The following is a 144179-nucleotide window of genomic DNA, read 5'->3' on the forward strand; positions in this document are numbered from 1 at the left end:
CCGCATAGTAGTGTCCGTTAGTCACATTACACTGCACAGTAGTGTCCGTTAGTCACATTACACCGCATAGTAGTGTCCGTTAGTCACATTGCACCGCACAGTAGTGTCCGTTAGTCACATTACACCACATAGTAGTGTCCGTTAGTCACATTGCACCGCACAGTAGTGCCCGTTAGTCACATTACACCGCATAGTAGTGTCCGTTAGTCCCATTGCACCGCACAGTAGTGTCCGTTAGTCACATTACTTTGCACAGTAGTGTCCGTTACTCACATTACACCACACAGTAGTGTCCGTTACTCACATTACACCGCATAGTAGTGTCCGTTAGTCACATTACACTGCACAGTAGTGTCCGTTAGTCACATTACACCGCATAGTAGTGTCCGTTAGTCACATTACACTGCACAGTAGTGTCCGTTAGTCACATTACACCGCATAGTAGTGTCCGTTAGTCACATTGCACCGCACAGTAGTGTCCGTTAGTCACATTACACCACATAGTAGTGTGCGTTAGTCACATTACAATGCACAGTAGTGTCCGTTAGTCACATTACACCACATAGTAGTGTGCGTTAGTCACATTACAATGCACAGTAGTGTCCGAGAAAAAAATAAAGGCTGCTGACAGCGCAGCCAGGGGTCAACCTTACATAAGATGCGTCAGCAATGTAATTGCGGATGCATCGGGAGGCGGCACTACACATGCTGGGCAGCCTTGTTTTGTGCTGGGCAGCCCTGAGCAAGTGCAGAGATGAATGCAGATCCGGCTGCATATGCAGCAATCTGCGTTCATCTCTGAATGACCCCCTATGCCAGGTACAGCCTTCATTCCCTCCACAGTGCGGCCCCGGTACATGCAGGAGGTCTCGGCTTGGGTGCTGCTCCTCCTCTTCCTTCTCCTCTGGTTTCTCGCAGACTCCGTTACTCCAATGGCTCTGTAGGATGTTGTCAGTGATGAGGGGGAGGGAGCAGGTACTAATTACTTGGGCCTGGGACTGATGGAGGGGCCCCTGGTCCCCTGCAATCCCACCTTACTGGGCAGCAGCAGCTCTCATCTTGGCAGCACAGCACATGCTGCAGTGTGCTGTGCTGCAGTGGGGCAGAGAGGCTGCTGTTATTGCTGAGCCACTGTGTGTTCCCATACCTCCCAACTGTCCCAATTTTCGCGGAACAGTCCCGTTTCTTTGGGACTGTCCCGCTTTCCCACCCGCGGGTCAGAGTGTCCAATGGTGGGGGTGGGGGGGCAGTTGGGAGGCTCTGTCTCTCGCTGCCCTGCTTAGCAGAGCAGCGGTGAATAGATGCTGTGCGCATGCACACAGCGTCTATTCACGATTAACAGAGGGAGAGGGGGCATGCCAGCTGCTTATAAAGCGCTGGCCATGCCCCCTCACTGACGAAAACGGGGCGTAGCTCGCGATCTTGGACCCTCCAGAGGAGCCACGCCCCTTTCCCGTAGGCCACGCGTCTTTTCGTGTGCAGGCTCACTGCGCGCGCCGAAACATCCCGCCTTGAAGTTCTTAAATGTTGGGAGGTATGTGCTCCTGTATGGGTGGGTGGGGGGAGTGTGATCACAATGATCACACTCCCACCTCGAATTGACTCTGGCTGAGGGCTCAGCGATTAGGCACTGCACCCACCCAGCTCTGTACTGCAAATACTTTTTTAAAAACCCAAAAAGGGGCGTGGTCACGGCCCCGCGATTAGGCCACTCCCCGACCTCTTGGCAACTCAGGGTGTGAGCGGCGCTGTGTGTGGGCTGAGGCCACACACTGCATGCACTCTCTCTGGGGGGGAGGAGGGGGAGGGAGCCGCTGCCAGCACCGCTACCTGTCATCCAGTGTGACAGGCGCAGCGGCAGCTGGCAGCAGCAGGGATGCAGAGAAAGGAGAGGCTGAGCGCCTCTTCAGTTTGGCGCCTCCCTGCACTGCATCCCTTTGCTGAGCGGCTGGCGCAGGCTCTGTATACATATATACAGTATATACAAACAAACACAACACATTCACACACTGTATCACCTACACACAGTATACATACATACATACATACATACATACAACACAACACACATGTCATACAGTCACACACAGCAAACATACCATCACACCCAGCAGACATACACACAACATACACACAGCTTTCCTACAAACACACACATACAGTAGCATGCATGCATACACTCAACATACCTACATACACACACACACACACACACACACACACCATACCTACAAACACATATAGTATACACACACACACACAATGAAGTACTAACCAAGAGAGGAGGAGGAGGAGATCCATGAGAGCAGAGATGCTGCTGCTGCTGCTGCACCTGGTGGTAAGCAGCTCCCTCGGCTGTGTATATGCAGAGCCGGCCCTAACAAATATGATGCCCTAGGCAAGATTTTGGCTGGTGGCCCCTAGCACCACCACTTGTTCCGCCTCTGACCTTGCACCTCTTTCCCAGCACCATCACCCCTCACCCATAGCAGTCCTTATTTTGGTGTTTGTACCTCCTATATTTTAAATAGGAACAGTTCGCACATTTGGCACAGAGCCCAAAAAGGGGTGTGTTTTTGCTGGCAAAGGGCATGGCCACACAATAGTCACCCCAATTCCAATTACGCTACACAATACTGCAACTTTATTCACATTTTATCATGTGATAGTGTCCATAATTCATATTACATCCCACAATAGTATCACTTTACCTTATAAATGTTACTCCCCACAGTAGAGCCCCTTATTCACATTACCTCACACTGAATTGCTCCTTATTCACATTACACCACACCCTATTGCTCTCTTATTCACATTAGACGACACAGTAGAGCTCTTTCTATACGCAACGCCACATAGTAGAGCACCTTATACACATAATGACACTAGAGATGAGCGGGTTCGGTTCCTCGGAATCCGAACCCGCCCGAACTTCAGGTTTTTTTACACGGGGCCGAGCGACTCGGATCTTCCCGCCTTGCTCGGTTAACCCGAGCGCGCCCGAACGTCATCATCCCGCTGTCGGATTCTCGCGAGGCTCGTATTCTATCGCGAGACTCGGATTCTATATAAGGAGCCGCGCGTCGCCGCCATTTTCACACGTGCATTGAGATTGATAGGGAGAGGACGTGGCTGGCGTCCTCTCCGTTTAGACTAGAGTACTAGAGAGAGACACAAATTTTGGGGAGCATATTATTAGGAGGAGTACTACTTGCTGCTGATAGTGTGACCAGTGACCACCAGTTTAATTAATCCGTTCTCTGCCTGAAAAAAAACGATACACAGTGTGACACAGTCACATACCATATCTGTGCTCAGCCCAGTGTGCTGCATCATATGTAATACTGTATATCATTATCTGACTGTGCTGAGTGCTCACTGCTCACACAGCTTAATTGTGGGGGAGACTGGGGAGCAGTTATAGCAGGAGTACATATTTTAAGTACAGTGCACACTTTTGCTGCCAGAGTGCCACTGCCAGTGTGACTGACCAGTGACCACTGACCACCAGTATTGTGATTGTCTGCTGACCACCAGTATATTGTGATTGTCTGCCTGAAAAAGTTAAACACTCGTCGTGTGGTGTTTTTATAAACGCATTCTGCAGACAGTGTCCAGCAGGTCCGTCATTACATAATATATACCTGTCCGGCTGCAGTACTAGTGTGATATATATATATTTTAATTTTATCTCATTATCATCCAGTCTATATTAGCAGCAGACACAGTACGGTAGTCCATGGCTGTAGCTACCTCTGTGTCGGCAGTCGCTCGTCCATCCATAATTGTATACCACCTACCCGTGGTTTTTTTTTTTTCTATCTTCTTGATACTAGTAGCTTACTTTAGGAGTCTGCAGTGCTGAGTCTGACAGACAGTGTCCAGCAGGTCCGTCATTACATAATATATACCTGTCCGGCTGCAGTACTAGTGTGATATATATATATATTTTAATTTTATCTCATTATCATCCAGTCTATATTAGCAGCAGACACAGTACGGTAGTCCACGGCTGTAGCTACCTCTGTGTCGGCAGTCGCTCGTCCATCCAGAATTGTATACCACCTACCCGTGGTTTTTTTTTTTTTCTATCTTCTTGATACTAGTAGCTTACTTTAGGAGTCTGCAGTGCTGACAGACAGTGTCCAGCAGGTCCGTCATTACATAATATATACCTGTCCGGCTGCAGTACTAGTGTGATATATATATATATATTAATTTTATCTCATTATCATCCAGTCTATATTAGCAGCAGACACAGTACGGTAGTCCACGGCTGTAGCTACCTCTGTGTCGGCAGTCGCTCGTCCATCCATAATTGTATACCACCTACCCGTGGTTTTTTTTTTTCTATCTTCTTGATACTAGTAGCTTACTTTAGGAGTCTGCAGTGCTGAGTCTGACAGATAGTGTCCAGCAGGTCCGTCATTACATAATATATACCTGTCCGGCTGCAGTACTAGTGTGATATATATATATATATTTTAATTTTATCTCATTATCATCCAGTCTATATTAGCAGCAGACACAGTACGGTAGTCCACGGCTGTAGCTACCTCTGTGTCGGCAGTCGCTCGTCCATCCATAATTGTATACCACCTACCCGTGGTTTTTTTTTTTCTATCTTCATGATACTAGTAGCTTACTTTAGGAGTCTGCAGTGCTGACAGACAGTGTCCAGCAGGTCCGTCATTACATAATATATACCTGTCCGGCTGCAGTACTAGTGTGATATATATATATATATATATATATATTTTAATTTTATCTCATTATCATCCAGTCTATATTAGCAGCAGACACAGTACGGTAGTCCACGGCTGTAGCTACCTCTGTGTCGGCAGTCGCTCGTCCATCCATAATTGTATACCACCTACCCGTGTTTTTTTTTTTTTCTATCTTCTTGATACTAGTAGCTTACTTTAGGAGTCTGCAGTGCTGAGTCTGACAGACAGTGTCCAGCAGGTCCGTCATTACATAATATATACCTGTCCGGCTGCAGTACTAGTGTGATATATATATATATATTTTAATTTTATCTCATTATCATCCAGTCTATATTAGCAGCAGACACAGTACGGTAGTCCACGGCTGTAGCTACCTCTGTGTCGGCAGTCGCTCGTCATCCATAAGTATACTAGTATCCATCCATCTCCATTGTTTACCTGAGGTGCCTTTTAGTTGTGCCTATTAAAATATGGAGAACAAAAATGTTGAGGTTCCAAAAATAGGGAAAGATCAAGATCGACTTCCACCTCCAGCTGAAGCTGTTGCCACTAGTCATGGCCGAGACGATGAAATGCCAGCAACGTCGTCTGCCAAGGCCGATGCCCAATGTCATAGTACAGAGCATGTAAAATCCAAAACACCAAATATCAGTAAAAAAAGGACTCAAAAATCTAAAATAAAATTGTCGGAGGAGAAGCGTAAACTTGCCAATATGCCATTTACCACACGGAGTGGCAAGGAACGGCTGAGGCCCTGGCCTATGTTCATGGCTAGTGGTTCAGCTTCACATGAGGATGGAAGCACTCAGCCTCTCTCTAGAAAAATGAAAAGACTCAAGCTGGCAAAAGCACAGCAAAGAACTGTGCGTTCTTCGAAATCCCAAATCAACAAGGAGAGTCCAATTGTGTCGGTTGCGATGCCTGACTTTCCCAACACTGGACGTGAAGAGCATGCGCCTTCCACCATTTGCACGCCCCCTGCAAGTGCTGGAAGGAGCACCCGCAGTCCAGTTCCTGATAGTCAGATTGAAGATATCAGTGTTGAAGTACACCAGGATGAGGAGGATATGGGTGTTGCTGGCGCTGGGGAGGAAATTGACAAGGAGGATTCTGATGGTGAGGTGGTTTGTTTAAGTCAGGCACCCGGGGAGACACCTGTTGTCCGTGGGAGGAATATGGCCATTGACATGCCTGGTGAAAATACAAAAAAAATCAGCTCTTCGGTGTGGAAGTATTTCAACAGAAATGCGGACAACATTTGTCAAGCCGTGTGTTGCCTTTGTCAAGCTGTAATAAGTAGGGGTAAGGACGTTAACCACCTCGGAACATCCTCCCTTATACGTCACCTGCAGCGCATTCATAATAAGTCAGTGACAAGTTCAAAACTTTGGGCGACAGCGGAAGCAGTCCACTGACCAGTAAATCCCTTCCTCTTGTAACCAAGCTCACGCAAACCACCCCACCAACTCCCTCAGTGTCAATTTCCTCCTTCCCCAGGAATGCCAATAGTCCTGCAGGCCATGTCACTGGCAATTCTGACGAGTCCTCTCCTGCCTGGGATTCCTCCGATGCATCCTTGCGTGTAACGCCTACTGCTGCTGGCGCTGCTGTTGTTGCTGCTGGGAGTCGATGGTCATCCCAGAGGGGAAGTCGTAAGCCCACTTTTACTACTTCCACCAAGCAATTGACTGTCCAACAGTCCTTTGCGAGGAAGATGAAATATCACAGCAGTCACCCTGTTGCAAAGCGGATAACTGAGGCCTTGACAACTATGTTGGTGTTAGACGTGCGTCCGGTATCCGCCGTTAGTTCACAGGGAACTAGACAATTTCTTGAGGTAGTGTGCCCCCGTTACCAAATACCATCTAGGTTCCACTTCTCTAGGCAGGCGATACCGAGAATGTACACGGACGTCAGAAAAAGACTCACCAGTGTCCTAAAAAATGCAGTTGTACCCAATGTCCACTTAACCACGACCATGTGGACAAGTGGAGCAGGGCAGGGTCAGGACTATATGACTGTGACAGCCCACTGGGTAGATGTATGGACTCCCGCTGCAAGAACAGCAGCGGCGGCACCAGTAGCAGCATCTCGCAAACGCCAACTCTTTCCTAGGCAGGCTACGCTTTGTATCACCGGTTTCCAGAATACGCACACAGCTGAAAACCTCTTACGGCAACTGAGGAAGATCATCGCGGAATGGCTTACCCCAATTGGACTCTCCTGTGGATTTGTGGCATCGGACAACGCCAGCAATATTGTGTGTGCATTAAATATGGGCAAATTCCAGCACGTCCCATGTTTTGCACATACCTTGAATTTGGTGGTGCAGAATTATTTAAAAAACGAGAGGGGCGTGCAAGAGATGCTGTCGGTGGCCAGAAGAATTGCGGGACACTTTCGGCGTACAGGCACCACGTACAGAAGACTGGAGCACCACCAAAAACGCCTGAACCTGCCCTGCCATCATCTGAAGCAAGAAGTGGTAACGAGGTGGAATTCAACCCTATATATGCTTCAGAGGTTGGAGGAGCAGCAAAAGGCCATTCAAGCCTATACAATTGAGCACGATATAGGAGGTGGAATGCACCTGTCTCAAGCGCAGTGGAGAATGATTTCAACGTTGTGCAAGGTTCTGCTGCCCTTTGAACTTGCCACACGTGAAGTCAGTTCAGACACTGCCAGCCTGAGTCAGGTCATTCCCCTTATCAGGCTTTTGCAGAAGAAGCTGGAGACATTGAAGGAGGAGCTAACACGGAGCGATTCCGCTAGGCATGTGGGACTTGTGGATGGAGCCCTTAATTCGCTTAACAAGGATTCACGGGTGGTCAATCTGTTGAAATCAGAGCACTACATTTTGGCCACCGTGCTCGATCCTAGATTTAAAACCTACCTTGGATCTCTCTTTCCGGCACACACAAGTCTGCTGGGGTTCAAAGACCTGCTGGTGAGAAAATTGTCAAGTCAAGCGGAACGCGACCTGTCAACATCTCCTCCTTCACATTCTCCCGCGACTGGGGGTGGGAGGAAAAGGCTCAGAATTCCGAGCCCACCCGCTGGCGGTGATGCAGGGCAGTCTGGAGCGACTGCTGATGCTGACATCTGGTCCGGACTGAAGGACCTGCCAACGATTACGGACATGTCGTCTACTGGCACTGCATATGATTCTCTCCCCATTGAAAGAATGGTGGAGGATTATATGAGTGACCGCATCCAAGTAGGCACGTCAGACAGTCCGTACTTATACTGGCAGGAAAAAGAGGCAATTTGGAGGCCCTTGCACAAACTGGCTTTATTCTACCTAAGTTGCCCTCCCACAAGTGTGTACTCCGAAAGAGTGTTTAGTGCCGCCGCTCACCTTGTCAGCAATCGGCGTACGAGGTTACTTCCAGAAAATGTGGAGAAGATGATGTTCATTAAAATGAATTATAATCAATTCCTCCGTGGAGACATTGACCAGCAGCAATTGCCTCCACAAAGTACACAGGGAGCTGAGATGGTGGATTCCAGTGGGGACGAATTGATAATCTGTGAGGAGCGGGATGTACACGGTGATATATCGGAGGATGATGATGAGGTGGACATCTTGCCTCTGTAGAGCCAGTTTGTGCAAGGAGAGATTAATTGCTTCTTTTTTGGTGGGGGTCCAAACCAACCCGTCATTTCAGTCACAGTCGTGTGGCAGACCCTGTCACTGAAATGATGGGTTGGTTAAAGTGTGCATGTCCTGTTTATACAACATAAGGGTGGGTGGGAGGGCCCAAGGACAATTCCATCTTGCACCTCTTTTTTCTTTCATTTTTCTTTGCGTCATGTGCTGTTTGGGGAGTATTTTTTTGAAGGGCCATCCTGCGTGACACTGCAGTGCCACTCCTAGATGGGCCAGGTGTTTGTGTCGGCCACTAGGGTCGCTTATCTTACTCACACAGCTACCTCATTGCGCCTCTTTTTTTCTTTGCGTCATGTGCTGTTTGGGGAGTGTTTTTTGGAAGGGCCATCCTGCGTGACACTGCAGTGCCACTCCTAGATGGGCCAGGTGTTTGTGTCGGCCACTAGGGTCGCTTATCTTACTCACACAGCTACCTCATTGCGCCTCTTTTTTTCTTTGCGTCATGTGCTGTTTGGGGAGTGTTTTTTGGAAGGGCCATCCTGCGTGACACTGCAGTGCCACTCCTAGATGGGCCAGGTGTTTGTGTCGGCCACTAGGGTCGCTTAGCTTACTCACACAGCTACCTCATTGCGCCTCTTTTTTTATTTGCGTCATGTGTTGTTTGGGGAGTGTTTTTTGGAAGGGACATCCTGCGTGACACTGCAGTGCCACTCCTAGATGGGCCAGGTGTTTGTGTCGGCCACTAGGGTCGCTTAGCTTAGTCATCCAGCGACCTCGGTGCAAATTTTAGGACTAAAAATAATATTGTGAGGTGTTCAGAATAGACTGAAAATGAGTGGAAATTATGGTTTTTGAGGTTAATAATACTTTGGGATCAAAATGACCCCCAAATTCTATGATTTAAGCTGTTTTTAGTGTTTTTTGAAAAAAGCACCCGAATCCAAAACACACCCGAATCCGACAAAAAAAATTCGGTGAGGTTTTGCCAAAACGCGGTCGAACCCAAAACACGGCCGCGGAACCAAAACACAAAACCCGAAAAATTTCAAGTGCACATCTCTAAATGACACACATTAGTAATGCATTTATACACAATTCCACACAGTAATGCCCCTTACACATATGACACATTAATGTCCTTACAAACATAATGCACCTTACACATTATGACAACCTTTATTAATGCCCTTTTACACATAATGTCCCTTACACATATGTCGCACATTATTAATGCCCTTATACACATAATGACACACATAGTGCACCCTACACATTTGCTGCACATTATTAGTGCCTCTATACACATAATGACACATATACAGTAGTACCCTGTTACACATATGCCGCGCATTATTAATGCCCTTATACACATAATGATACACATAGTGCCCCTTACACATATGTTGCACATTATTACTGCATTTTTACATGACACACATAATGCTCCTTACACATATTCCAAACACTACTGCACAACCAACCCACTCACATGCACACAGCCCTCACACTGCCACTAACACTGTGACCTCTGCCTCTGCTTGGATACAGATGTGTCCTCATAAATCTTGCATCAATGCTAATGTCGGGCACCTTTTTTTATGAAGATGCATCTTATTTGCATTGCTATGTGGCTAGGATGCACAAGCAGCTTCTGCTGATTAAACTGATCTGCAGCATGCCTATATACTATGTGAGACTGTGGCTGTATATGCATATGAAATGCTACATACAGACTATAGGCATGTCGCATATCATTTTAATCAGCAGAAGCTGCTGATGCCCCTAGGCATATCAAATGCCCTAGGCAATTGCCTAGTTTGCCTATGCCTATGGCTGGCTCTGTGTATATGTGTGACTTTGCATCAATGTTTCCAATGCAGAGAGCTCTGGTGATCAGAACTCTGTGTGAGGAGAGCAGTCACCAGCCGGGGAGCTGCTTCAGTTATGCCTGCCATGCAGAGATGAAGACAAGGCTGTCTCCATCTCTGAAAAACTATTTGGTCTTGCAAGGGGGGCCCCTGAGATTTTTGGGGGGACCCTTGCCCCCCCCCTTAATCCGGCTCTGTCTATCAGTCTGCTAAACTAGAGAAGCAGACTGCCTCACAGCACTGAGGAGGTGGGTTCGATTCTCACCAAGATCCTGATCATGTGGAGTTTGTACATTCTGTTTGTGTTTGCATGGGTTTCCAGTTCCACCAAGTACTCCATTTTGCTGCCACGCCCCAAAAACATACAGGTTAGCTTTGGTTAATTGACTCATGACAAAAGAACTTAATTCCAGTGTATATGTGCCTGATTCAGAGGAATACAATGTCGATTGTGGAAGCAGTCGAACAATGATTTTCTACTTTGCATGCTCCAAAATCGTTCTGCACATGTGCACTGATGGAGTAGTGACGGTAGACAGAGAAAAGATTTCTTCTCTTAGTGAGTGATAGGTAGCCAGTGTTTGGGAGAGGGAACATGGAATGTCTAGAAAAATGCAGGTGTGTTTGGGCCATTTTCTGGGCATGCCCAAGTGTTGCAATGCACGTTCGTACTCAGTTTGAGATGGCTGGACTCTTATCTCAGATGTTCGATGGTGCAACCGATGTTCAACTGTGGCAGATGTGAAACACCGGAGGTGGGCGACAGAGGTGGACGTCTATGAGCAGAAGACATCAGCTAAGTCATTAGCACATTTCAATAAGTCCTTTGCGTCGGAAATAAAGGGGGTCATTCCGAGTTGTTCGCTCGCAAGCGGATTTTAGCAGATTTGCTCATGCTAAGCCGCCGCCTACTGGGAGTGAATCTTAGCATCTTAAAATTGCGATTACACACATTCGTAGCAGTTTCTGAGTAGCTTCAGACTTACTCGGCATCTGCGATCAGATCAGTGCTTGTCGTTCCTGGTTTGACGTCACAAACACACCCAGCGTTCGCCCAGACACTCCCCCGTTTCTCCGGCCACTCCTGCGTTTTTTCCGGAAATGGTAGCGTTTTTCCCCACACGCCCATAAAACGGCCTGTTTCCGCCCAGTAACACCCATTTCCTGTCAATCACATTACGATCGCCAGAACGATGAAAATGCCGTGAGTAAAATTCCTAAGTGCATAGCAAATTTACTTGGCGCAGTCGCAGTGCGGACATTGCGCATGCGCATTAAGCGGAAAATCGCTGCGATGCGAAGATTTTTACAGAGCGAACAACTCGGAATGACCCCCAAAAGCTGCAAAGGCAACTACGTACACCTCTGGATCAGAACCTATGTTCATGTAGTAGGGAACACAGAGTTTAGTGTAAGCTCCACAAGGGCAGGGATTGATATTCTCTGTAAAGCACTGCAGCATTTGTGAGGCTATATAAATAACTCTTAAATGATGATGATGATAATAATAATAATAATAATCATCATCATCATCATCATAATAGTAATAATAATAAATGGAAACTTGCAGAGGATTGAACAAATGTATGTTGGACATACTGTATAAGTATGAGCAATTACAGTAATTTTAAGGGGATCGGTATAGGATCCTGACGTACGGGACTGTCCACCAAAATGCCGGCAGCGGTCCGAGTGCATCGAGGCCCCTTGTGGTCTCGCTGCGCTGGCCACGCTGCAGGCTCAGTGGCTCGCTTTGCTTACCACAGGTTCTATTCTCCCTCTATGGGTGTCGTGGACACAGTGCCGTTTCTTGTGGCGGACGAGCCGTGCAACAGCACGTGGCGCCAGCCGCGGCACTTCTTCAGCATCTTGAATCCCCCCTCCCCTCTCCTCCCGAGTGCCCAGCTCGGGGGGCGGGGTTTCGCGGAATGACGCGTTTGCGTCGTGACGTCACGACGCAATTGCGTCATTCTGCGAAACCCCGCCCCCCGAGCTGGGCACTTGGGAGGAGGGAGAAGCTGAAGGGGGAGCCGCGCAGACGAGGGAGAGGCGGATGAAAAGCGGGAAGAACCCTTGCCGGGAGCGCGCACATGCTTTTCCTCTTTATATCTATGGGGGGACGCATTTTTTCTTATGTGAATGGGGGGGGGGCGCATTTTTAAATCTCGCACTGGGAGCCAAATTGGCTAGAAACGGCCCTGCGTGGACACCCACAGAGAGAGAGTCAGCTACCTCACCAGTATTCTGGTGGGGCATTGTACCCCTGTCGGGATTTCGGCGTTGGTATTGTGACCGCCAGGATCCCGGTGGGCGGTATGTTAAACGCATACCATTTTAGGTATAGTTTTCAGCTTGATTATACTGTACATAATATATGTTAATGTAATTAGTGGCTTTACTTGTGCTTTATATTTTTATGACTTCAAATACTGGTCTGAGACAATTGGCGCAATGCAAGAAGTGCTGTATTTGGCTATACAGTACTACACGAAATGTGTAGATAGGCAAATTCACTAAACTGTCATTCCCTGTCTCTTCACTAAAATAATCCAATCTTTCCTTCTTAGTTTAATAAAGCTAACTCATAAGTGAAGCGAAGGACGTCTCTCCTCATTATCAGTGAGTAGATGAGAACAGTTTCAGTTTCAAGAATTATTTAGCCAGTGACACAATATCAATGGAGAGCAATAATATTTAACTCTGTCTCAGAACTGTTGTTAGTAGACACAAGTACTTGTAAATCCAGATTAAAACAGCATTTTCACTTTTGTTAATTTTTTGTCACAATTTGCCCACTTAAATTCACAAATTAGCTACACGTCAGTTTTTGAATATTCATAAAAAAACAAATTAGTAATATGTTTAAAACACTGAATCCTTAAGTCAATAAATGCCAAAGGCAGCTTCCGCTTATTCCATGAAAATATATGTGAGTTCCTGACACCTATAATTCTGTTTAAAAAATAAAACAGTCTTGCGAATTGTGATTTTAAAGCTGCCTCACTCTGGGAGAGATATATCAACCTTGGAAAGAGATAAAGTGGAGATAGTTAAAATATCAGCAAATCAGAAACTGTCATGTTATAGGCTGTATTTGAAATATGACCAATATGAGCTAATTGGTTGGTACTATATCCAAGATTTGATACCCCTCTCTGCACATTTCTACAGTGGTATTCTGCATTAAGTGTTCTGCACATACTGTAATTCCCTTATCATTTTGTTACTTTTTTATCTTTCTCTTATTGGTTCCTTTCTTTTCATGATGTACAGTGTTTCACAAAATATACTGGCACTGTATAGTAAGTCAGCTTGTAGAAAGCAGGAATGTAAGATACATGCATGCAGGGCCGGCAATAGAAATCTTGGGGCCCGGTACTGGTACTGTGCCGGTACTGAATGGCACAGCTTGTAGACGTGTCTTAAGAGCCACATTTTCCACCTTCATAATAAGTTCTTCCTGACGTTTTCTTCTCTCCTGAGTCTCTCGCAGTTTCTTTTGTAAATTTTCTACTTGTTTCTGCAGCTCGAGTACTATCTGGTTGGTGCCCCCATCTTGGCCATTCTGGGGCCCCCTCAGATTTTATTTATATATATATATATATATATATATATATATATTGTAATAGTCCTGTCCGGATGCCACCCTGGGTGTTTGCAGGACAGGGCACAACAGTTGTGGTGCCCCGGGCCAAAGCAACCTGGGTTTAGGACTGGATCAAGTGGAAATCCAGGGAGGTGTTGGAACACAGCAAGTTGTCATTCATCCTTACCACGGCCGGTTTTGGGTCCCTGGGGTTTGGATGGGAGAGACAGAGTGGGCGAGCTCCCATCCATGCAGGTTCGGTCCAGGTTTTGGAGCAAGCACTCCCAGCCAGAGTCGGACTGGCCCATATGGGAACAGGGGAAACCACCGGTGGGCCCCACTTCCTGTGGGCCCTCCTCCTCTTCTAGGTATCAGGTTCCAGTCTGTATCCAACTGCACTTGAATTATGCATTATACATATATTACATTATACTTCACAAGAATATGGTTTATTATATATTTACCATAGGACACAGAAAATGTACTCTGTAATGGTTAGCCAAACTTCTGTGATGGCTTGCCATGCCCCCACTGGAGCCTGCCCAAACCCTTAAGTATGGGCCTCTACAACAGCATTCCCCCTTTGGGCCCTGCATGCCCCAGTCCAACACTGCTCCCAGCAATCAGGCACACCTGTGCCACACTTTTATAACGCACATTAGGGCAAGGGCTCAGGGCTCCTGATGCCAACAAGTGGCCAGGCGATAGAGGGCGGGCCAGTGGGTTAGAGACAGGGAGCCTGAGATTTGTATACATGCTGTTTGTGAACCGTTGCCTGGTTAAGTTACCTTGTAAACTTGCCATGCATGTTAAAGACCTGTTTACTGTGTTGTGGAAGTAGACAGACTGCTGTTCCCATACAATGGTGTCGGCATCTTGTCTGGTGGAGGGTCGCTTTCCTACTATATATATATATATATATATGTGTATATATGTGTATATATTAGAGATGAACAGGTGCGGTTCCCTGAGAACCGAACCCCCCCCTCCCCCCCCCCCCCCGAATGTCACGCTCCGAGCTCGGATCCAAGTCCAGATCGGGACTTCCCACTAGACTCGGAAAGAAGAACGAGGTAAGACGTCATCATCCCACTGTCGGAATCTTGCTGATTTTGGATAGCATATAAACAGCCGCACATCGCCACCATTTTCACTACGGACGTGGAGAGTGAGGGAGACAGACCTCTGTCTCTCTCTGTGAGTGGTGGTGTCGGGTGGGATTAGTGTGTGCTGTGTAGGGGTGCTGCTGCAGTCACTGTGGTGTACCTGTGCTGTGTTTGGGGTGCTATACTGGCTGTCCTGGCTGTCACTGGTGTTTCATGTGCTGTTACAGCTGGGTACTGCAGCTGTACATGGGTGTTGCTGTCACTGTGTTGTACAGGGTGCAGGGGCACTGTCCTACTCCTGTATGCTGTAAAATATAGGGGTGCTGCTGTATGTTGTAAAAAATCTGTGGTGCAGTAGTTTAAAATTAAAAGCACACTGCTCCTGTATGCTGTATAGGGGTGCTGCTGTTAAAATAACATTACACTGGTCCTGTATGCTATAAAAATTCAGGGGTGCAGTTGTTAAAAATTAAAAGCACACTGCTCCTGTATGCTGTAAAATATAGGGGTGCTGCTGTTAAAATAATATTACACTGGCCCTGTATGTTGTACAAATTCAGGGGTGCAGTTGTTAAAAATTAAAAGCACACTGCTCCTATATGCTGTAAAATATAGGGGTACTGCTGTTAAAATAACATTATTTATTTATTATTATTTATTAACAGTTATTTATATAGTGCACACATATTCGGCAGCGCTTTACAGGGAATATTTGCCCAATCACTACGGATATGGAGAGTGAGGGAGAAAGTCGCTGCCCCAGTGGAGCTTACAATCTATATTTCCTACCACATGTACATACAGACACATTCACACTAGGGTTAATTTTTTTTTGTTGGGAGCCAATGAAACCTACCAGTATATTTTTGGATTGTGCGAGGAACGTGGAGTACCCGGAGGAAACCCATGCAAGTACGGGGAGAATATCCAAACTCCACACAGTTAGGTACATGGTGGGAATCAAACCCATGACCTCAGTGCTGTGAGGCAGTAATGCTAACCATTACACCATCCGTACTGTACTACATTACACTGTTCTTGTATGTTATAAAATTTCGGGGGTGCATTTGTTAAAAATTAAAAGCACTCTGCTCATGTATGCTATAAAATATAGAGGTGCTGCTGTTAAAATAACATTACACTTGCCCTGTATGCTGTAAAAATTCAGGGGTGCAGTAAATTCATTGTACACTGGCCCTGTCTTTTATGCTGTAATAATTCTAGGGTGCAGTGAAAATCAATGTACACTGGCCCTGTCTTGTATGCTGTAAAAATTCAGGGGTGCCATGAAAATAAATGTACACTGTCCCTGTATGCTGTAAAAATACAGGGGTGCTGTGAAAATAAATGTGCACTGGCCTTATCTTGTATGCTGTAAAATTACAGGGGTGTTGTGAAAATACAGGGGTGCTGGCACTGTCTGTGGTTGCGATGTCTAGGCCTGACCTTCACAACACTGTATGGGAAGAGGAGGCTCCTACCACCATTTGCACACCCCCTGCAAGTGCTGGGAGGAGCACCGCCAGTCCAGTTGCTGATATTGAGATTGAGGATGTCACTGTAGAAGTACACCAGGATGAGGAGGATATGGGTGTAGCTGGCGCTGCAGAGGAAGTTGACGATGAGGATTCTGAAGGTGATGTGGTTTGTTTGAATAAGGCACCAGTGGAGACATTGTCATGCCTGGGCAAAATACCAAAAAAGCCATCTCTTCGGTGTGCAATTATTTCTCCACAAATCCAGACAACAGGTGTCAAGCCATCTGTTGCCTTTGTCAATCCATAACAAGTAGGGGTAAGGATGTTAACCACCTAGGAATATCCCCCCTTATACGTCACTTACAGCGTATTCATCATAAGTCATTGTCAAGTTCAGAAACTTTGGGTAATAGTGTAAGCAGTCCACTGACACCTAAATGATGTAGTTTTGTTTGAATATTATTTCTCTGTGAGGATGAGGATGTAAACACTGAAGGGGGGAATCTGAGGATGAGGATGACATCTTGCCAATGTAGAGCGAGTTAGTGCAATGAGAGAGATGTCCTGTTTATACACCATAAGGGTGGGTGGGAGGGCCCAAGGACAATTCCCTCTTGCACGTCTTTTCTTTGCCACATCATTCCAGGGGTGCTGCCCCTCTGCCCTATCAGTCCAGGGGTGCTGCCCCACTGCCATTTAATTCCAGGGGTGCTGTTGCCAGTCTTCTGTGCTGTGTAATTCTCCAGGGGTGCTGCCTATGCTGTATAAATCCAGGGGTGCTGCTGTACTTGATCCTAGGTTTAAATGAAAGCCTAGAGCAAATATGAAACAAGCTTCAACATCACAAACAGATTTGTGAAAACTAGCCGCAAAGGTGGAAATGGAAATTGCCAAAGTGTATTTAAATAAAGTGGGGAGAGACCACATTTGTGGCCAAAGTCAGTGTGACTCAGAAGAGACTGAATCATAATCCAGCGCATCTGCTGGAGAGGTAAAAGTGAGATTTTCTGCCAGAACATTGGAGAGAGGTTTTTCTCAATTATTTCATGTTAGGGTCTCACTCAAATAAATGGCTCCAATTAGTCAACCTTAATTTTGATCTATTAATGATGTTCTACATTTTGGAATTATTTATTTAGAGGATGCGCATTTGTTGTGCAGGGATTTTCTTTACCTAAGGGTTGCGCAGGGTTATTACAAGACCTTGCGGTGTTAGAAGAACAGAGTTTCAGTGATCTTGCTTTGCATCAGCTTTCCATAGCACTGCCGCTCTAGATGAGCCAGGAGCTCCTGTGAGGCACAAACAGTTACTGAATAAGGCCCAGTATGGAGTCTCATGGTGGCTTACAGCAAGAAAGATGTCTGGCTTGCCAGTGCTGAGGTATGCTGTGGGCACAGAGGTTAGCATTGCTTCCTCCACCGTCCTACTTATAGTATGAAATTAGTTTGGACTGTAGAGTGGTAAGCTCCACTAGGGCAGGGGCTCAATAACAAAAAAATGTTCTGTACAGTCGTGCTTAGTACTTTACCGAACCCACCCGAACTCAACTTGCCCCATCCGGGGCTGCTGTGGGGGCTCAGGAGGAGCTGCTAAAACATCTAAGGGGCTGCTTTATTTAAAAATAAAATATGAATACAATAAACAAGACACACAGGTATGCTCACATGCGTGTGAACTGGGACACAGAGGTATGCTCACATGCGTGTAACTGGGAGCTGTGAAAAACAAAAATAAGGCATCTGCCACAAAATATGTAAATAAAAATGCAATAAAAAAATGGAAAAAAGAAACCCATGAGATTTTCACACAATAAGTCTCCAGACTCCGTGGAGGGGAAAATATCCAATCTTGATCCTGTGGCATACACCAGTTTATTTGCATCCCAGTATTAAATCCAAGATTATCTTAATCTCTGAAAATGGAGAAGAGGGTACAATTTTGGAGGCTTTGTTCCCTAGTTTTTCAGTTTGTCAAGTAATGTGGTAATTATATATTTGCTTGTTTGAAGTCCTTTCTGTTCCACAACAATATAGGAGTGGAGGTGAAAGCCTGTGTGTTGTTCCTGATTGTGTGTGCCTCTCTAATTTTTAATCACCTTCTTGACACTGTCCTCTTCCTCTTGCCTCTTCTCATAATGTGAAAAGTCATTAAATATGGAGGTGGTATGTTTATAGCTAACTATGATTCAAAGAACTTGGCAAGCTTTTTCCAGGGGGAACACCTGACGCTGAAATGATGGGTTTATTAAACTGTGCATGTCCTGTTTAAACAACACAAGGATGTGTGGGAGGGCCCAAGACAATTCCATCTTGCACCTCTTTTTTTTCTATGCATTATGTGCTCTTTGGGGCCTAGTTTTTAAAACTGCCATCCTGTCTGCCACTGCAGTGCCACTCCTAGATGGGCCAGGTGTTTGTGCCGCCCACTTGTGTCACTTAGCTTAGTCATTCAGCTACCTCATTGCACCTCTTTTTTTTTCTTTGTATTATGTGCTCCTAGGGGACTATTTTTTAAAAGTGACATCCTGTCTGCCACTGCAGTTCCACCCCTAGATGGGCCAGGTGTTTGTGCCACCCACTTGTGTCGCTTAGCTTAGTCATCCAGCGACCTCAGTGCAACCTTTTGGCCTAAAAACAATATTGTGAGGTGTGAGGTGTCCAGAATAGACTGGAAATAAGTGGAAATGAATGTTATTGAGGTTAATTATACAGTAGTATCAAAATTACCACCAAATTCTGTGATTTTAGCTGTTTTTATGTTTTTTTCAAAAATTATACACATCCAAAACGAAAAAGGATGTATGCATGTGATATATATGTGTCTCAGCAAAATAAACTAAATACAGGTATGTATGAGGCAGTTAGTAAATCATGTATATTCAACTTCACCTCATGTGTGAGGTATGTATGAATCAGATGGAGTGTCTCACCCTGTGTGTAAGACCCACTGTCACCCCATGTGTACTGTATGCCCCACTGTCACCCCATGTGTATGACATAACTGTTGAGATTGTGAAGTCAACATTATGCAGACACCACCAGCACACCAGCAGTACTGACACAACCAGCAACCCAGCATTGAGGACACTGCCAGCACTGCCAACACTGCCGGCACCCATGCAGTGAGGACACCCCTGGCACCCCCACACTGCTGACACAACCACCAGTACCGACTCTGTCATAAACTCTGCACTGAGGACACTGCTGGTACCCCCGCACTGAGGACACCACCGCCAGCACCACAGCAGAACTGGCATCGCCAGCAACCCCACACGGAGGACACTGCTGACACTGCCAGCACCCCTGCAGTGAGAAAAAATATGTGCCCATCTACCATGGCCAGGTGCTCTCATCGGGTCCCTAACATTTCTAAGGTTCAAGTCCAGAACATGGGTCCCCCTGGGCTAGCACAACCCAACCACTGCATAACACTAGTGATGTGCACCGGAAATTTTTCGGGTTTTGTGTTTTGGTTTTAGGTTCGGTTCCGCGGCCGTGTTTTGGGTTCGAACGCGTTTTGGCAAAACCTCACCGAATTTTTTTTGTCGGATTCGGGTGTGTTTTGGATTCGGGTGTTTTTTCAAAAAACCCTAAAAAACAGCTTAAATCATTGAATTTGGGGGTCATTTTGATCCCATAGTATTATTAACCTCAATAACCATAATTTACACTCATTTCCAGTCTATTCTGAACACCTCACACCTGACAATATTATTTTTAGTCCTAAAATTTGCACCGAGGTCGCTGGATGGCTAAGCTAAGCGACACAAGTGGCCGACACAAACACCTGGCCCATCTAGGAGTAGCACTGCAGTGTCAGGCAGGATGGCCCTTCCAAAAAATACAACCCAAACAGCACATGACGCAAAGAAAAAAAGAGGCGCAATGAGGTAGCTGTGTGAGTAAGCTAAGCGACCCTAGTGGCCGACACAAACACCTGGCCCATCTAGGAGTGGCACTGCAGTGTCAGGCAGGATGGCCCTTCCAAAAAATACTCCCCAAACAGCACATGACGCAAAGAAAAAAAGAGGCGCAATGAGGTAGCTGTGTGAGTAAGCTAAGCGACCCTAGTGGCCGACACAAACACCTGGCCCATCTAGGAGTGGCACTGCAGTGTCACGCAGGATGGCCCTTCCAAAAAATACTCCCCAAACAGCACATGATGCAAAGAAAAAAAGAGGCGCAATGAGGTAGCTGTGTGAGTAAGCTAAGCGACCCTAGTGGCCGACACAAACACCTGGCCCATCTAGGAGTGGCACTGCAGTGTCAGTCAGGATGGCCCTTCCAAAAAATACTCCCCAAACAGCACATGACGCAAAGAAAAAAAGAGGCGCAATGAGGTAGCTGTGTGAGTAAGCTAAGCGACCCTAGTGGCCGGCACAAACACCTGGCCCATCTCACGCAGGATGGCCCTTCCAAAAAATACTCCCCAAACAGCACATGACGCAAAGAAAAAAAGAGGCGCAAGCTCTTCCCGTCCAGTGTTGGGAAGGTCAGGCATCGCAACCGACACAATTGGACTCTCCTTTGGGATTTGTGATTTCGAAGAACGCACAGTTCTTTGCTGTGCTTTTGCCGCAAGTCTTTTCTTTTTTCTAGCGAGAGGATGAGTGCTTCCATCCTCATGTGAAGCTGAACCACTAGCCATGAACATAGGCCAGGGCCTCAGCCGTTCCTTGCCACTCCGTGTCGTAAATGGCATATTGGCAAGTTTACGCTTCTCCTCAGACGCTTTTAATTTTGAATTTTGGGTAATTTTTTTACTGATCTTTTGTGTTTTGGATTTTACATGCTCTGTACTATGACATTGGGCATCAGCCTTGGCAGACGACGTTGATGGCATTTCATCGTCTCGGCCATGACTAGTGGCAGCAGCTTCAGCACGAGGTGGAAGTGGATCTTGATCTTTCCCTATTTTTTTAACCTCCACATTTTTGTTCACCATATTTTGCGCACAACTAAAAGCCACCACAGGTATACAATGTAGATGGGTGGATAGTATAGTATTATATTACTTATGGACGACGAGTGACGACACAGAGGTAGGTACAGCCGTGGCCTACCGTACTGCTGCTTATATATATAATATACTGTATAACGGACCTGGTGGACACTGTCAGCAGACTGCTAAACTAGTATGAAGAAAAAAACAACAACACAGGTATACAATGTAGATGGATGGATAGTATAGTATTATATTACTTATGGACGACGAGTGCACTGACGACACAGAGGTAGGTACAGCCGTGGCCTACCGTACTGCTGCTTATATATATAATATACTGTATAACGGACCTGGTGGACACTGTCAGCAGACTGCTAAACTAGTATGAAGAAAAAAAAAACACCACAGGTATACAATGTAGATGGATGGATAGTATAGTATTATATTACTTATGGACGACGAGTGCACTGACGACACAGAGGTAGGTACAGCCATGGCCTACAGTACTGCTGCTTATATATATAATATACTGTATAACGGACCTGGTGGACACTGTCAGCAGACTGCTAAACTAGTATGAAGAAAAAAAAAAAACACAGGAGTGTTTTTCAGGCAGACAAACGTATACTGGACTGGTGGTCACTGTCAGCAAAACTGTGCACTGTACTCCTGCTATAACTGCTCCCCAGTCCCCACAGTTAGGCAGTGTGAGCAGAGCAGTGCACTCAGCACAGATATATCATGCAGCAGTGCAGCACACTGAGTGAGCACAGATATGGTGGTCGGAGCGTTTTTTTCAGGCAGAGAAACAAAGGATTAAACTCACTGGTGGTATAATCAAAACCCTGCACTGTACTCCCATTCAGCTGCTCCCCGTCCCCAATCCTCCCCACAATTATAACTAACTAAGTCACTCTGTGTTCTACTATATAACGGAGAGGACGCCAGCCACGTCCTCTCCCTATCAATCTCAATGCACGTGTGAAAATGGCGGCGACGCGCGGCTCCTTATATAGAATCCGAGTCTCGCGAGAATCCGACAGCGGGATGATGACGTTCGGGCGCGCTCGGGTTAACCGAGCAAGGCGGGAGGATCCGAGTCGCTCGGACCCGTGTAAAAAAAAGGTGAAGTTCGGGCGGGTCGGATTCCGAGGATCCGAACCCGCTCATCACTACATAACACTAGAAAGAAGTAGCAGTTTAAGTGTTACATTAATAATAATCAGAAGAATTCCAGAACGGCATATCACATGCTGCCATCATCCTATGTGTTTACCATAGAGGCATGAGGAAAACCTTCAATGCTAATATTGCTGTAATTGTCCAATACGAGGTGTGGCTATTAAATAATGAGACTGTACTTGTAAAAAAAAATCCACCACAGCTTGTGAGTTAAAAGGAAGTGGGGAACATCGACCTTGAACTATCCCAAAACGGTTTTGCAAGTTTCACCCCTTTTAGCCCTCTCACACAGATAGTTTGGGCTCACACAGTGTGTGAAGAAGTTGTGTTTTTCCTGTGCATCATAATAATACTTAGTTCAAAAGCAAAGCAACGTGTTAACTTTTTAGTTAAATTGAACAAAACGCCCACCAAATCTATTTGTATGCTAACTGAGGCTTATGGGGAAAATTGTATGTCACACGTTTGTGTGTTTGAGTGGCACTAAAGATTTATTGATGGTCGTGAGGATGTCGAAGATGATGAATGTCCCAGAAGGCCTTGCACATCAAAAACAAATGAAAATGTGGAAAAAAATTTAGAAAATAGTTTGAATTGACTGAAGACTCAGCATCCGAATGATAGGAGAAATGTTAAACATTGACCAAGAAACTGTAAGGCAAGTCTTGCATCAAGATCTTAACATTCCAAAAGTTTTTGTAAGAGGGAACCAAGATTTGTGCTTAGAACCATCAAAGGTTTGTGCTAAGATGGTGCCGAGCAGAAAGAAAATCGAAAGTGATTTTGTACAGACATTTTGGAACAAATTCAAGTGGATTCAAATTTTTTTAGATAAAATTATTACTTGTGATGAAACATGGATCTTCCCGTACAATACTGAGACAAAACGCCAGTCCATGCACTGGGAAACACCATCATCACCAAGAACGAAGAAAGCATATCAATGCAAATCCAAATTCAAAGCCAGTTTAATTGTTTTCTATGATATCAAGGGTGATATTTTGGCAGACTGGGTACCAGGAGGTGCAACAGTGAATCAACATTCAGACAAGAATGTTCTAGAAACTTTGTGGGAAAGAATCAGAAGAAAAAGGCCAGAGTTGTGGAAACATGTTTCATCAGGACAATGCACCAGCCCACATAGCTCTCTCTGTGAAGCAGTTTTTGGCCGAGAAACAGATAGCAGTGCTAGAGCACCCTCCATGCTCTTCACCTGGTCAGGTTACCTAGCACCATGTGACTTCTTTCTTTTCCCTAAAGTCAAATCTGTATTCAAGGGATTCCGCTTTGCATGAGGTAAACAAGAAAATGACGGAGCTGTTGAGACAGCTAAAATATAATGAGCTACAGCACAGCTTTGACCAATGGAAAATAAGAATGCAGCGGTGTGTGGATGCTGAAGGGGAGTACATAGAAGGGGAATGGAGTTAAAATGTACTTAATATAATTAAGCATAAATTATAGCATCAGTCTTGTTATTTAATAACGACACTACATATACAGTATACACTGTGCGCTAAACGGCACTTCCCACGGAATTTGCCTCAAAGATTACTTTAAACAGTCATGTTTTGGGTTTCAACTTTTTTTCTACACTCCTTTCATGTTTTCAAATGTTATTAATATTATTATTAATAGAACAAACAAAAGTCTATAATTGGGGTTTTAGAAAGGAGAAAACTCATTGTTTAATGTTCAGTATATAGTAGTACAACTAATAATTAAAAATGAATTAATGCAGAACATGGGTAGAACGATTCTCATAGCGATGAATAGATGTGTTAGCGATTACAGTAAGCAGAAGTAGTAATTGTGGTTTACAAATCAGGATCAGTTGTACAACTCAGGGCTTCTATTGTTAGGCTGAATCGGCTGTACTTTGCAGTGATGATGACAAGCAAGTCTGACTGTGCAGTGATAATGACAGTAAGTGTTACTGACTACAGATACCACTTTATAAGCTTGTGAAAGACAATTACTAAATTCAAGAAGACAGAGAAATTCCCACTTTGATCATAGCCAGTGGACAAAGAATGAACAGTAGTAACATCAATTCTGATTCACCAAACCAAGATCAATTGTATGTACGGCAGCTGCGGAATGTATTATTCTTGCAATGATTTGCTAGTCCTACTCTTCCAACAGACGCACAACAGGGCAGAATAAACTGATCATTGTCGTGCCAGCTCAATTTATAGACTAGAGGGATGATTCATACCTGATTGCTGCTGTGCATTTTCACACAGCAGGCTATAAGGTACTAACTGCGCATGCATATGCACCGCAATGCGCACGTGCGTCAGACAACAACAATGGGCATCGCCGGTTAGCGATGGGATGGTGCGAAAAATCCTATTGCTCAGGTGTTCACAAGGTGATTGACAGGAAGAAGCCGTTTGTGGCTGGCAACTGAGCGTTTACAGAGAGTGTCCGGAAAAACGCAGGCGTGTCCAAGTGTTTTCAGGGAGGGTGTCTGACGTCAGCTCTGGCCCCGATCAGCCTGTTCTCATCGCACTGGAGGAGTAAGTCCTGGGCTGCGCAGAGACTGCACAAAGCACGGCAAATATACACTGCCCCTAGAGGCAGCGACTATCTGAACGCAGGACAGTTTGCAGCCCAGTGATCAGGTCTGAATCACCCCCTATGAATGGTACAGTATACTTCCTTTAGTTTTGTTTTAAAGATGGGCTTTGAAAGTATTTTCCTTGCACATTTGGAAATAGAATGCCCTGCCTCTCTAAGAAGCCTATTAATCAAGTAATATTTACAGCATATCCCCCAAAACAACCATTTTTGGGGGTAAATGCAACTATATAGGAACCCCTAAATGTATGAAGGAAGGGATCGGTATGCGATCCCGTCGCACTTGATGCCGGATCTCAGGAGACCGACATTGGCATTCCTGGTGCTCGAATGCCGACGGGGGGGGGGTGAGTGCAATGAATCCCCTTGCGGGCTCGCTGCGCTCGCCATGCTGCAGGCTCTGTGGCACCGTGACACCCATAGAGGGGGAATCACCTACCTCGCTGATATTCAAGCGGCGGTATAATACCCCAGTCGGGATCCCGGTGTCGGTATTGCGATAGCCAGGATCCCGATGGGCAGTATGTTAACTGCATACCTGAAGGAGAGGCCACAGCAGATATTTCCATATCTACTGGGGTCCCTCTATTTCCAACAACAGTCACTGCAAAGCTGTCAGATTTACCAGGTTTGGCCCTGGTAGCTAAAGTGATATTCAACTGGCATTGTGTCACTGTAGCCTATGGCCTCAGCTCCTGAAGCAGAAATGAAATGATTACATTTGTTAGAAAGCAGTGCACTGTGCATACCTGCTTGGCACCAGAATCCAAGGAAGTCTTTCCTGCAGCCTGATCACTACTGAGCTTGTGCAGGGGCCATCATGTGGTCAGTCTATGTGATTCTGTAGTTGTGTGACATGGGAGAGACACAAATCTACCACTTAGCATGTGAGAGACCCCAGTGATTACCTTCATAAAGCAGTACGGATGGTGTAATGGTTAGCATTACTGCCTCACAGCACTGAGGTCAAGGGTTCAATTCCCACCATGGCCCTAACTGTGTGGAGTTTGTATATTCTCCCCGTACTTGCGTGGGTTTCCTCCGGGTACTCCGGTTTCCTCCCACATTCCAAAAATATACTGGTAGGTTAATTGGCTCCCAACAAAATTAACCCTAGCGTGAATGTGTGAGCGTGTACATGTGATAGGGAATATAGAGTGTAAGCTCCACTGGGGCAGGGACTGATGTGAATGGGCAAAATATTCTCTGTACAGCGCTGCGGAATATGTGTGCGCTATATAAATAACTGGTAATAATAATAATAATATTCTAGCAGCCCTGCACCACTACCTGCAAGAAGCATTCATGCACTGGCTGGTGAGCTGCATATTACCCCACAATGCTTAAGCTTTGATCCATGAGAAATAGTGTGTATGCAACAGTGAGTACGGCTGTACCTGTTTTACGTTAATAAACTAACACCACTGGTTAAGTAACTGAACTGTTCATAGTTTGAGTCATCCACTGATGTATGCCTATATATCTTTGCAAATAACAACACATGCACACACATCATTCCCAATCATTTAACTTCTTTATGTTTAGCAGTGACGGGCTCCTTTTGGATCCCCTCTCCATACATGTGATGTTTAGTACATTCTTATGAATGTTAATTTCTTATTGCCAGTAAAAGAGATGATAAAAAATTCTAATTATCAGGTCTAAAACTCGATAATTTGTAAATATGCCCATAATTGTGTAAATATTTCTGTTTTCCTCCCAATCGATCCTCACATTAGCCCAACAGGAACTTGTATTAACATAAGGTAATAATTTACACTGCCCTACACACTATGGGGCAAATTTACTTAAGCTTCTAAAACAGAGAACTGGTGATGTTGTCCATAGCAACCCATAAAATGCTGTCTCTCATTTCTCTATTGCCTTTTAGAAAATGATAGACAGCATCTAATTGGCTGCTATGGCCAACATCACCAATTCTCTGTTTTAGAAGCTTTAGTAAATTTAGCCCTATGCGTCTAAGAATTTACCTCATTATGCTTCACTTGGGGCTTATCAGAGTCCATGTGGTTTATTAAAAAATAACTGATTTGCACCCTTTTTGTAGTGTTATTACTGGAGGTTCACTTCAATTTTTACAGATGATAAGACCTGTGCCTCCTCACAAAAAGACAAATGGAACTGATGCCATGCTGAATATATGCTGGCTATCCAGGGGCGTCTCTAGAGAGGAGGGGACCCGTGTGCAGACTCCGTGTGTGGGCCCCTTCCTCTCCCGTAGCCATCGCGCTGCTGCTAGCACTCTGAGCACTGTAGACTCTGGCACAGTGCCAGAGTCTACAGCGCATGCGCAGGACTCCGAAAATGTCCGCCACGCCATTTTTTCAGAGTCCTGCACATGCGCTGAAGACTCTGGCACTGTGCCAGAGTCTCTAGTGGTCAGTGCGCTAGCAGCGGCGCGACAGCTATGGGAGAGGAGGGGTCCCACACACATTCAGCGATGGACTCTGGAAAGGTAAGTATAGGAGAAATGGGTGCAGTGTGTGCGGTGTGGCCCCCCCCTGAACTCAGGGGCCCGTGTGCACCACACACACTGCACCCATTATAGAAACGCCAATGTGGCTAGCATAGCATTATCTTGTGTGAATCTGCACTGTGAATGTTCTACAACTAGGGGTGGGAAGAGGTGTTCTCATGTAGGCAAAGCTCAGTGAGTTTGAGTTCATGCAAATTCGGTCCATGCAGACTAGCAAATATAACTACTGTATTAGGAGGTGTATGTTTTGAAGCTAGGGCTGGCAACAGGGGGGTGTCAAAGGGGACACCTGTACTGGTCCCGAGGGATCAGAGGGGCCCCAAGAATGTGCCACGTAGTGCCCGGCAGGGATGTGACCCATCTTGTCCAAATAAAGCAGCGAGCTGTAGGCGGTGTGGGCCCAGCCTCATAGTGACAGGAGCCTCTCACACACAGTGACTGTGAGGCGCGAGTGTGCGCCCGCTCTTCCAAGTCCAGCTCTGCAGACCAGGATTCTTGTGCCCGGCCTCTTCTGGTGGAGTGTGAGGGCCGCATGGTTCCTGCTGTGCGAGGTTCGGATCTGGATACTGGTGAGTAAGTGGCAAATGAGTCTCTCCCCGGGGTAAGAGTGGATTGGTGGGATAGAGGGCTTTGGGATGGAGTGGGGGAGCTGGGAAGGCAGCATGGAATCATTGGGTAGAGACAGACTTTAGGGCGTGGGAGAAAGGAGAGATATACATATTTATATATGTATGTAATTAAATATACTGTATATATTTATTAACAGTTTCTTATATAGCCCAGTGAATTCCATTGCACTTTAATACATATATATGTATATATAATCTGAGGGGGCCCCGGAGGTATCACTGTACGGGGCCCCAATATTTCTCTTGCCGGCCCTGGCTGAAGCTGCTATGGAGCGTTGCAAGCACACGTTGTTGATGATGATGACTTGTTGGAATACATACAGTAAACATTTTGTGCGCATTTTATATATTCACTTCTTTTTGCAAGAATGTTTCTTGTGAGTCATATACTGTCAATGACTTCAACCTCTGTATAGGGTAGCAGTTGATTTACCGACGGACACAATACCGATGGTCAGAATCCCAACAAGCATGGACCGACAGTCAAAACATAGAAGTTGTCAAAACACTGACATTCATTATTCCGACATGTCCAAAATGCCTACATAGTCAGAACACCAACATGTGAAATGCCGACATGTTTAAAATGCTGCCATGCGTTCTAAAGGAATTTTTTCCCCAAAGTAGACTTGTTCATAGTTTACCATCCCAGTGGATCTGGAGGGGGAATATAACAGCACAAAGCATGGCGAGCAAAGCGATCCATGTGAGGGGACACGGTACACTTAGACGGTGTCCATGTCAACCTATGTCGACATTGACACCGAGAAAAAAACAGAAAAACACATATCGTATTTTAAATGTCGGCATTTTAAATGTCGTATTCTGAGAATTTCTGACCATGTCAGCATTTTGAACATGTCGGCATAGTGAATGTCAGTATTTTGACCGTGTTGGTATTTTGACTGTAGGCCAATGGTTGTCGGGATTATGACCGTCGATATTGTGTCCATCAGTAAATCATACTGAATCCCTCTGTATTTACTCTAAAACACTTGAAATACTGTAAGTATACTCTTAAATAGTTAAAAATAATAGTTCAAATTAACAAGAAATATTATAAATTGTGCAAAATGTTATAAAATACACTCCCTCGTAAGGCGGCAGCTAGAAGTCCTGAAATATAACTCATATTCCAGAGCTGCTAAACAATCATGATAGCGGCAGGACTCAGCGCCTTCTGCGTAAAGTGACAATCCTTATAAAGAATTATGATATGCGTATCAGACAAAGTAAAATTCAGGTTTGTACAGTAGCTGTCTGTTTTCGTCCTTCCTGGTATGGAGCATGGGTAGGGCAAAAAAATTATATACTGTAGTGTAAAACTATTTGCTAAAAAAAAGTGACTGGTGCTCACACGCAAAGACATGTTAGCTCATATGCAAAATATAACAGAGCCATAATAACACACCCAAGTGTCCTCAGCACTTCAAACAAAGATGTAGATAGATAGATTGATATATAGATAGATAGATAGATAGATAGATAGATAGATAGATAGATAGATAGATAGATAGATAGATAGATAGATGTTGTATCATCCAAGAGATCCTGGCTCTCCAACTTAAAACCAACATTTCTGCAAGAGAAAAAAAAAACCTAATAGTGTAGAATATATACACTATTTATTATATAAAAACACACTTTAAAAAGGGGTTGGGGCTGGGATAACGGCGGTCGGGATCCCGGCGGTCAGAAAATACCGTGAGGGGGGAGGGGGAGACAACTGAAACAAAGCCCCTTGAGAGTTGGACTAGTCATTGTGGGTCGGCATTCTGTCTGCCTGCATTTTAAAAGCTCGGGATCCCGGCGTTGGAATGGTGGCCTCCTGGATCTCGTGCTCTGACTGCATCCCCTTTAAAACACATACAGTAGGTAATGGACCCGTACAATAAGGTTTAATGACATAATGGGTGGGATGTACTAATGTACATCGCCGCCCTGCGCCACGATGCTGATCGCATATGTACTAACATATGCGATCAGCATTGCGGAGGACAGCTCTTCCGATAAGAGCTGTCCTCCGCGATGCGCAGCGGCAGCCTGATTTCCGGGATTTGGCCCCAGGAGTCAGTCTGCGCATGCGCGGGGTGACGGGGGCGGCCGCAGGGCATGCTGGGAGGGATCCGATTGGATCCCTCACACAGCGCCACGGAGAGAAGCCCATAGGCTTCTATGGACTATCGCCAGCTAAAGCTGGCGTACCCCGCCGCGGCGCTGTCCTGCCAGCCGGGGGTTAGTACATCAGGAAAATGCGGTAAACAGGGAGTTTACCGCATTTTCCGCTTAGTACATCCCGCCCAATGTAAGATCAAAACCTTTAAATATTCATAGGGTTTTTGAGAGAGTTGCGGAGCCCTGGTACTGAAGGGGCGTGATTAAATCCAGGAGACATAGTCATACCCCATCCAGGGAAAATAAAAATAGAAAATACTAAGCCCCCGGTCAGGAATCAGCAGCGCACACTGCAAAAGAGGACAAGCTCCGCCCATTATTACCAGCACCCACCCACTCAGCACCTTTGAATATGTGTAATGATGTGCAAATTATATTTTGTTTTCCAGTTCAAGATTATAATATATTGTACACTATCCCACAGAACTGACCCTTGCATTCATCCTGAACCACTCATCATAACATACTGAACAACATGTGCTCACATAACACAAAGAATAGCCCCAGGAATATAGGCACCCCCATGCACAAGTGCATATTTGTATTTTCTCCATGACATTTGTACTACCCAATTCTAATCACGGTTAAATGTTTTGCTGAATTTTCAATGATAATTTTACAATTTGTTTCAATTTTAATGAGTATAACCTAACACCTGTGCAACCTGGAGATGAAATGGTTAAAATGAGACGTGTTTTGCCACAACTTTGCAGTGTAATCAATAAGGAGACTCTAAAAATGACTGAGTCATAAATGTGCAATATTGGGCTACTTTCGGCACGGCTTTCATAAAACAGGATACTATTAGTTTATCATTTAATGTGGCCGTGTCATTGAACAAGTATAATAGGACAAGTCAGTGTAAGGTCAATAAGCCCAGGGCTAGAATTATTAGCTGGGTTTGCACTCACAAACAAGGTTACAATGCTGTTAAATTGCAAGGATTGTAAAGGTAAAATCGTTAGGTTAATACGTAGTGTCTGGTCAGGATGTCACCTGCCAGTGAGACAAGATTTTGTTCTGCGATTGGTAAAATTATACAGAGTGATAGAATGGACAGAGGTCAGATAGAAGGAATAGGGTGAGAAAAATAAGATTCAGGAGCACCTTAAGAGAGGAGGGGCCTGTAAGCAGGTTCCTCTTGGGCGGTGCAGTAGACTTTGGCATTGTGCCAGAGTCTACTGAACATGAGCAGTACTCCGGTAACAGGTAGCCTTCACCACGTTTCAGGGGACATCTTCATTGCGCATGCGCAAATCACCATAAATTGACTGCGGCTGCCGTTTTCCTAGTGGAATTTGCAGCTCTGCAGCCAGCGCCGGACCGACGGAGATGTAACTACAGTTGTAGCCATGATGCATCTTTGCTGGGCTGTTACTATTCACAGCTGGAGATCGCTTCATTAATTCCATTAGGAATTAATCGAGCATTCGCCGACTGCTAATAGTCACAGCCTGGCGCGCCATGCAGCATGCCACATAACAGCAAAGATGAGCATGGCTACATCTGTATAATTAAATGTGTGCAGGGTGTGCGGTGTGTGGGCCCCTGGGGACCCGTGTGTACCGAACACTTTGGACCCATTATAAATATGCCAAACATGAGAATGAGACAAAACTCAACACACATGAAATATACCTCAAAAATAGATGCTTCGCCCACATTGATGGCCATTCTAGAGGCTCTTTGAAATCTGTACCTCATTGTGGGGCAGCTGTACTAAGTCTTGGAGAGAGATATATTGGAGAGAAATAAATTGCCAACCACTCAGCTCTGAACTGTCAATTTGCAAACACAGCCTGTAACATGTCAGAATCTGATTGGCTGGTACTTTATCTCATACCACTCAATTTTTTAAAGTTGGGAGGCGAGACACAGATGCGTACCAGAGGCGCACATCCAAAATTAGGAGGTATGGTCTCACAGTTAGGGGCATGGCCCCACTGGAAGTTCTGCAATCGCAGGCCACACCTCATTTTCACCAATGTGGGGGCAAGACCAGCGATCTGTGAGATGTTTACCATGTCCCAAACCTTTTCTCATGGTGAATAGACAGCGGGACAGTCTAAGAAAAATGTGACTGCCTCGCCACAATTGGGACAGTTGGGAGGTATTCTATATCTCCACTTCATCACCACTCTCCAAATCTTAGTACATATGTCTCTTGTTCCCTGCCTTCCAGTCCCCATTGTATCAGGTCAGGCTCACCTTATAAGTTTAGTTTGAGAATCGAGAGTGGTCAATGCGCTACTTCCCCTCTATCCACAGTCAGATATATACTGAATGAGTCTTTCCTGTAATCTGTCGGCTTTTGCACCCGGATTCCACAGGAGGACCTATGGATGGCAGCTCCGTCCTTCGAAAGGCCACTAGGTTATAGATAGTGGAAAAAATCTGGAAAAGGAATATGAAGAACAAGCGCCTAATGGTGCAGTAGTTTTGAACTTAGATTTATGTCACGACAACACTCATATAGGTATTAAGCGTACCAGATGAGGACATTTTTATCATGCACATCAAATACTGTTGTCTTCCATCTGTTGCTCACAGCCTGGGGGGTCTATAAGTAAACATAAAATACGCCTCTCATGGTGCAGTATTGTAATTTAAATGCAAGACCGTAAATCACTTTTACAGGTAATAAGCGTACAGGAAAGTTTAAACTGTAACAGCACGTCACGGGGGGGACTTTGCCATTTTCTTCTGTACTATCCAACCGCATTTTGAGTATTGGAGGATAAAGACCCCCGTGACGTGTTGTTACACTTCAACTTTCCGGTACACTTATTACCTGTAAAAGTGATTTACGGTCCTGTATTGAAACAACAATATTGCACTATGAGAGGCGTATTTTATGTTTATTTATAGACCCCTGTACTGTGAGCAAATTCTATCATACTTTGAGCTTTGGAGGATTAAAGACCCCCCATGACGTGCTGTTACAGTTTAAACTTTCCGGTACGCTTATTACCTGTAAAAGTGATTTACGATCTTGACATAAATCTAAGTTCAAAACTACTGCACCATTAGGCGCTTGTTCTTCATATTCCTTTTCCAGGCTCACCTTATGCCTGTTGTTCCTTGTCTTACGCCTTTTGTTTGTTTCATCTAACTTTTAGTGCTACGCTTCCTCATTTATCCTCATTTAGCGAGCCTCGTCTAACAGATAAACAGCCCATGCTTATTTTCACTGTACCAAGGTACCCCATTGTTATAGCCTGCCTGTCATAGTGGCAACAAGCCCTGGCTGTTTATCTCTGGAGCTGGTGAAGGACTGAGGGGCAGATGTAGTAACCTGAAGAAGGCATAAGGAAGTGATAGACCAGTGATAAGTGCAAGGTGACAAATGCACCAGCCAATCAGCTCCAATATGTAAATTATCAGTTAGGAGCTGATTGGCTGGTGCGTTTATTTATTTATTTGTATGCATGTAAAGTTTTACTTGCAGAATGGACAAGCAAATATTGATCTTGAGGACAAGGTTACCCAAACATTGCAGTTCTGCTACTAAACTTGATTTGCCCTAAATGTCACTGTGGTTTTACTCATCTCTGCCTACCAATTTGTGCCAACTATTTTGCTGGAACACTTTTTCTGTTGAAGTAAGTGGTGATTTCCTGTGGCATTCTATGATACAGTACAGTATGACCATAATACTGCAGCGCAATGAAGTCTGCTCAATCTCTTAATTATATAGTAGGTATGAGTGAAGTGGCAACACATTTCACACAGATGGAACTTTGAGGTGGAACAAGCTGTTACATAGTGAAGGTTTTGGTAAGAACAATTTTGAGTTCTTATGTTTTTCTATTCCACACTGAATAATATTTTGCAGACATCTTTTGTAGAACATTTTCTGCATTGTGCACAGAGCAAAGCCGCAGAAACTCAACAAAAGCTTATTTTTCTTACAGTTGCTCTGATTACTTGTGTTATTGGGACTTCATTCAGGTTGGATCGCAACTAGCGCTCCAACCGCAAAAATTACTAAGATGATGCGGGCGCATGCACAGGGCCCATCCTGCGCATGCACTCGCATTTTCTGTAGGCCCTCCACAGTAAATGCGAACACCTCTGCCTGTCAATCAGGAAGAGGTGTTTGCGGGGTGACAATGCTCCATTTTCTAGGCGGAGATGGAGTGTTGCGAGGGCGGCATCATGGAAATTGGGGCAGTGGCAGTCAAACGGGGGGGGACTGGTGTGGGCGTGATCGGGGCAGCTGTGTGACGTCACACGCAGCTGCTCCGATCACAAAGAAGGCAGTGGCCTGGCAGGAGGCTTCCTTACTTTCTGCGATCACTCTGAAATTGCGGAGCGATCGTCATTTCAGCGTGGTTGCAGGGGGGAGGCAGCAGTTAGCATGCTTGGTGGCCTTGTCCTGCAATGGGCGGCTCACAGCATGCAAACAAAAGGATTGCAAATTCTGCTAATAAACAGAATTTGCAATCCTTACTGAATAGGGTCCTTAGTGCTTAGAGTGTGCACCTGCAATTTTTCTTTTGTTTTAGGGTGTGAAGTAGAGCGCCCCCCCCCCCCCCCATATTATCTAGAAGCTTTTCAGCTCATTACACACATGTGGGGATTGTCTTATTTATTGCCAAAGAATACAATCAAATATATATTCTGGATTCAATTCCTCTGTCTGTCTACATTGCTCAACCTCTTTTTTTTTTTTTTAGGGATTTTTTCAGTATTTTTGAATAAATATATTTTTATTTTCAGGTTATGGAGTATAAAAATTTGACAAATAATCTAAAGAAAGTTTTCTATAGCTTTTTGTCATGCAATTAGTGCAAATCTAGATGATTATAGAAAATCATTTTCTATTTCTCCATGCAAGGTTTTTAGGGACGGTATTAAATTCCCCCTCCTCCATTTGTATTTAATCCTTACTGTAGCAATTACCAGTTCTGATGTGTCATCATACACCTATCCTTTTTGCTCCATATGGTGCGAGATCCATGGTACCTGTAAATTTTAAATTTTGTTGCATTATTGATGCAAATAAGATGCATATTTTGTGAAAAAGTCTTTGGCAATATGCAGGGCCTTAAAGAGCGGTAGTGGGCCCTGGTACTGTAGGGGGAGATGCATAATCAGGGGGGCATAGTCACATTCCCTACAAAGAAAAAAAATGTTTACAGATGGAGCCTTCCTCATGTATCCCTTTAATAGGATTAATTGAGCCAGTGCTGTCGGACTTAATCCCGTGCTGTAATGACTTAATCCCCTGCTTTATTGTTCTCTCTGTATTGCATTGCACCAGAGAACAATAGATGAAATGCTAATGCTAATAAACCTTGGTGCACCTAGGTGCAGCAGAGAAGCCTAGATCTACCATCTGTAGTCACTTAGTTTGGGGATGAGGGGGGAGGGGGGGGTGTTTGGGGCAGGATATCAGCATCCAACTCAGCCACTGCAACAAGCCTGGGCCAGGGTAACCAATACCCACTCCCTTCCCCCCTTTCGGTGCCAGTGGTGAGACAAATTGGGCAGCTTAGTTGCAAATTATTTGGTGTTCAAGTTGGGCTATTTAGCTTGATTCGAAGATACAGTAGGTGTATTCCTGTATGTGGACACACATCTGTGCGGACAATTTTTATATGCATACTGTACAATGTACTGGACCTTTGTGCACACATTGTTAGTTTAGAAATTGTGAGTCAATTATTGGGCTCCTTGCTATAGTTAGGGTATTTTTAATTTTGTGAAATGTATGAACATGAGTCATTTGCAGTTACCATCGGTCATTTAACTCTACTTATTTGAGATTCAGATATTTCAAGGCTCACCCAAAAAGAGTTTTATCATTGTATATAACAGAATGGGTATTCATGAAAGATAAACATGCATAAATATACTGTGATAACGACACAAAAAAAATCTTATTGCCAGGCTTATAAATGATTGAAGTTCACAGACCTAAAGTATGTCACTTGTAAGCCTTTACACAGTGCAAGTTCCTATAAAGTCAGGATAACCTCGTTTTAAAGTCTTCAAGCCTAGAACTGTATTGCTTACAGTTGACTGCATGACCCAGATGTATTTTTCATGAATTTTGTGACATTTGCAAACAACATGCATCAATATGTTGTATCAATATGTTGTATAATAGAGCATTTGATGATACTCTGCACCTGAAGCAGCATAAGCTACATTAAGAAACCAAAATAGCAGAGGTAGAAGTCTGGTTCTTTAGTGTATTACTACATATAAAGAAGTTGCCTCCGTAAATCCCCTCCAATATTATGCAAATACATGCTGTAAATCCCTCAGATGCTCATGTTGTAATACTATAAAGCTACCTGGGCAGGAGATTCAGCACATTCTTGTATCTTTGTTTTGCATAAAATATTTTTACTTATACAGTATATGTGAATGTTCTGTCCTTTAAAAGAACTCTAACCTTGTTTTTCTTTGCTTTTTTTTTATCCGTCTAAAATAAAGTTTAAAGGATTGATACACTATATAAAAATATTCTTGTTACCGGACTTTACCTAGCTTCTCTAATAGTGCTAGTGTCTGCTTACAGAGCTTACCATCCAATAGACCACAATCCATTAATCTGCCTCTGTTGTATTATTCTGCCCCAATACCAGAGAGGAGAGGTGACATTCAGGTTGTTGTATTACTCTGCCCCCCATACCAGAGAGGAAAGGTGAAATCCAGGTCCTGGGTCCCGGCACCTGTGCAATGGATCTGGCAGATGGCGGGACTGGCGCATGTAGAGATGCCATGGTGCAACTGCACATGCGCAAACCCCCAGCTTCTATTCATTGGCTGCAATCCATAAAGCTGGATTGGGCTGAGCAGAGAGTGGCTTCCTACAGGTGTTATGAGCCACGGCAGTGGCTCATTCCTGTTTGCATTTTGTTCATGTATTTCATGTTATATTTCTGTTTGCATGCCAGGATTTCTCATGTACTTGTTTAGAGTTCTGTTGTTGGCCGCCGGTGGTGAGTCTGTGTAATTGCAGTCTGTTTCCTATGTGTTCAGCCTCACCTGCCAGTAATTAGGCCATTACCTTGTGCCTGGCTTCCATCTTTCCTGTTTGGGGCGTGCTTCCTTTATTACTCAGCTGGCCCTGCATCCTGAGCTGGTGATAGAAGTTTGTAATGATACCTGTATGTTCTAGTTCTTGGTTAGCTTCCTGCATTCAGCTTGTTTCAGGATTGTTTCCTGCTGTCCTCATAGTCTGTCTTCCAGTGGAGTAGTCTGGTGTCCGAAGCCTCGGGGTTTTGGTCATTTCCTGCGCGCACCTTCCGTGGTGTTGTGAGTCGCGGCTCTGCTGAAGCCGTGTTCTCGTTATCTGTTTTTGGTTGAGTCATTTTGGTGGAGGCTTCCGCATGGTTGTCCTTGCCGAACTACGATGGATTCGTATTTGGCAATGTTACTTTGGTTTTTCTTGGCGGCAGCGCCGCACATAAATTGGTTTATTATCTTCTGTGGTTTCCCCTTTTGCTTTTGTGTCTGTCTTAGTTAGTATTCCCCTTGTTCTCTCTCTGCCTCGGTTAACTCCTTGTCACCAACTAAGACCGGGGGGCATTGGAGTTCGGGCAGACCTAATCCACCCGTTCAAAGGCGGCTGCCGTGGGCCCAAGAAACCATAGTCTCGCAGGCGTTAACTGACCATTAGGGAAAGACAATGGAGTCAGGGTTTTCTGTTAGGGGTGCTGCAAATATCAGTACAGTTGCAGCTTCACACATCTGTACTTGGTACTCTTCTGCTGCCACCCTATCTCCTGTGTTCCAAGTACAGAGAACATAACAACAGGAAGCCTGTTCTCTACCTATTGCAGCCCAGTTTGGCAGTCCTGGAGGGAGAAAACACCTCTCAATGGGACTGCCTGTAGTGTCTGTGACTGACAGGTAGAACTACAAATACGAAGTCACTGCCAGTCACGGTGAAGCCAGTGCAGTCACGGACTGTTTCTGGCTACACTGAACTCGGTAGCAGATTTTACCTGAGGGGGGGGGGGGGGGGGTTGGGGGCCCATATGTAAAATCCACCACTGTTTACAATATAATATATGATTCTAGAAGGATATCATTGAGGTGCGGTGTGACAAACTTGGCGATGGTGTCAAAGTTGTGTTTGCGTACTGTACACATGCATGGCTTAATCTTTGAGACAAGCATACTGTATGTTACTGGCAGGATCAACCAAGTAGCTCTAGGTAGGGGCAGAAAATTACAGTGAATTAAATAAAAGGTAGAACAACATCTTATGGGGGGGGGGGGATTCAATACATCGGCACTATTGCATAATTCCATCCACCGGCCTTGCATGTTTTATCTTGCATCACCTAGAGGTGTGCAGGGAAGCTTGCATTACCGTAAGTTGCAGGTATGCCCAGCAAAGCATTGCTTGCAATTTAATTACCCCTGTCCTCTACATTTGTTTATAGTGCATACAGAGGAATAACATAATATTGTTATAAGCATAAACACATGTGTCAATTGATCTCTTATGTTTGTTGAGGTTAAAGACCTTTAATAAGCAATGTGTTTATGCTGGACACCTTTATTGAATCTCCATCTTGATCTAAACTCATTTTAACAATTATTGCCTGTAAGAGCTCCAGATGGCATTAGGTTAATTTGTAAATATTTGCAAATAATAAATATTAGACAGATAATGAAAAAGGAAGAAACCAAATTAAGTAAAATCTGCCACAAAATGAATATTAAATTGCTGTCATTCTGAGTTTTTCAAACTGATTGTTTACTTTCAGCACAACAGCAGCAGAATTCTGCCTTTAACAAATCATGAATTTCTAAGTAGCTCAACAGATAATGAAAATAATATTGCTGTGTATTTCTGGGTATTCTCATTATATTTTACTGTGTGCAACCTCTGGGCCTAAGTTTCAAAAGCTATTACATGTATCTGAAAGGTTGGACTTATTGTTAAACAAAATAGACAAGATAATATACATTACTGGATGGCTTTTATTCCATTACAAATCCCGAATAAACTGCTAAATAGGTCAGTGGCTGTAAAGGTACAAATTGGAAATAATGGATTTATGGTGTCCTTGGTTTGTCTTTTGATGTTTAGCTGAATGCAAAAGTCTAACTGAAAACAGTTATGAAAAAATTGTACTTGAAAAAAATGGATTTTTGCCTTATTTAGTTATTTATTCATTTTACCAAATCAAGCTGTATGATAACACTATGTTCATGTAACAATGACATTATATATATATATATATATATATATATATATATATAAAGATAAGCACTCACTGAGAGAATATAAAGCCCTTGCCCTTGTAGAAATATACAATCAACCAGGTGATCTCCCAGCCAGGAAGACAAGCACACAGCACTGTGGGACTTTTAACCTGCTAAAAGTTCTTAAATGTAGAAAGTTAAAAATCCAGCAGTGCCATATGCTTGTTTCCCTGGCTGGGAGATCATTTGAATGATTTATATATATATATATATATATATATATATATATATAGATCCAGCAGCAGCCGGCACTCCAGTGTAAGAAATAATGATGCTCAGGTGCCAGAACCAATAATACATGAACGTCCAACAATGAACGGCACTCAGAGACAAAATACTTGCAAAAACTTGTATTCCAGAAGGTCAACGTTTCGGGGAGCGAACCCCCGTCGTCAGGACACAGCAAACTTACGTAAGTTTGCTGTGTCCTGACGACGGGGGTTCGCTCCCCGAAACGTTGACCTTCTGGAATACAAGTTTTTGCAAGTATTTTGTCTCTGAGTGCCGTTCATTGTTGGACGTTTATATATATATATATATATATATATATATATATATATATTGCAGTGTCAGCCGCAGCCGGCACTCAACTATAATAATTCCAACCAGCCTCGATTCCCGTTCAAGAATGCATACACTTTATCACAAAAAACGGCACTCAGAGCATTTTATCCGCTCGCTAAATTTTCAAATGGTTTGCCCCACAAAGTAAAATCCAGAGGGAAAAACTATTATATACACAACAAAAGAGGAGCTGCAAGTCAATGCATTTAGGAGGGTAAGTAAATGTTTCATGTTGATGTACTGCTCGTTGAAAATCCTGATGAAGGAGCTGCTGCTCCAAAACTGTTAACTGTTGATTACAATACAGGCGGATTATGTTAAGTATACAATGCTCGGAGTGCTGTTTTTTTTGTGATAAAGTATATATATATATATATATATATATATACACACACACACACACACACACACACACACACACACAGATATAAAGTTAAGACGTTCTACCGTTGTATTACATATATCATAAAGAAAAGTATTTTGTAACTCCCTAGTTATATTCCCAGTCATGCCATAGACACATATTGGAGGGCACCTATGAAATTCTATACAGTCTTATTAAACATTGTACACTCATCAACTAAAAAGGGAACTTTTGTCTTACAATAGTAAATACCAAACAGGGCAATACTAGTTCAACTACATATAGCTGCACTGCCAGGAATCAAAAGTGAAATAATCAATACTATATAACTTACTGGTGGGGGGAGGGTCACAGCAGGTGTCTGGTGTAATGTGAATGTGGATGTTAGGCCACACAGATCACCTTAGCCAGACATGCAGGTTTATTGGTAATATAAGTATACAGCTTTCCGCAGGAGTTAACAGTGGTAACTGCAGTAACGCAGTAGTACCCAAAGTAGGACTGCAGCAAAGAAGGCTAATAAGATATTAGCATGCATAAAACGGGGTATTGATGCTAGGGACGAGAGTATTATACTCCCGTTATATAAATCACTAGTGAGGCCACACCTTGAATACTGTGTACAATTCTGGGCACCGTACTACAAAAAAGGATATCCTGGAGCTTGAAAAGGTACAGAGGAGGGCGACCAAACTAATTAAGGGCATGGAGACGATGGAATACAAGGAAAGGCTTGAAAGACTAGGCATGTTTACATTGGAAAAGCGGAGACTAAGAGGGGATATGATCAACATCTACAAATATATAAGGGGACAATACACAGAGCTTGCGCGGGACCTATTTTTGGTTAGATCAACACAGAGGACTCGTGGACACTCGCTCAGGTTAGAGGAGAGGAGATTCCGCACAATATGGCGTAAAGGCTTTTTCACGGTAAGGACAATACGTGTTTGGAATTCCCTGCCCGAGGGAGTTGTAATGGCGGAATCTGTCAACACCTTTTAGAATGGGTTAGATAAATTCCTATTGGATAAGGATATCCAGGGGTATGGTGCATAGTCATGCATTATAGTTACTATAAATAGGGATAAAATGCAATGGCTGACAGCAGCATCAGTCAGAAATTTTAGTCAAATCATCATGCATAGGACACCACAAATAGGTTGAACTCGATGGACAATTGTCTTTTTTCAACCTCAGATACTATGTTACTGTTACTATGTTACATGCGGTAACACTCAGGTTAACATCAGTATATCACAGGTTAACAGCAGTATATCACAGGGCAACACCTAAGAGGAGGTAAGTACTGTGCAACTACACAGTGGAGCGCTCTAGATTTCGCATGCACCTTGTCATTATTGGATCGAAGTCGCGTCTTCCGCCGGCTCCAGGTCCCACTTCCTGGAGTATACAGTGGTGGAGACAGTGCTGGAGTGCACTACTCTCTAATACAGATCACAGATTCACTCCAGTTAAACAGCCGCAAAAATGAAAGGGATGTGATTGATAAGGAAACTGAATATACAGTAGAGCAAGTGGTTTATTAGACAATGTAGTTTACTTAATTTAACACTTATAGATGGTGCCAAAAGGACAGTTGAATCTATGCAAAGACTGGGCATTGGAGCATTTAGATTGAACATAAGAGTGTCCAGGTTAACCTGAGCTTTATGCTGGTTGGGAACAGCCTGCAGATGTCCTACTGTTCCTTTGAAATTAACTATGTATAAGTGTAATTTTAATTGTTACTACATAATCTTATGGACCACTGTAGTGACTATTTTTTCACATTTTGTCTTCTCATACCTAGGTGTTCTGTAGTGCCTCCACCCAAGTCTAAGACATTACAATGGCAAACTACCGGGGGCTGGCTTGAGAAAACCCATAAAGCTGGTAGAATGTATTAGAAAGTGTAACCCTTTTCACCAAATCCAATTATAGACAATACTCAGCTAAATTATATTTAGCAGAAGTGAATGTATGCTTATTATACTGGAACGTTTCAGGATGAAAATCCTATGGGAAAGTGTTATACAGATAATGCACAATCGTATTCCGCATATATCACATAAACATAGATCTATTTAAGTTATTAACTCCCACAAAATAAATCTTGTTTAAACTGTAAAATATGTTTTACCTCTCAACTGTGTTATACCATCTACTAAGCCATAGGAACCTAAACGCTTATTGCTTTACATAAAGAATGTATAAAGTTCCGCTACTTCACGTGGATGACAGAAGTAAGGTAATATAGTACCACTGTTGCATTTATCCTTAAATATTACTAATTTCACATTATAAGTTCCTCACAGGCAAAATAGCAGTTTAGAATAACAATCACGAAGGTTTAAAGTAGATGTATATATATATATATATATAATATATATATATATATATATGCATAGATATTATTTCATAAAGAGTTGATGGATTAAACTTTCTTCCTGCAGGTAAGGGATGCACATGTAAATCTCTTCCACAGTTTTATTAAGTTATATTTTCAGGTTATATGGAGATGACTGTAATTTTCCATGTTAAATTTTAGCTGGAATTAGAAATAGAATATATCCATATCTTCTATATAATGGTTGCCGTACACTATCCTGAGTGGGGAATGAAAAGTTGTAACTTAGTTTAGAAACAATTGATGCATCCTATGCTGGTCTGCTTAATTGATGCCTCTGATGTAAAGTAGTCTTACAACTGTTTGGTTCTTTATGTTATCAAAGACAGGGCCGGCTCCAGGCCTACTAGCACCCTGAGCGAGAAAATGTAAAAGCGCCCCCCCCCCCCCCATGCGCGCGCCGAAGGCGCGCGCGCTCCCGGAAAAGTGGGTGTGGCCTCTGGAAAAGTGGGCGTGGACTCGTAACTTCATATCATCAAACTGTAAAAATATTTTCACACAATTAGCAGCCTTACACATAGCCACAGTAGTGTTCCTTACACACAATGTCTCCAGTATAGTGCCAGATACACATAATGTGCAGTGCCAGATAGACATGACATGCCTCCCAGCAGTGCCAGATAGACATGACATGCCTCCCAGCAGTGCCAGCTACACATGACATGCCCCGCAGCAGTGCCAGCTACACATGACATGCCCCGCAGCAGTGTCAGCTACACATGACATGCCCCCCAGTAGTGCCAGCTACACAGGATAGTGTTCACTTTTTAGGGCATGGTGCTGATCACAGGGAGGGCACATTTTTAAGTTAGGAGGGCAAAATGATGTACATACTGCTTGTTGTTCCCACACCTATATGTCAAAGCATGGACAGTGCGCGCCGAAGGCGCGCAGCAAAAATTAATGGGAGTTACTTCGTGGGGAAGGTACGTGGCCACATAATAGTGGCAATTTGCATTACACCACACAGTAGTGCAGCTAATACACACTGCACCAGGTAGAACCTCCTATACACTTTGCGCCAGGCACAGCACTGAGACACATTGCCTAGCCACAGACGCCTAGCGGGAACACTACATGACATGCCCCCCAGCAGTGCCAGCTACACGTGACATGCCCCCCAGCAGTGCCAGCTACATAAATGGCCACACAGTGCCAGATATGCACCCACAGTTCAGATACATAAATGCCCCCAAAGTGCCAGATACATAAGTGCCTCCACAGTGCAGATATGCCCCCCACAGTGCCAGATACATGATGCCCCCGCAGTGCCAGATACATAAGTGCCCACACAGTGCCAGATATAAAAATGCCCACACAGTGCCAGATATAAAAATGCCCACACAGTGCCAGATATGTCCCCACTGTGCCATATATAAAAATGCCCGCACAGTGCCAGATATGCCACCACAGGGCCAGATACATAAATCCCCCCAGTGCCAGATACATAAATGCCCACATATTGCCAGATGCATAAGTGCCCACACAGTGCCAGATGCATTATTGCCCCCCACAGTGTCAGATACATTAATGCCCCCAGTGCCAGATATGCCCCCACAGTGCCATATACATAATGCCCCCACAGTGCAGATATGCCCCCACAGTGCCAGAAACATAATGCCCCCACAGTGCAGCTATGCCCCCACAGTGCCAGATATATAATGCCCCCACAGTGCAGATATGCCCCCACAGTGCCAGATATATAATGCCCCCACAGTGCAGATATGCCCCCACAGTGCCAGATACATAATGCCCCCACAGTGCAGATATGCCCCCACAGTGCCAGAAACATAATGCCCCCACAGTGCAGCTATGCCCCCACAGTGCCAGATATATAATGCCCCCACAGTGCAGATATGCCCCCACAGTGCCAGATACATAATGCCCCCACAGTGCAGATATGCCCCCACAGTGCAAGAAACATAATGCCCCCACAGTGCAGCTATGCCCCCACAGTGCCAGATATATAATGCCCCCACAGTGCAGATATGCCCCCACAGTGCCAGATATATAATGCCCCCACAGTGCAGATATGCCCCCACAGTGCCAGATATATAATGCCCCCACAGTGCAGATATGCCCCCACAGTGCAAGAAACAATGCCCCCACAGTGCAGCTATGCCCCCACAGTGCCAGATATATAATGCCCCCACAGTGCAGATATGCCCCCACAGTGCCAGATATATAATGCCCCCACAGTGCAGATATGCCCCCACAGTGCAAGAATCAATGCCCCCACAGTGCAGCTATGCCCCCACAGTGCCAGATATATAATGCCCCCACAGTGCAGATATGCCCCCACAGTGCCAGATATATAATGCCCCCACAGTGCAGATATGCCCCCACAGTGCCAGATATATAATGCCCCCACAGTGCAGATATGCCCCCACATGAATAAACATAATGCCCCCACAGTGCCAGATATATAATGCCCCCACAGTGCAGATTTTAACTTACATGGCATTGTCACTGCGGACTGCGGTGCTGGGAGCCGGGAGGGGGAGTACTGCTGTGGGCCCAGGCAGGCAGGCAGGCGGGCGGGCGGCTGGACGGATGAACGATTCCGTCTGCGCTGCGCGGCGCCGGCGTCTAACGTCAGACGCCGGCGCCGCACAGCGCGCTGCGCGCACACACACACAGTTTGAAGGCTGGCTCCAGGCTGGAATATGGCGGCCGCAGCGTGCGGCGCCCTAAAAGAGTGGCGCCCCGCGCGGCCGCTCCAGTCGAACATGCCTGGAGCCGGCCCTGATCAAAGATCTACCTACAAAATAGATTGTAGCTGAATCCTGTCACAGTGGCAGTTTGCAGCCTATAATTAGCCATGCACTGGAATTGCAGTATTTATATTATAAGCACTGAGGAGGGTTGCAGAAGAATCATCATCTGGCTCACAGCATGTTGTGCAGTCTGAGGCTTACATTAACAGATTGCAGGTAGTATAGTGGAAAAATATAGTGATGCCATAGGATAGAGATTACAGACAGCTCTGATCACTCCCCCTATGGTTTTCTCTGGGTGCAATTGGACACACTCTCTTTTTATCCTCATCACAGCCCCAGACACTTCTCTTTCTCACAAACCACAGTCTCCAGCACTCTCTATGCTTAAAGGGGGAATATAGCTACTCCACGGGTGGTCTTCAGTATGCCGGCTGTCGGGATCCCGGCACACAGTATACCGGCACCGGAATCCCGACAGCCGGCATACCGACACTTATTCTCCCTCGTGGGGGTCCATGACCCCCCTGGAGGGAGAATAAAATAGCGTGGCCCGCTTAGCGCGCCACCGTGCCCACTTAGCGCGCCACCATGCCCGCTTAACGCGCCACTGTGCCCGCAGCATGGCGAGCGCAGCGAGCCCGCAAGGGGCTCATTTGCGCTCGCCACACTGTTGGTATGCCGGCGGTCGGGCTCCCGGCGCCGGTATGCTGGTCGCCGGGAGCCCGACCGCCGGCATACCATTCTACACCCCTACTCCACTCCCCCTACTCCAGGGGTGGCCAACCAGTCAGAGTCAAAGAGCCAAAAAATCTTGTTAGGCACGTCAAACAAAAAGCTGACATCGAGCCGAAAGCGCACATGCAAAAATGGGGTGTGGCCTTGTGCCTGATAGGCCACGCCCCTGGTAATAAATACATTTAAAAAGCCAGATCCACATAAAAGGCATTTTTAAAGCCAGATCCAACATAAAATACATTTGAAAAGCCACTTCCACATAAAAAAATTGAGACAGAAAGATCCACATAAAAAATACTGAAAAAGCCAGATTCACAAAATTAACTTCAGCTCCCCCATGGGTAACTCCAGCCAGTACCCTGCTGCGTCATTCCAGCCAGCACCCTCATGTGTCACTGCAGCCCCCCCCCACACACACACACACACACACACACACCTCGTGCCATTGCAGCAGCCCCTTATGTGTCCTCTGTTTGCCAGAGACAAGACTTTGCTCGACAGTCATTAGGTCGACATGGTCGTTGGGTCGACATGTACTTGGTTGATATGGAAAATGGTCGACATGAGTGTTTCACATTGTTTCATTTTTTTAACTTTTTCATACTTTACGATCCACGTGGACTACGATTAGAATGGTAACCTGTGCCGAGCGCAGCGGTAGCGGAGCGATGCACTTTGCCCAAAGATGCGAGGGGACACGGTGCACTAGTTGAGGTTCCCCGTCACTTTACGAAGAAAACGACACCCAAAAAAAAGTTTAAAAAAATCATGTCAACCATTTTCCATGTCGACCTAGTACATGTTGACCTAATGACCATGTCGACCTAATGCATGTCGACCAACAATAGTTATTGACCTAATTTTCCAGTGGGTGTCTCACCTCTAGTATCTGGCTCCCTCAGTTCTCAGTCCCCATAGTGCTGCTAAAAACAATAGAAAATAGCAGCGCTTATGTGTGCATACTAGCAAACACAGATGGATTGGATGAAAGGACATTTTTCAACATTTATTAAAATACTCTGATAAAAACACTAATAAAAATCAACATTTTCACCGACAGAGCTTTTCAATTAATTGTGTCTGTTCCTTTTGATATTAACTGGACCAACAGTTAGTGTTGAAATTTTTAGGAGCTGGTAGCACAGTCCCAATATTTACTTTACCGCTTCTTGCGCCGCTGGAGGAAAAGGTCCCTTTGGAAAGTCCTTCAGTTGAGGGTTGGTACCATAGTCCTAGATCCTCACCAGAATGCGGAGCCTTTTTTGCGGGATATGGCTCAAATTAGCCTGAAGTTAAGTCCATTCACCAAAGGTGTTATAGAAGTCCAGTGTGGTCCGGGCACTAGTAAAACAGCACGTGGTCGGTGATGAGGGTAACACCTGATGCACTTCGCTGCAGGTCCTGCAGCTTTTTCAAAGGTGATCTGCCTTGTGTGGAGACAGAGTATTTATACCTGTAGTGGCACTTCATTAGTCCACACCTGTTCATTCAATCCATCTCAATTAATTTTAATTTACATAAAAACACATAATATTTCATATATTTTACACTTTAATTGAATGCATTATAGACTCAGTAGGGTAAAACAACCTTTTGATATTTTCTTAAGACAGAAAAAACAAATTGTTTTATTTAGCATTTGAGTGTTGGGAGCCACATTTGAATAGAGAAAGAGCCGTATGCGGCTCAAAAGCCACAGGTTGGCCACCGCTGCCCTACTCGATGGCCACTGCTCATCATGCCTCATCCACTCCGCATCTCTCTCAACTGCCACCAATGTCTGTGAAATATATATGTGCACGACCAATAATATCTAACATACACAGTGTTATTAACCTATTAATATATATATATATATATATATATATATATACACACACATCTTTAAAACCATGCACATACATTACATTTACTTCATATACTTACTGTACATTTAACATAGTATATCAGATTCAAATCCAGATATTTTAACCAGTGGTTACATTCTCCCCCTGGTGCATTGACACCATTTTCCCATCTTTAGGTGCCAATGCTGCATCTATATTGCTCATAATGCTAAAATATATTATATACAGTCACATCCATTAGCAAGTCACATCATCTCAATCATTTGGACTGTTGGCCAAGTAGGGAGAGATTGAACTACATAGCCTTAATGCCTCCTCCTGAAGGTATTCTCTTGTTGTGCTATTTCCCCTTGTTCTTCTACATTAAATTTATTGACTTCTTCTAGTACTTGACTTTGGACATAAGCTTTGAAATATTTGGCTAATATAAATGTAGGATGTACGTCACTTTGATCATCACTAAGACTATGTTCCCCCTCTCGCAAAGTTTCTGAAGTTGCCAAGTTTATAGCATCTAAATTTGCAACATCTTGACCTTGATTTTCATTTGCTTTGTCTTCCACTCATGAGCAAGGATGCTAGTGTAAGGGAACAGGAGAATGAGAAGGAGACAGGTTTCTCTCTGGCCTTTGTTCTGATTACACACTTTCTCCCCCAACCTCTCTTCCTCATGGATGATACTATCTGCATGTTTCTTATTGGTTTGAAGCAAATTTACTTCCACCTATGTCAGTAATGTTTGCTGCAAGTATACTCTTTACCCCTTCCAGTACTTCAAATTCTACTCTCTCTCCATCTCCTACATTGTACAAGAGTTTCAAGGGGTTATTCTTTTTCATGGCTGTCCAATGAGCAAAATATCCTGTGTCATGCCTTTTTATGAAGTCAGAGCCCTTCACATGGAACCATATATAAATGTTGATTTACTTACAGGACTAAAAAGCAACACTTTAAAAATAAATTCAATACACTTTAAATGGAGCCGCTGCGGCCGCTGTAATCAATCCTTAGCTTACGTACTTTTTACCCAGTTTCCATACAAAGCCCCGTACCGTGGCCCTCATTCCGAGTTGATCGGTCGCAAGGCGAATTTAGCAGAGTTACACACGCTAAGCCTACGCCTACTGGGAGTGTATCTTAGCTTCTTAAAATTGCGACCGATGTAATCGCAATATTGCGATTACAAACTACTTTGCAGTTTCTGAGTAACTTCAACCTTACTCTGCCTGTGCGATCAGTTCAGTGCTTGTCGTTCCTGGTTTGACGTCACAAACACACCCAGCGTTCGCTCAGACACTCCCCCGTTTCTCCAGCCACTCCTGCGTTTTTTCCGGAAACGGTAGCGTTTTCATCCACACGCCCATAAAACGCCATGTTTCCGCCCAGTAACACCCATTTCCTGTCAATCACATTACGATCGCCGGAGCGATGAAAAAGCCGTGAGTAAAAATACTATCTTCATTGTTAAATTACTTGGCGCAGTCGCAGTGCGAATATTGCGCATGCGTACTAAGCGGATTATCATTGCGATGCGATGAAAAATACCGAGCGAACGACTCGGAATGAGGGCCTGTGTACGCACTTTGCGTACAAACACTGCGATGGTCGTACAAAGTACATGCGGTGCGTACACACACAAAGACACGCCGTGAGCACTTTGCAGCTACACGTGTGACTAGATTATACTTATATAACACTAGCAGGGAAAGAGAGACATGACACCAATTTGTATTTCAAAGACTATGTTGGGATCTGACCCACCAACGGTTCTTTACTAGCAGGGGGCTACAATAATAACAATACAATGCAATAAGAAAATGGCTACTGTCAATGGTACATACGTTTGGTTTCGCCAGCGCCACGCGGTCCCGGTGCTCAGGTCTATCAGGCAAGATGACCCTTCAGAGAGAGAGATTACTGACCGGCTAGGCAGCTTGGCTTTTTATACAGTTGATCAAAACATAATACAATAGACACTGTGTGCTCTTCTTCCATTGGTTCGGGGGTGGGACATATCCTGTGCACCGGGGATCATTGGTCAGCTCAAGAGGTGGGCGGTGGCTAAGACTTGAGATGTGATTTCTGTTGTTTGCATCTGAGTTCCCGCCCCATGACCAGTTAAACCCATCACATTAATCATACATAAATCTGGTATTATTAATAACTTATTGTTGCAATGTGACAATAGTCTTATACCCACCAGATTAATGCTTATGTGACTCTGAACAATATGATCCCACACATGATATGATTATCCATTTCCATCCTCAAGATATACATATATCCATATATACATATTCCTGTTATTACAATTTGTTAGGGAACATATTTATATATATACCCATACTTATATATATATATATATACATATACATATACACATTTCCAAGAGTTCAGACCATGCGTTATTACCTTAGCTATCTAAATGTCTGGTTTGTAATTTGTCAGCTATTGCAAATTGAGTTTCTCTTCAAACTAGGTTCCTGGATATTTGACTTTTTGTTTGTCCTGTCTTCAGATAAAACAATGACAATCCAGTATTTATTGTCTTCGACAGATACTGGACAACTCTAGAACAATGGGAGTACCCAAAGGTATTTGCCTTCTTCATAGGATTCCAAAGCTTTGCTAAAACAAGGCCGTCTGGTACATTGTATTAGAGTATCTGGGAGGATAATTTATGTGTGAACCATCTTCTTGCTAATAGAAGGATGAGCAGACAGTGGGTGATTTATGCATTATATGGAATAAATATATGATATGTCTTTGTGGCTTTTCCATGCGAGTACAAATGCCTCCGTAATAACTCATACCACGCGCTAACCCTCACCAAAACAAATTGTCCTGATCAAAAACAGAATTACTAGTAGAACCCAAAACGCAGTCTCTTGTGATAGATCCATTTCGTTTAGGGGAAAGAAGGAAAAATAAGGAGGAGAAAAGAAAGGAAAATGGAGGGGTGAAAAAAGAAAACGGTGCGACAACCGCCTTGGTCTTGATGCTCTTCGTGCTCAGGTGTCTTTCAACAGTCCTGCCTCTCAACTTTCCCGGAACAAACACTCTAGTGATACGAGGTTCTCTTCACCTTGCTCTTTGAACACACAGTTCTCTCCGGGTCAGCGACCTTCTTGCAGAGGGACGAGTGGACCCAAGTCTCTCTTTCGGCGACTTTTAGTGCTGTCGTGCTGGTTAACAAGACTTGGTATGGTCCTTCCCACCTGTCTATGAGGCTACCTGAGCGTAAGAAATTTCGAATCATCACATAATCCCCAGGCTCAATATCATGAGAATTACTGTCAGGTAGGTCAGGAATTACCAGCTTTAGATTTCTTTGTTGATTTCTCAGATGCTGGTTCATCCTAACCAAATATTTCACAGTTATTTCATTATTGCATTTGAAATCATCCTGGAGTCTATCATTACATGAGGTTGTCGACCAAAATGAATTTCAAAGGGTGATAAGTTAAGCGGAGATCTGGGAGTGGTTCTGATGCTGTACAGCACTAGTTGCAAAGCTTTTGGCCACAGCAATCCAGTTGAAAAGGTCCGTCTGTAGGAGGGATATGGGATGGCTCTGTTGGTATTGTCTTACCAATATTCTTCCTCAGGCAAGTAAAACATGTCATTGCTCTCTTACCTGCATGAGAAGAGAATCCTGGCGCACACCAGTAGGCTCTTACCAGCTTGCACATACCCTCTTTGCCCAGATGAGTCAGACTATGTGCCGCCTCAGCTAGACTTGGAAGATATGCTCTGGGGCCACTGGCTTACCAAGTCCACCTGTCCAAAGTCCTGAGGACTCCTGACCATACCCCATCGACTTCCAGACCGCCTGTAGGGAACACAAATTTTGCATTTCAGTTTTAACTGTTGTGTTATCAGTTGTGTGAAGTAAACCATCTCTGGATGAGAGAAGAGAGGGGAATAATAGTAAATAAAAAAAATAAAAAGTCAGGTTTGGCATTCACCAACAGGCTGTTACACCATCATACATATCGGTGTCTGTACACAGTCTCCCTTCACCAGTATTCTCATTCTCCACCCTTTGTGCATGACCAGGCACACTGCATTAATACTGGTGTCCTTGTGCTGGTGAGATATACTGGATTTTGGACAGAACTCTGAAGGACCGAGTAGGCATGTGGCGTTTGAACTGTAATCGGGTCCATGTATTGTACCCTCCTGTCGGTGAACGTAAGAGATGAGGAGGAAACTTTGAAAAAAAATCACATAGAGGTTAGTAACAGATAAGTTTGGAGAGGCAAAGAGGATTTTATAAAATTTGACAACTGGATTGGGCACTATGGGGAATGACTTTTCTACTAGGTCTACACCCCTGAAAAAAAATCTATGTGTGTTGTATCTCTACTGGGACTATCCCAGCCATCAATCCAGTGTCCTGTCCATTCTAAGTTCATAGGAAACCCGGTATCTGTTAGATAATTTCCTCTAGCTGTGATGGATATGAATCTAGAACAGTGAAATGCAACATTAGTCTTCGTGGGTATCCAACATACTTTGTACTTTCTGGGCGGGAGCACGCTATATGTATACCATATCTAACAAAATTCCTGTTAAGTTGATCAGGGGTCATTTCTGCTAGAGAAAGAAGCAAAAGTTTAGAGGCCCCATCTTAACCCCAGTAAGTTTTGTCGAAAGGGTAAAGTTGCATTTATTCCGTTCTTCCCATTAACCGAATCTGTGTTTTCTATATGGCTCGTGATTCCTTATTATATGTCCCTTAATCCCGTCTATGTGTTTAATAATGTGGCTTGTTTTCCCTGTCTAGGGGTCTATATTGACTATGTGTCCTACTACTCCTGCAATCTCTGGCATAATGTCCTTCTTTTTTACAAATGTAACATATTCTCGGTCTTTTTCAAACAGCAGGGGTCTGGGGTTTGGGCTGATGGGGCTTTCCTGTCAGAGCCTGTAGACTTACTGTCATCAGCTTCTCCTCCTGTTGTTCTCTGCGCCTAGCAATATTTTTGTGGCGTTCAATTGCGCACTCTCTAAGACAAGCTACTATGACCCCTCTCTAATTAGGCAAAGAGGTTTGCACCCTGTCCCTTAATGTCGTATTGAGCCCGTCCATTAGCACAGAGACAGCCACCTCCCTGTAATTCGCATCATTCCCTGTATCCGATACCCCAATGTATCTATCCATTATTGCAGAGCCCGATGGAAATATTCAGATGCCATTTCATTTTCTCTCTGTTTTATGGAGAAAATTTTTCTCCACTGAACAGTAGTGGGGAAACACAACTCTAATTGCATGCTAATTCGCTCCACGTTCTCCTGGTTATGTTCGTCAGTCATAGGACCATCCGACTCTAATCTACAATCAGTGATACATTTTTGGGTGTCAACATTAGGGGGTAGGCATGCTTTCAAAAGTATCTGTCAATCTTTGTTTGCCGGTTCATATGCATTACACAGATCCTTTACATACTTCTGACATCTGGCTAAATGCTTTCGGGGATCGGGGAATTCTGAAATGATTGACTGAAGTTCTGATCTGGACCACGGGCAATACATTGCATTATTCCTGGTGAGGATTACTCCCTGACTATCGGTTCCCCCATTGGGAGTTACTATTTCCAAGACAGGATGTAATCCTACCATTCCATTCCTAACCTGCTCACTGTGAGGTGTTAATGTATCTGTGTAATGAACAGTCTCACACTTACCGATGTCTGTGATCTCACCAGTCCTTTCAGTGGGGGATACTGTTACTGCTCTTACCGGTTGGACAGGGCCCACCTGCATTTCCTGTAAGGCAATTGCCTGGATGAGGGCTGAGAGTGGGATGGATGCATCATTTTCCTCCGACCTATGACCTTGGAGAGTTCAAAACAGAATACAACTTGCAAGGGTTAAGGTTAACACATTGATCCTGCATGTTTCTATCATTTACAGATATACCATTGACTGTAGCCATCCTTTCTCCTTCAACCTGTGTCGGTAATGGTGTGTTCATGCCCTCATTCCTGCTTGGTTTGGAACTTGCTTTGCGAGTTTGTTCCCTTTGCACCTCCCCCTCTTGTTGCCACAGGTTTAAACAATCGTTATGTCTGATCCTTTGTTTTCTGGATTTCATCAGACATATTTTACTACCTACGTTCTGCAGTACCTCTGGTTCAAAGCTGCTCACCCTAGGGAATGATACCCTATCTTTGTCAGTCATACGTACCCATTTATTGCATTATTCCTCTGCGTGTGGACCATATTTCCCACACATAATAAACCTTGCTGACCCTCTCGGCCTCAATCCTTCAGCCTGAACCCTAGCTACCATACGTCTCTCACTTGAGCAACTGGCTCCCATAATTGTGGGTCTTGCCCTCTCGGCCGTTCCCACAAACACCAAAATACTCAATGCAAGCAGTGAAAGTTCTCCGAGCCCTCTTAACCCGCTCTTGCCCATGTTGGCCAGTACTACGATACACTGTTGATAGTGGACCGCGATGTACCCAACCTAGGGTCCCTAATTGACTTCTATTCACTGGAAGTTTTTTAGGAGTGACTTACCTCTTCCAGCGAATATCCGTCGTTGGAGATTTTCCTGAGAGAGACCAGCGAAAACTCCCTATGCACTAGTTCACAAATCACGCTTGCGTATGCTCTACACAGCAATAATGATACAGTGATTTTACGCAAAAGCTCGTAAAGGGGTATCAAGTTGCGCTATGTATCGCACCCACAAACATGCGGTCCAATCGCACAGCGTATAGGTACTTGTTACCTATCCGCCCTACGACCACTGGAATCGAATCACAAGCTGCGAAACCTCAGCCGGAGCGTATAAAAAAAACTACATGGGTCACAATTCACAGTTCCCTACCACGCTCCTGTGCAAGTCTCCTCACTGCTTGCGTACTTTTCTATCTATTTTAACGTGAGTCAGCCGCTTCACGCCGCCAAGCCTCCACTCACTTGGTGTACCAATGACGGGATCCCGAATTCCCGGGCTCAAATCCTCTCACTCCACTTTTAGCTCACACAAATACACAGCGTTTTTCTGTACAGAAAATTTCCACTCTTTCAGCTTTTTCCCCAGAGGGAATACAGTTTAAACAAAAGTTTTCTACTAATCTGCTTTTGAAACCGGATAGTTATGTGCTATTGTAGTATGGCTACTATCCCACCTTTTAATTGAACAAAACTATTGTGTAATTTGTACTTAGCATCCGCACTCTTACGCACTTTACGTAAACACACGAACCTGCGTGCCTTTTACGCTGCGTGCGCTCTCCTGTACTTTGTCCGAGCCACGTGTACAAAATGTGCATCCGCAATAAAACAAATCACACAATCTCTATAAATGTTAGCAATACAAACTATAATTACTCACTGAATACACCCCACACTTGTTACGTATATCCCTTTACAACCTGGCCAGAACTGCGTTTTGTGTTTTCTTATAATTACTCCCTTAAATACATTTACTTCAAATTTATCTATATAGCAACAAATCTATCCGATTTCACACAGATCTAAACTGGTCTAGCAATTGATACTTTGTGGCAACAATATGTGAGAGGGTATGCAAAGTATTGGTGCCCTTTGTGTACGCTTTTGGCGCCAGAAAAATTACACAGATTTTTTAAATAGCTTTTTTCCTGTTTACCTACGGGTTCTATCGGCACCTCTGCAGACCAGACAGAGCAGACGCAATCTAACAGCACACAAATAGGGTTTTAAGAACATCCACCAACCAAGAAAAGGTTTAACGTAGATATCTTTCCACCCTTTGCTGATAAATTAAAATCTGCTTTGACCTGCTAGCCTGTGAGCATGTGAAAACCGGATTGAGCCCCCAATTGTAAATGTTGATTTACTTACAGGACTAAAAAGCAACACTTTAAAAAGACATTCAATACACTTTAAATGGAGCTGCTGCGGCCGCTGTAATCAATCCTTAGCTTATGTACTATTTACCCAGTTTGCGTACAAAGCCCCTTACCGTGTACGCACTTTGCGTACAAACGCCAGGATGGTCGTACAAAGTACACGCGATGCGTGCACACACAAAGACATGCCGTGAGCACTTTGCAGCTACATGTGTGACTAGATTATACTTATATAACACTAGCAGGGAAAGAGAGACACGACACCAATTTGTATTTCAAAGACTATGTTTGGATCTGACCCACCAATGGTTCTTTACTAGCAGGGGGTTACAATAATAACAATACAATACAATAAGAAAATGGCTAGTCAATGGTACATACGTTTGGTTTCACCAGCGCCACGCGGTCCCGGTGCTCAGGTCTATCAGGCAAGATGACCCTTCAGAGAGAGAGATTACCGACCAGCTAGGCAGCTTGGCTTTTTATACAGTTGATCAAAACATAATCCAATAGACACTGTGTGCTCTTCTTCCATTGGTTCGGGGGTGGGACATATCCTGTGCACCGGGGATCATTGGTCAGCTCAAGAGGTGGGCGGTGGCTAAGATTTGAGATGTGATTTCTGTTGTTTGCATCTGAGTTCCCGCCCCATGTCCAGTTAAAACCATCACATTAATCATACATAAATCTGGTATTATTAATAACTTATTGTTGCAATATCTGACAATAGTCTTATACCCACCAGATTAATGCTTATGTGACTCTGAACAATATGATCTCACGCATGATATGATTATCCATTTCCATCCTCAAGATATACATATATCCATATATACATATTCCTGTTATTACAATTTGTTAGGGAACATATATATATATATATATATATATATATATATATATATATATACATATACACATTTCCAAGAGTTCAGACCATGAGTTATTACTTTAGCTATCTAAATGTCTGGTTTGTAATTTGTCAGCTATTGCAAATTGAGTTTCTCTTCAAACTAGGTTCCTGGACATTTGTCTTTTTGTTTTTCCTGTCTTCAGATAATACAATGACAATCCAGTATTTATTGCCTTCGACAGATACTGGACAACTCTAGAACAATGGGAGTACCCAAAATATTTGCCTACTTCATAGGATTTCAAAGCTTTGCGTAAACAAGGCCGTCTGGTACATTGTATTAGAGTTTCTGGGAGGATAATTTATGTGTGAACCATCTTCTTGCTAATAGAAGGATGAGCAGACAGTGGGTGATTTATGCATTATATGGAATAAATATATGATATGTCTTTGTGTCTTTTCCATGCGAGTACAAATGCCTCCGTAATTACTCATACCACGTGCTAACACGCACGACTGCGTGAGCGATCATACGCAATTTGCGAATATGTTCACGCATGGCAGAAAAAGTACGTGCACGGAGGCCATCTATGTGGTGTTTGTATGTGATGTGTGTACTGTAATATTTTCCAACTTCGAACAGTCCACCCTTTGGCAGTCATCAATAACTGCCACTAACTAATCAATAAACAGAAAAAAATATTACCTATACAATATATACAAAAGCTTGGATGATCGGGGAGAGTTGTAGGTGGGAAATGTATAGCCTAGTGGGATAGTAAAAAGCATGTATGTATGAACCAATGTCTGAGGGGCATGTATCTTCGTGCCGTATATGTTCTAAATAAGCTTCGAGGTATTGCAAAGTATACATTAAATCCTTCTCATCCCGTATTAAGGGTCTGTAAATGGGCAAACAAGCACTACCAAGCTCTTTTCGGCTTTTAATACCAACAAATGGGAAGCACTGTTATGATTCCAGCACTCCTGGCCAGAGGAGATCTTATGACAATGACCGGAGCACTGGAATGGAATGCTGGGAATGGGAGCAGGAAAGAATAATAGCCTCTGGCGCCCTAACTCTGTTGTCTCACCCGTGCTATCGGAAACCCCTTGCGAGACTATGGTTTCTTGAGCCCTTGGCAGCCGTGTTTGAAGGGCGGATTATGTCTGCCCAACTCCGATGCCCCCCGGTCTTAATGAGAGACAAAGGGAAATCCGAGGCAGGATGATAACAAGAGGACCTCTAGCTAACAACAGGCCAGGGGCTACGAGCTAACTAAAAAACCTAAAGTATGTGCGGAAAAACCGCCAGGGAAAAGGACAACCAAAATCCACTTGTCCAATACTCCTACCCGGCACCGCCGGATACCAGAGTGGACCTGTGGAAGCGGAACCCTCCGCAAAATGCTCCAAACACAAATAATAAAGGGTAAAGCGGCCGAGCCGCTACACACGGCAGAGCCGCGACTCACGAACACCACTGGATGTTAAACGGTGATTGGTCAGGACTCCAGGGACGAGATGATAACTCCCGAGTACAGGACTTCAGAGGACTGGAACGACCGGATACAGCAAGACTGGAAACAGACTCTCAGCAACCAAAGACAGCATGCAGGAAGCTATTACCGGCGTCTGTGAGAAGCCCTGAGAGTGTATTTAAACAGGAGTCCTCCAATCAGCTGCTGACAGAGCTGATTAGAATGAATGCCATGCAGCTGCCTTGCTGCACGGCCAGAGATCAGGTGCACCTATTAATTAAACAGGACCCAGCAACGGGGAACGCGGTCCGCCAGTGGCGTCCCCGTTGCTAGGGTCCGTGCGGCTCAGCGCGCCCGGCGTCTAGTGTTGCTAGGGAGCCGGCGGCTGTATGCGCACGGCGTCCCTAGTTGCTAGGCGCCGGGCCGCGCAGACGAGCGGACACCGGCGCCTAACAGTACCCCCCCCTTGAGGAGGGGTCAAGGAACCCCTAAAGCCAGGTTTCCGAGAAAATTCCCGAAAAAATGCCCTCTTGAGCCTCGGGGCATGAAGATCCTTATCCAAGACCCAAGACCTTTCATCCGGACCATAGCCTCTCCAGTGCACCAGAAAATAAAGCCGGCCCCGGGACAATTTGGAATCGAGAACCTTCTCCTCCAAGAACTCCTGTTGTCCCTGTACATCCACCGGAGATCTACCCTGAGAGATCCTCCTTGGAAATCTACTGGAAGAAACGTATAGTTTCAACAGGGAGCAATGAAACGTATTTCCAATCCTAAGAGATCTTGGTAAACGTAACCGGAAGGCAACTGGGTTGACTCTTTTAATAATAAGAAATGGCCCAATAAATTTGGGTCCCAATCTAGCCGTGGATTGTCGAAGCCTGATGTTACGAGTCGACAACCATACCCTATCTCCCACCTTAAAAGTGCAAGGACGTCGGAGCCTGTCAGAAAATTTCTTCTCTCGAAAGGCCGCTTTTCTGAGAGCAAGGTGCACTTTTTTCCAAATGGCTCTGAGATGGGAGGTTAAGGTTAGCGGGGAGACTGAGGAATGATGAAAAAAAGAATTAGCTCTGGGGTGAAAACCAAACACTGAAAAGAATGGAGACACTTTAGTGGAGGAATGACAGGAATTATTGTAAGCAAACTCCGCCAACGGAAGAAACTCGGACCAATCATTCTGGAGTTTGGCTGAATACAAACGCAAATACTGTTTCAATGATTTGTTAACTCGCTCGGTTTGCCCGTTGGATTGTGGGTGGTAACCGGATGTTAACGACAATTTCATCTTTAATGAAGCACAAAAACACTTCCAGAATTGTGCGATGAATTGTGGACCCCGATCAGAAACAATATCAGTAGGCAACCCATGAAGTCTGAAAACATGGCGGAGAAACAAAACTGCCAACCCTTGGGCAGATGGCAGTCGGGGAAGAGCAATGAAATGAGCCATCTTGCTAAAACGGTCCACTACCACCCATATGACTCGGAATCCGGCTGAAAGGGGAAGGTCTACCACAAAATCCATGGAAATATGAGACCATGGCCTGAGAGGGACATTTAAGGGCATAAGTTGCCCGATAGGCAAGGAACGGGGAACCTTATGCTGTGCACAAACCTGACATGAAAAAACAAACTCCTTAACGTCTTTAGAAAGACCAGGCCACCATACTGAGCGGGAGACTAACTCCAAAGTCTTAGAGATTCCCGGATGCCCGGAAACTTTGTTATCATGGAATTCAGTCAAAACAGTAGCTCTCAAAAACTCAGGGACGTAAAGACGACCAGCAGGAGTATTTCCAGGAGCTTGGTGTTGAAGCTGTTTTAACTGGGTAAATAAATCTTGTGTGAGGCCTGCCCAAATGACCGAAGATGGAAGTATGGGAGTAACAGGACTGTTATTGTGAACCGGAAGAAAACTGCGTGACAGGGCATCAGCCTTGGTATTCCTGGAACCAGGCCTGAAAGTGATTATGAATTTGAAACGAGTAAAAAATAAAGCCCAACGTGCCTGCCGGGCATTAAGCCGCTTAGCTGATTCGATGTATTGAAGGTTTTTATGGTCAGTCAATACTGAAATGGTATGTTTTGCTCCCTCCAGCCAATGCCTCCACTCCTCGAAAGCCCACTTTATCGCCAGTAACTCCCGATTACCAACGTCATAGTTGGATTCAGCGGAGGAGAATTTCCTGGACATAAAGGCACAAGGATGTAACTCCAGAGACTCCGGATCCTTTTGAGAAAGGATAGCCCCCACTCCAACCTCCGAGGCATCAACCTCCACAACAAAGGGCAATTCCGGATTGGGATGTCTGAGGACTGGAGCCGAGACAAAGGCTTGTTTCAAGGCCCGAAAGGACAACTCTGCTTCACGCGACCAGTTGGTAGGATCCGCTCCTTTCTTTGTCAGAGCTACAATGGGAGCAACCAGGTCAGAAAAAGAATGAATGAACCTCCTATAATAATTTGCAAACCCTAAAAAGCGCTGAATTGCTTTTAAATTGGTGGGTTGCGCCCAACTAAGGATAGCCTGGAGCTTCTTTGGTTCCATGGAAAATCCCTGAGGGGAAATAATGTACCCTAAAAAAGATACCTCCGTGACATGAAACTCACACTTCTCCAGCTAGGCATATAAATGATTCTCACGTAACTTCTGAAGAACCAGACGCACCTGGGTAACATGTTGTTCCATTGATTCAGAATAAATCAAGATGTCGTCTAAGTAAACGACCACGAATTTCCCTAGGAAGTCACGGAGCACATCATTAATGAGGTCTTGAAAAACTGCTGGAGCATTGGACAAGCCGAACGGCATCACCAGGTACTCGTAGTGACCTGACTGAGTACTGAAGGCCGTCTTCCACTCATCTCCAGATTTGATTCGGATGAGGTTGTACGCTCCTCTAAGGTCAATTTTAGAAAAAAATCACAGCCGAACGTAGCTGATCAAAGAGTACAGATATCAGCGGCAAAGGATAAGTATTTTTAACTGAGATCTTATTCAGGGCTCTAAAGTCAATGCAAGGTCTAAGCGAGCCATCCTTTTTCTCCACAAAGAAGAAACCTGCACTTAAAGGAGATTTTGATGGTCTAATAAATCCTTTCCCTAGGCTCTCCTTAACATAATCATTCATGGCCGCAGTTTCTGGCCCGGATAAAGCATATAATCTTCCCTTTGGTAATGCGGCACCAGGAATAAGCTCAATAGCACAATCATACGGCCGATGAGGAGGCAGAATGTCCGCATTGCCTTTGGAGAACACATCAGCAAACTCCTGGTATTCCACAGGAATGAGTTCAGGAATGGCAGCTGCTACTCTGACTGGAAACGTAATACATTCCCTATCACAAAAGGTACCCCATTGTGAAATCTCCCCCGACCGCCAATCAATGGTGGGATTATGAAAGGCCAGCCAAGGGTGACCCAGAACTACTGGAACTGCTGGGCAATGAGTAAGGAAGAACTCGATTTTTTCAGAATGTAGAGCTCCTACTGTAAGTAATACAGGGGGTGTACGTAGAGAAATAACTCCATTGGACAGTGGACTCCCATCTAAGCCATGCATGGTGACACACCTACCCAAAGGTAACTGAGGAATGCCTAAGGCCTTAGCCCAAGTTAAATCCATAAAGTTTCCTGCAGCTCCACTGTCAACAAAAGCCGACACCGCAGAACTGAGGCTGCCAAAGGAAACTTTAACTGGGACTAAAAGGGAGTTATTCGAGGAGATAAGCTGCAGACCTAGGTGAACCCCCTCACAATTCACCTGGTCAAAGCGTTTCCCGACTTGTTCGGACAATTACGAGAAAAATGTCCCTTACCCCCACAGTACAGGCAAAGACCAGAATTTTGCCTTCTGGCTCTTTCTTCAGGAGACAGCCGGGAGAGACCCATCTGCATGGGCTCCTCTACGTCCTCAGGAATGGAATATACACACGGACTGGACCTTACAGGTGCTCCTTTTTCAGCCCTCCGCTCTCTGAGACGACGATCTATCTTAATAGAAAGCTCCATGAGCTTATCGAGAGTCTCAGGAGCGGGGTACTGAAGGAGACTGTCTTTTATAGACTCTGATAAGCTGAGGCGAAACTGACTGCGCAGGGCTGGGTCATTCCAGCCACAGTCGTTAGACCAACGGCGAAACTCCGTACAATAAACCTCCGCAGGATTTCTACCCTGTCTGAGAGCGCGCAACTGACTTTCAGCGGACGCCTCTCTATCAGGGTCATCATACAAGAGCCCTAAAGACCCAAAAAAAGCGTCCACTGACAACAATGCCGGATCCTCTGCTTTTAAACCAAATGCCCAGGTCTGAGGATCCCCCTGGAGCAAAGAAATAATAATCCCGACCCGCTGAGATTCAGTTCCCAAGGAAATCGGTCTTAAACGAAAATAAAGTTTACAGGATTCTTTAAAATTAAAAAACTCTTTCCTATCACCAGAAAAACGGTCAGGCAAATGCATCTTTGGTTCAGGAACTACCTTCGGGGAAGCTCGCAAAAGATCTTCCTGCGACTTCACCCGAAGAGAAAGATCCTGAACCATCTGAGTAAGTTCTTGAATCTGGCTGACTAAGAGCTGACCAGGATTTGGCCCTAAACCTGTAGGATTCATGAGGCCGATAAACTCTCACAAAACTGAATAAGAAAAAATTAAACCCTGTTTAATTTTAAGTTTTGGTATGGCCGGTAATAATGTTATGATTCCAGCACTCCTGGCCAGAGGAGATCTTATGACAATGACCGGAGCACTGGAATGGAATGCTGGGAACGGGAGCAGGAAAGAATAATAGCCTCTGGCGCCCTAACTCTGTTGTCTCACCCGTGCTATCGGAAACCCCTTGCGAGACTATGGTTTATTGAGCCCTTGGCAGCCGCGTTTGAAGGGCGGATTATGTCTGCCCAACTCCGATGCCAACCGGTCTTAATGAGAGACAAAGGGAAATCCGAGGCAGGATGATAACAAGAGGACCTCTAGCTAACAACAGGCCAGGGGCTACGAGCTAACTAAAAAACCTAAAGTATGTGCGGAAAAACCGCCAGGGAAAAGGACAACCAAAATCCACTTGTCCAATACTCCTACCCGGCACCGCCGGATACCAGAGTGGACCTGTGGAAGCGGAACCCTCCGCAAAATGCTCCAAACACAAATAATAAAGGGTAAAGCGGCCGAGCCGCTACACACGGCAGAGCCGCGACTCACGAACACCACTGGATGTTAAACGGTGATCGGTCAGGACTCCAGGGACGAGATGATAACTCCCGAGTACAGGACTTCAGAGGACTGGAACGACCGGATACAGCAAGACGGGAAACAGACTCTCAGCAACCAAAGACAGCATGCAGGAAGCTATTACCGGCGTCTGTGAGAAGCCCTGAGAGTGTATTTAAACAGGAGTCCTCCAATCAGCTGCTGACAGAGCTGATTAGAATGAATGCCATGCAGCTGCCTTGCTGCACGGCCAGAGATCAGGTGCACCTATTAATTAAACAGGACCCAGCAACGGGGAACGCGGTCCGCCAGTGGCGTCCCCGTTGCTAGGGTCCGTGCGGCTCAGCGCGCCCGGCGTCTAGCGTTGCTAGGGAGCATGCGGCTCAGCGCGCACGGCGTCCCTAGTTGCTAGGCGCCGGGCCGCGCAGACGAGCGGACCCCGGTGCCTAACAAGCACATTTAGTTGATGATACATGGAGGGGGAACATATGTGAGTGCTAGTATATGTGGATAACACCTGTCGACTATGTGTGCCATTAACTGGAGGTTGCATAGATGAAGAGAAGACACAAATATAAAAATACATTCACATAAACATTGGGTAGGGCTGATGTCTTTTCCGGTTGGATGTATCTGGGCAGAGGGGGAGACAGAAAAAAACGGGTGAAAGAAACAGGCCATGAAATAAATTTTTACAATCCTTATCATATCACAGTTTCTACTGAGGGGTCATAAATTAAATCTGCTGCTGTAACAGCGCTCTCGCTCCTTAGACTCATCAAATTTGTTCTGTGCTTGCGCCGCGTTAGAATTCGAACACACCTGAATATCAGACCAATAATTATGATGACTTCCAGGATACAAAGGAGAAACTTCCCCACACTCATAATTACATTTTGAGCCCACTCTCCTAACCCTGAGAACCATTTGCGTGGGTTCAACCATGAGACCCAGCCGGTCAGTTCATTACCCACATTCGCTAAGTTAAGGTTGTGCTTCCTCCTGAACTCCCACTTCAACTGTAAGATCTCATCCATCTTGTGATCGATGATCTCCGTGGGGTCGTCAGTGCTGTTCGTAATATATGTACAACACTTCGCACCATATTGAGTTGCCAGAGTAACACAGTACCCACCTGTCATGGCTGTAACATAATTAAGGACCATCCTGTGCTGGATCAGTTCCTTCTTGTAGGCTTGTAACTCCCTTCTCGTATACCTGAAGGTGTCATCATACATCTCGGTGATATTGTCTATCAAGTTCGCTAGCGCATGGATGTACCTATAATTTATAGTTCCTCTGGCAGTATGGGTGATACCTAATGCAAGAAGGAACTGAATCCCAGTGGATTCATGAATCAAATCAGAGGCTGCGTGCTCTGCCCTATCTATGAGGTGTCTCTTGATGATGTGTTCATAGTGGGTATGAGTATAAGGAGTCTGAGCGCTGCGGTGAACGTCTTTCATTTTATCATAGGTTATGGTCATGACCTCTGGTAGTACTCTCCCAATATAACACAATCCCTCAGAGCTCGGAGTAAGCCACTTGTACGTTTTCCTCCCACATATGAAATAGGCATCATCTGGGAGAACATAGGGGACAAAATGTAACATCACCATGTTGCAAACTTTCCAGGTAAAGAAACCAATCCCTAGTTCTCTCATTTGCTCAGTACAAGTATCGGGATGGATGATATGGGCACAATACCCTGACGATACTTTTCCATCCCACATGGCCTTGCTTCCACGTGTATACCTATACCGAAAATACCTCCCACTGTTGGCTATCTGGCGTACAAGTTCAGAGTCAATAGGAATCCTATCAGCTCTGTGTGAAAAGGTCATTGTCTGGTTATTCCACGTCACTTCCCAATTTCCTGGTTTTCGGTAATTGGAAATATTAAAACACAACAGGGACCTATCTACATTGTACTGGTGGAGCTTCAAGCTAGGGGGGCCTAGAGATATTTAATTTCTTGTCCACCGGTTTCCCACCCCATAATTCGAGCAGCTCATCTATTGCTAAAGGGTATGGTTCTAATCCTGACTTACTCTGTCCTTGAGGTACCTGTGAGCACACCCAACATTCTGTCTGGTTTAAGACCTTACCCACTAATGAGTGGTAATCACTCAATGGATGTCGGTCCACGTCGATATTAATGTTGGACTGACATCTCTGGATGCACCCATCTTCGACAATGTTCTCACAATTCCTACATATACAATATTCATCAGACAATAACCCTTCACATTGCCTCCGAGCTCCCTGACTACCAGAGCGCTTACTGATATCAGCGTTTACTCGAGTGATGTGCTGCTCCTGAGATCCTACAAATTCGTACTCGCCATCAGAACCCATTCCAGATCCTTGCTCGACCTCTCTGGGACCCTCACCAAAACAAATTGTCCTGATCAAAAACAGAATTACTAGTAGAACCCAAAACGCAGTCTCTTGTGATAGATCCATTTCGTTTAGGGGAAAGAAGGAAAAATAAGGAGGAGAAAAGAAAGGAAAATGCAGGGGGAGGTGAAAAAAAAAATGGTGCGACAACCGCCTTGGTCTTGTTGCTCACCATGCTCAGGTGTCTTTCAACAGTCCTGCCTCTCAACTTTCCTGGAACAAACACTCTAGTGATATGAGGTTCTCTTCACCTTGCTCTTTGAACACACAGTTCTCTCCGGGTCAGCGACCTTCTTGCAGTGGGACGAGTGGACCCAAGTCTCTCTTTCGGTGACTTTTAGTGCTGTCGTGCTGGTTAACAAGACTTGGTATGGTCCTTCCCACCTGTCTATGAGGCTACCTGAGCGTAAGAAATTTAGAATCATCACATAATCCCCAGGCTCAATGTCATGACAATTACTGTCCGGTAGGTCATGAATCACCAGCTTTAGATTTCTTTGTTGATTTCTCAGCTGCTGGTTCATCCTAACCAAATATTTCACAGTTATTTCATTATTGAATTTCAAATCATCCTGGGGGTCTATCATTACATGAGGTTGTCGACCAAAGAGAATTTCAAAGGGTGATAAGTTAAGCGGAGAGCTGGGAGTGGTTCTGATGCTGTACAGCACAGTGGCAAAGCTTCTGGCCACAGCAATCCAGTTTCAGCCATCACTTTGCTCAGCTTGTTCTTCATAGTGCTGTTCACTCTCTCTACCTTCGCACTCGCCTGTGGTCGGTACAGAGGATGTAGCTTGCTATTAATTCCCATCATTTTGCACATGACTTGAAAGACTTCACCTGTAAAATGGGTACCCCTATCACTTTCAATCATTCTAGGGATACCATATCTACACACAAATTCCTGCACAATTTTCTTTGCAGTGAATGTAGCAGTATTTGTGGCAGCAGGGAACGCTTCTACCCAGTTGGAAAACACATCGATACATACTAACACATATTTCAAATTTCTACAGGGTGGTAACTGTATGAAGTCGATTTGTATTACCTGAAAAGGTCCGTCTGTAGGAGGGATATGGGATGGCTGTGTTGGTATTGTCTTACCAATATTCTTCCTCAGTCAAGTAAAACATGTCATTGCTCTCTTACCTGCATGAGAAGAGAATCCTGGCGCACACCAGTAGGCTCTTACCAGCTTGCACATACCCTCTTTGCCCAGAGTCAGACCGTGTGCCGCCTCAGCTAGACTTGGAAGTTATGCTCTGGGGGCCACTGGCTTACCGTGTCCCCCTATCCAAAGTCCTGAGGACTCCTGACCATACCCCTTCAACTTCCAGACCGCCTTTTCCTGTAGGGAACACAAATTTTGCATTTCAATTTTAACTGTTGTGTGTTATCAGTTGTGTGAAGTAAACCATCTCTGGATGAGAGAAGAGAGGGGAATAATAGTAAATAAAAAAAAAAAATGTCAGGTTTGGCATTTACCAACAGGCTGTCACACTATCATGCATATCGGTGTCTGTACACAGTCTCCCTTCACCAGTATTCTCATTCTCCACCCTTTGTGCATGACCAGGCACACTGCATTAATACTGGTGTCCTTGTGCTGGTGAGATATACTGGATTTTGGACAGAACTCTGAAGGACCGAGTAGGCATGTGGCGTTTGAACTGTAATCGGGTCCATGTATTGTACCCTCCTGTCGGTGAACGTAAGAGATGAGGAGAAAACTTTGGAAAAAAATCACATAGAGGTTAGTAACAGATAAGTTTGGAGAGGCAAAGAGGATTTTATAAAATTTGACAACTGGATTGAGCACTATGGGGAATGACTTTTCAACTAGGTCTACACCCCTGAAAAAAATTCTATGTGTGTTGTATCTCTACTGGGACTATCCCAGCCATCAATCCAGTGTCCTGTCCATTATAAGTTCATAGGGAATCCGGTATCTGCGAGATAATTTGCTCTACCTGTGATGGACATGAATCTAGAATAGTGAAATGCAATATTAGTCTTCGTGGGTATCCAACATACTTTGTACTTCCTGGGCGGGAGCACGCTATATGTATACCATATCTAACAAAATTCCTGTTAAGTTAATCAGGGGCCATTTCTGCTAGAGAAAGAAGCAAAAGTTTAGAGGCCCCATCTTAACCCCAGCAAGTTTTGTCAAAAGGGTAAAGTTGCATTTATTCCATTCTTCCCATTAACCGAATCTGTGTTTTATTTATGGCTCGTGATTCCTTATTATATGTTCCTTGATCCCGTCTATGTGTTTAATAATGTGGCTTGTTTTCCCTGTCTAGGGGTCTATATTGACTATGTGTCCTACTACTCCTACAATCTCTGGCAAAATGTCCTTCCTTTTTACAAATGTAACATATTCTCGGTCTTTTCCAAACAGCAGGGGTCTGGGGATTGGGCTGATGGGGCTTTCCTGTCAGAGCCTGTAGACTTAATGTCATCAGCTTCTCCTCCTGTTGTTCTCTGCACCTAGCAATATTCTTGTGGTGTTCAATTGCGCACTCTCTAAGACAAGCTACTGTGACCCCTCTCCAATTAGGCAAAGAGGTTTGCAGCCTGTACCTTAATGTCGTATTGAGCCCGTCCATTAGCTCAGACACAGCCACCTACCTGTAATTCGCATCATTCCCTATATCCGACACCACAATGTATCTATCCATTATTTGCAGAGCCCGATGGAAATATTCAGATGCCATTTAATTTTCTCTCTGTTTTATGGAGAAAATTTTTCTCCACTGAACAGTAGTAGGGAAATACAACTCTAGTTGCATGTTAACTCGCTCCACGTTCTCCTGATTGTGTTCGTCAGTCATAGGACCATCCGTCTCTAATCTACAATCAGTGATACATTTTTGGGTGTCAACATAAGGGGGTAGGCACGCTTTCAAAAGTATCCGCCAATCTTTGTTTGCCGGTTCATATGCATTACACAGATCCTTTACATACTTCTGACATCTGGCTAAATGCTTTCGGGGATCGGGGAATTCTGAAATGATTGACCGAAGTTCTGATCTGGACAACAAGCAATACATTGCATTATTCCAGGTGAGGATTACTCCCTGACTATCGGTTCCCCCATTCAGAGCCGTCTTAACAGCAGTGTAGGCCCCTGGGCATGGCAATGCACTGGGGACCCTACCCACCCATCAGTGGTAAGGGTGGGGGTAGGCAACTTTGATGTCCTGCGAGGGGTAGGGGGGTTCTATCTTTCGCTCAGCATGTAGGACCTGGAGAAATAATTTCTGCTAATTACTCCTTTACTGCACAAATGGGGCGGAAAAGAGAACACTAAACTGTAGAAGGGGGCATTGGGCTGAATGAAGGGGCCCTGATACATGACTTCCAGGGTGGTAGGGGGTGTTTAAAACATAGGGGAGGGGTGGATAGTGGAGTGGGCTTAATATTCATCATTTTACGGGGGTCAGGGCAACTTGCTTTACTGTAGATATCTCCAGTTCCTGGAAATATATTTCTCAGCTTTAATGGGATAAAAAATACTAGAGTGTCTCACCTTTCAGGAGGTACTTGGGACTTGGGGATCAGACTTCAGTAGCCAGAGCAATCCACCAACAAAAATATAAAACTGCATATTAGGCGTGTGGAGCTGGAGCAGGGACCAGCTGCTTGAAGGCCGATATCTGTGGTTCTGGGCAAAGTGCAGAAAAGCTGCCAGTGTCATCTGAAAGGGGAGAGTCACAGCTTTTGGATTATACCCTCAGAAAAACTCTATGTCAGACAGAACCCGAGATATCTGGCTGGGAAGAACAATTAACAGGTTTGGATGGGGACCACTGCTTTGAAGTCAGATATCTCCGGTTCCCCAGGGCCGATTTTAAAAAATCTGGTACCCCTGGAAAGAGGAGACCCTCAGCTATCAGCCTAGGGCCCTTTTACTCCTGGGGCCCTTGGGCAAGAGCCCATTGAGCCCATACGAAAAGACGGCCCTGCCCCCATTGGGAGTTACTATTTCCAAGACAGGATGTAATTCTACCATTCCATTCCTAATCTGCTCACTGTGAGGTGTTAATGTCTCTGTGTAATGAACAGTCTCACACTTACCGATGTCTGTGATCTCACCAGTCCTTTCAGTGGGGGATACTGTTACTGCTCTTACCGGTTGGACAGGGCCCACCTGCATTTCCTGTAAGGCAATTGCCTGGATGAGGGATGAGAGTGGGATGGATGCATCATTTTCCTCTGACCTATGACCTTGGAGAGAGTTCAAAACAGAATACAACTTGCAAGGGTTAAGGTTAACACATTGATCCTGCATTTTTCTATCATTTACAGATATACCATTGACTGTAGCCATCTTTTCTCCTTCGACCTGTGTCAGTAATGGTGTGTTCATGCCCTCATTCCTGCTAGGTTTGGAACTTGCTTTGCGAGTTTGTTCCCTTTGCACCTCCCCCTCTTGTTGCCACAGGTTTAAACAATCGTTATGTCTGACCCTTTGTTTTCTGGATTTAATCAGACATATTTTACTGCCTACATTCTGCAGTACCTCTGGTTAAAAGCTGCCCACCATAGGGAATGATACCCTATCTTTGTCAGTCATACGTACCCATTCATTGCAATATTCCTCTGCGTGTGGACCATATTTCCCACACATAATAAACCTTGCTGACCCTCTCGGCCGCAATCCTTCAGCCTGAACCCTAGCTACCATACGTCTCTCACTTGAGCAACTGGCTCCCATAATTGTGGGTCTTGCCCTCTCGTCCGTTCCCCCAAACACCAAGATACTCAATGCAAGCAGACGGTGAAAGTTCTCAGAGCGCTCTTCACCCACTCTCGCCCATGTTGGCCAGTACTATGATACATTGTCGATAGTGGATCGCGATCTACCCAACCTAGGGCCCCTAATTGACTTCTATTCACTGGAAGTTTTTTAGGAGTGACTTACCTCTTCCAGCGAATATCTGTCGTTGGAGATTTTCCTGAGAGAGACCAGCGAAAACTCCCTATGCAGTAGTACACAAATCACGCTTGCGTATGCTCTACACAGCGATAATGATACCGGGATTTTACGCAAAAGCTTGTAAAGGGGTATCAAGTTGCGCTATGTATCGCACCCACAAACATGCGGTCCAATCGCACAGCGTATAGGTACTTGTTACCTATCCACCCTACGACCACTGGAATCGAATCACAAGCTGCGAAACCTCAGCCGGAGCGTATAAAAAAAACTACATGGGTCACAATTCACAATTCCCTACCACGCTCCTGTGCAAGTCTCCTCACGACTTGCGTACTTTTCTATCTATTTTAACGTGATTCAGCCGCCTCACGCCGCCAAGCCTCCACTCACTTGGTGTACCAATGATGGGATCCCGAATTCCCGGGCTCAAATCCTCTCACTCCACTTTCAGCTCACACAAATACACAGCGTTTTTTTGTACAGAAAATTTCCACTCTTTCTGATCGGTAGCTTTTTCCCCAGAGGCAATACAGTTTAAACAAAAGTTTTCTACTAATCTGCTTTTGAAACCTGATAGTTATGTGCTATTGTAGTATGGCTACTATCCCACATTTTAATTGAACGAAACTATCGTGTAATTTGTACTTAGCATCCGCACTCTTACGCACTTTACATAAACAGTTGACCGTGCGTGCCTTTTACGCTGCGTGCGCTCTCCTGTACTTTGTCCGAGCCACGTGTACAAAATGTGCACCCGCAATAAAACAAATCACACAATCTCTATAAATGTGAGCAATACAAACTATAATTACTCACTGAATACACCCCACACTTGTTCCGTATAACCCTTTACGACTGGGCCAGAACTGCGTTTTGTGTTTTCTTATAATTACTCCCTTAAATACATTTACTTCAAATTTATCTATATAGCAACAAATGTATTCGATTTCACACAGATCTAAACTGATCTAGCAATTTATACTTTGTGGCAACAATATGTGAGAGGGTATGCAAAGTATCGGTGCCCTTTGTGTACGCTTTTGGCGCCAGAAAAATTACACAGATTTTTTAAATAGCTTTTTTCCTGTTTACCTACGGGTTCTATCAGCACCTCTGCAGACCAGACAGAGCAGACGCAATCTAACAGCACACAAATAGGGTTTTTAGAATATCCACCAACCAGGAAAAGGTTTAACGTAGATATCTTTCCACCCTTTGCTGATAGATTAAAGTCTGCTTTGACCTGCTAGCCTGTGAGCATGTGAAAACCGGACCGAGCCCCAAATTGTAAATGTTGATTTACTTACAGGACTAAAAAGCAACACTTTAAAAAGACATTCAATACACTTTAAATGTAGCTGCTGCGGCCGCTGTAATCAATCCTGCATACAATTGCCAGGATGGTCGTACAAAGTACACGCGGTGCGTACACACACAAATACACGCCGTGAGCACTTTGCAGCTACACGTGTGACTAGATTATACTTATATAACACTAGCAGGGAAAGAGGGACACGACACCAATTTGTATTTCAAAGACTATGTTGGGATCTGACCCACCAACAGTTCATTACTAGCAGGGGGTTACAATAATAACAATACAATACAATAAGAAAATGGCTACAGTCAATGGTACATACGTTTGGTTTCGCCAGCGCCACACGGTCCCGGTGCTCAGGTTTATCAGGCAAGATGACCCTTCAGATAGAGAGATTACCGACCAGCTAGGCAGCTTGGCTTTTTATACAGTTGATCAAAACATAATCCAATAGACACTGTGTGCTCTTCTTCCATTGGTTCGGGGGTGGGACATATCCTGTGCACCGGGGATCATTGGTCAGCTCAAGAGGTGGGTGGTGGCTAAGACTTGAGATGTGATTTCTGTTGTTTGCATCTGAGTTCCCGCCCCATGACCAGTTAAACCCATCACATTAATCATACATAAATCTGGTATTATTAATAACTTATTGTTGCAATATGTGACAATAGTCTTATACCCACCAGATTAATGCTTATGTGACTCTGAACAATATGATCCCACACATGATATGATTATCCATTTCCATCATCAAGATATCCATATATCCATATATACATATTCCTGTTATTACAATTTGTTAGGGAACATATATATATATATATATATATATATATATATACATACATTTATACACACACACACACACACACACACACACACACACACATATATATATATATATATATATATATATACATACATATACACATTTCCAAGAGTTCAGACCATGAGCTATTACCTTAGCCATCTAAATGTCTGGTTTGTAATTTGTTAGCTATTGCAAATTGAGTTTCTCTTCAAACTAGGTTCCTGGATATTTGTATTTTTGTTTGTCCTGTCTTCAGATAAGACAATGACAAACCAGTATTTATTGTCTTCGACAGATACTGGACAACTCTACAACAATGGGAGTAACCAAAGGTATTTGCATTCTTCACAGGATTTAAAAGCTTTGCGTAAACAAGGCCATCTGGTACATTGTATTAGAGTTTCTGGGAGGATAATTTATGTGTGAACCATCTTCTTGCTAATAGAAGGATGAGCAGACAGTGGTTTGATTTATGCATTATATGGAATAAATATATGATATGTCTTTGTGGCTTTTCCATGCAAGTACAAATGCCTCCGTAATTACTCATACCACACGCTAACACGCACGACCGCTTGAGCGATCATACAAAATTTGCAAATATGTGCACGCACGGCAGAATAAGTACGTGCACGGAGGCCATCTATGTGGTGTTTGTACGTGATGTGTGTACTGTAATATTTTCCGACTTCGACACATATTACTATGCCTGTTATTTTAAAAGATGTATACTGTGTCTCCATACTATCAACTTTACTCAAAGAGGTTTGCCTCAGGAAGATAACATCCACTGCCTCAGTTTGTAATGTGATGTTTCTAGTATCCTTTCTCAAAGAAAATTTACATAGATGGTCTTCAGGATACAGTAGGTGCTCAGGAAGTTGGCAACTTTTACTGTTTTATTTTTCAATTCTACAGTAGCTGCAATAGCCTTTATTCATTTCAATCAGACGAATCTGATCCTACTGCTCATTTTATATAAACCTGCCAGGGACGTGCAGTGAGCTAAATGGCTCAGGAGGCACTGGCTAGCACCAGAGCCAGATGTACACGCAGTATATGAGAGTACATTTGGGGATTATACACAGGTGCAGCAGTATAAACTCTTGGAAATTTGGTGAGTTTTGATTAGAGATGAGCGGGTTCGGTTTCTCGGAAACCGAACCCCCCTGAACTTCACCCTTTTTACACGGGTCCGAGGCAGGTTCGAACCTTCCCGCCTTGCTCGGCTAACCCGAGCGCGCCCGAACGTCATCATCCCACTGTCGGATTCTCGCGAGATTCGGATTCTATATAAGCAGCCGCTCGTCGCCGCCATTTTCACTCGTGCATTGGAGATGATAGGGAGAGGACGTGGCTGGCGTCCTCTCCGTTTATTGTTGAAGTTGATTGCTTTATTGCTTAATTGTGGGGAGGACTGGGGAGCAGCTGTTAGGAGGAGTACAGTGCAGAGTTTTGCTGATAAGTGACCACCAGTTTTTATCTGTTCTCTACCTGAAAAAAACGCTCCATACCATATCTGTGCTCAGTGTGCTGCATAATATATCTGTGCTGAGTGCTCACACTGCTTAATTGTGGGGACTGGGGAGCAGCTATAGCAGGAGTACAGTGCAGAGTTTTGCTGATCAGTGACCACCAGTTATCCGTTCTCTGCCTGAAAAAAACGCTCCATATCTGTGCTCAGTGTGCTGCATATATCTGTCATCACACTGCTAAATTGTGGGGACTGGGGAGCAGCTGTATTATATAGCAGGAGTACAGTGCAGAGTTTTGCTGACAGTGACCACAAGTATACGTTGTCTGCCTGAAAAACACTCCATATCTGTGCTCAGTGTGCTACTTTATTGTGGGGACTGGGGACCACCGGTATAATTAATATTATATAGGAGGAGTACAGTGCAGAGTGCACTGCTGTACCTACCTCTGTGTCGTCATCCATTAAGTATACTATCCATCTACATTCTATACCTGTGGTGCATTTTAGTTTTGCAGTTTGCTGACACAGTGACCACTAGTATACTATATATAGCAGTACGGAAGGCCACTGCTGTACCTACCTCTGTGTCGTCATCCATTAAGTATACTATCCATCTACATTCTATACCTGTGGTGCATTTTAGTTTTGCAGTTTGCTGACACAGTGACCACCAGTATACTATATATAGCAGTACGGTAGGCCACTGCTGTACCTACCTCTGTGTCGTCATCCATTAAGTATACTATCCATCTACATTCTATACCTGTGGTGCATTTTAGTTTTGCAGTTTGCTGACACAGTGACCACCAGTATACTATATATAGCAGTACGGTAGGCCACTGCTGTACCTACCTCTGTGTCGTCATCCATTAAGTATACTATCCATCTACATTCTATACCTGTGGTGCATTTTAGTTTTGCAGTTTGCTGACACAGTGACCACCAGTATACTATATATAGCAGTACGGTAGGCCACTGCTGTACCTACCTCTGTGTTGTCATCCATTAAGTATACTATCCATCTACATTCTATACCTGTGGTGCATTTTAGTTTTGCAGTTTGCTGACACAGTGACCACCAGTATACTATATATAGCAGTACGGTAGGCCACTGCTGTACCTACCTCTGTGTTGTCATCCATTAAGTATACTATCCATCTACATTCTATACCTGTGGTGCATTTTAGTTTTGCAGTTTGCTGACACAGTGACCACCAGTATACCATATATAGCAGTACGGTAGGCCACTGCTGTACCTACCTCTGTGTCATCATCCATTAAGTATACTATCCATCTACATTCTATACCTGTGGTGCATTTTAGTTTTGCAGTTTGCTGACACAGTGACCACCAGTATACTATATATAGCAGTACGGTAGGCCACTGCTGTACCTACCTCTGTGTCGTCATCCATTAAGTATACTATCCTTCTACATTCTATTCCTGTGGTGCATTTTAGTTTTGCAGTTTGCTGACACAGTGACCACCAGTATACTATATATAGCAGTACGGTAGGCCACTGCTGTACCTACCTCTGTGTCGTCATCCATTAAGTATACTATCCATCTACATTCTATACCTGTGGTGCATTTTAGTTTTGCAGTTTGCTGACACAGTGACCACCAGTATACTATATATAGCAGTACGGTAGGCCACTGCTGTACCTACCTCTGTGTCGTCAAGTATACTATCCATCCATACCTGTGGTGCATTTCAGTTGTGCGCAGTTAATATAGTAGTAGGCCATTGCTATTGATACTGGCATATAATTCCACACATTAAAAAATGGAGAACAAAAATGTGGAGGTTAAAATAGGGAAAGATCAAGATCCACTTCCACCTCGTGCTGAAGCTGCTGCCACTAGTCATGGCCGAGACGATGAAATGCCATCAATGTCGTCTGCCAAGGCCGATGCTCAATGTCATAGTAGAGAGCATGTAAAATCCAAAAAGCAAAAGTTCAGTAAAATGACACAAAAATCTAAATAAAAATCGTCTGAGGAGAAGCGTAAACTTGCCACTATGCCATTTACGACACGGAGTAGCAAGGAACGGCTGAGGCCCTGGCCTATGTTCATGGCTAGTGGTTCAGCTTCACATGAGGATGGAAGCAGTCATCCTCTCGCTAGAAAAAAGAAAAGACTTAAGCTGGCAAAAGCACAGCAAAGAACTGTGCGTTCTTCTAAATCACAAATACCCAAGGAGAGTCCAATTGTGTCGGTTGCGATGCCTGACCTTCCCAACACTGGACGGGAAGAGCTTGCGCCTTCCACCATTTGCACGTCCCCTGCAAGTGCTGGAAGGAGCACCCGTAGTCCAGTTCCTGATAGTCAAATTGAAGATGTCACTGTTGAAGTACACCAGGATGAGGATATGGGTGTTGCTGGCGCTGGGGAGGAAATTGACAAGGAGGATTCTGATGGTGAGGTGGTTTGTTTAAGTCAGGCACCCGGGGAGACACCTGTTGTCCGTGGGACGAATATGGCCATTGACATGCCTGGTCAAAATACAAAAAAAAATCACCTCTCCGGTGTGGAATTATTTCAACACAAATGCGGACAACAGGTGTCAAGCCGTGTGTTGCCTATGTCAAGCTGTAATAAGTAGGGGTAAGGACGTTAACCACCTCGGAACATCCTCCCTTATACGTCACCTGCAGCGCATTCATCATAAGTCAGTGACAAGTTCAAAAACTTTGGGTGACAGCGGAAGCAGTCCACTGACCACTAAATCCCTTCCTCTTGTAACCAAGCTCCTGCAAACCACACCACCAACTCCCTCAGTGTCAATTTCCTCCTTACCCAGGAAAGCCAATAGTCCTGCAGGCCATGTCACTGTCAAGTCTGACGAGTCCTCTGCTGCCTGGGATTCCTCCGATGCATCCTTGAGTGTAACGCCTACTGCTGCTGGCGCTGCTGTTGTTGCTGCTGGGAGTCGATCATCATCCCAGAGGGGAAGTCGGAAGACCACTTGTACTACTTCCAGTAAGCAATTGACTGTCCAACAGTCCTTTGCGAGGAAGATGAAATATCACAGCAGTCATCCTGCTGCAAAGCGGATAACTCAGGCCTTGGCAGCCTGGGCGGTGAGAAACGTGGTTCCGGTATCCATCGTTAATACAGAGGCAACTATAGACTTGATTGAGGTACTGTGTCTCCGGTACCAAATACCATCTAGGTTCCATTTCTCTAGGCAGGCGATACCGAAAATGTACACAGACCTCAGAAAAAGACTCACCAGTGTCCTAAAAAATGCAGTTGTACCAAATGTCCACTTAACCACGGACATGTGGACAAGTGGAGCAGGGCAGACTCAGGACTATATGACTGTGACAGTCCACTGGGTAGATGTATTGCATCCCGCTGCAAGAACAGCAGCGGCGGCACCAGTAGCAGCATCTCGCAAATGCTAAGTCGTTCCTAGGCAGGCTACGCTTTGTATCACCGCTTTCCATAAGAGGCACACAGCTGACAACCTCTTACGGGTACTGAGCAAGATCATCGCAGAATGGCTTACCCCAATTGGACTCTCCTGGGGATTTGTGACATCGGACAACACCAGCAATATTGTGCGTGCATTACATCTGGGCAAATTCCAGCACGTCCCATGTTTTGCACATACATTGAATTTGGTGGTGCAGAATTATTTAAAAAACAATAGGGGCGTGCAAGAGATGCTGTCGGTGGCCCGAAGAATTGCGGGCCACTTTCGGCATTCAGGCACCGCGTACAGAAGACTGGAGCACCTACAAACATTCCTGAACCTGCCCTGCCATCATCTGAAGCAAGAGGTGGTAACGAGGTTGAATTCAACCCTCTAAATGCTTCAGAGGATGGAGGAGCAGCAAAAGGCCATTCAAGCCTATACATCTGCCCACGATATAGGCAAAGGAGGGGGAATGCACCTGACTCAAGCGCACTGGAGAATGATTTCAACATTGTGCAAGGTTCTGCAACCCTTTGAACTTGCCACACGTGAAGTCAGTTCAGACACTGCCAGCCTGAGTCAGGTCATTCCCCTCATCAGGCTTTTGCAGAAGAAGCTGGAGACATTGAAGGAGGAGCTAAAACAGAGCGATTCCGCTAGGCATGTGGGACTTGTGGATGGAGCCCTTCATTCGCTTAACCAGGATTCACGGGTGGTCAATCTGTTGAAATCAGAGCACTACATTTTGGCCACCGTGCTCGATCCTAGATTTAAAACCTACGTTGTATCTCTCTTTCCGGCAGACACAAGTCTGCAGAGGTTCAAAGACCTGCTGGTGAGAATATTGTCAAGTCAAGCGGAACGTGACCCGTCAACATCTCCTCCTTCACATCCTCCCGCAACTGGGGGTGCGAGGAAAAGGCTAAGAATTCCGAGCCCACCCGCTGGCGGTGATGCAGGGCAGTCTGGAGCGAGTGCTGACATCTGGTCCGGACTGAAGGACCTGCCAATGATTACTGACATGTCTTCTACTGTCACTGCATATGATTCTCTCACCATGGAAAGAATGGTGGAGGATTATATGAGTGACCGCATCCAAGTAGGCACGTCAGACAGTCCGTACGTATACTGCAGGAAAAAGAGGCAATTTGGAGGCCCTTGCACAAACTGGCTTTATTCTACCTAAGTTGCCCTCCCTCCAGTGTGTACTCCGAAAGAGTATTTAGTGCAGCCGCTCACCTTGTCAGCAATCGGCGTACGAGGTTACTTCCAGAAAATGTGGAGAAGATGATGTTCATCAAAATAAATTATAATCAATTCCTCCGTGGAGACATTCACCAGCAGAAATTGCCTCCAGAAAGTACACGGGGACCTGAGATGGCGGATTCCAGTGGGGACGAATTAATAATCTGTGAGGAGGGGGATGTACACAGTGAAAGGGGTGAGGAATCGGAGGATGATGATGAGGTGGACATCTTGCCTCTGTAGAGCCAGTTTGTGCAAGGAGAGATTGATTGCTTCTTTTTTGGTGGGGGCCCAAACCAACCAATGATTTCAGTCACAGTCGTGTGGCAGACCCTGTCGCTGAAATGATGGGTTCGTTAAAGTGTGCATGTCCTGTTTATACAACATAAGGGTGGGTGGGAGGGCCCAAGGACAATTCCATCTTGCACCTCTTTTTTCTTTCATTTTTCTTTGCATCATGTGCTGTTTGGGGACAATTTTTTGGAAGTGCCATCCTGCCTGACACTGCAGTGCCACTCCTAGATGGGCCAGGTGTTTGTGTCGGCCACTTGTGTCGCTTAGCTTAGTCACACAGCGACCTTGGTGCGCCTCTTTTTTTCTTTGCATCATGTGCTGTTTGGGGACTATTTCTTGGAAGCGCCATCCTGTCTTGATTGACACTGCAGTGCCACTCCTAGATGGGCCAGGTGTTTGTGTCGGCCACTTGTGTCGCTTAGCTTAGTCACACAGCGACCTTGGTGCGCCTATTTTTTCTTTGCATCATGTGCTGTTTGGGTACAATTTTTTGGAAGTGCCATCCTGCCTGACACTGCAGTGCCACTCCTAGATGGGCCAGGTGTTTGTGTCGGCCACTTGTGTCGCTTAGCTTAGTCACACAGCGACCTTGGTGCGCCTCTTTTTTTCTTTGCATCATGTGCTGTTTGGGGACAATTTTTTGGAAGTGCCATCCTGTCTTGATTGACACTGCAGGGCCACTCCTAGATGGGCCAGGTGTTTGTGTCGGCCACTTGTGTCGCTTAGCTTAGTCACACAGCGACCTTGGTGCGCCTCTTTTTTTCTTTGCATCATGTGCTGTTTGGGGACAATTTTTTGGAAGTGCCATCCTGCCTGAGACTGCAGTGTCACTCCTAGATGGGCCAGGTGTTTGTGTCAGCCACTTGTGTCGCTTAGCTTAGTCAAGCAGCCACCTTGGTGCGCCTCTTTTTTTCTTTGCATCATGTGCTGTTTGGGGACAATTTTTTGGAAGTGCCATCCTGCCTGACACTGCAGTGCCACTCCTAGATGGGCCAGGTGTTTGTGTCGGCCACTTGTGTCGCTTAGCTTAGCCACCCAGCGACCTTGGTGCGCCTCTTTTTTTCTTTGCATCATGTGCTGTTTGGGGACAATTTTTTTGAAGTGCCATCCTGTCTTGATTGACACTGCAGTGCCACTCCTAGATGGGCCAGGTGTTTGTGTCGGCCACTTGTGTCACTTAGCTTAGTCAAACAGCCACCTTGGTGCGCCTCTTTTTTTCTTTGCATCATGTGCTGTTTGGGGACAATTTTTTGGAAGTGCCATCCTGTCTTGATTGACACTGCAGTGCCACTCCTAGATGGGCCAGGTGTTTGTGTCGGCCACTTGTGTCGCTTAGCTTAGTCACACAGCCACCTTGGTGCGCCTCTTTTTTACTTTGCATCATGTGCTGTTTGGGGACAATTTTTTGGAAGTGCCATCCTGTCTTGATTGACAATGCAGTGCCACTCCTGGATGGGCAAGGTGTTTGTGTCGGCCACTTGTGTCGCTTAGCTAAGCCATCCAGCGACCTCGGTGCAAATTGTAGGACTAAAAATAATATTGTGAGGTGTGAGGTGTTCAGAATAGACTGGAAATGAGTGGAAATTATCGTAATTGAGGTTAATAATACCATGGGATCAAAATGACCCCCAAATTCTATGATTTAAGCTGTTTTTTAGGGTTTTTTAAAAAAAACACCCGAATCCAAAACACACCCGAATCCGACTAAAAATTTTCGGTGAGGTTTTGCCAAAACGCGTCCGAATCCAAAACACGGCCGCGGAACCGAATCCAAAACCAAAACACAAAACCCGAAAAATGTCCGGTGCACATCACTAGTTTTGATCAGAGATGTGCAGAAAAGATAGGCAGGGGAGGCACTGCCTCATCTGCCATAGACTTTTTACTCCAGAGTTTTGGCTATAAAAATGATTAGAATAAAACAAAGAAGATATTTTATACATATTCTTTGTATTTTTCATATACTTTATACAGTCAAAACTCTGGCGCAAGTGATAACATGACAGGTAAGGCTCTGCCTCACCTACCTCACCGCACCTCACTGAAACCTGCCTCATGTAGGGGCATATACAGAGATAGGAGCAAAGCAAACACAGGAGCAAAAAATTTTCACACTTTGCATACAGAGCACAGATACTGAGCAGCTTTGTGACACCCCTCGTTAACTCTAACCCAGTGCCGGCAACAGGGGGGGTCAAAGGGGACACTTGTACCGGGCCCCAAGGGTCAGAGGGGCCCCAAGGATATGCCACTTAGTACCTGGCAGGGATGTGAGCAGTCTTGTCCAAATAGGGCAGCAAGCTGTATGCGGTGTGGGCTCAGCCTCAGAGTGACAGGAGCCTATCCCACACAGTGACTGTGCGGCGTGAGTGTGCGCCCGCTCTTCCAGGTCCAGCTCTGTTGCAGGCAGTTATAGGACATGCTGCAGCTCTGCTGACCAGGATTCCTGTACCCTGCGCCGGACTCTTCTGGTGGGGTGTGAGGGCCGCATGGTACCTGCTGTGTGATGTTTGGGTCTGGACACTGGGGAGTGCAGTGCAGGCGAGTCACTCCCTGGGGTAAGAATTGATTGGTGAGGGGATATACAGATGTAGCCACCTTTATCTTGAGTGGCCGCGGCGGTTGTCCCGTTCGACCATACGCAGCGTACTGTGGCGTAGCGAGGCGCGCCTAGCCACAGAGAGGCTATCTAATCGCACGGAGACAGACATTTGACGTTTGGCGTTACCTTTACGTGTAATACCTGCGATCAGCCACCAGATGTCGCTTTTTACAATCACCACTGCGCATGCGTGTGGTCTCCCGTAAAATACAATACTGACATACATAATAAGGACTACTTTACTAAGGCGTCTCATTACGCTGCATACAGCAAATACTGTACTCATTACGCTGCATTATTTAATACAGTACTGTATATACAGTACGACACCGACGCAAATACAGTAGTACAGCATACAGTATATGATCCATCTACAATACTTTATGAATACTGTATGTGAGCGTCCAAGTCCCGCAGACAAAACACAGTACTGTAAAACCAGTAGTGTACACTGTCGCAAATGGATGTGTGTTACAAGTTCACTATTGCCTCTCAAGATTAGGAATTTTCTACAGTATGTTATCGTCCTAATCCCGTAGCCATTACAGCATAATCAAAACCAACGGATTTATACATTTGTCTGCGGCGAAGTGGTGAAGTGTTTCGCTTCCTATACTCAGAGTCCAGGGTTCGATTCCTTAAGTACGAATGCATGTTACTGTAGTTTTTTTCAGACACTTTATTATTTTTTTTATTCACATACTGTAAACCAGGGCATACAGTAGCTGCATGAGCGGTTCTATGCGATCGAGTCCGGTGTACCATAATGTGCAGGTTCTATGCAGGTTAAGGTACTATGCTCCGTACACAGTACACATACAATTCTGTAGCTGGGCAGACTGAATAGAAATGGCTACCACCTATGACTCCTTGCCCCACAGAGGCCCTAGGCTACGGAGCAAGTAATAGTCCAGATTGTACAGACTATTGGGCAATGCTGAAGGAGCGTCACAATCCCCTAGCTAAAATACACAGTATGCATATTATGGTACACCGGACTCGATGACATACTGTAGCACACTGGCAAAATGGCCGCCGCCCCTGAACCCTTGTGCAGGTTATGGGGCAATGCTGAAGGAGCGTCACAATCCCCTAGCCAAAATACACAGGGGAGGGATAAGCTACTGTAGGATTGCATACAGTATTACGGTACACCGGACTCAATCGCATAGCACACTGTCAAAACGACCACTACCCCTGAACCCCCACCTCGTGGCAGGCAGCAGTTGGGTATGGAATGAGAAATGGCATAAGCTGTGCAGGCTACGGGGCGATGCTGAAGGAGCGTCACAATCCCCTAGCCAAAATACACAGAGATACTGTAAGCGAGGTCTATGCACATTACAGTACTGTACGTTACACCGGGCTCGGTCGCATAGCAAACTGACAAAACACAAGTTTTACAGTACATACAGTAAAGCAGGCCAAAGCTGCAGGAGAGTTTCTACTGTAAAGGTTCTATGCACCGTACGGTAATGTACACATACCTGTACAATTCTATAGCAGGGCAGACTCAATTGAAATGGCTACCGCCTGTGACTCCTACAGTAGCTCCTAGGAGGCACTCAGCTATGGAGCAAATAACAGCACAGATTTTGCAGGCTACGGGGCAATGCTGAAGGAGCGTCACAATCCCCTAGCTACAATACACAGGGGTGATAGAGATAATCGAGTGGCTGGAGGGGGGTCCCCTTGATTTAAGGGGCCCCCACTCCTCCAGGGTACTCCGGCCAGGTGTGACTAGTTGGGTATTTAATTCCATGGCCGCAGGGACCGGTATAAAAGTCTCCCCCGGCTGTGCATTATCTGTCCAGCTAGTGGAGCCCAGTGCTGATTCAAAAAATATGGGGAACCCCTACGCTTTTTTTGTCCCCCTTATTTTTTGCACCAGGACCAGGCGCAGAGCCCGGTGCTGGTTCTAAAAAGATGGGGGATCCCGTGTCCATTTTTTCCGTATTCCTTCCGGAATTCGACTGCAATTGCATATACAGTACTGTACCCCTTAATGTCACTGCTTACAGTATACAGTATTTAGACATGAGCTTGTGTACAGTATCTGTCATGAGGTGCTTTTTTCACTGACACTATAACTTTTTTCTATTGTGATATACTGTACAGAGGCGGCAAACTAGCCAAACGGGAATAATCAGCTTCTGCAGAATAAAATGAGATGCTACAGTACATGCCTATATTCTGTGAGTGACTGCGGCTCTATGAAATTAAATCAGAAAATTTAAATATGAAATGCATTACTAATGTGTGGCATTACTGTACTGTATGTGTATAAGGTGTACTACAATATTTTCTGGTGTAACATAAGGAAAGGGCACTACTGCATGGTCTAATGCAGTGGTTCTCAAACTTGGTCCTCAGGACCCCACACAGTGCATGTTTTGCAGGTAAACCAGCAAGTGCACAGATGTATTCATTACTAACTGACACATTTTAGAAGGTCCATACAGTAGGTGGAGCTAATTTTTTCACTTGTGATTCTGTGAGACCTGCAAAACCTGCACTGTGTGGGGTCCTGAGGACTGAGTTTGAGAACCTGTGGTCTAATGTAAATAAAGATGAATGTGGTGGGGTGTAATGTGAATAAGGGGCATTACTGTTAGGAGTAATGTGGTACTATGATATGATGTCATGAGAATAAGAGACACCACTGCATGATATAATGTGAATAAAGTTGCAGTACTGTGTTGTGTCATTTCATCTTTGGGTATTATTGTGTTACCATGCCCCTTCCCAGCAAGAACATACTGTACACTGTTTTGGGCTGGCACTAAATGTGCACATTGTTCTTATTTAGATTATAGGGGGTAGGAGCGCCAAAATGGGTGATGGTGCTGGGAAAGGGGTGCAGGGTTAGAGGCGGAACTACGTAGCATCTGTGCAAGAGGGCATCAGCCAAAATCTAGCCTAGGGCATCATGTTGGTCAGGTTTGGCTCTGATAATACTGTATACTGTACTCTTACTGTACTTTGCATTCAATACAGATACTGTTTGCACACAGGTTTTACATGAATCATTGGCAATGCTGCAGGAGTGTCTCATTAGGCAATCTAAAATATACCACGACTATGGGTGGGGATACAGTAGGGAAGTTCTGTCACCATAAGCTGTCTGCTGTGTATAGCATATTTCCATCTGAGATGCATTTGTGTGTTTGTAATAAGAAAAAAACATTTTACTGTACATTTAGTGGATACAGTATTTCTCCCCCATAATGACGTATCATACTGTACAGGTACCCTCATGTACTGTACCGTACCATACTGTAAAATTGAATATTTATTGGAAAAACATCAATATTAATGTAAAAATAAAGTATTACAACATCCGATTCCATGTACTGCACTGATCAAAATGTACAGTACTCTTATTCAGGACTTATAAAACTGAAAATAACTGTTCATACAGTACACATCAATAACATTACTACTGTATAATATTCTACATTAGTTTATGCAATAATCAGACAAAGGCAATTTTATCATTTTTTTTAATAATGCACCAATTTAAAATTTTAAACAGAAAATACAGAACTACATATTTGTGGCTTGACCATTTCTTTCAACTACAACAGGTAATACTTTATACAGGTGATTTATATAATTATTACAATGTTCAGGTGTGAGTACTTCTAGCCAAAATTTCTTTATCCCATCCACCAGTTGCTGTTTTGTTGTTGGCTTTGCAACACTCCTAACGTACCTCTTCAATTGAGCCCACACTAATTCGATTGGGTTCATGTCTGGTGATCTATATAAAAATAAAAAAAAAGCGTATAGAAAAAATTAATTACATTACAGTAAATAGAGAAAATTAAACATACAATATTGTACTGTTTATTAAACAAAATTTTTTTTTACAGTACTAGAGTGCTATCCAAAATTTTACTTGTACACTGTTGAAAGAATACTCACTCTGGTGGTGTGCGTTCCCAATTCATACCTTTCTCTTCCATAAATTTGGCTGAGGCGGAGTGTTTAGGATCATTGTCTTGGAATATCCTATGGTGAGTTGGGTAATATTTATTCACAAATGGCACCATACATTTCTCTACTATTGTTTCTTGGAAATATTTCTTATCCATGATTCCTACAGAAATCAAAAAATGTTGTTCATTAATAAGCAACTCCTTTTATTGTGCAGTTACACGTACTCTACAGTACAACATGTATTTTTACAGAACACAGGCACAGAATAAAGTATAGTACTGTACCTTCGAAAAATAATAGGGGACCAGCTCCTAATCGTGATATGCCTCCCCATACATGGATTTTCAATGGATGCTTTGGGCGTGGTTTTAAAGAGATATGGTTACGTTTCCTGAATGACATTCTGGAGAACCGCTCAAGGGCAACAGACGATTCATCTGTGAAAATGACATCATCAAATGTTTCACCACTCTCAATCCATCGCCGTGCCTGTTCCACTCTCTTTTCTTTATTCACATCTCTTATCATTGGAGATATCCTGTGAAGAGCCAAAAATAATGAAATCAGATACAGTTATGAAATTACAGATTTACAGATTACTGTATATACAGTAGACTGTATGTGCAGTATACTGTATTATATACCTACTGTATACATTAAACTGTACATACAGTACATTAAGTTACATACAGAGTAATATATATATATATACATACTGTACATACACACAAACACACACACACACACACACACAGTATACAGTATGTAATCATCACAATAAGCCGGCAATGCTTCATTGCTGTCTCTGAGTGCCTATACAGTAGGTATCTCTTTTGGGATAGAATATATACAGTATATACACACACACATACTGTATATAGTATAAAGTACACACTCTGTATAATGATTTATGGCATTATTATATCACGTATCAAGGGATTATTAACAGTGCATTTACTGTATGGTTTATACTGCTTTCAGTATTTTACCTTGTTGCGCCAAAGGTCCATCCCATTTTCCGTCGCATCCTTCTGATGCTGGTGGCCGATATGTCCAGGTCATACTTGGAATGGAGAATTTGTTTTATTTGCAGAGCAGTACGCTCATCATCCTCACGAGTTAGTTCCTCCACAATTTGTTGCACTCTCCTACAGTACAATACAGTATGAAAAATATGAATTCATGAACAGCACAATCACAGTTACAATTGATGAAGTTTTTATTTTATTTCAAAAAAATTGTTTATGGTATAAAGCAAGTCATTTAAACATTACAGTAGTGTACAGTACGTACCATGTGCATTTTGTAGGAAATACAAATCTGGGCGTTGTTCTCTCGAATGCATGATAGCGCACCGTTTCTAAAGTGACTATAATGCCACTTTCCTTGAGCCATGCATGGATCTCTTTGATGGTTTTATTTTCTTTTTTCATGTTGGCGATTATCTTGCTCATCGTTTTGTTGATAGTTACTGGCATGTTGTCCAACTATAATTCCTGTATGGAGAGAAAACATTTGTGAATACTGTAGTCTAAAATTTACACATCTGAAAATGCATAAGAGTTTTATGATAGAAGTTAATACTGTACATGTTTACTATCCAGTACCTGATGTTCAAATTTAAGTATTGTATACTGTACAGTACTGAAAATACAACTTCAGTGTTATGGACTGTATGAAACAGATACAGTACAGTAAATAACCCTCCTTGGAAGTGCATGGGCCCTGTGAGACTTACAGTAGTGTACAGCATAAGGGTCGACTGACATGATGTACAAGCATTACATACAGTACATGTCAGTACTGTATGTAAATTCTTCAATTATTGCCTAACAACAATGCTGCTTACTGTATATTAAATACTGTAGGCCTAGAAATGTGCATCTCAATATAGTAGTTAAAAACACAGGGGCCTATGTGGATAAGCGAGTTCTATGCACACTAAAAATGGCCACCGACCGTGAACCCCCAGCACGTGGCAGCGCTCGGATATGTAGTGAGATACAGTATGGCATACATTTCACAGTTCAGGGGGCAATGCTGAAGGAGCGTCACAATCCCCTAGCTCAATTACATTGGGATAAGCGAGGTCTATGCACACTACGGTATACCGAGCTGGATCGCTTAGCAACCTGACAAAATGGCCGCCGACCGTGAACCCCCAGCACGTGGCAGCGCTCGGATATGTAGTGAGATACAGTATGGCATACATTTCACAGTTCAGGGGGCAATGCTGAAGGAGCGTCACAATCCCCTAGCTCAATTACACTGGGATAAGCGAGGTCTACTGTATGCACATTACGGTATACCGAGCTGGATCGCTTAGCAACCTGACAAAATGGCCGCCGACCGTGAACTCCCAGCACGTGGCAGCGCTCGGATATGGAGTGAGATACAGTATGGCATACATTTCACAGTTCAGGGGGCAATGCTGAAGGAGCGTCACAATCCCCTAGCTCAATTACATTGGGATAAGCGAGGTCTATGCACATTACGGTATACCGAGCTGGATCGCTTAGCAACCTGACAACATGGCCGCCGACCGTGAACTCCCAGCATGTGGCAGCGCTCGGATATGGAGTGAGAGATGGTATACATTTTAAAATACACCGGGATAAGTTGTATAGGCCATGGAGCAATGCACAGGGACATTCATCATTTACGTACAGTATATAAATAATTGTAAACCGTAAATGAAAGAATTACCGGTCAAATACTGTATGACGAAACTGTGTCAATGAGCTGGAACAGTATGGCCTGTGAAGAAGTTTTCGAAGGCAGAAACGGAGAGCAAATTATCAGGAGATTTCTGAAAGGTCGGAGAAGATCCACACAGCAAGTCTGCTTACGAGGAAACAGCTTTGCAAAGTGGGTTGCGGGGCGGTGACTGAGACGCTCTTTTATTCACATTCACACAAAAGGAATTCTTACCGCTGTGATTGGTGCCAATATAGGCGCATTCATCCTTACACCAATCACAGAGCATACTGTACTTTTGAATGTGAATAAAAGAGCGTCTCAGTCACCGCCCGCTACCCACTTTGCACATCTGTTTCCTCGTAGGCAGACTTGCTGTGTGGATCTTCTCCGACCTTTCAGAAATCTCCTGATAATTTGCTCTCCGTTTCTGCCTTCGAAAACTTCTTCACAGGCCATACTGTTCCAGCTCATTGACACAGTTTCGTCATACAGTATTTGACCGGTAATTCTTTCATTTACGGTTTACAATTATTTATATACTGTACGTAAATGATGAATGTCCCTGTGCATTGCTCCATGGCCTGTACAACTTATCCCGGTGTATTTTAAAATGTATGCCATACTGTATCTCACTACATATCCGAGCGCTGCCACGTGCTGGGAGTTCACGGTCGGTGGCCATTTTGTCAGGTTGCTAAGCGATCCAGCTCGGTATACCGTAATGTGCATAGACCTCGCTTATCCCAATGTAATTGAGCTAGGGGATTGTGACGCTCCTTCAGCATTGCCCCCTGAACTGTGAAATGTATGCCATATTGTATCTCACTACATATCCGAGCGCTGCCACGTGCTGGGAGTTCACGGTCGGCGGCCATTTTGTCAGGTTGCTAAGCGATCCAGCTCGGTATACCGTAATGTGCATACAGTAGACCTCGCTTATCCCAGTGTAATTGAGCTAGGGGATTGTGACGCTCCTTCAGCATTGCCCCCTGAACTGTGAAATGTATGCCATATTGTATCTCACTCCATATCCGAGCGCTGCCACGTGCTGGGAGTTCACGGTCGGTGGCCATTTTGTCAGGTTGCTAAGCGATCCAGCTCGGTATACCGTAATGTGCATAGACCTCGCTTATCCCAATGTAATTGAGCTAGGGGATTGTGACGCTCCTTCAGCATTGCCCCCTGAACTGTGAAATGTATGCCATATTGTATCTCACTACATATCCGAGCGCTGCCACGTGCTGGGAGTTCACGGTCGGCGGCCATTTTGTCAGGTTGCTAAGCGATCCAGCTCGGTATACCGTAGTGTGCATAGACCTCGCTTATCCCAATGTAATTGAGCTAGGGGATTGTGACGCTCCTTCAGCATTGCCCCCTGAACTGTGAAATGTATGCCATACTGTATCTCACTACATATCCGAGCGCTGCCACGTGCTGGGGGTTCACGGTCGGTGGCCATTTTTAGTGTGCATCGCTTATCCACATAGGCCCCTGTGTTTTTAACTACTATATTGAGATGCACATTTCTAGGCCTACAATATTTAATATCAGTAAGCAGCATTGTTGTTAGGCAATAATTGAAGAATTTACATACAGTACTGACATGTACTGTATGTAATGCTTGTACATCATGTCAGTCGACCCTTATGCTGTACACTACTGTAAGTCTCACAGGGCCCATGCACTTCCAAGGAGGGTTATTTACTGTACTGTATCTGTTTCATACAGGAAACTAATTGCAGTCCATAACACTAATATTAAGCCCACTCCATTATCCACTCCTCCCCTGTGTATTAAACACCCCCTACCACCCTGGAAGTCATGTACCAGGGCCCCTCCATTCAGCACAATGCCCCCTTCTACAGTTTAGTGTTCTCCTTCCTGCCCCATCTGTGCAGTAAAGGAATAATTAGCAGAAATTATTTCTCCAGGTCCTACTGTACATACTGAGCGAAAGATAGAACCCCCCCTATCCCCCGCGGAGCATCAAAGCTGCCGCTGATAGCTCCCCCCACCCCTTCCGCTGGTGAGTGGGTAGGGGCCCCAGTGCATTGCTGTGTCCAGGGGCCCACACTGCTGTTAAGATGGCTCTAGTAATTGAGCTAGGGGATTGTGACGCTCCTTCAGCATTGCCCCTGGACTGTACCATACTGTATCTCACTCCATATCCAAGCGCTGCCACGTGCTGGGAGTTCACGGTCGGTGGCCATTTTGTCAGGTTGCTAAGCGATCCAGCTCGGTATAACGTAATGTACATAGACCTTGCTTATCCCGGTGTACTACAGGTATGTGCAGTAGTACTGAATGATTGCTATCACTTGTGGTGAAACACCTATCTTATCAAATACAGTAACTACTGTACAGTATAGTTGTTCGCACAGGTGATGGTAATCATACTGTATATTTAAACTGAAGTCCGTAACAGAGCATTCTGTCCCTCCTGCAGAGGTTCTTGATGGGAGGCACAGGGAAAAAAGGCAAATACTGTACAGTATTTGCACTTTACTGTTGTGCACTTTATTTGAAAATGTACAGTTGTTTGCTATTTTTAGCATGCTGTGCTTTACATGTTTTCTTATTGTGGTTTTTATATTTTTAGACAAAAGACAAAGAATGCAGACTACCAGATTTTACGGGAGTGCCAAAACCCACCCATCAGTGGCACAGAAACTTGCTGCATTAGTCCCACAAAAGAAGAAGAAAACTGCCAAGGCGGCTCAGAAAGAAAATGTGGTGAAACCACGAAAAAATGCCAAGGCAAAGAATAATACGTTGGAGATGATATGTGGTGTGGCAAATGATGTAATTGTTCCATCTCCTGCAGATCACAGTGTTCAGCCAATGAATCTGGAAATACCGGTGCTAGAGGACGTGACAAACACGCTGCATCAGGAAGCTTCTTTTTTGGACCATGTAGCCACCCCTGGACAAGAAGACATGACACATTCACCACGAAGAAGGTTGCATTTCACAGATGTGAACACCAAAGTGCAGGACTGCCAGTGTACCTGTCCTGTTTTACTAAAGGAGCTACTCAGTAAGGTGACCAATATGGAGTCAGAAGTTGGTGGACAGGTCAATCAGCTGCAGACCGATGTGGCTGGCCTTAAAGAAGGCATAAAGGAACAGATGGTAGAAGCCATGAAGAAAGTCATTGAACAAACGAGGGAAGAATGGCAAGTTGGAGTTTGCCGCACCATCATTGCAACACACCACCAAGCGGTTCAAGTCAGCGGCCTGGACGACCGAGGCCTGGAGGACCGCAGAGGAGGCCTGGAGGACCGCAGAGGAGGCCTGGAGGACCGCAGAGGAGGCCTGGAGGACCGCAGCGGACTGGACGAAGTCAGCGGCATGGACGACCACAGAGGAGGCCTGGAGGACCGCAGAGGAGGCCTGGAGGACCGCAGAGGAGGCCTGGAGGACCGCAGAGGAGGCCTGGAGGACCGCAGAGGAGGCCTGGACGACCGCAGAGGAGGCCTGGACGACCGCAGAGGAGGCCTGGACGACCGCAGAGGAGGCCTGGAGGACCGCAGAGGAGGCCTGGAGGACCGCAGCGGACTGGACGAAGTCAGCGGCATGGACGACCACAGAGGAGGCCTGGAGGACCGCAGAGGAGGCCTGGAGGACCGCAGAGGAGGCCTGGAGGACCGCAGAGGAGGCCTGGAGGACCGCAGAGGAGGCCTGGACGACCGCAGAGGAGGCCTGGACGACCGCAGAGGAGGCCTGGACGACCGTAGAGGAGGCCTGGGGGACCGCAGCAGCGGACTGGACGAAGTCAGCGACTTGGACGACCGCAGAGGAGGCCTGGAGAACCGCAGAGGAGGCCTGGAGGACCGCAGAGGAGGCCTGGAGGACCGCAGAGGAGGCCTGGACGACCGCAGAGGAGGCCTAGATGACCGTAGAGGAGGCCTGGGGGACCGCAGCAGCGGACTGGACGAAGTCAGCGACTTGGACGACCGCAGAGGAGGCCTGGAGGACCGCAGAAGAGGCCTGGAGGACCGCAGAAGAGACCTGGAGGGCCGCAGAAGAGACCTGGAGGACCGCAGAGGCCTGGACCACAGCAGCGGACTGGACGAAGTCAGCGACTTGGGCGACCGCAGAGGAGGCCTGGACGACCGCAGAGGAGGCCTGGACGACCGCAGAGGAGGCCTGGACGACCGCAGAGGAGGCCTCGGGGACCGCAGCAGCGGACTGGACGAAGTCAGCGACTTGGACGACCGCAGAGGAGGCCTGGAGGACCGCAGAAGAGACCTGGAGGACCGCAGAAGAGACCTGGAGGACCGCAGAGGCCTGGACCACAGCAGCGGACTGGACGAAGTCAGCGACTTGGGCGACCGCAGAGGAGGCCTGGACGACCACAGAGGCCTGGAGGACCGCAGAGGAAACATGGAGGACCGCAGAGGAGGCCTGGAGGACCGCAGAGGAGGCCTGGAGGACCGCAGAAGAGACCTGGAGGACAGCAGAGGAGGCCTGGAGGACCGCAGAGGAGGCCTGGAGGACCGCAGAGGAGGCCTGGAGGACCGCAGAAGAGACCTGGAGGACAGCAGAGGAGGCCTGGAGGACCGCAGAGGAGGCCTGGAGGACCGCAGAGGAGGCCTGGAGGACCGCAGAGGAGGCCTGGAGGACCGCAGAGGAGGCCTAGAGGACCGCAGAAGAGACCTGGAGGACCGCAGAGGAGGCCTGGAGGACCGCAGAGGAGGCCTGGAGGACCGCAGAGGAGGCCTGGAGGACCGCAGAGGCCTGGAAAACAGCAGCGGACTGGACGAAGTCAGCGACTTGGACGACCGCAGAGGAGGCCTGGAGGACCGCAGAAGAGACCTGGAGGACCGCAGAAGAGACCAGGAGGACCGCAGAAGAGACCTGGAGGACCGCAGAAGAGACCTGGAGGACCGCAGAGGAGGCCTGGAGGACCGCAGAGGGCTGGACGACCGCAGAGGCCTGGATTCAAGTGTGCTGTTGCCAGGAACACCAATGATGACCAGCACACCTGCTCACAGGCCACTTCGCAATACATTCGGAGGCTCTCTGAACAATATTGCCCTGGCTGTCATCTCAACTTCCCTGGACGACCATCTGTACAGAGCTTCAAATGGACATATTCAGAAATATGCATATTCTCTGTTCCAGCACCATGTACGGTACGACAAATACTTGACGTGGGCCAATCGTGTGAACTTTGATGGTTCCAAGGGCAAACTTCCGCTGCCCAAAAATCTGGTACATGACATCATGGCTAGGTGTGAACGCCGCGTGAGGATTGGTGATCCAGAAAAGAGGAAGATAAGGGATACCATAAACTCTGTGCTGAGAACGAAGAGGAAAATGACTTGGAAGCTCGACTATGATGAAACCAGATCATTACCTACCTCCTAGCTTCAGCACATCAGCTTCACACAGCTGAAGCTAAAAAATTGTGTCAATGTACCTGTATGACCTGTACATTTTCTGGGGCTGCATGCACTGTGCTGAATCCACTTGGAGCAGCTCGGTTACTCAAAGGGGAGTGCATGAACTTGGCTCACCACATTCCTGGTAATGTAAGGGCCTGTTACAAGTTGCCCCTTTTATTCCTGTTGATTTTTTGGGCGCTGCTGTATCTATCCAGTAGCAGCCGAGTCCATTGTGCTGTGTCCATCTGGGGCCTTGGGCTGCGTTTCCATCCAGGGGCTGCTGTTGTCAGTCCTCTATTCTGGTGTCCGTATGCGACAGTGTTAAAAAGCAAAAGACAAAAACGAAAAATAATTCAAAAAAGCAAAACCTAAAAATAAAGTACAAAAACCATTACCCCGCACCACCACCACAAAAAAATAAATTATAAAAATGTTAAAGTTGATATTGTTACTGTATTTGTGCTGTTACCTTTTGATTAAAGTACCGTACAGTATGTGTGATGTTGGCTTTATTACAATACAGTACAGTATGTGTGATGTTACATGTTCCAAATGATTTTGTCCGTAAATAAAGTGTTTCTTAAAATAAACATGACGTGGTTTCCAATGTTTGTATTCCCAACTTCCTGTACTGTATAAATTAGTACTACTGTATGATGGGAATTCAATTAAGAGTGGTATACTGTATGTAAAACAACTTGGTTAGGCATCTTGCATTTCATATTTTAATAAAAACCACAGGAAACTTCTATTTTTAAAAGTTTATTGAAGAAAAAAAAGGTGTTTTTTTTTAAATAAAGTTTGAAAGTTAATTAAAACAAAAAAGTAGTTTGTTCTTCGTTACATTCTTTTCTTGTGTATATAGATATCTGTGGGGGAAAAAAAAAAAAAGTATTAAAGTAAAGACACTCATGTTCATTTGTTTTCCAAGAAAATTTGTGGAACCACACAGCCCAGCAATAAGTCATGCTGGGCTGTGTGGTTCCACAAAAGGCATGCGGTACAAAGTGAAATAGTGGTGTCAGTGGTCAGCACTTTGACACGCTAACATTTGTGGAACCACACAGCAATGGCTGACACACACAAAATGCCTGACACACACAAAATGCCTGACACACACAAAATGCCTGACACACACAAAATGCCTGACACACACAAAATGCCTGACACACACATGCTGGAGTGAAAACACATGTTTGCCAAACAGTCGACAGCACATGTCGGCCAGATGGCCGACCAAACTTGCTCCAAATCACCCCAAACTGGCCAGAAAGCACCCCAGCACACTCAGGAGGTACTGTACACCACAGCTAAATTAGGAGAGAATTTCATTACAAACAGCCAGATCTTGCAGATTATCTGCCAGATAATTGTATGGTGTACAGTATGCCTATCTTATACAGTAGAAAAAGATACTATACAATGGAGTACAAGAACAAAATTTTTTATTAAATAAAATTAAATTAATCTTAATAAAACATTAAAAAAGTGGTCCACTAAGAGGTGGACCACCACCCGCAGGAGCTGGATGGCACGCTGCAACTGTTCTGTGGGAAAAAAAGGACAGTATTACAAAACAAATACTGAATACTTTACAGTGTAGTAATGGCAATACAGTACTTTACTCTATATTAGACAATATTGTTATTTACAATGTACAGTACTGTATTGTCAGTACAGTAAATCAAACACTACTGTATGCTGTCGAGGTAATTTAAACATTGCTTTAGTTTACCTCTTGTATAAGTGGGCTGCTGCCTGCCCGCTTCTGGGCCAGCCCACCTATCTTGCCCCTGTCTGGGGCCCCCATAAATAATTGGCACTATATTGGAGAAAAAAAAACATTTAGTCACATTCAAATAGTAAACAATTATTACTGTATACTGTAGGTACAGTATTATACTGTATTGCTGGTATTCAAAATATAAAGTACTGTACAAGAGTTTAGCTTCAATAGGTCATAAACAAATTGTCAAAGGAATTAAACACCACAGTACAAATACTGTAGACATTTACTGTATGTATTAGCAGTCATGACATTTCATGACCGCTTCAGAAAAAAGAGGGTTACAGTACTGTAGGTGGTGTTGTAGGGAGTACTATCCATAATAGTGGACTGTACTCAGAGCCAGCCATAAATAATATGATTCCCTAGTCAAGTTTTTGGATGCTGCCCCCTTGCACAGATGCTATTTCCGCCTCTGAGCCTGTACCCCTTTCCCAGCACCATCACCCCTCAACCATAGCAGTCCTCATTTTGGTGCTCCTCCAACTTACTGTACTGTATGTTTAAAATAGCAACAGTGTGCACATTCGGTGTGCATCCCAAAACGGTGCATGTTCTTGCTGGGAAGGGGCAAGGCCACACAGTAATTCCCCAATCTGAAATGACGCCACACAGTACTGCAACTTTATTCACAACATATCATGCAATAGTGTCTCTTTTTCTCGTTACATCATATGATAGTACCACATTACTCCTCAAAGTATTCCCACTTATTCACATTGCATCACATCATATTGCTCTTTGTTCACATTAGACCACACAGTAGTGCCCTTGCTACAGTATATGTTACACAACAAAGTACTGTATACACATAATGCTGCACATTAGTAATGCATTTTGTATGCACAGAATATACTGTAGGCATGCTGCATATCATATTAATCAGCAGAAGCTGCTTGTGCCCCTGGGCATTTGGCAAGTATGCCTATGCCTAGGGCAGGCTCAGACTGGAGATCAGTACGTAATCCCGCTGGACGGGATCCCGGCAGTCAAAATACAGACGCCGGAATCCCGACCACACAATCCCGACAGGGGCGGCGAGCGGAAAGCAGCCCCTTGCATGCTTGCTTCGCTCGCCACGCGGTGGGCACGGTGCCTCGCTACGCTCTACACACTATTATATCAGTAGTCAGGAAACGCAGCATGCATTTGTGTAGTGAAGAGGGTGAAAAAGGAGAGAAAGTACAGTTTGTACTGTAAGGTTATGTCAGAGGGTGTGAAGATGATCAGCTCAGTGTTATACATGTTACAGTAAGTTAGAATACAGTACAGTGCATTATGTATTTCTATTTTATTACCAGGTGTCTCCTCCACTGGTTGGCGACGGACTGTAAAAAGATAATACAGTACAGTTAGTCATATCAGTTTGACTTAAAATAATGTTGGAGAAAAAAAAATACTGTAATTACAGTACCAACTATTGCTACTGTACAGTATATTTACCAAAAATGTATTCTGGCTCGTCGTCTGTGGGTAAAAGAGAAGAATATTATAAGATACAGTATACAGTAAAAAGTATAGTAATAGTACACTAGTGTCCAGGCCCAGTGTCAGGTGGGTAAAAAAAGGTATGCTTGTGACAGGCATGGTGATTCCAAGGGACCCCACCGAGACCATCAGAAAATTTGTGAGTGACCCGTATGCCGGTGATTATGACTAGAATAAGGTAGCAACTCTTTTTTCTTTTGAATTATGTATACTGTACAGTACTGTATGTGCATATTGTACAGTACACTTAAAATATTTAGCAGTTACTGTAGTGGTAATTTTTGGGATGACAGTATTAGCATACTGTAAGCATCCAACTGAGGCCCCCAAACAGATGCCGCCACTAGGTACAGTACGTGCCTCTCGTGCCTAATGGGAAATTCATCACTGACAGTATCTAGAGAGATGAATGGAGAGACAGTGACAAGGGGTGAGAGAGAGAGAGAGAGAGAAATTGAGTAAGATGGGTGTTTTTTTTAGAACAGGATGTTGTCCATACAGTAGCAACCAATCAAATATTACCTACTGTACTGTATTATCGTCTGTAAGTGTAACTAGATACTGTAAATGTTAATGTGGGATGTGATCGGTTGCTACTGTATGGGCAATATCACCAGTTCAAACAAAAACAATTTTCATCCGATTTCTACGCATTTGCCAGAAAAATCTGATGAAAAGTGCTACTCTGATGGCATCAGATCAATGTCAGTAATAATTCTTACCACTAAATGCAGCAGCATCATCATCATCCTCCTCCTCCTCCGTGGCCTGTTCCAGTGTAGGGCCTGTGAAAAAAAACATTAATGTGAAAAAAAAAAGGTTCATTCCAGGAAATACACATACCCTCCAACATGACCCGCCCCACTAGGTACAAAATGCTCTGGTTCTGGACTTCCCTCTTAATTTATTATTGCCATCACCTGTGAAGAAACAGCTTTCTTATCATATAACTAGTTCAACACAGGTGATGGAAATCATAAATTAAGAGGGAAGTCTAGAAACAGAGCAGTGCGGCGGGTCATGTTGGAGGGTCTGCATACAGAAACATAGAATTTGATGACAAATACTGTAAGAACCACTTTGCCCATCTAATCTGCCTCTTTTTTTTAACCTTTTTTTTACATCAAACCTTATAACAATTTTCCCCAAACATCACATGATGCAAAGATAAATAAATAAAAAAAGAGGTGCAAGATGGAATTGTGATTGGGCCCTCCCAACCACCCTTATGTTATATAAACAGGGTCTGCCACACGACTGTGGCTGAAATGACTGGTTGGTTTGGGCCCCCACCAAAAAAAGAAGCAATCAATCTCTCCTTGCTCAAACTGGCTCTACAGAGGCACGATGTACCGGACTGGACTTACTTAATGGGTGCAGTGAGGTGATGGACATAGAGATAGAGTCCTGGTCCTCCTCCTCCGCCACCGCCTGTGACAGTGTAGGGCCTGTGAAAGCAAAAAATCCATGAAATATACTTTTGTATTCTGTGTTGAATACAGTAAAGCAAAAATTCAGTCAGGAATTGGAGGAGGAGAGTAAATTTCGCACACAGAGACGAGAATGTCGAGGCCAGAATCAGGGGGTAGTGGAGGAGGGTTAGGATACCGTACCTCACCCTGTTGGGATTGCTGCAATCAGGATGCCACTGTCGGTCACCTGACCGCTAGAATCCTGACTGCTGGTCACGCAAACCCAACCCATTGGTTTAACACAATGTACAGTACAGTACAATACTGCAGTTTACTTACCAAGTTGGGGAGAGGGTTTTTCATCCTCACTGTCAATAATTACTGAGTTGAAAATAAAAAAATATTATAAACAAAATACAGTAGAGTACAGTTACTACAAAATTGCACAGTAGTACAGTGCTACAGGAGGCAGAGATATATTCATAATACAGTAGGAGCAGAATGACTGTCCAGCGGTAGGGGACATACAGTACTGTATTTAAAAGACCTGCTGTCTGGATCCCGACATTCAGAATGCAGAGTGTGGATTCAGAGTATGATTGGAGGGTTAGGCTAGTGGAGGGTGGGTCGGATGCACAATTTTGGGCACCATAATACAAAATGGATATCGTGGAACTACAAAAGGTTTAGAGGCGGGCGACCAAAGTGATGAAGTGGATTGAGAAGATGGAATACAAGGAAAGGCAGGCTAGGCATGTTTACATTGGAAAAGAGGAGATTAAGAGGGGACATGATTAACCTTTACAAATATACTGTATACAGTAAGGGGACAATACACAGGAACGGTTTTTGATAAGATGGACACAGAGGACACGTGCACAGTAACTCTTGTTGAAGTAGAGGCGATTTCGCACAGAGGCGAAAAGGGGTCTTCACAGTAAGGGAAATACTGTACAGTACATGTTTGGAATTCCCTGCCTGAAAAGTAATAAAAGTGGACTTGGTCAATACTTTTAAGAATGGGCTTGAGAAAATCCTACTGTACTTACTATAATCTGGCTCCTCTTCCTCCCCCGAATCAATGGGAATGAGCTCCTCCTCTGTATCAATTACGAGGCGGTCTGTGTGTAAAAGATGACAAGTATTGTAAAATACAAAAATTACAGTAATACTGTAGGAAACTAGTGTGTCTGTAACAAAAAGTAATTATTACCACTTCCGGAGCTCTCGGATGGTGGTGGTGGTGTTGGTACTGTGGGAAAAAAAATAACAGTACTGTAAGTGAAGCTGTCAATTTGAAACATGTACTGTACAGTATCCAGGACACATGTACAGTAGTGTAACAACGATGACAGTAGCACCAGAATTCTCGTTACACAATACCTGGCAGCGCAGCAGGTGGTGGTGGTGGTGGTGGTGGTACTGTGGGAAAAAAAATAACAGTACTGTAAGTGAAGCTGTCAATTTGAAACATGTACTGTACAGTATCCAGGACACATGTACAGTAGTGTAACGATGACAGTCACACCAGAATTCTCGTTACACAATACCTGGCAGCGCAGCAGGTGGTGGTGGTGGTGGTGGTGGTGGTACTGTGGGAAAAAAAATAACAGTACTGTAAGTGAAGCTGTCAATTGGAAACATGTACTGTACAGTATCCAGGACACATGTACAGTAGTGTAACGATGACAGTCACACCAGAATTCTCGTTACACAATACCTGGCAGCGCAGCAGGTGGTGGTGGTGGTGGTGGTGTTGTTGGTACTGTGGGAAAAAAAATAACAGTACTGTAAGTGAAGCTGTCAATTTGAAACATGTACTGCACAGTATCCAAGACACATGTACAGTAGTGTAACAACGATGACAGTAGCACCAGAATTCTCGTTACACAATACCTGGCAGCGCAGCAGGTGGTGGTGGTGGTGGTGGTGGTGGTACTGTGGGAAAAAAAATAACAGTACTGTAAGTGAAGCTGTCAATTGGAAACATGTACTGTACAGTATCCAGGACACATGTACAGTAGTGTAACAACGATGACAGTAGCACCAGAATTCTCGTTACACAATACCTGGCAGCGCAGCAGGTGGTGGTGGTGGTGGTGGTGGTGGTACTGTGGGGAAAAAAATAACAGTACTGTAAGTGAAGCTGTCAATTTGAAACATGTACTGTACAGTATCCAGGACACATGTACAGTAGTGTAACGATGACAGTCACACCAGAATTCTCGTTACACAATACCTGGCAGCGCAGCAGGTGGTGGTGGTGGTGGTACTGTGGGAAAAAAAATAACAGTACTGTAAGTGAAGCTGTCAATTGGAAACATGTACTGTACAGTATCCAGGACACATGTACAGTAGTGTAACAACGATGACAGTAGCACCAGAATTCTCGTTACACAATACCTGGCAGCGCAGCAGGTGGTGGTGGTGGTGGTGGTGGTACTGTGGGAAAAAAAATAACAGTACTGTAAGTGAAGCTGTCAATTGGAAACATGTACTGTACAGTATCCAGGACACATGTACAGTAGTGTAACAACGATGACAGTAGCACCAGAATTCTCGTTACACAATACCTGGCAGCGCAGCAGGTGGTGGTGGTGGTGGTGGTGGTACTGTGGGAAAAAAAATAACAGTACTGTAAGTGAAGCTGTCAATTTGAAACATGTACTGTACAGTATCCAGGACACATGTACAGTAGTGTAACAACGATGACAGTAGCACCAGAATTCTCGTTACACAATACCTGGCAGCGCAGCAGGTGGTGGTGGTGGTGGTACTGTGGGAAAAAAAATAACAGTACTGTAAGTGAAGCTGTCAATTTGAAACATGTACTGCACAGTATCCAGGACCAAAAAGGGGTCCGGCGAATAAACAATCTGCATCAGAGAAGCAAGATACAGTATGCTTAAAGTATACAGTACTATATACTAGATCGCCAACAAACGTAAATTAACAAACAACTATCACTGGAATTTACCATCCTCATCCCGTAGCGAAGCACGGGTATTCAGCTATCTACAATGTTATTTATACTTTGTGTTTAATATTTACATTTAGTTTTGTAAACAGACATTCTTAACATTAACGGATTGCAGCGAGTTATCTGTGATGGTCAGGACAGGGGGTTGGGACTATAGAAATCACTATGTACTGTACACTACTGTATTTGACAATACTTACCAGCTTGGCGGCGCCTGTCCCGCCTCCTGTGACGTCGTGCTACCAGCCCTGTAAAAATATATATACAGTATAATGGCAGCATACTGTACAGCCAATGAAATTCAACATTGACAGCATCTTTATGACATCACAATAAATGGAATTGTTCATTCTAGTACCCTGCACCTAATCACTCAGGAGGGCATAGTGTACTGTACTGTCTTCAAAACTTAAGGGGCACATTTCTAAATGTGACATACAGTACACTTACAGTATCGCTACAGTACAGTAGGTCCAGGGTATTAGACAGAACACTACCTTTATAGACATTGTAACACACATAAGCATTGCCCTTATAAACATTATGACACACATCAGCATGCAGCCCTCCCACCCTTAACCATCTCAGTACTGTTCATTACATTACAAATTGATTTCATGACAGATGATGCAGTACTCACCTGAATTCATCTTATTCACGTCATGTCACAGTAGTGCAGTTTATTCACGTCACAGTACTGTCCTTGATTCACGTTGTGTCACACAGTAGAGCACCGTATTCACGTCACAGTACTGTCCTTGATTCACGTTGTGTCACACAGTAGAGCACCGTATTCACGTCACAGTACTGTCCTTGATTCACGTTGTGTCACACAGTAGAGCACCGTATTCACGTCACAGTACTGTCCTTGATTCACGTTGTGTCACACAGTAGAGCACCGTATTCACGTCACAGTACTGTCCTTGATTCACGTTGTGTCACACAGTAGAGCACCTTATTCACGTTACTGTACGTCACAGTAGTGCAGTAGTATATCCACATTACGTCACAAAGTAGAGATCTGCCAGTCATGAACCTTATGCAAGAGTAATGCACGTCAGAACACATTAGGCCACTGTAACATCCCTTAGAATAATTTCTGCCAAAGTAACATCCCTTAGAACACTGTACTATCTGAAACACAAATTTCGGCACACTGCACGACACACTGCAATTAAACCACACAATGCACTGCACGACTGCGTGATATGACAAACTGCACATTTCCCTGCAAAATATGATACAATGTACACTACACAAAAAACTGCAATTACCACATGTGTATACAGTACACTGCACGACAGTGCTGGCCCTAGCCAGGTACAGATACAGCCGCAGTCACGCAAAATATAGGCATGCCGCATATCATTTTAATCAGCAGAAGCTGCTGGTGCCCCTAAGCATAGCAAATGCCCTAGGCATTTGCCTACTGTAGTTTGCCTATGCCTAAGGCCGGCTCTGCTGCACGATGTGATTCACTATGTATTACACTCACTGCACAATACCATATACTGAATGTACACTGCATGATACGCTGCAATTACGCAGCACGATACACTGTGATACATTGCATATACTGTACACTGCATGATACTGTACACTGCACAATCGTAGACCACCTGGATTGTAAAGAACTACTGTATATACACAAGTTTAAAAAAATAACAATTGTTTTTGTAAAACGCATGTCGATCTTTTTCCATGTCAACTTAACGACCATGTCAACCTACAGTAACTGGTGTCAACCAATTTCAAAAGCCGCACCATCTAGGTCGACGCAAAAAAACAAATTGACCTTTTGACCCGGGTTAATGTTTGGTCCTTGTTTAACCATTTGTTTACCACAAATACTGTACAGTGCTGTATAGACCGGATACCTGCTGCTACAGCAGCCCCTGCTATAATGTACTGTACCTGTAACTACAGTAACTTAAAGTACAGTAATCTACAGTAATGTACTGTACTTACAATCCCTTATGGCCTGCAGGCGTCGTGGGGTCCTCCTCACGAGGTCGCTCCATCTCCTCTGGAGAGACCTCACCGTTCTCCTCCGGTTGTAGGTCCGGAGGATATCCCTGCTGGCCCTCCTATATGCCCTAACTTTCTCCTCGTTGCTGGCGAGAGTTCTGTCCCGCCAGCGAACGAGGAGACGCAGCTCACCCAGAGCATAGGGACGGTCACGTACTACAGGTACAGCAGCCATGCTTATGCTCAATGAGCGATCCAGACGTCGTGCGTCTCAGACGTCGTGCGTCTCAGACGTCGTGCGTTCCAGGCATTCAACGTACAGTACTGTAGTTACTGTACTTTGTGACAGTTTCCCTTAGTTTTACATATGCCCTTTCTTTGACCACAGTATTTTCCACTGTCTTGCCCTACGCCCTTCCCTCCTGGGAGCCTTCACAGGTCTTATGCTATACACAAATACCGAAGATGCACAGTCCGTCAGAATACACTCATTTCATTCACGCTGTTTGGGTGCATTTAGCGTAAAGAATCGCTCCTGCAGATGTACTTTGATTTATGTGAAACCTGTGTGCATCCTTCCATTGACTGTCTTACAATGTAAATAAAATAATACAGTGCATTATTACAGAAAAAAAAAAAAAAAAGAAAGAAAGCACATCATGTCTCGAACCCTGGACCCCCAGTGAGGGAGGTGGGAGCCTTCACCCCTAGCCCACGACGCCTCATGAGAGATTTCTAATTTCATGTGTGAAAGTACTGCAAACAGCGCCCGGCCCTCGCCCCATTGCTGTTGGTTTATGCCTTAGTGGACTCGGACGCTCGCATTTGTAAAGCACGGTGTTTTCCTCCGCCTCCTGCTAGCCTGTTGCCCTTCCCCCATGGGAGCCTGCACAGATCATGCAGTAGACAGGGAGGGAATGCAGGTCATGTGCAATACACAAACGCCCACTGTAGTACTATTTTGCTCACTTACAGTACCGTACTGTAGGTTGCATTTAGCGTAAAGAATCGCTCCTGCAGATGTACTTTGATTTATGTGAAACCTGTGTGCATCCTTCCATTGGATGTACTGTATTGGAGAGAAAAAAAAAATGTTAAAGTGAATGTCACGGGAACACATTAAAAATAAGGTTGGCACTTCCTTCCCATTGGTGTTGGTTTACAGTATGCCGTAGTGTACTCGGACGCTCATGTAATTGCATTTCAAAGGCACAGTATTTTCCATCGTCTCCCCCCTACCCCCATCGCCCTTCCCCCCTGGGGGCCTGCACAGGGAGGAAATTCAGGTCCTGTGCAATGCACAAACGCTGAAGATCTACAGTACTGTTTTGCTTAGTTGGTAGCGCCAGAATACACTCATTTCATTCACGCTGTTTGGGTGCATTTAGCGTAAAGAATCGCTCCTGCAGATGTACTTTGATTTATGTGAAACCTGTGTGCATCCTTCCATTGACTGTCTTACAATGTAAATAAAATAATACAGTGCATTATTACAGAAAAAAAAAAAAAAAAGAAAGAAAGCACATCATGTCTCGAACCCTGGACCCCCAGTGAGGGAGGTGGGAGCCTTCACCCCTAGCCCACGACGCCTCATGAGAGATTTCTAATTTCATGTGTGAAAGTACTGCAAACAGCGCCCGGCCCTCGCCCCATTGCTGTTGGTTTATGCCTTAGAGGACTCGGACGCTCGCATTTGTAAAGCACGGTGTTTTCCTCCGCCTCCTGCTAGCCTGTTGCCCTTCCCCCATGGGAGCCTGCACAGATCATGCAGTAGACAGGGAGGGAATGCAGGTCATGTGCAATACACAAACGCCCACTGTAGTACTATTTTGCTCACTTACAGTACCGTACTGTAGGTTGCATTTAGCGTAAAGAATCGCTCCTGCAGATGTACTTTGATTTATGTGAAACCTGTGTGCATCCTTCCATTGGATGTACTGTATTGGAGAGAAAAAAAAAAATGTTAAAGTGAATGTCACGGGAACACATTAAAAATAAGGTTGACACTTCCTTCCCATTGGTGTTGGTTTACAGTATGCCGTAGTGTACTCGGACGCTCATGTAATTGCATTTCAAAGGCACAGTATTTTCCATCGTCTCCCCCCTACCCCCATCGCCCTTCCCCCCTGGGGGCCTGCACAGGGAGGAAATTCAGGTCCTGTGCAATGCACAAACGCTGAAGATCTACAGTACTGTTTTGCTTAGTTGGTAGCGCCAGAATACACTCATTTCATTCACGCTGTTTGGGTGCATTTAGCGTAAAGAATCGCTCCTGCAGATGTACTTTGATTTATGTGAAACCTGTGTGCATCCTTCCATTGACTGTCTTACAATGTAAATAAAATAATACAGTGCATTATTACAGAAAAAAAAAAAAAAAAGAAAGAAAGCACATCATGTCTCGAACCCTGGACCCCCAGTGAGGGAGGTGGGAGCCTTCACCCCTAGCCCACGACGCCTCATGAGAGATTTCTAATTTCATGTGTGAAAGTACTGCAAACAGCGCCCGGCCCTCGCCCCATTGCTGTTGGTTTATGCCTTAGAGGACTCGGACGCTCGCATTTGTAAAGCACGGTGTTTTCCTCCGCCTCCTGCTAGCCTGTTGCCCTTCCCCCATGGGAGCCTGCACAGATCATGCAGTAGACAGGGAGGGAATGCAGGTCATGTGCAATACACAAACGCCCACTGTAGTACTATTTTGCTCACATACAGTACCGTACTGTAGGTTGCATTTAGCGTAAAGAATCGCTCCTGCAGATGTACTTTGATTTATGTGAAACCTGTGTGCATCCTTCCATTGACTGTCTTACAATGTAAATAAAATAATACAGTGCATTATTACAGAAAAAAAAAAAAAAAAGAAAGAAAGCACATCATGTCTCGAACCCTGGACCCCCAGTGAGGGAGGTGGGAGCCTTCACCCCTAGCCCACGACGCCTCATGAGAGATTTCCAATTTCATGTGTGAAAGTACTGCAAACAGCGCCCGGCCCCCGCCCCATTGCTGTTGGTTTATGCCTTAGAGGACTCGGACGCTCGCATTTGTAAAGCACGGTGTTTTCCTCCGCCTTCTGCTAGTCCTCCATTCCCATTATGCATTAGCGAACTCAGACGCTCATATATTTTAAAAGCACGGTGTTTATACATTGTACTGTACATTCTTCCTTTTACACAATTACTGTAGTTGCGTCTCCATACACATACAGTACTGTACTCCATACTTTTTCCACCGCCTCCCGTTACGCCTACAGTATTGCCAGAGCTGTAGATCAATCCGCCGCTATACTGTACGATCGAAAGTACTGGATTAGTGGAGCATTAGCCACACAGTGGTGGAGATGTGTAATGCATGATGAGTATCTAGATCGTCTCAACGCGCCTGCCTGTGATTAAACTCAGCTATCGCCTTAGCGTGGCTAAACGCCCGTCTCGGCGGAGAAACAGTCAAGATAAAGTTGGCTACATCTGTAGGGCTTTAGGATGGGGCAGCTGGGAATGCAGCATGGGGTCATACATTTTATATATATATATATATATATATAACAATGGCGTTCGGCACTCTGTATAACTTGGTAATACCAGCTCACCGGGTGCGCTCCACAGCGTTTGCAGCAATGTAGAATATTGTAACAGGCGGCACTCCCGTGTTTCTGAATAAACAAGTAAAGAGATGACCCCTCCATGTGTACTTAACATTTCGGTTTATTAACCGTCTTCAGACGTACCAAATTACAAAAGTGAACAATCTTACCTTTATACATGACTATGACCACCACGTGCAATGTCCTCCGTTCGGACTGACTTCCGGTTTCGTCATCATCTAGAGACAACTCTGTCAAAGAGATGACGTATGCCGGACTGTGATTAAACCATCACCATAGTAACAGGACGACATGGCAACACAGTAACTGAAAATGCATTGTTTCCACATAATAACTAATCAGAATATATTTACAGTACATTCACACAAATCCATGGTAACTGGTTGAAATTCATATACATCCACATAATGCAATTATAACTGAATAAAGAAGTTACATGTGCGAAGGATCATAATCGCCGCTAACTCACAAAAAAACTGATCAGAGATAAAGTTTTATTGAGGCCATATGGAGCCACGGTGTTAAGCCGGTGTATCCACCGTGCCTCCTTCTGCAATAATACTCTATGTCTATCTCCCCCTCGTTGAGATAAAGGGACTTGTTCTAATATCTTATAGCGCAAAGCTGCCAACGTGTGATTGTGCGACTTAAAATGTTTAGTTACGGGCTGATCTATATTTTTGCCTTCCAAAATCTGTTTGATGGCGCTTCTGTGCTGGGACATACGTTCTTTGAAAAGACATGTGGTCTTTCCGATATAATATAGACCACATGGGCATTTTATACAGTAAATTACAAACTTGCTTGTGCAGGTAAGAACCTGTTGAATTTTAATTTTATTACCTGTATGGGGATGTAGTATGTAATCACCCGTCTCCAAATACAGGCATGTGGTACAGCCTGTACATTTGTAATTACCTGGCTTCCTTTTCAAGAAAGTACCTCCATCTGTGTCACCCAATTGAGATATATCGTTGTGTACAACAAAGTCCCTTATATTGCTACCCCTTTTATAACATGGAAGGAACCTGCTGGATTTAATACTGGAGAGGTCAGGGTCTGCTTGTATTACCGGCCATATCATTTTGGCCGTCTGAGTAAGCTTATGACTAGATGTGGTATATGTGGAAACGCATATAACTGCATTATCCAAAGATTTTTTGTTACTAGCCTTTTCTGCTGGTATCTTAGGTTCTAACATCGCTTTTGCCCTAGCTGTTTGAAGCAGATTATTACTGTACCTCCGCTCCAAGAATCTTTGGGTCATAGAATCCATTTGCTTAGATTCTTCTCTGGAATCACTACAGATTCTGCGTACTCTAAGGTACTGAGAATAGGGGAGCCCATTTTTTAGAGATTTTGGGTGGTGACTTGAGGATAGTAACAGACTATTAACATCTGTAGGTTTGTGAAAAATAGAGGTAACCAGTTTACCATCAAGTTTGCTTACATTTACATCTAGGAAGTGTATGCTCTCAGCTTGTATGTCAAATGTGAATTTAATAGATTCATCAATTGTATTCACATGCTCCATCATATCTATAAAGGCTTCCTTTGAGCCAGTCCACAAGATAAACACATCATCTATGTAGCGTGTATACATAGCGAGGGAGACACTTCGAGTGGGGCCTCCAACAGTGAGTCTGATGCAGCGCCCACCAGACGACGTCCCCAGGCTCAACAAGCCCCTTTAGGCGTCAAAACCAGGGCCCAACGAGAAAGCCCAAACGAACAAGAACAAGACGCGGCAAGCAATGCCAAAGGGAAGGGAGGAAAAGGGGCAAAACCAAAGAAGTAGTGCACAATCTTTCTTCACGTTCTCTGACAGAAACAGAGATCAAAGTTCTATCTAAAGGACTGAATTTTGTGCCTACCAACCAGCACAGAACTTTTGATAGCATGGTTGATCTGTCCAGATTTAATATACAACTGCGTCTTAGAGAATTCTTCAACTCTAAATCTGATAATAATCCTTCAGTATCTGAATGTCCTGTTAAAATCAAATCTACCTTTGATCCTTATTCTATAAATCCTGCCATTAGGGTATATACTAAAACTTTGTCTAAATGTATTGATGAATGCAATGTGTCACCTGTTGTTTCTAATTTATCTACAGAGGAGCGAACAGCTTTGCGTAATCTATCATCATATCCTGATATCACTGTGCGCCCCGCTGATAAGGGGGGTGGCATAGTGGTTCAGGATCTGGTTGATTATAAACTTGAAGCGTATAGACAGTTAAATGACAACACAGTATATAAGATTACCTACAGATCCTACTGTTAAATATACTAAAGAATTGGATCAATTACTTGCGGTGGCAGTCACAGATGGTATTATTACTAAGAACACACATACCTCATTAATGACACTGGCTCCTAAAGTGCCAATATTCTAACTATCCCCAAACTGCACAAGGACTCAATGTGCCCCCCGGGGCGTCCTATAATCGCAGCTAGGGATACTTTATATACTAATGTGGCCAAATACATAGATTATTTTTTACAGCCAGTGATACAAAATGAGGACACGTACCTCAAAGATACATCTACATTCTTGCAAAAACTACGTGATCTGGAAGTTAATTTAAAAACATGCTGGTTATGCACGGTCGACGTGGTTAGTCTATCTACCAGCATTCCACATAATCGAGGTTTAGAAGCAGTTAAAACATTAATAGAAGGAAATTCTTATTACTCTGGTCCTGCGGTAGAGTTTTTTGTTTCATTACTGAAACTCATGTTATATAGAAATTATTTTTTATTTAATAATGAATTTTTTGAACAAATAAAGGGCTGTGCGATGGGGTCTTGTGCTGCACCGGCATATGCAAATTCATTTATGTTTAGCATAGAGAATGATCTGATTTTGTCTAACACCAACTATAAGTCCAACATCGCTATGTATACACGCTACATAGATGATGTGTTTATCTTGTGGACTGGCTCAAAGGAAGCCTTTATAGATATGATGGAGCATGTGAATACAATTGATGAATCTATTAAATTCACATTTGACATACAAGCTGAGAGCATAAACTTTCTAGATGTAAATGTAAGCAAACTTGATGGTAAACTGGTTACCTCTATTTTTCACAAACCTACAGATGTTAATAGTCTGTTACAATTCTCAAGTCACCACCCAAAATCTCTAAAAAATGGGCTCCCCTATTCTCAGTACCTTAGAGTACGCAGAATCTGTAGTGATTCCAGAGAAAAATCTAAGCAAATGGATTCTATGACCCAAAGATTCTTGGAGCGGGGGTACAGTAATAATGTGCTTCAAACAGCTAGGGCAAGAGCGATGTTAGAACCTAAGATACCAGCAGAAAAGGCTAGTAACAAAAAATCTTTGGATAATGCAGTTATATGCGTTTCCACATACACCACAGCTAGTCATAAGCTTACTCAGACGGCCAAAATGATATGGCCGGTAATACAAGCAGACCCTGACCTCTCCAGTATTAAATCCAGCAGGTTCCTTCCATGTTATAAAAGGGGTAGCAATATAAGGGACTTTGTTGTACACAACGATATATCTCAATTGGGTGACACAGATGGAGGTACTTTCTTGAAAAGGAAGCCAGGTAATTACAAATGTACAGGCTGTACCACATGCCTGTATTTGGAGACGGGTGATTACATACTAAATCCCCATACAGGTAATAAAATTAAAATTCAACAGGTTCTTACCTGCACAAGCAAGTTTGTAATTTACTGTATAAAATGCCCATGTGGTCTATATTATATCGGAAAGACCACATGTCTTTTCAAAGAACGTATGTCCCAGCACAGAAGCGCCATCAAACAGATTTTGGAAGGCAAAAATATAGATCAGCCCGTAGCTAAACATTTTAAGTCGCACTATCACACGTTGGCAGCTTTGCGCTATAAGATATTAGAACAAGTCCCTTTATCTCAACGAGGGGGAGATAGACATAGAGTATTATTGCAGAAGGAGGCACGGTGGATACACCGGCTTAACACCGTGGCTCCATACGGCCTCAATGAAACTTTATCTCTGATCAGTTTTTTGTGAGTTAGCGGCGATTATGATCCTTCGCACATGTAACTTCTTTATTAAGTTATAATTGCATTATGTGGATGTATATGAATTTCAACCAGTTACCATGGATTTGTGTGAATGTACTGTAAATATATTCTGATTAGTTATTATGTGGAAACAATGCATTTTCAGTTACTGTGTTGCCATGTCGTCCTGTTACTATGGTGATGGTTTAATCACAGTCCGGCATACGTCATCTCTTTGACAGAGTTGTCTCTAGATGATGACGAAACCGGAAGTCAGTCCGAACGCAGGACATTGCACGTGGTGGTCATAGTCATGTATAAAGGTAAGATTGTTCACTTTTGTAATTTGTTACTTCTGAAGACGGTTAATAAACCAAAACGTTAAGTACACATGGAGGGGTCATCTCTTTACTTGTTTATTCAGAAACCCGGGAGTGCCGCCTGTTACAATATTCTATATATATATATATTACATGGTAGCAGCCCGGCACTCCGCTTTCCCCGTAGGGGTGTAGCTCCGGTGCCCTCCTAGGGGTATGGTAGCCCCAATATGCAGACGAGAGGGTGATGGCGGCACTCAGAGTCTTTCACAATGAAGTAAATGGAAAAGCAAAATGCATTTATTGTCAACATTTCGGGGAATGGACCCCCTTCCTCAGGACACTGCAAACTAGTGACAACACAGTGAAAACAACTTAAATACCTCACCTTCCCGGGTCCCGCTGTCTCCCACCGCATCCGCGCCGTCCAGTGCACGGAGCCCGCACTTCCGGTAGCGAGTGGCATCCGGCGCCCGGAAGTAGCGTCATCCCGCTACACGGACCCGCTGGTGACGAGGCTGTAAACACAGGGGAGCCAGTAACCATGGAGATGAGGCACAACAAACGAATGTTGCGCCATGTCACGTGACACAACAATAAAAAACCATAAAAGTGAAAACATTCATATGGGTGCATACAATGATACGTATGACTGAAAAAAACAGGTGTTAAGACACACTAAGAAATAGTGTGATCAGCTTAAAAAATCTAAATGAAACATATCACATATCTACAAGAGCTACCTATTAACATTGATCACTCATTACCACAAATTAACCTAATTACAGGAAACTAGTCCAGAAAAGTGGATTTGAGAAAACTGTCCTACATTTATCATATGCTCTAAACATCAAATGACGTATAAAACATAATTGAATACTTAACATATATGTCATAATGAGATAATGATAACGACCTGGTAGTACAACTTTAAAACAGTTATGCCTAAAATTAGAAAAGAAAACAGTATGCTGCAAAGGCTAATCTGGCTACATTAAAAAACATAAAATAAAACATTCTGCCTTAGAAACTTGTCAGGTTATGTTTTTCAAAACAGTGTACATTCCGGATGTTATTTAGCCAGATTAGCCTTTGCAGCATACTGTTTTCTTTTCTGATTTTAGGCATAACTGTTTTAAAGTTGTACTACCAGGTCGTTATCATTATCTCATTATATGACATATATGTTAAGTATTCAATTATGTTTTATACGTCATTTGATGTTTAGAGCATATGATAAATGTAGGACAGTTTTCTCAAATCCACTTTTCAGGACTAGTTCCTGTAATTAGGTTAATTTGTGGTAATGAGTGATCAATGTTAATAGGTAGCTCTTGTAGATATGTGATATGTTTCATTTAGATTTTTTAAGCTGATCACACTATTTCTTAGTGTGTCTTAACACCTGTTTTTTTCAGTCATACGTATCATTGTATGCACCCATATGAATGTTTTCACTTTTATGGTTTTTTATTGTTGTGTCACGTGACGCGGCGCAACATTCGTTTGTTGCGCCTCGTCTCCATGGTTACCGGCTCCCTTGTGTTTACAGCCTCGTCACCAGCGGGTCCGTGTGGCGGGATGACGCTACTTCCGGGCGCCGGATGCCACTCGCTACCGGAAGTGCGGGCTCCGTGCACTGGACGGCGCGGACGCGGCGGGAGACAGCGGGACCCGGGAAGGTGAGGTATTTAAGTTGTTTTCACTGTGTTGTCACTAGTTTGCAGTGTCCTGAGGAAGGGGGTCCGTCCCCCGAAACGTTGACAATAAATGCACTTTGCTTTTCCATTTACTTCATTGTGAAAGACTCTGAGTGCCGCCATCACCCTCTCTTTTATATATATATATATATATATATATAAATAGAAAATTCAGCACTCACCATAGCAAGCTCACTTGTCCTCACAACATCAATAAATAAATGATGGGGGTTTAGTTAGTGACTTGGTCAATGCACGGAAGCCTGCAAACTGCTCGGGTAGGTGGCCATGGGCTGCATGCACCCCACCCTATGAGTGGTGAGTGCAGACACTGCACCCCGCTTCTGGGGTGGAGAGTGCTGTGGTTTTCTATATTTGTTTGTATATATATATATATATATATATATATATATATATGTATATACACACATATATATATATATATACACACACACACACATATATATATATATATATATATATATATATATACACACACACACACACACACACATATATATGTATATATATAAATACATACACATACATACATAATGTGAGGGGGCCCCAGAGATATCACTGTACCGGGCCCCAAGATTTCTGTTGCCGGCCCTGCTCTAACCCTGTCTGCTCCTTTTAAATGTCCCGCCTGCTGTTCACCGTGGTTGTCCTTTTTTTATTTTTGCTTTTATATGTAGATGATTTGACTGTGCCCTCCAATAACTAATATATTTTGCATCTTGAATACAATTAAGATACACTGTTCCTTCAAAACTTTACTTATTTCATTGTCTGAATCTGGGTACACACTATATGGTACTATATCATATATTGGATTATGTTTTGATCCACAATGGAATGCAACAACCATTGCACAGTGTGCACCCTCAAATCCTCCAAATTCATTGTTTGATGATTTAAGATAGTTACATCATTCCACTGGATGTGCAGCATGTCGATTGGGATGATTCCATGACTGGCGTAGTGTTGTTACATGCAGCAAGCAACAATACATTAGCGAACTGTGCAGTGTGTATTGTGGTGCAGTGTTTCCATGACGCTGGGTGTACCTCTGTCAGATATGTACCCAGCTTTACTCTCTTAGTACAGTTTCTAAGGGGAGAGTTCCTGCTGATAATATCTACTTTAGTAGGAACTTTATTATTTTCTATTTGTTCTTAACCTTCCATAAAATTACAATTAGAATTTTTACTGAATTTTATTAAAAGACAAGTGATAAATGTGAAAATAATAGGTATTAGGACATATATCTAAAGACATTGCAGTGGTAATAATAACTGTAAAATGTTTCTTTGTTAGACATAACATAAAAGGAGTTCATCTTCTGAAGCTTTCTCTTAATGTATAAAACGCATAAAGTACAATGACAAAGGGTTTTTTCAGACACTAAAATCATCACTAAATCTTTGAGATGAAATTCTTTGAGTTTCATAGCTCAGGTCAATGTCTGAACACTCACGTGAAAAAGGAGATAAAAAGTAATATTCTACCATTACACAAAAGTTATTACTAGGTCCAAGGGTAGGCACACCTTTTTTAAAGAGAATACCATATGATACAGAAACTCATTGGACTGTGTTTTTTTTTTTTTAAAAAGTGAGATCTAGAAAAATAAAATGCCCCATACAATCTCCTATATATTAGCCCAGATCTGTGACTCATTTCCTAACACTGGGGGCGTGGCTAGGATCTCTCATTTGGTTAGCGGCAGGTCTATGCATCCCACAGCTGATTGAGCGAGAAACGCCCTCCCACAAAGGTTACTTCCAATGGGAGGCTCTGCCCTTTGGCTGCTGTGTGTACCCTGGACAGTACTTGGCTGCAGAGGGACTTGCCATCGGGGGAAAGCTGCAGTGCCTGGCCCGGACACAGGAGCCATCACCGCCTGCTGCAGGGAGCATCAACAAAGGTAAGCAGCTTAGCTGCTTCCAGGAGGAGAAGCATTACACACCCCTCTCCCCCACTTGTTGCACCTCTGGGCCCCCTCCCCATCCGTGGCACCCCCGCACTTGCCCCTCCCCCACCCGCCGCACCCCCACACCCACCCCTCCTGCATCCGCGGTAACTCAGGACTCCCTCCCCCCACCCATGGCACTGCGGAACCACCGAACCCAACTTTCCCCCACCCACGGCACCACCTCCCCCACCACAGCACCCCCGCACCCATCCCTCCCCCACCCATGGCACCCCTACACCTGCCCCTCCCCCACCCACAGCACCCACCATGCACCCACACCTCCCCCACCCGCTGCACCCCCACACCAGCCCCTCCTCCACACGCGGCACCTCCGTAGCCACCCCTCCCCCACCCACAGCAACTACCCCTCCCCCACCACAGCACGCCCTTTGTCCGTGCAATATTTAACCCCTCACAAAATTATGATTGGAAGTAATACTCCATATAATAAAGATATTGCATGCCCCAAGTGCGTGCAAGGGTTAAGTGGTGTAGCCTTTTGTGACGGAGTGAAGAGCACCCGTAGGGCGCAATGAATCACCTAGTGGTGTAATAATAACTTAAATTACATATTGATGGGGACATTTCTCAAAGCTTGGAGAGAGATAAAGTGGAAAGAGATTATGGGGTCTATTCATGAAGCGGTGAAAACTGTGGAGACGTGAGCCAGTGGAGAAGTTGGCATTTGCAACCAATCAGCTGCTCTGTATAATTTTATGTATGCAAATTATAAATGTTACTTCAATGCTGATTGGTTCTTCTCCACTGGCTCACTTCTCCACAGTTTTCACTGCTTCATGAATAGACCCCTAAGAACTAACCAATCAGCTACTTCCACTTTACAGGCTGCGGGGGATATTTATGAAAGCTTGATGACAGATAAAGGGAAAAGAGGTAGACTACGATATTCAATTTCCCGCACCGATTGACGGTGTTTAAGTTTCGCCCGGGGGGTCTATCTAATTAGCCCCGATAATCCGGCGCATGCCGTGGCTTATCAGGATTTTGTTTCACCTCATCCGAAAATGGGGCTATTTCACCCGAAAACACACAGGTTTCACTGAACCTGTGTTTACGGGTGTAACTGCAACTTTTACCAGCGGAGCTAATCAAATAGCACGACCGCAGCACCTGAAGACACATCGGGGGGGTTTACTCCCGATGTCTCTTCGGGCAAAATTGAATATCCCTGAAAGTATCAACCAATCAGCTTCTAACTGCCATTTTTCAAATTCAGCCTGTGACATGGCAGTTAGAGGATCAGATCAGAAACCCGTCATTTGGGATCCTGGTAGTCAAAATACGGCTTCGGGGAGGGGGGTTAGAGACAGGCTGCAGAAAGGGATGGTTAGGATTAGGGGGCATTGGAGGAAGGTAAGTATACTTACTTAGCCGCTGTCGGGATTCTCACCATCGGGATGCCGCGGTCATTCTTTTGACTGACGGCATATCATACCCAGCCCAGCAGTTAGGTGCTGATTAGTTTTACATTATACACTCACAACCACATTGTACAGTTACTTTAGACTATCACAGCCAATTGCCATGCACCGGTAACACAAGCCTTGAAAGGAGATAAAGTGGAAGGAGATAAACTACAAGCCAACCAGCTTCTGCCATTTTTCAAACACACCCTGTAACATGGCAGCTAGGCACTGAATGGTTGGAATTTTGTTTTATCTTTCCACTTTATTTCTCTCCAAGATTTGATAAATCTCCCCCTGAGTGAACACAAAACTGATACAGATCCGATAATAACCTTATTTAAAGAACTAGTTCAATATAATACATGAAATATGATACAGTACAAAGCTATATTTTTTGTTTTTAACTACACTATGTTTCAAACGCCTCTGCCACCATTCTCAGTACATAATCTTTATTTCGAGTGGAGGCTGTTAAGATACAGATTACAGGCTTAGAAAATCAATGCTCAAATTTCTTATAAAAACATATTTGTATGAGCAAGGTAGAAAAACCTGACACCATTTAAGTACTATGCAATGAGAAATGCTTTTTAGCATTACAAATATGGTTCCAGGCATAAATAAATGACTAAAAAGGGTTGTTGTAACAGGAAAAAGTAACAGGCGCTCGTCTGAACATTTTAAGTCTTGCTCTGATCGTGCACTCATCAATTTTCTCATGCCCTAATAGACAGGGTTTAGCGGCCAAACCTGTCTAAATTCCACAGACTTTTTGCAAATTTCTTCTCGCCAACTGGCTGCAAGAAGAAATGTGTCTCCTGAGGCCAATGGGCACCTGAACGGAGCAAACATTTAATTGCCCCATTTTGCTCCCCCTAGTGACAACCATGGGGGAAAACATTTGATATGCCCCCAATGATCTAATTCCCTCCAAATCACTGGAGAGCACAATGACTGAAATGGCTCTCGCCATTGAGATTAAAATGGAATTATAATATTGACTTTATTTTTAAGTAAACAATGCAAATCTGATTTTGTTTATTTAGATACCATAATGTGTTGTTATTATTATTATTATTATTATTATTATTATTAACAACAGTTACAATTAATATTTATTTATGTAGTACACACATGTAGACCATAGCAAAGATTTTTTTAGGGTCAATCCAATTAGATGCGAGTTGACGTTTTCTTCACAAATTTGCAATGCAAATTCAGTTTGCAATCCCCCATGACTAATTAGGCAATTGGAAGTTTCCAATTAGCATAATTAGTCAAATAATTACATGTCATTTGGGAAGGGGGGGTTAAAAATGGCCTGAAAGTTCCCTAAAATCTACTATTTTATTGCTTTATGCGCCCCAAATTTAATAAAGCATTTAAAAAAAAAAAAATGATTGCTTTTTATATTCTTTTTACATTATTTCAAAGTCACCTCAAAGTACCCCAAAAGCATCATTTTCCTACTCTTTATGCATTTTCATTGGTATCATATAAAAGTACTGTAAATGAAAATATATTTTCTCTTACGTCCTAGAGGATGCTGGGGACTCCGTAAGGACCATGGGGATAGACGGGCTCCGCAGGAGACATGGGCACTAAGAAAGAACTTTAAGTATGGGTGTGCACTGGCTCCTCCCTCTATGCCCCTCCTCCAGACCTCAGTTTATTACTGTGCCCAGAGGAGACTGGGTGCATTACAGGGAGCTCGCCTGAGTTTCCTGAAAAGAAAGTATTTTGTTAGGTTTTTTTATTTTTCAGGGAGTCTGCTGGCAACAAACTCCCTGCATTGAGGGACTGAGGGGAGAGAAACAGACCTACTTTAATGTTAGGCTCTGTTTCTTAGGCTACTGGACACCATTAGCTCCAGAGGGAACGGAACGCAGGTCTCACCCTCGCCGTTCGTCCCAGAGCCGCGCCGCCGTCCTCTTCGCAGAGCCGGAAGATAGAAGCCGGGTGAGTATGTGAAGAAAGAAGACTTCAGAGGTGGCAGAAGACTTCAGATATTCATAGAGGTAACACACAGCGGTAACGCTGTGCGCCATTGCTCCCACACAGCACACACACGGCAGTCACTGTAAGGGTGCAGGGCGCTGGGGGGGCGCCCTGGGAAGCAATAAGGACCTCCAAATCTGGCTAAAATAGTGATATACAGGCTGGGCACTGTATATATGAGACCCCTGCCAGTTTTTTTTAACATTATCAGCAGTACCGAAGCCCTCCGCTGAGGGGGCGGAGCTTGTTCCTCAGCACTCACCAGCGCCATTTTCTCCAAAGCACACCGCTGAGAGGAAGCTCCCCGGACTCTCCCCTGCTTACCACGGTGAAAGAGGGTTTTTAAGAAGGGGGGGGCACATAATTTGGCACAAAATAGATGATAACAGCGCTATCTGGGTAAACATATTGTGTTTTTTCCTGGGTCATTGGCGCTGGGTGTGTGCTGGCATACTCTCTTTCTGTCTCTCCAAAGGGCCTTGTGGGGGAAATGTCTTCAGATAAGAGGTTTCCCTGAGTGTGTGGTGTGTCGGTACACGTGTGTCGGCATGTCTGAGGTAGAAGGCTTTCCTAGGGAGGAGGTGGAGCAAATGAATGTGGTGTCTCCGTCGGCAACACCGACACCTGACTGGTTGGATATGTGGAATGTTTTAAGTGCTAATGTGAATTTATTGCAAAAAAGGTTGGACAAAGCTGAGTCCAGGGAATATGCAGAGTCAGGCCCTGCCTGCCCCATGTCGCAGGGACCTTCGGGGGCTCAAAAGCACCCACTATCCCAAATAGTAGACACTAATACCGACACGGATTCTGACTCCATGTGTCGACTACGATGATGCAAAGTTACAGCCAAAATTGTCTAAAAGTATTCAATATATGATTATTGCAATAAAAGATGTTTTGCATATCACAGAGGAACCCCCTGTCCCTGACACAAGGGTACACATGTATAAGGAAAAGAAACCTGAGGTAACCTTTCCCCCTTCTCATGAGTTGAACGAGTTATTTGAAAAGTCTTGGGAACCTCCAGACAAGAAACTGCAGATTCCCAAAAGGATTCTTATGGCACATCCTTTCCCGACTAAGGACAGGATACGGTGGGAATCCTCCCCAAGGGTAGACAAAGCGTTGACACGCTTATCCAAAAAGGCAGCGCTGCCATCCCAAGATACGACTACCCTCAGGGATCATGCTGATCGCAAGCAGGAGGCTACCTTAAAGTCCATTTACACACATTCTGGTACCTTACTCAGACCGGCGATAGCGTCGGCTTGGGTTTGTAGCGCTGTAGCAGCGTGGACAGATACCTTATCGGCGGAATTTGATACCCTGTATAAGGATACCATTTTATTGACCCTGGGTCATATTAAAGATGCTGTCTTATATATGAGGGATGCTCAAAGAGACATTGGTCTACTGGGTTCTAGAGTCAACGCTATGTCGATTTCTGCTAGACGAGTCCTATGGACCCGGCAATGGACAGGTGATGCCGACTCAAAGAGGCATATGGAGGTTTTACCTTACAGGGGTGAGGAATTGTTTGGGGAAGGTCTCTCGGACCTGGTCTCCCCAGCTACGGCAGGAAAATCAATTTTTTTGCCTTATATTCCCTCACAGCCTAAGAAAGCGCCACATTATCAAATGCAGTCCTTTCGGTCAAATAAAAACAAGAGAGTACGAGGATCGTCCTTTCTTGCCAGAGGTAAGGGCAGAGGAAAAAAGCTGCCAACCACAGCTAGTTTCCAGGAGCAGAAGTCCTCCCCGGCCTCTACAAAATCCACCGCATGACGCTGGGGCTCCGCTGAGGGAGTCCGCCCCAGTGGGGGCACGTCTTCGACTTTTCAGCCACATCTGGGTTCACTCACAGGTGGATCCCTGGGCAATAGAAATTGTTTCCCAGGGTTACAAGCTGGAATTCGAAGAGGTGCCTCCTCGCCGGTATTTCAAATCGGCCCTACCAGCTTCTCCCCCAGAAAGGGCCATAGTTTTAAATGCAATTCACAAATTGTGTCTTCAACAGGTGGTGGTCAAAGTTCCCCTGCTTCAACAAGGGAGGGGGTATTGCTCAACCCTGTTTGTAGTCCCGAAACTGGACGGTTCAGTCAGACCCATTTTAAATTTAAAATCCTTGAACCTATACTTGAAAAGGTTCAAGTTCAAGATGGAATCGCTCAGAGCGGTCATCGCCAGCCTAGAAGGGGGGGATTTTATGGTATCCCTAGACATAAAGGATGCATACCTTCATGTTCCCATATATCCACCTCATCAGGCGTACCTGAGATTTGCGGTACAGGATTGTCATTACCAATTTCAGACTTTGCCGTTTGGGCTTTCCACGGCCTCGAGGATTTTCACCAAGGTAATGGCGGAAATGATGGTGCTCCTGCGCAAGCAGGGTGTCACAATTATCCCGTACTTGGACGATCTCCTCATAAAAGCGAGATCACGAGAGCAGTTGTTGAACAGCGTGTCACTTTCACTGAAGGTGTTACAGCAACACGGCTGGATTCTCAATATCCCGAAGTCACAGTTGGTTCCTACGACTCGTTTGACCTTCTTAGGCATGATTCTGGATACAGACCAGAAAAGGGTTTATCTTCCGATAGAAAAGGCCTAGGAACTCTTAACTCTGGCCAGGGACCTATTGAAGCCAAAACAGGTGTCAGTGCATCACTGCATTCGAGTACTGGGAAAGATGGTGGCATCTTACAAGGCCATATCCTTTGACAGGTTCCATGTGAGGACCTTCCAATGGGACCTACTGGACAAGTGGTCCGGGTCACATCTACAGATTCATCAGTTGATCACCCTGTCCCCCAGGGCCAGGGTGTCTCTCCTGTGGTGGCTGCAGAGTGCTCAACTTCTGGAGGGTCGCAGGTTCGCCATTCAGGACTGGATTCTGGTAACCACGGACGCGAGCCTCCAAGGTTGGGGAGCAGTCACACAGGGAAGAAACTTCCAAGGTCTTTGGTCAAGTCAAGAGACTTGTCTTCACATCAACGTCCTGGAGCTGAGGGCCATATACAACGCCCTTCGTCAAGTGGAGACCTTGCTTCGCGACCTACCGGTTCTGATCCAGTCAGACAACATCACCGCAGTGGCTCATGTAAACTGCCAAGGCGGCACAAGGAGCAGAGTGGCAATGGCGGAAGCCACAAGGATTCTTCGCTGGAAGGAAAAAATAATGTAGGCGCACTGTCAGCAGTGTTCATTCCGTGAGTGGACAACTGGGAAGCAGACTTCCTCAGCAGACACGATCTACATCCAGGAGAGTGGGGACTTCATCAGGAAGTCTTCGCACAGATTGCAAGTCAGTGGGGCCTACCTCAGATTGACATGATGGCGTCCCGCCTCAACAAAAAACTACAGAGGTATTGCGCCAGGTCAAGAGACCCTCAGGCGGTGGCAGTGGACGCCCTCGTGACACCGTGGGTGTTCCAGTCGATCTATGTGTTTCCTCCTCTTCCTCTAATCCCCAAGGTGTATAGAATAATAAGAAAAAGAGGAGTACAGACAATTCTCATTGTTCCAGATTGGCCGCGAAGGGCCTGGTATCCGGATCTGCAGGAAATGCTCACAGAAGATCCGTGGCCTCTTCCTCTAAGACAGGATCTGTTACAACAGGGGCCCTGTCTGTTCCAAGACTTACGCCGGCTGCGTTTGACGGCATGGCGGTTGAACGCCGGATCCTAGCGGAAAAGGGCATTCCGGATGAGGTCATTCCTACTCTGATAAAGGCTAGGAAGGACGTGACAGCTAAACATTATCACCGTATATGGCGGAAGTATGTTTCTTGGTATGAGGCCAGGAATGCTCCTACGGAAGAATTCCATCTGGGCCGTTTCCTTCACTTCCTACAAACTGGAGTGAATTTGGGCCTAAAATTAGGCTCCATTAAGGTTCAGATTTCGGCACTATCCATTTTCTTTCAGAAGGAATTGGCTTCTCTCCCAGAAGTACAGACTTTTGCGAAGGGAGTGCTGCATATCCAGCCTCCTTTTGTACCTCCGGTAGCGCCTTGGGACCTTAATGTGGTGTTGAGTTTCCTTAAGTCGCACTGGTTTGAACCACTTAAAACGGTGGAATTAAAATACCTCACTTGGAAAGTGGTCATGTTGTTAGCTTTGGCTTCGGCTAGGCGAGTGTCGGAATTGGCGGCTTTGTCTCATAAAAGCCCCTATCTAGTTTTCCATATGGATAGAGCGGAATTGCGGACCCGTCCTCAATTCTTGCCTAAGGTGGTTTCATCTTTTCATATGAACCAACCTATCGTGGTGCCTGTGGCTACGCGAGACTTGGAGGATTCCGAGTCCCTTGATGTGGTCAGGGCTTTGAAAATTTACGTGGCCAGAACGGCTAGGGTCAGGAAAACAGAAGCACTGTTTGTCCTGTATGCAACCAACAAGGTTGGCGCTCCTGCTTCCAAGCAGACTATTGCTCGCTGGATCTGTAACACGATTCAGCAGGCTCATTCTACGGCTGGATTGCCGTTACCAAAATCGGTTAAGGCCCATTCTACTAGGAAGGTGGGCTCTTCTTGGGCGGCTGCCCGAGGGGTCTCGGCATTACAACTGTGCCGAGCTGCTACTTGGTCGGGGTCAAACACCTTTGCAAAGTTCTACAAGTTTGATACCCTGGCTGAGGAGGACCTCATGTTTGCTCAATCGGTACTGCAGAGTCATCCGCACTTTCCCGCCTGTTTGGGAGCTTTGGTATAATCCCCATAGTCCTTACGGAGTCCCCAGCATCCTCTAGGATGTAAGAGAAAATAAGATTTTAAACATACCAGTAAATCTTTTTCTCCTAGTCCGCAGAGGATGCTGGGCGCCCGTCCCAAGTGCGGCATACTTCTGCAAGACTTGTATATAGTTTTTGCTTACATAAGGGTTATGTTACAGTTTTCCTCAGTCTCGGACTGATGCTGTGTTGTTTCATACTGTTAACTGGTTCGTATATCCCAAGTTATACGGTGTGGAAGGTGTGGGCTGGTATGAATCTTGCCCTTGGATTAACAAAAATCCTTTCCTCGTACTGTCCGTCTCCTCTGGGCACAGTTTCTCTAACTGAGGTCTGGAGGAGGGGCATAGAGGGAGGAGCCAGTGCACACCCATACCTAAAGTTCTTTCTTAGTGCCCATGTCTCCTGCGGAGCCCGTCTATCCCTATGGTCCTTACGGAGTCCCCAGCATCCTCTACGGACTAGGAGAAAAAGATTTACCGGTAGGTTTAAAATCTTATTTTTTTACTTTTTGAAAAGAAAAAAAAAAGCTCAATGACCCATTCATCACTGTTTAAAAACTTTCCTAATGCCCAGTAAAAGCCATTTTTTAAATTGGATTGAAAGATTCTTGGGTGCGCGCATTTGTGCAAAGTCTGTGAGTTTCAAGAAACAAACTCGCATTCAGCAACTCGCACCTAATTGGATTGACCCCTTAGTTATTTATATTTGTCTCTGCCCCAGTGGTGCTTACAATCTGTATTCCGTACCACATAGAGAGGGAACTGGAATACCCATAAGATACTTATGCAAACAAAGACTTACAAACTCCACACAGATAGGAGGCAGTAATGCTAACCACTATGCCCTTCTATGTTGTCCTGTGCAGTTTTAGATGTATGTGTTTTACACATAAGCAACACTGCTTCCCTTGGTTTGTCAAAGTTACAGTTGCAAGAAAAAGTATGTGAACCCTTTGGAATTTCCTGGATTTGTGCATAAATTGGTCATAAAATGTCTTCTGATCTTCATCTAAGTCACAAAAATAGACAAACACAGTCTGCTGAAACTAATACCACACAAACAATTATATGTTCTCATGTTTTTATTGAACACACCATGTAAACGTTCACAGTGCAGGGTGGACAAAGTATGTGAACCCTTGGATTTAATAACTGGCTGACCCTCCTTTGGCAGCAATAACCTCAACCAAATGTTTCCTATAGTTGCATATCAGACCTGCACAATGGTCGGGGGGAATTTTGGACCATTCCTCTTTACAAAACTGTTTCAGTTCAGCAATATTCTTGGGTTGTCTGGTGTGAATCGCTCTCTTGAGGTCATGCCACAGCATCTCAATCGGGTTGAGGTCAGGACTCTGGCTGGGCCACTCCAGAAGGCATATTTTCTTCTGTTGAAGCCATTCTGTTGTTGATCTACTTCTGTGCTTTGGGTCATTGTCCTGTTGCATCACCCATCTTCTGTTGAGCTTCAATTGGTGGACATATAGCCTTAAGTTCTCCTGTCTTGATAAACTTGGGAATTCATTTTTCTTTCGATGATAGCAATCTGTCCAGGCTCTGAGGCAGCCAAGCAGCCCCAAACCATGATGCCCCCTCCACCATGCTTCACAGTTGGAATGAGGTTTTGATGTTGGTGTGCTGTGTCTTTTTTTCTCCACACATAGTGTTGTGTGTTCCTTCCAAACAACTCAAGTTTGGTTTCATCTGTCCACAGAATATTTTGCCAGTAGTGCTGTGGAACATTCAGGTGCTCTTTTGCAAACTTCAAACGTGCAGCAATGGGTTTTTTTGACAGCAGTGGCTTCCTACGTGGTATCCTCCCATGAACTCAATTCTTGTTCAGTGTTTTACGTATGGTAGATTCGTCAACAGAGATGTTAGCATGTGCCAGTGATGTCTGTAAGTCTAGCTGACACTCTGGGATTCTTCTTCACCTCATTGAGCATTCTGCGCTGTGCTCTTGCAGTCATCTTTACAGGATGCCCACTCCTAGGGAGAGTAGCAACAGTGCTGAACTTTCTCCATTTATAGACGATTTGTCTTACCATGGACTGAGGAACATCAAGGCTTTTAGAGATACTATTGTAACCCTTTCCAGCTTTATACAAGTCAACAATTCTTAATTTTAAGTCTTCTGAGAGCTCTTTTCTGCGAGGCATGGTTCACATCAGGCACTGCTTCTTGAGAATTGCAAACTCAAAACTGTGTGTGTTTTTTATAGGGCAGGGCAGCTTTAACCAACACCTCCAATCTCGTCACATTGATTGAACTCCAGGTTGGCTGACTCCTGACTCAAATTAGATCTTGGAGAAGTCATTAGCATAAGGGTTCACATAGTTTGTCCATCCTGCACTGTGAATGTTTACATGGTGTGTTCAATAATAACATGAGAACATATAATTGTTTGTGTGGTATTAGTTTCAGCAGACTGTGTTTGTCTATTGTTGTGACTTTGATGAAGATCAGAACACATTTTAGGACCAACTTATCCACAAATCCAGGAAATTCCAAAGTGTTCACATAATTTTTCTTGCAACTGTATGTACTAGGAATCATTTCATTCAGTTTCCGGTTACCTGGATGCTAGGAAATCTTATTTTAAACTTTAGTGTAAAGAAACTTTATGGGTGCAGAGGATATTGCATCCTGGTCTAGACTACTCTTAGCTTCTGCTAAGTCACATTCTGTAGTAATCTTATTTTACACATGACAAAATTATAGAGATTAATTACAGTTTATCAATAGTAATAAGATATTACAAAATCTTTACAACATTAATTAGAAAAATGTACTTCCATCTTGCTTTCCAGTTGTACAGCAGGAGTTTCCATTTAAAAATCAGTTGAATTTCTTTATGATGATGATGATGATTATCATCATCATCTATTTATACTAGTGATGAGCGGGTTCGGTTTCTCGGAAACCGAACCCCCCCGAACTTCACCCACTTTACACGGGTCCGAGGCATACTCGGATTCTCCCGTATGGCTCGGTTAACCCGAGAGCGCCCGAACGTCATCATCCCGCTGTCGGATTCTCGCGAGATTCGGATTCTATATAAGCAGCCGCGCGTCGCCGCCATTTTCACTCGTGCATTGGAAATGTTAGGGAGAGGACGTGGCTGGCGTCCTCTCCGTTATTGTTGAACTTGATTGTGCATTATTGCTTAATTGTGGGGAGGACTGGGGAGCAGCTGTATAATATAGGAGGAGTACAGTGCAGAGTTTTGCTGATCAGTGACCACCAGTTTTATCCGTTCTCTGCCTGAAAAAAACGCTCCATATCTGTGCTCAGTGTGCTGCATATATCTGTGCTCACACTGCTTAATTGTGGGGACTGGGGAGCAGCTGTATTATATAGCAGGAGTACAGTGCAGAGTTTTGCTGACAGTGACCACCAGTATACATTGTCTGCCTGAAAAACACTCCATATCTGTGCTCAGTGTGCTGCTTTATTGTGGGGACTGGGGACCACCAGTATAATTAATATTATATAGGAGGAGTACAGTGCAGAGTTTTGCTGACCAGTGACCACCAGTATATAATATAATATATAGCATTACGGTACAGTAGGCCACTGCTGTACCTACCTCTGTGTCGTCATTAAGTATACTATCCATCTACATTCTATACCTGTGGTGCATTTTAGTTTTGCAGTTTGCTGACACAGTGACCACCAGTATATATAGCAGTACGGTACGGAAGGCCACTGCTGTACCTACCTCTGTGTCGTCATTAAGTATACTATCCATCTACATTCTATACCTGTGGTGCATTTTAGTTTTGCAGTTTGCTGACACAGTGACCACCAGTATACTATATATAGCAGTACGGTACGGAAGGCCACTGCTGTACCTACCTCTGTGTCGTCATTAAGTATACTATTCATCTACATTCTATTCCTGTGGTGCATTTTAGTTTTGCAGTTTGCTGACACAGTGACCACCAGTATACTATATATAGCAGTACGGTACGGAAGGCCTCTGCTGTACCTACCTCTGTGTCATCATTAAGTATACTATCCATCTACATTCTATACCTGTGGTGCATTTTAGTTTTGCAGTTTGCTGACACAGTGACCACCAGTATACTATATATAGCAGTACGGTACGGAAGGCCACTGCTGTACCTACCTCTGTGTCGTCATTAAGTATACTATCCATCTACATTCTATACCTGTGGTGCATTTTAGTTTTGCAGTTTGCTGACACAGTGACCACCAGTATATATAGCAGTACGGTACTGAAGGCCACTGCTCTACCTACCTCTGTGTCGTCATTAAGTATACTATCCATCTACATTCTATACCTGTGGTGCATTTTAGTTTTGCAGTTTGCTGACACAGTGACCACCAGTATATAAAGCAGTACAGTACGGAAGGCCACTGCTCTACCTACCTCTGTGTCGTCAAGTATACTAGCTTAGTCACACAGCGACCTTGATGCGCCTCTTTTTTTCTTTGCATCATGTGCTGTTTGGGGACAATTTTTTAGAAGTGCCATCCTGCCTGACACTGCAGTGTCACTCCTAGATGGGCCAGGTGTTTGTGTCGGCCACTTGTGTCGCTTAGCTTAGTCACACAGCGACCTTGGTGCTCCTCTTTTTTTCTTTGCATCATGTGCTGTTGGGGGACAATTTTTTAGAAGTGCCATCCTGCCTGACACTGCAGTGCCACTCCTAGATGGGCAAGGTGTTTGTGTCGGCCACTTGTGTCTCTTAGCTTAGTCACACAGTGACCTTGGTGCGCCTCTTTTTTTCTTTGCATCATGTGCTGTTTGGGGACTATTTTTTTGAAGTGCCATCCTGCCTGACACTGCAGTGCCACTCCTAGATGGGCCAGGTGTTTGTGTCGGCCACTTGTGTCGCTTAGCTTAGCCATCCAGCGACCTCGGTGCAAATTTTAGGACTAAAAATAATATTGTGAGGTGTGAGGTGTTCAGAATAGACTGGAAATGAGTGGAAATTATGGTTATTGAGGTTAATAATACTATGGGATCAAAATGACCCCCAAACTCTATGATTTAAGCTGTTTTTTATGGTTTTTTGAAAAAAACACCCGAATCCAAAACACACCCGAATCCGACAAAAAAATTTCGGTGAGGTTTTGCCAAAACGCGTCCGAATCCAAAACACGGCCGCGGAACCGAATCCAAAACCAAAACACAAAACCCGAAAAATGTCCGGTGCACATCACTAATTTATACACAGTAGCTCTAATATTCCATTGTGGTTTACAGCAGAAGCAAACAATATAGGCCCTCATTCCGAGTTGATCGCTCGCTGCCGTTTTTCGCAGCACAGCGATCAAGTGAAAAAGCGGCAATTCTGCGCATGCACATGGTACGCAGTGCGCATGCGCTAAGTACTTTCACACAAAACTTTGTAGTTTTACCCAAGCTCGAGCAAAGTTTTTCAGTCGGTCGAGTGTTCGTAGTATGATTGACAGGAAGTGGATGTTTCTGGGCAGCAACTCAGCGTTTTCAGGGAGAGTGCTAAAAAATGCAGGCATGCCAGGCAAAAACGCAGGAGTGGCTGGAGAAACGGGGGAGTGGCTGGCCGAACGCAGGGCGTGTTTGTGACGTCAAACCAGGAACTAAACAGACTGCAGCCATTGCAAGATAGGAGTAGATCTGGAGCTACTCAGAAACGGCATGAACTTTTTCACGTGCAGTTCTGCTAATCTTTCGTTCGCACTTCTGCTAAGCTAAGATAAACTCCCAGAGGGCGGCGGCCTAGCGTGTGCACTGCTGCTAAAAGCAGCTAGCGAGCGAACAACTCGGAATGAGGGCCATAGTGCACAAACAGCCTGAACAAATGCAAAGACTTGGTTTCTAAGAAGAATCCAGCAGTTCAAGGACATTTATCAAGAAAGCAGTAAATGAACACAGTCTTGGAATGGCTAATGCAGGGCGCATTTGGTTAAAGTAAGTATCATGTCTGTCTTCATTGTGTACAGTAGTTTACTCCAAAGAGCCAAATAGTTTCAGCACCCCGGACAGCACCACAGACTGTCTTGTATTATCCTTAGTCCATCCATGTTAACTATGGGGGTAATTCTGAGTTGATCGCAGCAGCAAATTTGTTAGCAGATGGGCAAAACCATGGGGGTCATTCCAAGTTGATCGTAGCTATGCAGGGGGACGCCTAGCACAGGGCTAGCGTGCCCCACATGTCTGTCTGCCCCCACCCCACCCGTACAAGTACAAAAGCATCGCTTCACTTGTTGAGTAACTCCCGGCCAGCGCAGCTCCTGCGACTGGCCGGGAGTTACTCATCGCAGCCCCTGGTCGCAGCGGCTGCATGTGACGTCATGCAGCCGCTGCGGCCCGCCCCCGCACGGTCCGGCGACGCCTGCGTTGGACGAACCGTGCCCCCAAAGCGGTGGCCAAATGGCGCCATGCTGCTACCTCATGCCCAGCGACCGCCTCTGTCTGTCAATCAGGCAGAGGTGATCGCTGGGGAACAACGGCCTTCGGCTGTCCGGCATGCGCCGGCGCACTGTGGCGCCGGCACATGCACAGTTTCGACCCGAACGCTGCTCTGCGATAAACTGCAGCGAGCAATTCGGTCAGAATGACCCCCCCATGTGCACTGCAGGTGTAGCAGATATAACATGTGCCGAGAGAGTATTTGGGTGGGTTGCAGTATATTGTTTCTGTGCAGGGTAAATACTGGCTGCTATATTTTTACACTACAATTTAGATTTCAGTTTGTACACACCAGACCCAAATCTAACTCTCTCTGCACATGTTGTATCTGCCCCCCCCCCTCACTGCACATGGTTTTGCCTAACTGCTAACAAATTTGCTGCTGCGATCAACTCTGAATTACCCCCTATGTCACAATAATTTAATATATACTGTAGCTTTCAACAGTAACAAAGATAAAGATAATGTGACAAAGATATAAACTATAGGAGAGGTCCAAACTGACAAGGGAACAGATGAAGAACAAGCCTAGTGAAAACCATCTGTTTGTATGTAACCATTTAATACTTAAGTACTTCATCTAAACCAGAATCAAGCGCAGTAATTAACCTATTCAGTGTTTAGCTTTAATAGAAATACCATCACTGACATTAACTAATTCTGTAGTTAATCTTGATTAAACCTTAGTGCCTGCATGGGCTTCCTTGGTATTTAACACTTAAAATACTTTATCCCAAACTAAGGACTTGAGAAGTGGACAGAGTGCAGCTGAATGGAGGTTTCCTGTATAACATTACATATGGCTTTGGCATATGGAGGCTTAAAGCTACAAACATACAGTAAGGGCAACATCAGTTTTAAAGAAGTATATAGTGTGTGTTGTTATTCTAGATTATAAATGTATACTTCTTTAACTTTGTACAGAGTTAGTGTTCTGGTAGTTTTTTTTAAATAATAATAATAATAATAATAATAAAAATAGTAAGAAGCAGAAGAAGAATTATATAGCGCAGTGGTTCTAAAACTTTGTGCCTAGGCACCCTGAGGTGCCTCAGGGTACTTGCAGGGATGCCCTGGGTTGGTGGTCCAGGAAATTACTTACTGTCAATGCAATAGACAAAACCAATGCTTGTAGCTTTAATTATAAAATATGTGGACAAACAGAAGTGAATCCTGTCCCTCACCACATCACTGTACCTAAAGATGACATATAAACACAATTTCCCTCATTTAATATTTGTTTCAGATTTTTTTAATAAGAAACTTTTGTCCTAGGGCTTCCATGAAAAAAAAGCCTGATACTCAAGGGTGCCATGACTCAAAAAAGTTTGGGAACCACTGATATAGCGCTTATCTCCTGTAGGACTCAAAGTCACTTTTACAGGCATTAAAATATTACAAAGTACAAGGATTTAGTATTATAGCATTTAAAAGAATTACACAGAAATAATTAAACACAATGGAACACAAGAAGCAAACTGCTGGGTTGGTGCAGATATTTTGGGTAATAAATTCCATGGGTTGTATATTCCATCCACAAAAGGTACCAGGTGAGGCAGCCATCTTGGGGGCACTATGTATGATTACACTGGATGGAATAGGTTACCCCTAGAAGAAATTATACAAAATGAGTGGTCCTGAATCTAGGCATAGTGTGCCAACATAACCGTAAGGTTAATTTTTTTTCATCTCATCCACAAGGATACCAGGCGAGGCAGCCTTGTTGGGGCACTAAATAGGTTACGCTGTGGGAGATAAGCAATACATGGACAAAAGTCACATATGGAAGAACTGATGTGTGTGTAGTAGTATGATATTCCCTGTATGAATAGATCCACATGTGGTATATCCTGCCCACAGGGGATCCATCTGAGGCAGCCATCTGGGGTGCACTGTGTAGGTTGCTGCTGGCAGAGTGTGCAGAGAGTGGAGGTATAGCATACAGACATACTGTAGCACACCATTGGGTGAAAGTACATAGCAAAAACAACAGCAGTTGGCTACCAGGTAGCTCACTTTTGCCAGACATCTCACGCTACATGAAGTATTGAGGCTAGGTGTATGAGGTCACATCTGTATGTTATGCGCTACGGGTACTCCTATGTGTGAGTAAATATATGTGTATAAATTGATAATGCTGATTTATCAACAGGAATGAAAAGCTATACCTTATACACACTTTAAATACACTTTACCATGGAGCCGCTGCGGCCGCTAAACTTAATACACACTCTACGCACCTTTCACGCTGTTAGCGTACAGAGTCCCGTACCGTGTACGGACTTTGCGTACAAACGCCGCGCTGACGGTACAAAGTACACACAGCGCGTACACACCCAATGAATACACTTTAAACCTTATACAGCAATGCAATGCGATACTAATACACTTTAAACCTTAGCAGGGAAAGGAAGACACAACACCAGTCTGTAGTTAAACCACTGGGTTCCGACACCACAACGTATTATTGCTGAAAGGGGGTTACAATACAAACAATATAATACAACAGAATAATGGCTACAATCAATGGTACATACGTGAGTGGATTCGCCGCGCTACCCAGATCTGGTCCTCGGTCATCTGATAGATAACTTTGTGAGTCTTGTGTCCGACTAGGCCTGCAGCAGGCTCTCTTTATACAATTCTTCCAAAACTTAACACAATGGATACTGTAATCTCTTTGTCCATTGAACACAGGGATGGTCATTTACAGTACAGGAGAGGTCATAGGTCGGTTTGAATAGGTAGGCGATGTCTGTTCCAACTGCTCTTGTGGGTGGTCTCCTCTGGATTCCCGCCGCATACATAATGTACAGTAAATACAGTTTATATTTATAGTCAGTTCCTGCACATAACTATCCGCAGGAACATGCGATCTTCCTCAAACCAACACCGGAATATTACCCTTAAAATACCCTACAGCTTTATACCAAACACCACCTTATAACCTTGTTCTGTCCCCTCCTATCCTGTAAAGGTGAATTCCATTGTTCTGAAACCATTTAAACTGCTGTAACTTGCTGCTGTAGTGCAGGGAGGCTATGTGTAAAATGTGCACTATTTGGATTAAATATGTAATGTGTTTGGATGGCTTTTCCATGCGTTCACAAACTCTACTGTAAATACTCATACCACGCGCTAATGCGCAGATCCACGGGAGCGACCATACGCAATTTGCGAATATGCACACGCACGGCAGAGCAAGTACGCGCACGGAGGCCATCTGTGTGTACTTTGTACGTAATGTATGTACTGCAATATTTTTCGGACTTTGACTAAATATATATATATATATATATATATATACAGGTATATATATATATATATATATATATATATACACTGCTCAAAAAAATAAAGGGAACACTAAAATAACACATTCTAGATCTGAATGAATGAAATATTCTTATTAAATACTTTGTTCTTTACATAGTTGAATGTTCTGACTACAAAATCGCACAAAAATTATCAATGGAAATCAAATTTATTAACCCATGGAGGTCTGGATTTGGAGTCACACTCAAAATTAAAGTGGAAAAACACACTACAGGCTGATCCAACTTTGATGTAATGTCCTTAAAACAAGGTAAAATGAGGCTCAGTAGTGTGTGTGGCCTCCACATGCCTGTATGACCTCCCTACAACGCCTGGGCATGCTCCTGATGAGGTGGCGGATGGTCTCCTGAGGGATCTCCTCCCAGACCTGGACTAAAGCATCCGCCAACTCCTGGACAGTCTGTGGTGCAATGTGGTGTTGGTTTATGGAGCGAGACATGATGTCCCAGATGTGCTCAATTGGATTCAGGTCTGGGGAACGGGCGGGCCAGTCCATAGCATCAATGCCTTCGTCTTGCAGGAACTGCTGACACACTCCAGCCACATGAGGTATAGCATTATCTTGCATTAGGAGGAACCCAGGGCCAACTGCACCAGCATATGGTCTCACAAGGGGTCTGAGGATCTCATCTCGGTACCTAATGGCAGTCAGGCTACCTCTGGCGAGTACATGGAGGGCTGTGCGGCCCCCCAAAGAAATGTCACCCCACACCATTACTGACCCACTGCCAAACCGGTCATGCTGGAGGATGTTGCAGGCAGCAGAGCGTTCTCCTTGGCGTCTCCTGACTCTGTCACGTCTTTCACATGTGCTCAGTGAGAACCTGCTTTCATCTGTGAAGAGCACAGGGCGCCAGTGGCGAATTTGCCAATCTTGGTGTTCTCTGGCAAATGCCAAACGTCCTGCACGGTGTTGGGCTGTAAGCACAACCCCCACCTGTGGACATCGGGCCCTCATACCACCCTCATGGAGTCTGTTTCTGATCATTTGAGTAGACACATGCACATTTGTGGCTTGCTGGATGTCATTTTGCAGTGCTCTGGCAGTGCTCCTCCTGTTCCTCCTTGCACAAAGGTGGAGGTAGCGGTCCTGCTGCTGGGTTGTTGCCCTTCTACGGCCTCCTCCACATCTCCTGATGTACTGGCCTGTCTCCTGGTAGCGCCTCCATGCTCTGGACACTACGCTGACAGACACAGCAAACCTTCTTGCCACAGCTCGCATTGATGTTCCATCCTGGATGAGCTGCACTACCTGAGCCACTTGTGTGGGTTGTAGACTCCGTCTCATGCTACCACTAGAGTGAAAGCACCGCCAACTTTCAAAAGTGACCAAAACATCAGCCAGAAAGCATAGGAGCTGAGAAGTGGTCTGTGGTCACCACCTGCAGAACAACTCCTTTATTGGGGGTGTCTTGCTAATTGCCTATAATTTCCACATGTTGTCTATTCCATTTGCACAACAGCATGTGAAATTAATTGTCAATCAGTGTTGCTTCCTAAGTGGATAGTTTGATTTCACAGAAGTGTGATTGACTTGGAGTTACATTGTGTTGTTTAAGTGTTCCCTTTATTTTTTTGAGCAGTGTATGTATATATATATATATATATATATATATATATCTAGCAGAGGCTCTACACACACCATAATAAAGCATGGGGATTTAGTTAATATTTTGGTCAAAATATTGAGGCTTGCAGCCCATCAAGGGACCTCATTTTGCATGAAAATTTGTGACCACCAATTTTTTTTTTTTTTAAATAATCAAATAATCAAAACGCATTGATCCACTGCACTCTCCACTGCTAGATCTGGGGTGCTTGTGGTATATAACCACATTGTTTAAATGAAAATCACAGAGGCTCTGCACTTACCATAATAAACCATGGGGATTTAGGAGGTTATTCAGGTTTGTTAGCAAACCAAAAATGCACACTAATGGGCAGATGTAACATGTGCAGAGAGAATTAGATTTGGGTGGGTTATATTGTTTCTGTGCATGGTAAATACTGACTACTTTATTTTTACAATGGAATTTAAATTTCCGTTTGAACACACCCCACCAAAATCTAACTGTCTCTGCACATGTTACTTCTGCCCCACCTGCAGTTCAGTATTGCAAGAGAGGGGGGTGGTGGTTCCGCACTTACCCACTTTTCTAAATTAGTGTTATTTAAATATCAGATACCATAGTAAGAACCAACGTTATACAGTTGTACACCAAATGTGTTAGTCTAATAACTCTGTTGGTGGTGCACCCTAGAGTTATAATTGTAACTGGCAACAAGGAAAGAAAAGGAAAACTCTTTTTTTTGGAGCACACTTGGAAAAAATAAAGAATTTATGTAGTTAAAACATCAGAAAAATCTTTTATTGGTGTGCATTAAAAACAGGTACTGTATGGTTTCTGTACATCACAACACTTGGTGCTTTAAACAGGTACACAAAACCAAGATACTGTATATACTGTGGAGATGTGCACCGGAAATATTTCGGGTTTTGTGTTTTGGTTTTGGATTCGGTTCCGCGGCCGTGTTTTGGATTCGGACGCGTTTTGGCAAAACCTCCTGGAAAATTTGTTGTCGGATTCGGGTGTTTTTTTTAAAAAAGAAAACCCTCAAAAACAGCTTAAATCATAGAATTTTGGGGTAATTTTGATCCTATAGTATTATTAACCTCAATAACCACAATTTCCACTCATTTCCAGTCTATTCTGAACACCTCACACCTCACAATACTATTTTTAGTCCTAAAATTTGCACCGAGGTCGCTGGATGACTAAGCAAAGCGACCCAAGAGGGCGACACAAACACCTGGCCCATCTAGGAGTGGCACTGCAGTGTCAGGCAGGATGGCACTTCAAAAAATTGGCCCCAAACAGCACATGATGCAAAGAAAATAGAAAAAGAGGTGCACCAAGGTCGCTGGACGGCTAAGCTAAGCGACACAAACACCTCAATATCACAGGAATTATTTGTTCTAATCAATGGTATTATTTGTCCAAATCACTGGAAGAAAATGACAAAATCACTGGAATTATTCGTTCTAATCAATGGTATTATTGGTCCAAATCACAGGAAGAAAATGACAAAATCACTGGAATTATTCGTTCTAATCAATGGTATTATTGGTCCAAATCACTGGAAGAAAATGACAAAATCGCTGGAATTATTCGTTCTAATCAATGGTATTATTGGTCCAAATCACTGGAAGAAAATGACAAAATCGCTGGAATTATTCGTTCTAATCAATGGTATTATTGGTCCAAATCACTGGAAGAAAATGACAAAAAGCTGGAATTATTCGTTCTAATCAATGGTATTATTGGTCCAAATCACTGGAAGAAAATGACAAAATCACTGGAATTATTCGTTCTAATCAATGGTATTATTGGTCCAAATCACTGGAAGAAAATGACAAAATCACTGGAATTATTTGTTCTAATCAATGGTATTATTGGTCCAAATCACTGGAAGAAAATGACAAAATCACTGGAATTATTCGTTCTAATCAATGGTATTATTGGTCCAAATCACTGGAAGAAAATGACAAAATCACTGGAATTATTCGTTCTAATCAATGGTATTATTGGTCCAAATCACTGGAAGAAAATGACAAATGCACTAGAATTATTCGTAAACATTTGTAGAAAGTCGCTGCTTTCTGATTACAGAAATGCTTAAATATTCCAGCGAAGCCACAATCCCTTCCCAGAGGAAAAAGAAATTGAGAAACCGTTGTTTGAGAACGTTTGTTCTCTTTCCCTTACAAAGGAACAAACCACTTTCCAAGAAGACTGACGTTTTTGGGATTATGGAGACATAATGTTTTTGAATATAAATCCTAAAGCAGGTGGTGTATTAGAGCAAAAGAGTGCAAGAGACCAGCCATGCAGTTTCTGAAATGTTATGACAAAATGTTACTGTATTTCATAAGCACTCATTCCTAACTCTGCTAAGTACTGTTTGGTATACTGTATCTGGCTTCCATGAGGTAGTTGTCCATTATTTCAGCTTCCATTGACCTTTTTGAAAGCGGTAGAAGTTATCGATTCTTTTCCGTATTGAACGGAGAAGACGTGGCTGCGTTCTCTCCCTGAAAAGCTCCGTAATCTGTGCTCAGTGTGCTGCAAATAATGTGTGCTCAGTGTGCTGAAAATATCTACGTTCTCTGCCTAAAAATGCTCCATACCTGTGCTCAGTGTGCTGCAAATATCTGATCAGTGTGCTGCATTGTGGGGACTGGGGACCATCAGTATATAATATATACTTTTCTATAGCTTCTATACTGCTTGTCAGGACACATGGTCACAGTTACACCGCTCTGTACAGATATATACAATAATATATATACTTTTCTATAGCCTCTATACTGCTTGTCAGGACACATGTGTCACAGTTACACTGCACTGTACTGATATATACAGTAATATATATACTTTTCTATAGCTTCTATACTGCTTGTCAGGACACATGTGTCACAGTTACACCGCTCTGTACTGATATACAGTAATATTATGTACTTTTCTATAGCTTCTATACTGCTTGTCAGGACACGTGTGTCACAGTTACACTGCTCTGTACTGATATACAGTAATATATATACTTTTCTATAGCTTCTATACTGCTTGTCAGGACACATGTGTCACAGTTACACCGCTCTGTACTGATATACTGTAATATTATATATACTTTTCTATAGCTTCTATACTGCTTGTCAGGACAATGGTGTCACAGTTACACCGCTCTGTACTGATACACAGTAATATTGTATATACTTTTCTATAGCTTCTATACTGCTTGTCAGGACACATGTGTCACAGTTACACCGCTCTGTACTGATATACAGTAATATTATATATACTTTTCTATAACTTCTATACTGCTTGTCAGGACACATGTGTCACAGTTACACCGCTCTGTACTGATATATACAATAATATATATACTATTCTATAGCTTCTATACTGCTTGTCAGGACAATGGTGTCACAGTTACACCGCTCTGTACTGATACACAGTAATATTGTATATACTTTTCTATAACTTCTATACTGCTTGTCAGGACACATGTGTCACAGTTACACAGCTTTGTACTGATATATACAATAATATATATACTTTTCTATAGCTTCTATACTGCTTGTCAGGACACATGTGTCACAGTTACACCGCTCTGTACTGATATATACAATAATATATATACTTTTCTATAACTTCTATACTGCTTGTCAGGACACATGTGTCACAGTTACACCGCTCTGTACTGATATATACAATAATATATATACTTTTCTATAGCTTCTATACTGCTTGTCAGGACACATGTGTCACAGTTACACTGCTCTGTTCTGATATACAGTAATATTATATATATTTTTCTATAGCTTCAATACTGCTTGTCAGGACACATGTGTCACAGTTACACCGCTCTGTACTGATATACAGAAATATTATATATACTTTTCTATAGCTTCATTACTGCTTGTCAGGACACATGTGTCACAGTTACACCGCTCTGTACTGATATACAGAAATATTATATATACTTTTCTATAGCTTCTATACTGCTTGTCAGGATACATGTGTCACAGTTACACCGCTCTGTACTGATATACAATAATATTATATATACTTTTCTATAGCTTCTATACTGCTTGTCAGGACACATGTGTCAGTTACACCGGTCTGTACTGATATACAGTAATAATATATATACTTTTCTATAGCTTCTATACTGCTTGTCAGGACACATGTGTCACAGTTACACTGCTCTGTGCTGATATACAGTAATATTATATATACTTTTCTATAGCTTCTATACTGCTTGTCAGGACACATGTGTCACAGTTACACCGCTCTGTACTGATATACAGTAATATTATATATACTTTTCTATAGCTTCTATACTGCTTGTCAGGACACATGTGTCAGTTACACCGGTCTGTACTGATATATACAATAATATATATATTTTTCTATAGCTTGTAGTATTACAGTGCAGCATTTCGGTGAATAACAGTATATAGTTGTACAGTAGGCCATTGCTCTATCTTGCAGCTCTGTGTCACTGCGAGTATCCATCCATTCCATTTTCTTCCAGTGATTTGGACCAATAATACCATTGATTAGAACGAATAATTCCAGTGATTTTGTCATTTTCTTCCAGTGATTTGGACCAATAATACCATTGATTAGAACGAATAATTCCAGTGATTTTGTCATTTTCTTCCAGTGATTTGGACCAATAATACCATTGATTAGAACAAATAATTTCTGTGATATTGAGGTGTTTGTGTTGCTTAGCTTAACCGTCCAGTGACCACAGTGCACCTCTTTTTCTCTTTTCTTTGCATCATGTGCTGTTGGGGCCAGTTTTTTGAAGTGCCATCCTGTCTGACACTGCAGTGCCACTCCTAGATGGGCCAGATGTTTGTGCCGCCCTCTTGGGTCGCTTTGCTTAGTCATCCAGCAACCTTGGTGCAAATTTTAGGACTAAAAATAGTATTGTGAGGTGTTTAGAATAGACTGGAAATGAGTGGAAATTGTGGTTATTGAGGTTAATAATACTATAGGATCAAAATTACCCCCAAATTCTATGATTTAAGCTGTTTTTGAGCGGGTTTTGAAAAAAAAAACCCGAATCCAAAACACACCCAAATCCGACAAAAAATTTTCAGGGAGGTTTTGCCAAAACGCGTCCGAATCCAAAACACGGCCGCGGAACCGAATCCAAAACCAAAACACAATTCCCAAATATTTTCCGGTGCACATCTCTAATAATAACAATCGAAAAAATTACACATTTTCTTAAAATGAGGTGAAATATCTTTTGGTTTCGGATACCTGAGTAGTTTTAATAATTATCATATAACTCCTAGATATGCGGTATCCCAAAAATATATATTGCAGAGGCAAGTCTCGATTACTGAGTAACAGTGATCTGATAGTAATTTAGAGATACAAGTATTATACCATATCTTCTTTTAGTTTATAGATGATATTTGAGTATAGTTTTCCCTTAAGTGTGTGACACTTGGTGAACAAGCCAATTCCCCGGCAAAACACGTGTCCAAGGTTGGAGGTTCCAGGTCCCGTGCACAGGACCAGAACCAGCACATTATACAAGTCTCTGATAAGTATTACTATACTTTTATCTGAGAATGACCATGGCAACTGTTTATCCATCTTACTTGTACCTCATAACTTCAAACTCCAATTCAGGGGGACTCTTATTGGGACTGTGCCGGCACACTGGTTTCTCTACCAGAGGGGGGGTGACTGGTTTTAGTTCTCCATCTATTTATCTTTCACTCTTCTCCGGCACTGTCCTCTTGTAATCTCACCCAGTGATGCCGAGAGGGGGGGAGAGGGTACAAATTACCCGGGCCCAGGTCTGATGGAGGGGCCCCGTGAGGGTCCAGAAGGGGCCCAGGCCCCCTCCCCCTTATCTGGCAGCAGCAGCTGCAGCTCTTCTCCTCAGCCCAGCAGACGCTGCTGTGTACTGGGCTGCAGTGTGGCCATAGTGGTGCTTAAAATACTATTTTTTTTCAGTATTTTTTCTTAAGGTACATGACCACACCTCCTTTGATTAGGCCATGCCCCTTTAAAAGTACCTGGGCCTAGCCTGGCTCTCGACTGCCCTTATCTCACCCACGCATTCACTGTTCACTTGCAACACACGAATGGGCAGTAGAGACAGAGACAATTGGGAGTGAGTCTTTGATATTAACCACACACTTAAGGGAAAACTATACTCAAATATCAACTATACACTAAAAGAAGATATGGTATAATACTTGTATCTCTAAATTACTACTAGATCACTGTTTATCAGTAATCGAGACTTGCCTGTGCAATATATATATATATATATATATATATATAATTTTTGTTATTTTTTTATTTCTGGGGATACTGTTTATCTAGGAATTATATAATAATTATTAAAACTACTCAGGTATCCGAAACCAAAAGATATTTCACCTCATTTTAAAAGTTTATGTAATTGCGTCCATTGTTATTATATGTTTTTTCTGCACATGACCAATAAATACAGCCATAAAAAAGAGTGACTTACACTTTTATTGAGAGCCACAAGGGGTGTATCTAGGGGTCTGAGTGCCCCTGGCAAAGTAAGGAACTGGCACCCCCCACCTCCCCCACCCAGAGACACAGAGGGGGGAGTTACAGGTAGGCTGAGGTCAGGGACACTGAGGGAGAATTACAGGGAGGGCGCGGGTACAGTGGCAAACACAGGATTTCTAGAGGGGGGTTTCCAAATGCAGTACACAATCTCCCACTCTGCGGAACGTTGGAGCAATTGTGGGAGTCTGGGGGAGCGGTAGAAGAACCTAGTAAAGACCCTGGACATTAATGTATACTGTATGGAATACAGTATTAATATTTAACACTGTAGATGGTCTATAGTATAGGCTGTATCACACATTTAAATAATATAAATAAGTGGTCAGGAAAAAGATTAAACATACCATAATAAATAAATAAATAAATAAATACACAAACATAATAGTCCTGCGCTTTTTAAGCACACATTCTCCCACCTCATGGTAAGGCTCCTGTCTTTTTTTCCTGGTAGCTACTCTCTTGTCCAGTGTACTGATTGAGGATTCACACAGCAAACTTTGTAGAAGATGCTACCACTGGGCACGTGCAGCAACTCTTCTCTGTCCCTTAAACTGCATTATGTGGCGATGGCTCTAGTTATTCGTATTATATACCATTGCTATTGTTTTCATAATTTGAGCCACTTGCCAAGAGGAGGGGGGTTTCTGGGCAACCAGAACCCCCCCTGCGTTAGCCTATGTGGTAGGGACAATGTGGTGGAGGGCTTACAAGGAGGCTGAGGTCAGGGACACTGAAGGGCAATTACAGGGAGGGAGTGGGCATGGACACTGAGGGGGAATTACTGGAGTGTGCAGGCAGGGACACTGAGGGGGAATTATGGGGAAGGTATGGGCAGGGACACTGAGGTTGAATTACAGGAGGGTGTGGGCAGGGACACTGAGGGGGGAGTCACAGGGAGGCTGAGGTCAGGGACACTGAGGGGGAATTACAGGGAGGGTTCGGGTAGGGAAAATGAGAGGGAGGGGCTACAGGGAGGCTGAGGTCAAGGACACCGAGGGGCAATTACGGGGACGGTGCGGGAAGGGACACTGAGAGGGAATTACAGGAGTGTGTGGGCAGGGACACTGAGGGGGGAGTCACAGGGATGCTGAGGTTAGGAACACTGAGGGAGAATTACAGGGAGGGGTGCAGGCAGGGACACTGAGGAGGAATTACGATGAGGGTGCGGGTAGGGACACTGAGATGGAATTACAGGGAGGGTGCAGGCAGGGAGACTGAGGGGGAATTACGAGGAGTGTGCAGGCAGGGACACTGAGAGGGAATTACGGTTAGGGTGCGGGTAGGGACACTGAGAGGGAATTACAGGGAGGATGTGGGCAGAGACACTGAGGGGGAATTACGGTTAGGGTGCGGGTAGGGACACTGAGAGGGAATTACGGGGAGGGTGCGGGACGGTACACTGAGAGGGAATTACAGGAGTGTGCGGTCAGGGACACTGAGGGGGGAGTCACAGGGAGGCTAAGGTTAGGAACACTTAGGGATAATTACAGGGAGGGGTGCAGGCAAGGACACTGAGGGGGAATTACGGTTAGGGTGCGGGTAGGGACACTGAGAGGGAATTATGGGGAGGGTACAGGCAGGGATACTGAGGGGGAATTATGGGAAGAGTGTGGGCAGGGACACTGAGAGGGAATTACAGGAGTGTATGGGCAGGGTCACTGAGGCAGCAGTTACAGGGATGGAGTGGGCAGGGACACTGAGGGAAAATGACAAGGAGGGTGCGGACAGGGACACCGAGGGGATATATGCACACATACATAAAGTTAAAAATCCCTCTCTAAGTGTGCTGGCACTACATGTCCCAGCAAATCCAGGTGACATGGTGTGCTGGCACTTGTAGTCTCAACACAGCTGGACAGGCAGTCACTGGTCTAGATACCTCTCCATACAGAGCTCTTTGTAACCTGTGATCCAGACTGCCAGGATAGACCATGCAGTGCAGCTACAGTACCGCAGAAAATGTATAGGTATGCTCATGCTGCACTGCTGACTGGTGCTGATTGTAGTGGCTGGTGTTTGGTGACAGACCACATGGGACCAATGAGAAGGGGAGTGGATGAGGAAGAGGAGGTGCCTCGCCCTTCCCCATACCTGGAAGTGCCCCGCTCCCTGGCTATATTCACCATCATTGTGACCGTAGTCACAGAGAGTGTCAGAATGCAATACGCTTCTGAGAGTCCGGCAGTGGATGAGCACTGCTAAGGGAAGTACTCAGTAAGAACTATTATGTCATTTTACACCCTGGCGCGGGTGGCTCTGCCGGGGGGCGCCCTCCCCTTGGCCGGCACCCCTGGCAAGTGCCATCCTGGCCAATAGGAAGATACATCCCTGAGAGCCACCCACAAAATTGGCTGTTGCATGCCATATAATTTTTGTATATCACTACATATCAAAAAGATTGCCTGCTGTGCAACATTCATGTCTTGTTTATCACAATATATGTCCTGGTTTTGTGTACCTGTATAAAGCACCAAGTGTCGTGATGTATAGAAAACCATACCTGTTTTTAATGCATACCAATAAAATATTTTTCTGATGTTTTAATTACAAAAATTCTTCATTTCTTCCAAGCGTGCCCCAACAAAACAGTTTTCCTTTTCTTTCCTTGTTGACACCTGCAGTGCAGCATGGTTTT

Source organism: Pseudophryne corroboree, chromosome 9 (assembly GCF_028390025.1).
Source record: "Pseudophryne corroboree isolate aPseCor3 chromosome 9, aPseCor3.hap2, whole genome shotgun sequence".
NCBI classification, from domain to species: domain Eukaryota; kingdom Metazoa; phylum Chordata; class Amphibia; order Anura; family Myobatrachidae; genus Pseudophryne; species Pseudophryne corroboree.